The sequence below is a fragment of the Abramis brama genome (assembly GCF_963993115.1).
Source record: "Abramis brama genome assembly, chromosome: 8".
In the NCBI taxonomy this organism is placed as follows: domain Eukaryota; kingdom Metazoa; phylum Chordata; class Actinopteri; order Cypriniformes; family Leuciscidae; genus Abramis; species Abramis brama.
The window spans coordinates 22,546,047-22,690,225 of record NC_139970.1 but is presented as its reverse complement, the minus strand read 5'-3'; the positions used below and the strand labels follow the sequence as shown (position 1 = coordinate 22,690,225).

Sequence of the window (144,179 nt, the reverse complement as noted above, 5' to 3'; positions counted from 1 at the left end):
TCTTGTCATTATACAGTAATATTTGAAAACATCAAATAACCTTCATATGTCATAAAAAGGTAACATTTAATATTTTTCCTGAAAACCTCTGACCATGACACATAGTCATGAGGGTCTAAACAGGCTTTCTGTAAAATAATTTTCTGTTTTCTGAACAAAAAATAACAAAACAATAAAAAATGAAAAAAAAAAAAAAATGCTTTATTGGTCAATGAAATAAATACCAAACTACTTTGCCTAATATGTCTTAAAGATACAGTAGGGGAAAAAAACATAATTTTGATAGAGGGTGCACAATGTCATGTAACACTAAAATATGATATATACATATTCGGAGTGTATATTCACACCAAGTGCAAATAGTCCGCCTTGTTGGCAGAGGCTATTTTCACTAACTCCATCCACTATTATCTGATTTAGCCATTAAAAAGTAAAAAAAAAAAAAAAAAATCCCACTGATAATACAATCAGTGGCGTGGAGAGTTATGCAAGTGGTATCAGCTTTTGATGCAACGACCCAAGTTCGAATCTGCTTTTTACTTTACTCATTCTTCTGCCTTTTCCTATCTCATATCAGCTTAGAGTAGCGTTTATTTAACATAAAAATTAAGAAAATATTAAAAAAGTGGAAATAGTGGTAATAAGGTGTTTCACGGGTATAGGGCTAAGAGTAGGTGTAGGGGATGCAATGTCAAGTACAAATAATGTCCCAATAAAGCAGCATCCATTTATGATTTTAATAAATAGAACCAAATACACTGAATATGTTTTTATTACTGCATACTGTTTTATAATATACTAAAATACACTGAGTATCTTCACTATTTTTAAATAGCATCTAACTATTTAAACGTAGAGCAAAGAAAATACTGCTATTTGCTCTTAGTTTAAATAGCATCTATTGCTATTACAGTACGCTTAGTGCAAATAGCATCTGCCTAATGTTTTTGGTGCAGGAAACCACTTATAAGACTAATGGTATATCTAGACTTTAGGTAAAACATAAAATACACAAATAATAATAATAATAGCTATAATTATGTGCCTAGTCACCAGTGTCTAGGTGGCAAGTGACTAGCAAATACTTTTATACTCTCCAGTTGAAGGTGATTAGAAGAGTTCAGGTTTGGTGGATGAGCTCTAAGATAAGCCACAGTCAGCACCGATTGAGCCTCAATGGCGTGATCAGAAGAGAACTCACACACACCCGCAGTCTTAATCGTCTTAAGTCCTGACATTTACATCAAGATTATATTGTAATATCTCACTTCAATACACCCCGAAGACTAGAGTTGTGCTTTGTTCCATGTACCCCGTTCCACTTCTGCGTGAGCATCTACGTAATCCGCATTGCTTCTCGAATTCTAAGATAGCTGCTCATTTCTCCATTAAGTTATGTTTTCAGAAACTCCCTCCCCCACGTTGTATTCAGTCCACTCCAGCTTCACTCCTGGTTTTTTACATTGCTCTCCACATGTCAGTCCAATAAAGAGTCAAAAAGCTCTTAAAAAAAAAAAAAAAAAAAAAATTTCTTTTGATTTTCCTTCTCTTGGTGCCTCTTTTTCTTTTGAATATAAGTCAATAACTTACTCACCCATTTCTGAGCCATTTTAGGCCAGTATAGTCACTCCAGCTGTAATTGAATTAAATTCCTATGGAAGGAAACTCCACACTATAATTTAATACATACATCTGCGCCGCATGCACCTCTTCCCCAGAGGCTTCATACCTCATTCTGTCAGCTTCTTTACAAATACTTGATCTGTGCTAACATCACAGTTTGATCCTTATGATTATTTTAATAGGCCGCATCAGCATGGCAGGGTTTTTGAGGCAGCGAGACGGGTAATTTGCGCAGAGTTTTTATGAAATATTGAAACCGGGCCAGCGAGTACATGCTTTTAACACCATTTGCAACATGTTTGGGGTGACCTTAGGCAACACTGCCAGCGAATTCACTTCCATTTTTAGAAAGGGAAGATGTGAAGTGGCGCTTTCCCCAGTGACTGCTCCACTTTACTCTAGATTAGGCTCTGTGACAGCTGCCTCACAGGTGCGGAGATGGGGAACGACACTGGAAGCCATTCTTTGAAATATTGATCAACAGGGTTAAACATTTCCCCGCTGCTCGTGCTATAAATGGACCTAAGCCAGCGAGCGATGCTCTGCTTCCGGCCCCACGTGTAAAACCTTTAGCTCACAGTCTATCCACTCCTGTTCCTCGGTTCCCCTGCCTGTCCTTACAGCAAAATCTGGACTTTATTTAAGTGCGCCCTCTGTATTCAGCCGAAGTGAATACTGCATGAGCTCTGTTTCACATGGGCTCCTTAAGTCACTTGTTGCATGTCTTAAAGAACATCACGTTCTTCAGGCGCACAGTGGGAGAGCTGCGATCTGACAGAGACCCAAACTGTTTTTCTCCCTCCAGGTCTAGGAATCTTTTTCAGAACTTTGAATATGTTTCCTGGTGTGCCTATAGCCGCGGGTTTTAATTGCGACTGGTAAAAGCGCAATAACATATTACTTGGCGGAGGCAAAACCACATTTGTTCAATTAAGTTTTTTTGCAAGTGTTTACTTCCTCTTTTGCAAGAACTACAACAAAATGCTTTATTTTCAATGACCAAATATTTATCACACCCACACAACAGGAAATCAGTGAGCATATGACATGAATGGGGAATCAAAAGCGGTCCATGTTCTTGGAGAAAAGAAAAAAATTGTCGCTTGACTGGAGAAATCCTTGTTTTACAGCCGACCCGGCCCTTTTTATTGCTATAATGAAGCAGATGTGCTTGCCAGCGTACTATACGCTCGTATAATATTTGAGGTCCTTGTAGATCATCTGCTTCCATTTTTGCAGGTGAATGACCTAAGTGAGATGAGCAATCAGGTTTGGTAGCTGAAGATCATCATTGATTTTGATAACTAAATATATTTGTTACTGCTCTGGCTTTCAGAAGAGTAAATACAGATGATCTATTTCCTAGATTTTCATTCCCACATATTTGAAGCTTAATGAACAGAAAAAGAAGGTAATTCCAGTGCGCAAGGTACGGAGGTTTATCTTTGTTCCTTTCAGGAGCAATTTCACCCTTGATTGCTCTAAAATGCCTAAAATACCTAAAATACCTAATAATGTGCCAAAAGGCTCTAATATCAGAAAACAAGCCTTTATCACAAGCTCGGCCACATATTTTCATGTATCTATCTGGTGTTTTGCAGGGGTTAGCATGCAGACGGCTGGGATAACGGGGCCTCCCACCATCTCACCACATTCTGACATATTTAAATACAGTCTTTGAAAATGTTTACGCATGGTCATCCTGGAAATCAAGTGTTCTATGCCCCATGATTTACCTCTAAGCTCTGACCCTCTCACAGTGACCCTGGGCTCTACAGCTTTGATCAAAGTTATCTGCGCTAAATGAGTTAAATTGCTGCATCATCAACCAGCCTTCAAAAGTTCTAAAGAGTATAATTAGCAATTTCAACATTAATAACATAAAAAGTAGAAGCAACCTTACCCTTTAATCTTATACTCCACAATCGTTTCTCTTTTTTTTCTCTTCCTTCTCCTCCTGTCCTCTCTCCTTGTCCATTTTTTTCAGTGACTGACCCAAACAAGCCACAAGCCATGTTTTATGGTAGGCCTATATTAGATGAGAGCATTTGAGCCATTTTATTGACAGTCAGAAAGGCAAATGTTGATATATGTATATATATATATATATATATATATATATATATATATATATAAAGAAGAGGAGACAAGAAAGAACAAATTCACACTGTAAAATTATTTTTCAAAGTTGTAAATAAAACAAAGATTATTTCAATATGTTTTACAAGAAAATACTATTTCAGTCTTTCTACACTGTAAAAGAAATTAAAAAAAAGAAATAAAATAAAATCTCAACTCAAAACACTTGTTTGCGCTGCCTTAAAATTTTAAGTTTTACTTCAAATATCCAAGTTGTCACATTTCAAGTTGACTAAACTTAAAATTTTAAATCAGCATGAACACTTACTTTTATAAGTTAAAACACTTGTTTACAGTGTACTTTAATTAACGTTTATTTCATTTTGTTGTTTGTCATTGTGAAACATTGTGAAATGTACTAGTCATTTCTAAGAGAAAATAGTTTTGAAGTTAATCCTACACCATTTTTTTAGTGCAGTGACAGTAAATGGTTGTTTAAAACTGTCAGACAAACAACCCAAAAATTGTATCTGTCTTGTATAAAACATTGAACAGAACTGATATAGCCTAATATATAACCTCAATATAGCGTCTCAAGTTACAACTCTAAACCTAGTTTCCTGAGACGGGAATGAGACGCTGCGTTGATGATGATTTGGGAACGCCCCTGCATGATTGCGTCTAAAGCACTTGTGTCAACTAGTCCAATGGCAAGAGTGAGCGTCACGGGTGGGTGACGTCACGACCAGGAAAGGATAAAAGCACATCCGGTCTGACCGGCGTTAGCTTCGATTTAACCGAAGCAAGTCGATCACAGGAATGCAGGGAGTATGGCAAAGTGACACAGGATCTCGTTCTCTTATCTGGGAACTAGGGTTACAGTCGTAACCTGATATGTTCCCTTTCGAGGGAACTCGCCCTGCGTCGATTATGCTTTGGGAACGAGAATGCCGAAAAATTATGATCCAGAGCCTGTCTGTGTGAATACTGAGAGCACAAATAAGACAAGAGCACCTGTGAACCTGGGGTAGCACCCAGGTCGAAGTTGTAAAACCTTACGAATGTGAGCAGAGAGGACCAGCCTGCCGCATACCCCATCCTGCAGGGATACCTGCTTATATAATAAGGCTGCTAAGCCGCCATACTCCTGTCCTGGTCTACAAGCACCACGGAGGAAACATGAACCAAAAGATCACCTTGATGATTTATATAGGAGACCACCGATGTGTTGTCTGACCGGACAAGCACATGATGGCCCCTCAGGTCTGGGAGGAAGTGTCTCAACGCATTGAAGACTGCCATGATCTCCAGGCAATTTATGTGCCACGAAAGATGATGACTCCTCCAGAGACCTTGAGCTGAGCGGCCTTCCATTACCGCTCCCCAGCCAGTGAGGGAAGCATCTATCGAGAGCACAACTCAATGGCAAAGAGCTCCTAACACTGGACCCTGGGATAGGAACCAAGGTTTCCTCCATATAACCACGGCGCGGAGACACCGCCGCGTGATCTTGATCATACGAAGTGGGTTTCCCCTCGGGGTAAAAGGGTATCACATTGGACGCCACTGCCATGAGGCCTAACAGTCTCTGAAACCGTTTCACAGTGCGTGACTGGCCTAGCTTTAACTCTTTTGTGGCTGTGAGGATAGCAGCTACAGCAGCGTGCAATAGAACGTCTCGCATCGTGACTGAATCCCAAACCACTCCAAGGAAAGTGGTTCTCTGTAATGGAGAAAGCACACTCTTCTTGGCATTGAGTCTCAACCCCAATTCCTGCATGTTTTCGACGATGACATCTCGATGCCGAACCGCCAATTGCTCTGACTCAGCTAGAATCAGCCAGTCGTCTATGTAGTTCAAAAGAGCGGGGCCAGAGCTGCATCTACGCATTTGGTGAACGTGCGGGTTGATAGAGCTAGACCAAATGGAAGCACCCGATATTCTTTTCCCCCGAAAGAAAACCTCAGGAACTTCCTTTGCTGAGGAAGGCTGAGCAACACCCCGTTGTAGTGTGGCGGACGAGAACCGAACTGGATTCTGTGGCTTTCTTTCTGTATGATCTGCAGGACCCACTGAGATATATTTGGCAGATAGTCTACTAAGGCTACCAGCCTCTCGAGACTGGCCTCTAGTGTAATTGGAACAGCCACTTCGGTAACCTGAAGCATACTGGCAGGAAACAACCAAACTGACTGTTTTTGAACCCCCTTCAGAGGGTGCGAGTTTTGACGCAGCGTTGTGGTGACACTGAGCCGTGTGCTCGCTGGAGACCGCTGTGCCCCAGGCACCAAGGGTGGTGGGGTAGGGGCGCTCCAGCCCGGTCGGGGCTGCCCTCAGAGGTCTGAAACCAGTGGGGTCTTTCTTTGACAGAAGCCTTTTTCTCAGGAACAACGGTCCTCAGATACATCTTCTGCTTCAAAGGCTTTGGTTGAGAAAACCATCCCGGTCCCCAATCTTTCTGAGGGGGAGCATAGGAAACGACACTCTATCCTGTACAAGGAGTTTTTTAATGGCTTGGTCTGCTCCACCCAGCAGCCCCCCCATTTATGCCTTACCCACCAGCGCCATAGCCAACTTATTTAATTACTCAAAATTAAATGCAGTAAAAGATCAACCAAACAAGGGTCTGGATGAAAGGCTGAACATATATATGAATCTAACTAATAAAATTCAGATAAGCACATCATTTAGAACCCCACAATACCAGCTTCCGTACTTCCTCGGCAACAACGGGGCCGGTACTGCGAGGAACGCGAGCCTGAACACCCTCCTCAAAGAGTGACAGGCAGGAACGGAGCGTGCAAAGCGATAGTAACTCGCAATGCTCATAGTTAGCGCCCCTGAGCGCTGACAGATCATGCTCTGTTCCAAATAAACACAAACAACACAATCCGATCTAAGGATTGTTTGTTAGCCATCTACGTTTGTGAGTGATATAGTGACAGACAACAATAAATAAGACAGACAGTATGAACACAGAGCACTTGCTGAGGCACAGAAGCTAACGCCGGTCAGACCGGATGTGCTTTTATCCTTTCCTGGTCGTGAAGTCACCCGCCCGTGATGCTCACTCTCGCCATTGGACTAGTTGACACAAGTGCTTCAGACGCAATCACGCAGGGGCGTTCCCAAAGCGTCATCGACGCAGCGCGAGATCCCTTGAAAGGGAACCTCAGTTATCCGTTAAAATCACTATTTCATCTTAAATGAACACATTGCAGTGACAAAAAGGTAAGCAAACACTGAAGCAATATGCAAAACTCAAAGAAAATGTTTGTCCCTTCAGTCAAATGCCATATTTGCATAAAAATGAATGTTCCTCTTTTTGTGGCCATCTGATGCAACATCAAACAAGATAGGTTGGTATTATAGGGATCTAGTGAATAGACCATTCATCTCTTTGTGGTTTCCCAAAGATATGTTTGACTTAGACATTATATGACATAATACTGAAAACATCAAACCTTCCGAAACAAAAAACAAACCAAAGAAACAACAGAACAAAGCTAAATCAAATTAGACTTACTTCCTTCTCTTTTTTTTCCAGTGTGGCATTTTTAAGTACTATAATGCATCAAATTATTGCATTAGCACATAATGCAAATAAATATTAATTCAAGGCTTGTGCAAGTGTATGCTTAGATTCATTTTTTGTCAGTCCATTGGATGTGGGGGCATTGGTCTCAGTGAGCGTAGTTTCGATACACACTAATCAGTTATACTTCCAGCCCTTTGTTTAAAAAAATGGCTAGAGCCCGAGGCTAATTCTGCTCACAAACAGAAGTTCAGCATGCCGTGCACAGACCTGCCGTGCTGAGTATAAGGATCATTCCTGGCATTTTTCCTCCTGTTTTCTACATCTGTCTAAAAGCGTGCACCACTTTCTGTATGTCTAAAACCAAAAGCATTATTTCACACCGTTTCACTTTGGAAACTGACAATCTCTGAAAGATCAGCAATTACAAATAGAGTAAAATTCTTCTGTTGTAAAGGAGAGTGAGGATAGCTCGGTTTGCAAATTTATGTTTGAAGCGCAACATATGTATGCCTCTTTGCGTCCTACCATTACCTACAGGTAGGTTAGCATGGAATGTTCTTAACTTTCCCTCCCGACTCAAGTCGCCCATCTGAACCCTGATTCACTGTGGAGCTGCATGACGATGTGTGTCACATCAAACCCTCGCTTAAGCTTCATAAGCTTGCGCTACAAAAAAAACAGGAGCGAGAGAGAAGAAAAATAAAAGAAGATGGAGAGAGGAAAGGAGGAAGAGAGAGGAGAGGGCAAATTGGAACATGTCTTAGGGGGAGTGCCAGTGCCTCTCAGTACTTTAATGTTACAACCTGCCTGATCTTAAATGTCAAAAAGTAATAGAGTGCCACAAATGCCATCTTAGGCTTCAAAAACAAAACCAGCATTAGTAAATGATTATTAATGACCTTTATAGTTGAAGAAACCCAATGATCTTTTACTCATAAAAGGGATAGGTCACCCAAAATTGGACAATTTTGTCTTCATTTACTCTCTGTGGAAAACAAAAGAAGATCTTTTGAGAAATGTGTTTTTGTGCATACAATGAAAGTCCAGTGTTGTTTTGGACAAAAAAAAAAATTCTTCAAAAATATATTATTTTATGTTCCACCGAAGAAAGGTTAGAACGACATGAGGGTGAGTAAATGATGACAGAATTTTAGATTTTGGGTGAACTGTGCCTTCTTTTTAGTTTGCAATGTGGGGCCGTTTTTTGGTTTGTTTGGTCTATTGTGTGTTTTAGTGTATTTATTCTCACAAGATAAAACATAAAAAGATGTTTCAGACCTTCTCTCTTGTAGTAGGTGCCAACTAGATTATCTATGCCTTTTGAAACAATGTATGAGGGCCAGCTGCACCTCTCGGGGTTATGACATAAGGGTATTCTTTTACACAGACAAACAGAGCACAAAGGAGCTGAATAAGTTAGCTTGAAGGCGTTACAAACAGACTGTGACACAGGTATACGCTTCATCCTCAGGTGTCAACCACAACTGAGCGCAGATACCTCCCGTGTCCTTTTGACTGATGGGATACACTTAGTCTTAATTGACATTTTTGCATTTTGACTAGAGGGCTAGGCAGTGAAGTCACCTTTGGGATTTTATTACGGTGGAGAAATCCCGCCCACAACTCCTTCAGTACCTCTGCAGGTTTCATTGTCTGGCAGTTTGGACACATGGAAATGACTGTTATTAGCTGTTCAGATGATGTGGTAAAAAAAAAAAAAAGAAGGAAAGCCTCTCCACCCCTGAAACCATTACAGAGCAAGTGGTTGCCAATGATAGCTAATTGTCCAATCTTTTTCTAAGAGGGAAGTCTCCCTTTTTAGGTTCTCTCTCTGTTCTCTTCTGCCAGCGGTTGAACATGAAGACGAGTGAGTCATTGTGCATTCTTTGGATGTTCAGTAAGAAACAGACAGTAATGACACGCTGCCTCCATGAGAGCATAATAAAACCAAAACAAGAAGAAAAAAAAGGAGCGGCTGTGTGAAACGTGATTAGGAGAGGAGAATGGGGACGCCGTTTGAAGATTTTAATCAGTGGTTAATGTATTGGAAAATGACTTGTAAGGCATCCCACAAAGTGCACCATGTTCTGGCATTCCTATTTCTCTCTGAATATTACAGTTTACCCAGTTTGCCACTAGTGAAAGAGGAGAAATGTTTCATGGACAGGAATGTGTTTAATTACGGAGAGTTTGAAGTGTGTGCCAGACGCGAGCGGAAGCTGCGTGAGGGGCTGCAGTAAAGGAGTGTGAGTGATGGATGCGTGGGGCTTCCCACACTGAAAGAAAAGCATTAGTCAGTGAGGAAATTACTAAATTATGGAGAACGTGTCGATGAAGCAATGTGGATTATATCGGCTCAACAAGTGAATGTGCAAATAGGACAGAGAGTGACTGTTCATAAAGAACTTTGAGTGAGTAAATAGGTGCAGATGTGAATTAATGGGACTCTCTCTGTCTCCCATTATATTTATGCATTCGGCAGACACTTTTATCCAAAATGACTTGCATTGCAATGTCAGGTACTGTATACCCTGGGAATCGAACCCATGACTTTGACGCTGGCATTTTATTCATTCAGGAACGTTGTGCAAGTTTACTGCAACACTGGCGCTCGAACTTCACATACTTTCGAAATCCAGCGTTTAGCTGATCCTTAAAAGAGCTCATTGGCTTTCTTCTTCCATAAGGGGGTTTGGCATCACAGTGGCTTTGTTTCCTGGTGGACCGTTAAAGAAAGTCTCCTGGAAATCTTGTAGAATTCAACCAATCAAATGACGACTTCAAAACTCTTGAAGTGCACCTTATGCATCAGATGTTCAGCCAACGGTCCATGGGACATCTGAGCCAGAGACTAGGTGAACTCTGACACACAAATTTGCAGCGTCAAACATTAGACAGCTTTTTTTGCCAGTGGAATGTGACAACCTTAAATCATTTATGCACTTATTCACTCATTCACCCATTACTACTTCATTAAAAAGAGTAAGTGAATGAACTAATAAGTGAACGCATCCACTTATCACTCACCCATTCATTGACTTTCAGATTCATTCATTAAAGCAGTGAGTAAAGGAATATAAGTGTAATTGATGAGAAATTGAAGTGAGTGAATGAAAAATCCCGCGAATGAAAGTATGAATGAAATGTATCAATGAATCAATGAAAGAATGCAAGAGTGAAGACAGTTAAGACCTGTTCACAGCAAGAACAATAACTATAAAAATAACTTTATTAGCGCCCATAACAACACCAACAATATACAGTAGCTCACATTGCAGTTATGTCGTCTGCTGCTTTAAAGTGCTCATATTATGCTTATTTACTAGCCTAGAAATCTAGACGCACCCTAGCGGCAGCAAATTTTATTTTGCAGCCAGTGTCGTCTAGTAACTCTCCATTGGCTTTCGAGCTGGAAAAACCAAACTCTAGTCAGGCCAATCACATCGTGTATAGAGTCGGTGGGCGGGCTTAACATAATGACGGCAGAGTTGTGATGGTTCGCTTGCTACTTCCCTGCTATTTGAAAACAAAGAAGATGGCTGCTGCTGCTGCTGCTGCTGGCAAACAGCGCTCTTTCGAATCGGCTTTGGCCGTGACTCTGCAAGACATGGAGTTAAGCTTTTCTTTGAGAAAAGAACAAAGAACAGCACTGAAGTCATTCTTAAAAAAGGAAGATGTGTTCAGAGTTTTGCTGACCGTATATGGCAAAAGTTGAATCTATCAACTAGCTCCACTGGTGGGAAAACGCTCTGGTTGGTTGTAGCTTTATCCTATTGCGTGCAGAGGGAATTTGAAAGACAACCGTTTATCCCGCCGCTCGGATTGAGCCCTGCCAATGGTGTGTTCCCAGACCCAACATCTTGATGTGGGTCTGGCTTGTCAGGCTACTTATTTACAAGTTCATAATTTTATTTTGGAGGTCTGCTAGAATACATTTACATGATTTAAAGTTATTTCTCTCATAATGTACATCCTCTTTTCTCCCTCTTCATAAAAATGCTGTTTTAGTTACTCTTTTACATGCACAAACATCTATATTAAATACTAAATGAAAGACAAAATAAAATAAAAATAAAAAGATGCATAAAAGGTGCCCTTTAAATGCCTCAGCTCTTTAAAGTCTGATTGGCTGTCAAAAAAATCTGAACGTGATTCCAACAATATCATTCCTGTGTGTTATTGTTATACTTGTGGTTTGGACTCATAATATTATTAAAATTGTATTATTCTATAACAATTTTATAACAGTTATCATCCTTAGAGTGAATGGGCCTTAAGTCAATGAAAGAGTGAGATTCATTCATTTACACTCACTTATTTAGTCAATCATTCAATCATTCATTCATTCATAAAGGGGGTGAGTCATTGAGGGAGTAAATTAATTAATAAATAAATGAGTCAGTGTGTAAATGAATGGGTGAGCGAATACATGCATGTGTGAGTGAATGACAATTAATGAATGTTTGAAAGACAGTCATAATTGAGTGAGTGAGTGAGTGAGTGAGTGAGTGAGTGAGTGAGTGAGTGAGTGAGTGAGTGAGTGAGTGAGTGAGTGAGTGTGTGGACCCTGGGCAGCAGCAGCAGCAGCAGTGTGAAGTGTGGATCAGTGTGGAGAGCAGTAAAGCTGGTCTTTAATCTGGCTGCAGCAGCTGGCTGCATTTGACAGCACAGAGGTTCTCATTATCTCCTCACTCCTCCACTCTGCTCTCTCTCATGTGGTCACACAGCTGCAAGTGGCGTGCCTTGACCCCATAACTCCCAATGCACATGGGACTTTCCACCAGAGAGAGAGAGAGAGAGAGAGAGAGAGAGAGCAGTGAGCAGGAAAGAGATAGAGAACTGTGAGCAGGAGAGAGAGAGAGAGAGAGAGAGAGAGAGAGAGAGAGAGAGAGAGAGAGAGAGAGAGAGAGACGGAAAGGGAAAGAGAAAGACAGGTTACTGAGTTGGGATAGAAAAAAACTGTGAAACAGTAGAGAGAAAGAGAGAGAGAGAGAGAGAGAGAGAGAGAGAGAGAGAGAGAGAGAGAGAGAGAGAGAGAGAGAGAGAGAGAGCGCAAACCTTTTAATCACAGTTTGAACAAAAACGAGGGCCTCCTGACATGCTCTGTTATGTTTCAGTGGCGTATTGTAAACACATCTCATGACAGAACAGCGCAGCACACGCGCTGACATTTCAACAGCTCATGAGAGACTGCTACTGAGACAAATTATGATCTTTCTACAGCAAAAGTATGACAGGCAGCTGATTGGCCGTGCACATTTAATGTTTTGTGATTATGAAATGGAGTGTATCGTGTAACAATAGCAGCGATGGAGCATTCACAAGTTTAATGACTCATACATTTCTCGCCCGAGGCCAAGCTCTCATAACTCCGAGGAGGGGAATGCAGCCATGCCGCTGTTAGTTTACGCAGTTCATACTTTGTGTATACAGTGGTATATAAATGCAATTCAATTTGATTAGATGCTGAAAGAAATTGGTTTTATGATGTTTAGTTACGGTTTCTGAAAAATAAGCGAAACTGTCAATGTGTAAATATACTGTTAGGTGGTCGGTGTGAGAGATATCAAAACATATCAATGGTTTTTCAAGACAAACTCCTTAGAGAGAATGCCCCGGAGAGCATATTATCTGTGTTACCTGTAATTGCTTTTAGGTGAAAGATGTACATGAGCATCCAGAAACAGTGTCTGCCATGTGCGTTCTTATACTGTCTGGCATCTGTTGGAGAAGTTTCACCGTTTAAACTTCTAAACCACTGAGAATCTTTTGTTCCTGAGGTCAAAGGTCGTTTGAAACTTTATAGTATTCATCTGCCTCTTTTCAGTATGGCTAATGCAATATTGGACCTGTGCAGTAATATTAATACATTTCAGTGTTTAATTCTAGAGAATTTTGTTTACTTGTATGAAACATCAATTTTGGTTTGCACAAACCAGGGAGTGCTGATAATGCACATAGCAGTCTTTTTGGTTTCTCAATTGTTCTCCAAAACAAAGCGCTCAGCATGTTTATGTGTTATGTATCTCTCTCTCTCTCTCTCTCTCTCTCTCTCTCTCTCTCTCTCTCTCTCTCTCTCTCTCTCTCTCTCTCTCTCTCTCTCTCTCTCTCTCTCTCTCTCTCTCTCTGTTATATTCTTATCAGTGTGGCTCGAGGTGATTGGTGTTGGCGACTCAAGGATTTCTCCATCTGACCAAGAGTAGACATCTGTGTGGTTACGACAATGGCTTAAAGTAAAAGTGACTTATGGCCAATAATTAATTTATGACTTTCAGTGCTGGGTAGATTACTTACAAATTGTAGTCGGTTACTGATTCCAGATTACATGACTAAAAACTGTAGCTACTAATCCATTGCATTACACATTTAAGATAATACAATCTAAGGTAATTAGATTACTTTATCACATTGATTTGAACAGGATAATATTGTACCATATTGATATAAAATTAAGAGAAAGAAAATATGTTCCATTCTTTGTTATCAACAACATGAAGTGCAATAGATACATTATGTCAAGGTTTCCCAGACTAGGATTTATGATGGAACAGCAGAGGATTCGTTAATTTAATGAAAAGCTATTAAATCATAATTTAAAATTAAAATAAACCATTTTAAAATAAATAAACAAAATAATCATAATTAAAACCTTTAATTAGAAAAAATATTAAATATTTTATTTGTTTACCTGCATGTCATGTGACCATTAACTGACACAAGAGAACTGTGAATTTGTATTTATTTATTTATTTATTTATTTATTTATTTATTTATTTATTTATTTATTTTTATTATTAGTAGGCTAGTAGTAGTAGTAGTAGTAGTAGTAGTAGTAGTAGTAATAAAAGTTATAGTCAATAATTAATTTAAAAAAAACATTATAGGTCAAAGAGGTTTAGCTGACAAAAAAGTTGGGGAATCCCTGCATTGCAAGTAAATATGAAATTACATGAATTTGTACATTTTAATGTGTTTGAAAGACAAAAGCCTTCCAAAGACATGGTTAAATGATTCACAAAGTGTTAATTCAAATAATAATTAACGTGTTCAACAGGAGCTGATTAGATATGCAATGTTGAGAAAATAACATGTAATCATGTAATCAATAGAAGAGTAACTGCAGTCTGATTACAAGTATTTTAAAATGTAATCTAATCTAATTACAAGTTCTTAATTTTTGGAATTTGATTACGTAATCCAGATTGCATGTAATCAGTTACTACCCAGCACTGCGTACATTACACATTAAAATGTGATCACTCAATGCTTCCAGTTCCACTAATCATAAGTGTCCACTAAACTCACATTAACTGATATTTTCAGGAAACTGAAATCACACTTAGATGAGTTGCTTGATAAAGTTTGGCTTTTTTAATTATTATTATTTGAATCTTACAATTTTCAAAAAAATGTGACATTTGGCAAATACTTAAAAACTTTAGCAAAAATACTAAGAAGATGTCTAACTAAAAAATGAATGAGGGAGAGGGGAGTGAATGACATCCCGGGTCGGAAAAATGTAAATATACACTTTGTTAATTCTATGTCCCAATTACTTTGATGTTTACTAGACAGGTTTTCACTGTTCGATTGGCTAGTTAGCTTGCTACATTAGTCAGTTCACTTTATCAGCTATCTCATCACTTTCAACACACTTTTCAACAAGTAAAAAAAGGAATCATTGGTGAAGTTAGGTTTGCTTGGTTTATGACTTTGACATATGTGACCCTGGACCACAAAACCAGTCTTATGGGTATTTTTAATTGAGATTTATACATCACCTGAAAGCTGAATACATAATCTTTCCATTGATGTATGGTTTGTTAGGATAGGACAATATTTGGCCGAGATACAACTATTTGAAAATCTGGAATCTGAGGGTACAGAAAAATCGAAATATTGAGAAAATCGCCTTTAAAGTTGTCCATTTCTATTGGCGATAGTGCTGCATCCATTCATAAAAATAAATGTTTTATATATTTAAGGTGGGAAATTTACAAAATATCTTCATGGAACATGATCTTTACTTAATATCCTAATGATTTTTGGCATAAAAGAAAAATCTATAATTTTGACCCATACAATGTTTTGTTGGCTATTGCCACAAATATACCCGTGCAACATAAGACTGGTTTTGTGATCCAGGGTCACATATGGCTATGACATTTGACTCCAAAAGTTTGGACATGAGACTTTTTCACATCTTGGAGCCATGTCTAACCATCATCGATTTTAAAGCATGCGCCACATCATGTGATCAGGTTCAGGATGTATGCAGACTCAGTAGCTACTGTATCCTAGATTCACACAGGTCTAAATAAAGCAATAAAAGCCTGGTTACAGATGCTCTCATCAATATGGGTGACCACAGCTGGGCTGCCGGCACATCTGCTCTTGAGGTCACCCATCCCTCCACATTATGAGAGTGCATGATGATGAATGTACAGGCCTCTGAGAGAGCGCTGTGGTCCCTATGTGGTCTTACTCACATTCAGCCAGGTTTAGACTCACTCCGCTCTGAGCCAATTAGCGAGCAGCACGTGTTCTGATGTGCATTTGAAGATATGGTTGAGGTAAATGCTAATTTAAAAGTTAAAATGACACAATTAATGACTTGTCGAGCGATCTCTCAGTGCTATTAACCTGTGAAGATCATACGGATTAATATCTGAATACATAAGGTTCATATGTTTTAAATGGTACAGGAACAGTGTGTAATCCTTTGTCTAAATGATATCTGTCCAAATGTAAACTTTATAATCTCTTCTTAAAGACTTTTTATGTAAATCTAATATCCTAACGTACTATGCTGAACCTTAAGTCAGGCCAGTGTTATCCGATATGATGTTTTTAGCCTGATGTGGCAAAAACAAACCAATTCAACACAGTAAGTAAGTTGCAACAGAATAAAGACTTATTGATGTAAACTTTATGGGTGCTTTCACACTAGAGTTTGTGGTGCAGATCCAGTCCATCTGACGTCAGAGTTTGGTTCATTTGGTTGGTGTGAAAGCTGTTTTCCGAACTCGGGTGCACACACCAGCGAACCACACCCATCAGCTTGAAAAGGTGGTCTAGGGTTCGGTTCATGTGAATTCTGGTACATTAGGGATGTGTCCGAAGCCAAAAACCTCTTTGGGAAATGCCCAAATAATGAGTTCAAAATGAATTTTTTGATCAAATAAATGCATCCTTGGTGAGAATAAGAGATTTAAAAAAATCTTATCAACCTCAAAATGTTTCCTATGTTAATGTTTTAAACCTTTAGAGCACGATATACCATAACATGCTACTGCGGTTGTCATATTTATGAATCAATCTGAACCTTTTTTAATCTCTTTGTGCTTTATTTTACATCAAATGTTGTAAATAAATAAGGATTAGTAATGTTTTTGACAGACTTCCAGTTTTAGCCCCGTCCATTTCTGAAAACCAGGTCCAGACCAAGTAGAACCATGTGTGAAATCTGTGTTCTGAACCCTGAAAAGTTGGGTGGAAATGGTACTTTTTCATATCTTGAAACACTCAAAAATGAAAGCTCTGTCATCATTTACTCGCCCTCATGTCATTACAAAGCTGTATGCCTTTCATTTTTCTGTAGAACATAAAAGAAGATATTTTGAAAAATGTCTGAAAAGTGTCCATAATCAATGGGGTCCAATGTTGTTTTGAGAATAAAGATGACAGTTTTTGTTTTTGAGTGAACTATCCCTTTAATTATAATTATATTTTACTGAAGTACTGTAAGGATTAGATTATGCTATCAATAAGGTTGTGTTGCATACTGTAGTTGGTAAAGATATTCAAAATGATCAATTCCCGCATGGGTAACACTTTGTGCAATGTAAATATCTTTGTATAAAGGCACTGATCATCACAAATTCAAATACGTGGCACATTAAGGGACAAAAAAAAAAATGTTGTTGAGTTTGTTTACAGCAGAATTATACAGGTCTGTCCACATAAAATATCTCCACCCTGAAGAAAAGTCATGGTCTGACTGCAGTTAAAGACATAATCTTTATATGAGCAAGCACAGGTCAGTAGACAGTGAGAGACAATCAGACCACACAATCTGAACAATCATCGTCTCACTAAACTTTAATGGGCCTGCGTCTATCACATGCTTCCTCTAAAATTTCTGACCTGAATTAAAAGAGTGCTTTGAGAGAAATAAACTGAAAAGGCTGAAAATTACTAGTCTGAGACTTCCAGAGGTAAGATGTCAAACACTTGACTAAAGAGGATCAATTGCTCACAATAGCCTAAGCCTTTGATTATAAAGCGAGACGATTACCACAACCCTCATTAGATAAAACAGAGGTTGGGTTTCGAGAGAGCCAATTTGCTTGTCTCAATGTCTGGGTACAAGTGAATAAATAGTTTTCAAACTAGAGTAGCAGGGGAAGATGAGTGGCTAAATGACTCATGTTGGTGGAGGTCATGATGAAAAAATCAGCGTTCTGACTCTGAGATGAAGTCATGCCTACAAAAACTTGAGCTCAGGTGAGACTCTGAACCACAGGACAGCAAAGAGTGATGCTATATGATTACATGATATTTAACTGAAATCTCTCCAAGCAAAATAAAAATGAAACAGATTATTTCAAATTTGTCAAATCATTAAAGATTGAAATAACAGGGTGGTTCTTACTGTAGCACATTTGGTTTGAAAAGTTATTATTATTGTTGTAATTTTTTTTTTTAATTGATGACGAGTCAGAGTTTCTCAGAAAGTAACCATTTCTCAGCTAAACTAAACAAAGGCGTTTAACCAGATCAAAAGGGAATTAAATATTCAATAAATTTAACAAACTCAATTAATTTGATGACATGACCAAAGGAATAGGTTCAGTACAAATTAAGTCTATTTAACAGTGCTTGTGGCATAATGTTGTTTACCAACCCAAAAAAAAAAAAAAAAAAAAAAAAAGTGTATGAACAAGCCTACATTTTCATCTTTTTTTTACAGCAGCATATCGGTTCTTTGCTGTCTTATAGATTTGTCATATATTTGTAAATCTTATCTTCCGTAATTGTGTGATTCCAGCTGCCATCCGTCTGCAGCTCAGCTTTCAATCACTGTCCAAACATAATTAGAGCTGAATGACTTCCCTCTTTTCAATTATCTGGAGTGGATTTTACGGTAACCGCCCGTGTGAATTATTTAGTCATTTCGCGACAGACCTACAGGCGAACCGGAGGTCAGGAGGGGTCGCGTCACAGGCTCACGCTGCAGACCCGTTTTCCCACTGAACCGCATCTTGTGTGGCTTCGCAATCTCGCCCTCTCGTGTGCACGGGTGGACGAGGGCCATTCTCCAACCGTTATCAGCTGGATGTTTAGCTGTGCCCACACTCACAGAAAGCAGAAAGCTGTAATGACAGAATTGTATCCAGATGATAAGCCGAGGTCTTTTATAACTCATCAGCCAGCGCCACGCTCCACGTGCCAATTTATGAGGCCGGCATGTGAACCTGCTGTTGTTGCTGCCGCTTTGGACCACATCACTTAGATCTGAATCACTAAAGCCAGCCTTTCATCTGAGCTCCTGGACGGCAGCTGGGGTGGAGGGAGAGAGCGAGGGAGGTGTGTCCTCTCCTCCTCACACTAATTACAACCATACAGCTCCTTTGTCATGTCTGAAGTGGAGAAAGATCAAATGAAGGCAGCGCTTTGTGCTAGGAGCAGGACATTAAGGGCAGACCTGTTCGCATGGGGGAAAGTCTCAGATCAAGAAGGGACGGGAGACTCAGAGAAAGCATACAATGGCAGCGCCTCAGCTTTACGCCTGAGGTTTTCTTCTATTTAACTTATCGACGGTCCCGTTAACGTTAATTAAATTTTAATTTACAGTTAGGTTTCCTGTCTCATCGCTGGCAGCTCGCCACGCAGAAGGAGAGTTGAGAAGTTTCTGGAGAGTCATTGTGTCTGACTACACAGAGCACACCTGTGTGTTATTGCCTCATAAAATACCTATTAACACTTAGCTGGACTGAGCTGGTAATATTTAACTTTAATTATTAGCTACAAATCTGCCACAACTGTTTTAAAAACAATGATATTGTTCTTATAGAGTTCAAGAGAGGTTCATCATTCTTCTGCAGTTCATTTAACTGACACTCTTTTTCCAACACACACACACACACACACACACACACACACGCACATTGTGTTTTATGGGGACTTTCCACTGACATAATGATTTTTACTGTACAATTTATATTCTATCCCCTTACACTAAACCTACTCATCACAGAAAACTTTCTTCATTTTTACATTTTCAAAAAACATAATTTTGTCTAACATAATTTATAAGTTGTTTTGCTCATGGGGATCAAAAAACGTTTTGACATTTTGTCCCATTTTTGTGAATCCGTAGGATTTACGTTCATAGTTCATTGATATTATGTTGTATATAATAATATATTACAAATGGCATGATATATAACATTTCTTTCACTTGATAAACTGTTAATTAATTAATAAATGAATAATAATAATAATAATAACACTAGCCTATTATATTAAAAAAATCTTTATTTTAAATATCATCAAATATTTGGACATTTCACACTTGATTAAAGATTATTGTGAATACACGTTAGGGCAAGTGCAAATGCATGTAAGTAAGCTAAATAAACTAAGGTTTAGGTTAATTTGGTATGAATAGTATACAATGCTATTGTACATAAGCTAACAAATAAAAACATTCAAAAAGCATTTATCATAAAATGATTTTGTAGGAATTGTAATCCGGCGCTAAAGAGAGTACCTAAGTAATTTGAGCCAATGGGATCACTTGGAAGAGACCCGATTTCGAGGAGAACCTGATTTGTCAACAAACCGGAGCAAACAAAATTTTCTCTATTTACAAATATGACGAGACACACACAGGCGATTGACATGTGTGCAATTTCCCATGAAAACCATCCCACCTGGTCTAAAATATAAACACTTATAATAGGCTTTAGCAGTAAACACACTCTTAAGATGATGCTGTCTCCTTTCTTCCCCTTATATATTTTAATATAAAATTGCAGTTTTCACCCTTTATTTAGCCTTGCTGAGACAAACCTTTGGCTCTACCTGTAGGCATAAAGGTTGCTCCACTTTGCTGCTTATTCTGGCTCAGTACTCAGACTACCTATTATACTGATAAGAGGCCCACAGTCTATTGTAAGATTGCATAGTCCTAAAAGTATGGGATAATGTGCGGTCAGCTGGACATTATCGCAAAACAAACCCAGGCAGAGCAGAGCGCTTAGGACCCCAATTGTGGGGGGTCTTTCATCACTCTCTCGTGATACATTGCTTTAGATTCTTTAATTAATAGAAAGTTCAAAAGAACAGCATTTTTTAAAACATAGAAATACTTTGAAACAAATGTCTTTACTGTAACTTTGTATCATTCAATATATCCTTGATGAATAAAAGTACTAAATTCTTTAAATAAATAAAAAAGCAGCAGTGTATGTGAGAAGAAAGAGGCCACAGAGTGATACAAGAGACATTTCACACTATACAAAACTATTTAACTGCAGAATGCCTCGACTGACCAATCAGAATAAAGCATTCTACTATCAAGCCACGCAATAAGCAAAAGTATCATCAGATTGCTGAATGCCTTTCAGATCTGCTGTTCTGAAGATGTGCGCTCTCTCACATCATAACACCTCTAAACATAGTCATTCAGGATCTGTCTTTTACTATCACCCGTGGAATTTGGCGACAAGATGGAGGTCTACTCTCCCATACTGTGGTGGCTCTTCCTAACTCAGTGCTAGACGGCATCTCAGTTCGTTGCCATGCTTTCACCGACTGAGTAGACTGCATGCTACTGTATAGTGCAGCTCTACGCACGCAACTTCCTACGACAGCAGGTTGTAGTTCTGTTTGGGTCTGAATACTGCCTCTGGTCTTTAGCTGGGTGGGGCATCCAGCATTCAGATGTGTGTGTGTCAGGGGAATGTAGGCAGGCTGTACTGAGCCAGGACTGATGTGGTAACACAATGCTTCACACACACGTCCATGGGCAGAGAGTGTGTGTGAATGACTCGGTGGGAACACGAGGGGCCGGTGCACACACTCATCAGTGTGAGATGCTCTGTGGTCTGTAGGCAATGATTCACTTCCCACTCAGCCTGTGTGCAGACGACCAAGCTTCCTTCACTAACCTCTTCATTTACAGAGTTATTATAGTAACAAGTGGGTCAGTGACAAATGAGAGTGTCCATGATAAAGAGACAAAAAAGGAAAAATCTTTTATTTATTTTTTCGAAATTATTTTTTTCTTTGTATTGATGTTGGTTTGTTGGAAGTGTAAATTAAATAAAAGAGTAATGTGGTGCGACCATCAATTTTAAAACATGTAAAAATGAAACAAAATTCCATTTTAATTCAAAAATTTAAAACATGCTCATCAATGAAATGGTGTATTTAAGTCGCTGGATGTTTGAACTACATGTTTAATGTTTTATTTTTATTTTTTATAAATTAATAGATCCAGACTTAAACAAATGAGCATTGTGTCAGAATGACCCGTGTCATTGATTTAATATAGAAATATCATTATTTCTTGCTATTTACGATCGGATGTAGCCCTATTATATTGTCGTCAAACGTAGCTTTTCTCAAAATAATTTAAGCCTACTTTTGTTTCCTAAATCTCTTTAATTCATTCCATACTTGTTTTGCTTCTTGTGCAGGCTGTCTTAATTTCAGTGGAGCATTGTGTGCCGTTTTCTTTTTTTTTCACATTTCATTTCATTATTAAAAAAGGACCCTGTGTTTGTCATCTGGATAATTAGAGCAAATTTCAAATATGATAAAGACAAACTGAAATACTGTTTGTTGTTGATGAAGAAAGCTGAAAGGAAAAACAGGAAAATGGATCAAATCCAATCATGTGTTTGCTTGAGGCTAATAGGGAGATGGCGAGAAAAGCATTTTGTTTGTCCCGCAGGGCAGAAAACATCAGCAATCCAATCAGCCTCTGTGGATCTTTGGGCTTCCCATAGATGTGATGTTCCTAATTGCTGCTGGCAAGAGACTGACCATGTTAAAAATAACTGTATAAGTACTGTGGTATCATATATCTGTTACACAACACTGCTCTCAGTAAATTGTGGCTATGACACATGTCGAGAATCTGGCGTGGTTCTGGCAGCGGTGGCCCGCGAGCAGCTGGGCCGTTCCGCTGCTGCTGACGGAACCGTAACGTTTCCAGCAGGCGACCCGGAGCATTTGAACTCGGAAGGCAGAGGGAAGTTCAGCTTTACCAGGGATCAAACGGCCTATAGGCTCCAGCCACCACAGCTGGCCACCGATCTGGGGGGAACACCCTCGCTGTGGCTTTCTCGACAAATATTAAAGACCGTTCCTTTCGTAGGGACAGGGCTGCTCTTTCTAGCCCTGCCAGTTTGTGGTTGTGTAAATAAAAACTGCCATGGACTCATTCATTTAAGCGTTTAATATCTGAGAATCTAGTGAAATCTCAAAATACACAAGAAAACATGCACGTGTTCTGTTTACCAGCTGCAGAAATACTTTCGCTGGCCACACTCTGCTTTGCTTTTCCATTTTTCCCTTCTTTTGACTCACAACAAAAATGTGTATTAGCATACTTGTTCATATGGTGTGTAAAACGAATGTGCTAAAAGTATGCCATGCTGACTAATGTATCTCAATACCAATATGCTTGGCACAAAAAAAAACAAAAAACATGGAACATGTTTGTGTAACCAATTCATGTATTGATCTCTGTTGCGAATCAGTAAGAATTATACTTGGCTCCCTTGATTTTAGCTGCCAAATTGTATGTGAGTTACAGGACGCTAATACAGAAAGTTAAGCGAACTTTAAGTGACTTCATAAAACAGGTAATCAACTTAGTATTATGTTTGGCATTTTTCCTTGACAGTAAGCAAGCAATTATAGTCTAGTGTAAACGCTCTGAGGATTACTCTGCCTCTTTTCCAAGTCGCTGTACTGCGTGCTGCTTCCATTCCATCCAGGACAATTACTCTGAGCCTGTGCTTATACTTCAACCAGCTACAACAAAACAGTTTTTCACCTGTACAAGCCAGACAGTAGCTGGGGTTTCCGCTGTCCTACATATTCTGGCATCACCTCTTAAAGGTGCACTCACTATTTTTTCCTCATTAAAAATAAAAAATAAACTTTACACATAATGAACATAACTTTCAAAATGATGTACACTCACATGAGATGAAGAATCTAGTCATATCCGTAGTCTAGTAAAAGCTGTTTTACTTTACATGGAGCTGGTTGCCTCATGGGAGCAGCCATTTTGAAATCACATGACCTGCTGAATACTGATCGCTTTATCTTTGTAATCCACCTGTTTTGGGATATTTTCACTAGTGGAATAAATAATGCAAAAAGTACATTTTCTACATAACAAAAATTTGCTTTAACGTGATGCTGCATTCACACAAGAAGGGTGTCAGTATAAGCCTAAGACAACCACCATATCAGCCAACAACTTAAAGAGATAGTTCACCTTTTATTCACCTTCATGTCATTCAAAATCAATGCACATATGCACATCAAATATGGCAAATGGAAGCTCACACGTGTGTGTGTATGTATGTATGTGCACGTACATTTGCACTTCCATTGACCATATTTGATGTGCTTTAGGTATGCGTGCTGATGAATGTTTATTATATGTTTATCATATAAAGAAGTCTTTCTTCAGAAGATGCTTGATGAAAGGAATAATAAACACTCAATAAATGAAAGTCTTTAAACTTATGGAACGTTATGAGGATGAGAAATTTATGAGAAAATACTTTTTTTTTAAAGTGCATATTTAAGAAAATAATATTAATATCTGGACCACTTCCAAATTAATGTGATTTTAAACAAAGCGACTTAAAAATCCAACAGAAATGTATTGCAGATATTATACACACCTGGATCTCCATGACAACCACAATAATCACAGCATACAGCTAGTCATAAGTATGTGCCAAAAGATATATAAGTGTCCTTATAAATTTTAGGTGTGTAAATGTAAGTGTGGAGAGTTTTATATACCATAACCATGTAACCTCAGCAAGGTGACGTATTCGGGATTCCCCAAAGCCGTCCTGTCATCAGGTGTAATTTCCCTCACCTCACCTCGCCTCACCTTCTTCAAGGTTAATACACTATTGTAAACATATACCAGGGTAAGAGAAATACCATCAGCGGTTAGGGCAGAAAGAGAATACAAAAACATAAGCTCTATGAATCACGGAGGACAAGCACAATGACATCTGGCAGGCAGGTGGGTTTCAGCATCACTGGAGGGCTCTCACAGCAGAGCTTTAGGATTTGCTCCCTCTACAGGACATAATGAACATTACATCTCTAAAACTTTTCCTTATCTGTGCACTGGAAATAGTTGGCCTAGTAGAAGAAACTGCATCTCTAGCTGACTGTCCATAAATAGTGGAGTAAAAATGAACATATTAAGCAGTCTGAATGTTACGTGCTCTACCTACGTAACACATAAACTAATATATAAACTATACACAATTTGTATTTTACACAATAACAAGAGCTTCACAGAAACCCTAGAGGCACAAAGCATGCTACTGATATCGTGCCAAAGATTGGCAACGTTTTTGCATTCTGGTGCCTTAAGAAACCGCAAAAACAAACTATTTAAGCTCATCACCTCTGATTGGTCCAATTTTCTGCAGAAGAATCTAATGATTTGCGTGTCTCTGTGCTATTTTATGCAGCTGTATTTTCCTTCTGGGCATCTCCAATTATTGCTGCTTCATAATGATAGTATTGGCTGCCAACCAAGCATGGCATAAGATGGCATGGAGTTATGAAAATACGGAAAACACTCAAATAATGTGAAAGAGTCAAGTAATTCTCAGTGGGGCAAAATGCTGCATTACCCTTGACCCATTTTTCATAGCTCAGTCCAGCACAAAAATAATCAACATCTGGAGCATCTGCGTGTATTTTAACGACATGTATCATTCCAAATTTTTGGTCTGGAACAGATAGGCTTGGTAACTCATTGGAAAGTTTAATGTAAGCATAAACACATGAAACCATATGGCCCAACGAGGTACCTAACCCTCTCCGTAGTCCAAAAGGTTACCTTTGTTCCCGTCAGCAACGGCAACCATCCCAACGGCAACACTCTCCCAAATAAATGTCCATTTTCCCAGTGCCCACCAGAGAGCGTGTCCTCTGCTTGGTTCTCCCAGGACAGATTTATGTTCTCCTACAGTGCTCTCAGCAGCTGTGGGAGTGTAGCACTCTTGGCTAAAGCAGGTTGTGTTAATGATTAGTATGTTTATGGGGCTACAGGCAGACTCTCCCAGAGACGGTGACACCAGATGCAGCTCCAGCCAGCAGGCAGACAATGCTGCCGGACAGAGATGGATGAGTCTAGCAGACTCTCGCTGAGATGCTCATATTGCCTTACAGCGACCAGAGGCCTCACTGATAGCCATTTTATGGGCTAACACTGGCACATACTGCTGCCCTCCAAAGACTGCAACTACGTCTTATAGAGTCGTTTCGGTGTCATCGTAATCACAGGAATGTCGACTTTAAGGAGCTTTGAGGCATTGACAACTTTTGTGTTTCGCAAAGTTTGCTGCTTTAGTTTTTGTGCCGTTGATTCACATAGTTTCTAGATTATTGTGCAGAGTGCTCAGATGCACTTTTAATAAATGCAAAAAGCTTTATTGGCCAAAAAATGAACCCAAATGTCACTGTTTTTTGGCCATGACACAAAATGTCCAGCTAACATCTTTTCACTAATCATATCATCAGCACATGGGAAAGTGTGAACTAGTACTATGAAATCACTCTATCATTCTGATTATAAGATTATAAGAGCAGACCGACTGCTATAAAAGGAGGAAAGAAGTGATTTCAATCATTATGTTCTTGTGTTAGCAATGGTTACTTCCAAAGAAAGATGTGCAGCCATCATCGCATTGCATCAAAATGGCCTCACATGCAAGGAAATGGCTGCAAAGAATATTGCACCTAATAACCATTTACCGGATCATCAAGAACTTCAAGGAAAGAGGTTCAACTGCAGTGAAGAAAGCTTCAGGACAGCAGTGTCCAGCAAGCACCAGAACCATCATTGTTTTCCACTATACTATAAAAAAACATTGTGAAATGCTTATCATTGTTTTTCAATATACCATACATGGGACAATCAGTTTGGATTGATGTAATTTATACATTTTTAACAGTGGTTATAACAGTGGTCACTTTATTATCTTAATTTGCCCTTAATTTAGGGCTTTTTCAGAAGTGTATAATACAGATCTAAATTCTGCTCCTTTCTTAACAATTCTTGACAAGCCACACGTGTTGCAGCGCATACTTGACAACTTTAGCAAAAAAAGTTTACTTTAAAGTTGTCAGGCCTTATACAGGACTCCTCTCTGCATTTCTGTCTAGTTCAGACACAAGTCTAAGTAGCCGAAGAACAGCTCCTGTCTAATATTTGTAATGAGCTTAGGCAACGTTTGGCCCAAAGATGAACCAGGATCATCCCCCCATGACAATTTGGCTTTTGACATTTCTGTCTCTCAATATCAAGTGGTTGAGTCCACAGAGACATCTGCCCACCACCGAGGAGAGCATGTCTGACCACAGGGAAATCTGTTTCATATGACTGAGATAAAGCCTCTTGGGCTGCATTTACATTACATGGTTCAAGTGACCCAATTCCATTTTCTCCATTTTCAGATCGGATATGACACACAGACATATAAGCAGGAAAAAAACACATGTATTCCGATATTCTCAGATCGGTTTCAGGCCTCATTGATTTGTAAAAATAAATCTGATATGAATCGGATATGCCATGTAAACGGACAGATCGGATATTCCCCTGTCAATGGAAATCATACATCATTGAAAAAGCAGCGGTGGCGAATCAACCCAGGTGGACACCAACCATGATCACATGACTCAATATTTCAATGCCCAGGCTGCAACCAAGGGCTCTCCTCTTTTTTTCTTCACCTTAAGAGACCAATGCTTAAGAGACCTTTAATGATAGTACGGAAAGCAAAAGCTTGTATCATTTCGCCTGCGTCCACTGCAAATCACACCGTTTTTACTTCCTTTTCAGCCTAAGCTTTTCCGGGTCACTACGTCTACCTTGGGTTGTTTCGCCAAGTGTATGGTGTAAATGCCAATGTAAGATATGGGTCACTTTTAAAAGAAGATGTAAGCTGGACGTTTTTGTTTTAATTTGAGTAATTTTGTCATGTGCTTTTGGCATTTTTATTATTTTTATTTTTATTTTAAGTTCAACTTAAACTTCTTTTATTTCAGTTAGTTGCTATTTTTTTCTTCTGTTTTTTTTATTTAACTTTGTTCCATCTAATTTTGTTATTTTATTTTATTTCAGCTTTATTTAAATTAACCAAAATTATCTTTAATACTCTATAGTTGTAGTTTTGGTTAACAATAATAACTCTGATTAAATCATGTTTTTGTCATCTATAGCAATCACAAGGCAGTCTTCTCTTTCAAATTTGACATTTCTGAGGAAAGATGGGGCTGTTTTTCAACTACTGCCAAGATACAAAAGGTTAAAGGTTTTAGAACACATCTCCATTAATGATGTTTTGCTTTGAAATGCGTGTGGAGACATTTCACGATCACTTTGTTCTTGCCCTTTGTTTCTGATGTAATAATAAACCTTCCCTAATTACATTATCATACTCACATTCAAATAAACACCTCAATATAGACCAAAATGCATCAAAGAAAGAGTATAAGTCTTTTGCAGCGCTTCATCAGCAAACACACGTATTATTTATCTCACAAAACCATCATTAGATGTTATTATATGCGCTCAGCCAAAGCATTTTTAGACTTCAGCATGAGAAGCAGTGAACCAAACAATGTTAAGTCAAGACTGTTTACTATCTCTTTGCGTGTTGGAATTATAACTATGCATTTTCAAGTTAAATTGGCTTGATTGCAGTTTCTGATAGCAATCAGGTCTGCCATACCACTTGCTGCATGTCTGGTATTTGTTTTATTGTGTTTGAAGTCTGATGAGCTCCCAAATAGAGAGAAAACGACCGGTGAAGGGCTCGAACTGGACACACACTCACGCCGTTGCACACTGAGACCCATCCCAGGTGTGGATGCTGGGACCGCTCTCAAACATTCAAACCAGTCTCAAAAACCAGACCTTTATTTATCCATAGAAGCTCCCAGCTGGAACAGTCACTGTGTTTTTTCTCTAAACAAATATATTTGGAAATGTTCTGTCACTGTTTATGGGAATGTGTGCGCGAGGCGAATGTTTGAACCGATACCGTGGAAACAGGCGATGTTTAGAGCTGATAGTCTCTCCCCTTTAATTGCGGGAAATTGGTTTCAGATGTGCGTCGCCCGCTGATCACTTTCGGCCCGGGCTCCCTCGTCATGTCTTATAAAACCACTTCAAGGAGTGCCTGATGGGGGGATGATACCAGGGCTGGGACGGAGGCCTCAGCAGCTGCCTAAATACTCCTCTGGGTCCCACAGAAATAACAACAGCCACATTAGCAGTAGCTGAGAGCTCCATCACCACATTTTTCAAATTTGAAAACAATTACTCTTCATTTACACATAATGAGAACAGATGCTGACATTATTGGCTTTATTCGATATTGTACACTTGACATGGATTAAATTTTGGCATATTGAGCTGCTATTCATGCAACTTGTATGAATCAATCTTGTGGGCAGAAGAGTGATGGCTAAATTAAGAAATGTCATTTTATGTGAGTACAGAGACTCAATTATAGGGTTATGAAGCAGGTTTATGCCCGTGTTGTATGTACATCCTTTTGATATGGGAGCCTGTGTTGCCCTCTGTTGGAGAATCAAGAATGCTAACCATGCTAATAGCCGCAACAGTGCTAAGAGCGAGTGTTTTTTGTCAATATGCAAGCTGTTTTTAGTATTTACTTTTCAGAGCCTTATTTCATACACTATACAGGCTGTTTTATGACCATATTGTGTAGCTGCTCCGTCGTGAAAGTTTATTCTAATTCTAGCTGCTTTAAGGATGCTTAATGAAAATGTTTACAAGGTTGCAATTTCTCTGCTTTAGTGCACTTTATAAATTGTAAAACGATATATAAACAGTACAAAGAGCCTCTATTCTTAGCTTTTAGAGAGGAGAGCGTTTGCCTCTTTCTCGTAAACCGAAGTCGCATGTGAGTTAGGGGCTGTTTTTAATGCGCTCTAACGATTTCTCTTTGTTTATCACGCCATTAAAGCTTGGCAGCAGGTGGATTCTGGAAACTGGCCTCCTGACACACAATCTCCATTTCCCAGAAGGAAAGCAGAAAAAGGCCTCGTCGCTTCCAAGGGGTACACATCTCTGTGGTTTTCTCTCTTTAATTTGACAAGTCATAGTGTTGCAGTATGGCAGGCTCAGGTGACATCATCACCCAGCGTGCAACAGGCCGCTGTTAGTGCTTTTCAACATGTGCTGTTGATTTTGGACCAGGTGTATGAAGTACTTTGCAGTCCAGGGAACGAGCCTGCCCTCTGTGGCAGTGAGAGAGCCCAGCGTGAGGCCAGAAGCGAATCAGGGGTCGGTTCCCCCACCTGACGACAGGAATGCAGGGATCTTGTTGATCTGAAGAAATGATAAGTGGTGTACTCACTGTATTTTAAGACTGGACTGGTGTCTTGATGGGTAACACTTTACAGTAAGATTCATTTAGTACATTTTGGAATAATTTACTCACACTCATGTTGTCCCAGACCTATACTACTTTCATTCTTCTGTAGAAAAGATATTGTGAAAAACGGTTAAAAAAAATTTGTACATAACAAGAGTCAATGGGGTCCAAAACAGCACTGGGGTCCAATGGGGTCCAAAATAGCACTGGACTGTATAATGTAAATTAATTAGTATATGTATAAATTAAAATGAACATTAACCTAAATGCAATTAAAAAAATAATTATAGTTTACATTTATATTAAATGCAATTAGCCTTGATTTACTGTTTTGATTTACTTACATAGGACTTAAAGGGTTAGTTCACCCAAAAATGAAAATTCTGTCAGTAATTACTCACCCTCATGTTGTTCCAACCATGTAAGACCTTCGTTCATCTTCGGATCACAAATTAAGATATTTTTGATGAAATCTGAGAGCTGGATCACTTCTCCATAGGCTTTCAGAGGGACCCAAACTCGCCGGCCCAGGGGTGCGTTTCCCGAAAGCATCGTTAGCCAACTATGGTTGCAAGTTCCCTCGTTACCAATAGAGTTCAATGGACATTGCGATGAACTTGCGACCATAGTTGGCCAACGATGCTTTCGGGAAACGCACCCCAGAATAGTTATTAAAAACATCGTTAAAATAGTCCAAGTGACTACAGTGGCTCTACATTATGTTTATCATGCGACGACGATACTTTTTGTGCGGAAAAACAACAAAAATAACGACTTTATCCAACTATTAGTGTTCTTCAATGTGGGCCTCTGACGAGGGTTCACGGGAGCGCCAGGACGCATGCGCGAGAACTGAGATTACGGCGTTCTTCTTCTACTCCTACTTGTTACTGGCTGCTCAGTACAAAAATGTAAGAAACAGTCATAAAACTCTACTCTCTTTATGTACACTTAAGGTGCCTTTTATTTCATCGATAAAGTTCAGTTATTTTAAAAAATTGGATTTGACGTACACTATAAGTGCACATTCAATACAATTAAGCACACTTCTTTTTCACAAGGCAAACAGAGAAAGTCTTTAGAAACTACTGACTAGTTATTTCATTGATGCTTATATCCAAAGCAATTTACAGGATACAGATTACACACACAATCCCTTTGGAGTAACTTGGGGTCAAGTGTTTTACTCTAAGGGATTATTGGTTTATGGATGGGGTTTGAATTTGCAACCATCCAGTTAGCAGCCTCTGTATTTAGCCAATAGGCTGCACCACCCACTATTGTACTACTTTAAATTGGTTGTGCTTTCAATAAAATGTTTACATTTCCTTTATGTTAAATTAGAGTTGTATCAGAATGCTATCACAATTCCTTGCTGAAGACTCACTTCTGGACACACGTGGTTGTGCTTCATGTGCGTTCCATGTCAATCTGGTACTTCAAACGTGCTGATAAATGGGCCTGGGGCGCAGGAATCTGCTCACTGTGTCTCTCGCCCTCACTTTGTCATTCACTGGTGTCATAAAAGACCACAGGACACCAAGTGATGATCTTATAAACGTATTTATACATTTGCCCTGAAATGAAGCGTTGAACATTTCTCCGGCTGATCGGACGTCCGAGTGAGTTTCCCAGCCCTGGGAGAGGAAGATTTTAGAGTTTATTTTGGGAGGCCAGTGAGAGGTGGGACAATGACAACAGGAGTTGTGTGTAATGGATTTATCACAGGGGTTTGGCCTTTCATGAGCCGCATTACTTAGATGAAATCAAGAATCCATCTGTTGATTCTGGCACTGGCACAGCATTCAGCATGACCCTGTCCCCAAACACATGGCCCGTGCTGTCTAGTGATTTATAGCACTCAACGCTCACCATAAACAGACAATGATGCCATCTGCTGGTGAAACTCAATTTTACTCCAGTAAGAGTAAACTTACTGCAAATGTGTCTACAGACAATGAAGACACAACTCTTGCATTTGCTTGTCTGATATTACAAATATTAATATAAGGGAGATTCTTCTTACAAGGACACTTCTGACTACTTGGAACAACTACTTGTTTCATCTATGATTTAACATGTACAGAGGGTTACAAAAACAGAATATGGAAACCTCCTTGTCAAAATAATATAACAATTATGCAAAAAATTACACTTAACTATTAGTTTGAGGATTTCTGAGCTGTTCTGGCCTCACTCTACTGAGCAGATATCAGTGCAGATCAGAAATAAGTGATGGAAGGAAAGACCACTGTTTATATTTAGCATCTAGCATCTAGCATCTGTTCTTGAGCTTCTTGAACTTGTCCATCCTGTACAGCTGATATAGAGACCTTTAGGAAGAATCAAGTGGAAAAAAAAATGACTATGCTATGGTTCAAGTTTCCATTGTTGGTGGTTAGACTATGAGACATGATCTTCAATACAGCACCAGCTGGGGGGTCTCACTCTGCATCACCTGCACCCAATCACCCAAAAGACCATCAGCAAGAACTCATCAGTGGGACATTGAGGCAGTTTGTTAATGTGTACTTCAACCCATTTGCACAGAGCATATGAAAGATATATTGATTTACTGTGAGTTTAAAAACACAAAATCCCACGTTATATCTCCAGAAATATTTAAGCGGTTTGCTTGGATTTCTGGAACTGTTTTTTGCAAAGTGACATTCATATTCCACTGGTCATGTGCCAAATGAGCGAGGCTATCCTAAGTTGTGACCAATGGCAAATAATATGAAAAAAAGTCAATTTCACTATTAAAAGTCTAAAAAATATTACAAATATTAGTGTTTTACATGTTGCCTATACTAATATTTAGAAATAAATGCACAAAATATGGCTACTTTGACTATAAATGGAGAAAGATTTTTTTACGATGGTGTAGTTGTGGCATCTACCATCATCTTGTAATCTAACCATTTAGTAGTCAAAAATTAAGGAGGAGAATTCCAACCAATTACAAGAGTATTGTAGGTAAACAGCTGCTTACCTCATTCCTTCTGGCGGCCCTCCTCCACTTATTAATAAACTGAATAAGATAAGTCTAGTTGGATAATTAGAGATCAGTTTGAATATCAATATCGAGCTCCCCACCAGAAGCACATGATTGTAAACAACAAAATTAGAGATGGCCTTTTGAAAAAAATCTAATAAAATAAATCAAATAAATGCAGATTTTTGAACATAAATGCAGAGCCTCCCATCCTCTCACATTACAGAAGAAATGTGTGATATTCAAATCCTTAAAACGTATGCATAACAAGAAAAAAGTTGTGTATCTTTTGGAGTCTTCTGTCTTTTTTTTATTTTTTATCTTTATCCTTATGTTTATTTATTTATATTTTACTAGACTAATAGTTATGTGTTTGCTATTTGGATTTATTGGAATCAAGTTTGGTGCTTATTGAGGCATGTTTTGTGTGATGATGAACCTAAATTAATCTGTGTGTTTGAACAAATCGGTTGAATGAATGATTCAATGATTCACTCATAAAGACAGTCACTTGTCGCCACCTACTGACATAAAGATGTAACCTATAGAAAGTCTGCAAACAAACGGATACAAAACCAATCAAATTTGAGGGCTGGAACTAACTACTGAATAAATTAACAGCTCTGATAATTATAAGTTCTAGTTTCGTCAAATTACGTTGCTCCCTTTCAGTATACAACCGATTTCCTCCCCTTATTTTCCTGAGGCAGCAGATGCCGTCTGATGTCTTTCAGCTTTAGATAAAAACAAGCAGGCCTTTCAAGTGATAGCTGCCCAGTTGAATTTAGCATCAGGTTTGTTTGCATGACAGGACTGTGTCACGTCGCACTGTGCATGGCTTTCAAGCAGAGGGCTTTGATCAAAGGCAGGTGTGTCTGTGTTCAAGAGAGCCCGGCCAGTCATATTGAGCCTTTATTAGTATTAACCAGTGTTTGATCTTCATTCAGACCGGTAAGGTTAAACAAAGCTGGCAGCTTTTGTTTATTTGTTGTTTTTTTTCTCCATAAGAACTACACTTCTTATGTTCTAGTTTTGTTCTTTCTAATAACTGTTCAGCATTTTACAGATTTCAGGTGTGGCATATGGGACAGGGCCAGTGTGGTAAACTTTAGTCTTATAACTGTGTAAGACTATAGTGCTTATTTACCATTTTTACCTTGTGTTTTCATTCTATGTATACTTTTTAAGAACATGTATATTCTTAAAAATAAAGGTTACAAAAAGGGGGGGTCAGTGATGCCATAGAAGAACAATTTTGGGTTCCCCAAAGAACCTTTCAGTAAATATTTCATTTTTGTTTCTAAGTGTGAAGAGCATTTTAACAATCTAAAGAAAAAAAAAAAAATCGACTATAAACAACCAGCAATGGAAAGGTTACATGGATGTTAAAGTCAGCATGAAACAGAAGTTGCAATCATTTTTTTCTTCCCTATTGTGACATATATCTTAGTGAAACGTCTTCTCGTACAAGAAAAAATGTAGGGCGGGACTTGATTTTGTCCATTGGGAATTGATTAGATGGTTGTGGCTTGCTATAATGTGATGAGTGACAGGTTGTCCCGCCCTCGTGCCATTAAATACATCAAAGAGAAGAGATGTTGCTGCAAGAGAGTGGGGAAGTCATTTTGATTAAAGATTACGAGGACACATGAAATAACAAAAATAATGATGTGCACCGACAAATCATTTATCCCATTAAAAAAAAAAAGCATGGTGACTAAAGGTTCTTCATGGAACCATCGAGGCTAATAAATAATCTTTATTTTTTATATATATGTATATATATATATATATATATATATATATATATATATATATGTATGTATCTGTTTGAAAATGAGCACTTTTTTCATGCTCTGTACTGTATGTGTGTTTCTGTTTAGTATCTGTCTTATCATCTCAGTGTTGTCCAGCTGCAGTATCAGTGATGTGTTGTGCCGCCCACCTGCCCCTGGCTGTGCCGCTAAGCCCTTTCTGGAGTCCTGATAGACAACCCTGTGATAAGAGCAGCAACATGATCTCTGTGTTTGCTTTTGATGTGACCCACAACAAAGAGCTGGACAGATTCTTGTGCTTTACAGGGCAAGAGAGAAATGAAACAGGCCACAGCCTATTGTGCACAATGACATAGTTGAGTTCATTGAGTTTTTCTCTTTATTAACATTGGCATGGATTGCTCATATAGTTATTTCCCGTAAATCATGTTTGATAACTAACTGCAGTAAGATTGTATTTATAATCCACACATTTAGTTGTGCGAGCATTGACAACATTTCTAAAATCTCTATTCCATAAACTGCCATGTATTTAACACCTTCATTGTGCTATTTCCAAGTATTTCCACCTAAATGTGCACAAATTGAATAAACGGTTGTCCTTCATATGAAGAGCTTTTTCCTCTGCTAACAGCTGGGGAGGTATAGTCAGCATTTGTTCAGAGATTTGACTGTTGGCAGCAGTGCCTCGGCTGAAAGCAGGATTCTGTCATGAGTGAGAATATTAGACAGATAGGGACCCGAGGGTGTATAATTTCGCTAGCTCTTGCCTGGGGTTATTAAATATTAGCCTGAGGTGCTGAAGGGCATTGCTGACAGGGGCTATCATCAGTTCTCCCTATCATCAGGATTTTGCGCTTCTCCCAAATGCTTGTACCCCTGACACTTAGTAGATGGTGCCCTCTTCTGTCCTTATATAACACAGTGATTAAATTCAAACTGAAATGTGCATTTCTGAAACTTTGAGAAAGACAGGGTGTATATTTTATAATTAAGAATTCATGATATTTCCGTATCATATTCTTATGGGCCGACATTAGAATCGTTTTATTTATTGGTATTGGCCTATATTGGATATTCAATTGTGCATGTTCATTTCCCCTATTTTGACATTTAGATTACCTTTTCTGTCATCTCACAGTCAAAGTTATTTTTTTTTAAAACACTGATAATGTAATAATAACACTGTTAAATGTAATCCTAAGCAAATCTCAAAATGAATATTCTTTTTATTTATTCTGTATAGTATGTTATAAAATGTTGTGATGCCTAAATTCACTTGTAGCAATGGAATTTAGTTAGTGTTTTTTTTTTTTTTTTATTGTTTATTTAGATAAATTAATATAATATAAAATTGAGATATCGGTGCATCCCATTATATATGTATCAGAGAGATTGGAAAGTTAGTAATATATATAGTGACTGGTCTGTGTGTGCAATTCCACAAGCCTGGAAGACATTCGTACTTTTATTTTTAAGAAAGGAAAACTTAAAAGATAAAAAGTAGCCACCTTGGTCACTGTGCCCCCCTACCTCTGCTCTATTAATCCCTCACCTCTCCTTTTTTACCGTTTGAAAAACAAAAAAACACACAAAACTATGCCAAAATTACAGTTTTGTCGAGTACCCTTGTAAGCAAATGAACGTAAAGAGTTGTGAGAAAATAGGATGCGTGTCAGAGCCATGTCATATGCATCAGGTCTTGAAGTGACAGCAGCCAAATAAACCCTCTGCTGTCAGTCATTAATGTAAATCTAAGAACAAAAGACAAAGAGAACAATACATTTTTGTGCATTTTGGCAGGGCAAGTAAAAATATGAACCGGCCCAACTGGGCCAATAGAAAAAAATCCTTAGCGTTGAGCCCTGTTATATGAAAGGGCAGGTAAATGTGACATTTATCACAGTGGGTTTATGTTAAAGTGCCCCTATTATGCTATTTTAAAGTTTCCTAATGTTGTTTTGGAGTCTCCAACAACAGGTTTACATGCATCAAAGGTTAAAAAAAAAACTTTTTCATTTTCTCATAATATACATTTGCACATCACCACATTTTCAATGATTCTCAAACGACTTGTCAGATGATTCAGTCTCTCTAAATCCCTCCTTTCTACGAGCTGCTCTGCTCTGATTGGCCAGACAGCTCCGTCTGTTGTGATTGGTTTACCACGCAAACAAAAACGCCCATTGCCATAACAAAGTCAGTTCTGCTTGTCCTGAGGCTTCCTACACCATAAACTAAACACAGTAACAAATAATGACATCGATTTTACCGATTATTTTACTTGTACTTATTTATTTACAGAGTATTTTTCTAATTTATTGCGGTGAATATGTGGAAACTGTAACAGTGCATACATTAACCGAGATCTAGTGTGAATACTCAGTGCGGCGCATGAACAGATGCATGTGATATTAAGGGTGTGTGAGTGTGTGTGTGTTTTTTTTTTTTTTTTTTTTAAAGTTACGCACACTCATCTATGGCTTGAATACACACAAGCCCTCCACAGCTTTCAAGCGAAACATAGCCAGTTGCGTCAAACTCTGGGGGCGGGACTAAGTTATGACTGTCAATAATTCACAACCCACCAATAAGAATTAACTTACTGAGCCTTTTCAACAACAGTGAACTTTCAGATTTAAAACTTTCCAGGATGTTTTCATTCACTTAGAGCTACACACACTACACACACAATACACACAGCCTACATGAAAGGTCATTTTCAAAAATCCATAATAGGGGCACTTTAAGATTGTTTTAAGTTCACTTAAATTAAAAGTTAATATTTTTTAAAGCCTAATAAATGTTAAGATTGATAGCTTGCAATTATACTGTAATGTTGAATGGCTAATTAATGGCTAAAATTGAGGAAAAAATATATTTCATAGAGACATCAGCAGTATTGGTATCAGTGATACTGGCCTTCATTCATAAAAAGATGCCATTAAACATCATAAACTGTCTTTATGTTGTTTCTGCACTAATTTGGAGATTAAATGTGAAATTATTATCAATATAAAATACATTAAAAACTTAAATGTAATGTGCAATTAATTACAGAAAAATGATTTTGCTTTATTACATTTGTAGACTGCTTTTTTATGACTGACCACAAGGTGGAGAGAGAGTGCAGGGAGTGACTAAAATAATACATTATGGACAGTGGCAGTAAACAACCTTGATTTAACTGCTATTGCTATATCTAGTCATCTGGCTTCATTAAAGAATGTTCTGATTTTGACATAAGTATATGACCTAATTCACATATCCTTGACTCATAAAGTAGGTTACTTCCTACAACAGTTGCCTCACAACTGTTGTTATACAATAATACAGATTCGTTATATTGACAAACTTGACAACTGCCGCTTCTGGCTTTGAGATGTTATTAAAACTAAATAGATGCTTAAATATTTAAAACAGAGAGGTGCTACATTTATACAGATGGGTTGTTATTATTAAAAGCAGATAACATCATTGTCCTTTAGTAGAAATTACAGACAAGAGAAGTAAAGAGAAGGTTCAGAGTCTTTCTGTAAGAGTCTTTCTGTTCAGTGTCTTTCTGTTCAGACACTGCTTTTCTCAGTAACAGTGTGAGGTATGCTGCAAGAGGTTAATATTCATAACCCTCTCCCTGCATATTCATTAGAGAGACATGCTGCTCTGACTGCAGTACTGTCAGTTCTACCACTGTGATGCTACATTGTGGGCAATTCCTCTGGGTTTCACAGATTCCCTGTGTTCTATTATGGAACATGCAGTATTTTCAAAGACAATACTAATATGAGTAGTGCTGTAGTGATAATTGTATTGTTTGGTTTTGTGCAAGACTTTGAACTAATATTTTTTAGGGTACTTCAGAGTGTAGTAAAGTGTATCTGTCCTGCCAGCTGTTATGATCAGACAGGCCTTTTTGTCATTAGGCAAAGAGCCACAGATGGGAGACCAGCATGGGGTCAGCAGCTAGAAGACAAAAACCACTACCATGTAACTTGCACAGGAACACATAAACAGGGTTTGAGAATTAATACATTTCAAATTTGGATTGCATTCAGTGTTGCATCACATTATGATGTAAAATTTCTGTATGCACCTGTGCCTGGCATATATATTCTGGCAAATATTAGTAAATGAAGATTAGTTATAGCTAGGCCAACCATAAAGCAAATGTTAATGTAGACTACTTTAATCCAGATTTAAGATGGATGAGCAGCTTGAATGAATTTGGGTTTCTTTTCCCAATCTCATGGAAACTTAAAGGATTACTCATATAACCTGGTTATGCCAAGAAAGAGTAATCAGCTTTCAATACGCTGTTTCAAACATCAAAACTGTGCAGTGGGTTATGAAAATTGCCATTTATTTATACAATTAAAAAAAATATATACTAGAAAACCTCCACTGTCAGAAATAGGGGTACAGTAGGAGTCCATTTCTGTCCCCCAAGGTACAACTAACGTACCCCATAGGGCTTATTATTGGACCTCAAGGTACATATATATACCTTTTTGAGGGTCAAAAAGCATTAAAAGGTACATACATGTACCGTTTCTTTTAAAGGTTAAGGTACAATATTGTACCCTTGAGGATACAGTCCCAGTGACAAGCCATTGTACCCCTAAAGGTACAATTATGTACTTTATTTTCTGAGAGTGTAGGCCAAAGATTATTAAATATATGTATGTGTGTATATATATATATATATATATATATATATATATATATATATATATATATATATATATGTGTGTGTGTGTGTGTGTGTGTGTGTGTGTGTGTGTGTGTGTGTGTTTATTATGCATTTATCAATACAATATAATACAATTATCTTGGTTGATCTCATGTCATTGTTTAATAATTTGATATAACACATGATGTATTTCAGTGCTAAGTAGGTGAAATGGAGTAGCTAAGGAGATAATTGTACCCTGTCTGGGAATAGCAGAACTATACTTGACTCATGCAGTCTAAAAATTCACCCTTCTGAAGTGATAATGTGGACATGCTTGTTTCTATTGGTGCTTTAGACTGTCATTCGTCTTCTGTAGCCCTGAGGTTGGCTAATTATACAGACACGATGGGATAATCCCGGTTAACAGAAGCTGATGTCAGATTGGTTAGGCTTACCACAAATCCCCTCTGGTTGAGGTAGGCGATGCGGGACTGGCTTGTAGTCAGTACTGCAGAAGAAGTGGAGGGAGTGTCTGACTGCTCTGGAATTTCCTTTATGATGGTCTGTCAGTCCACCTGCTAACCTGCCTGTTTTACTCACCAAATGGATCTGCACTTGTGATCTGATACGCTCAAGCTCTATTGCGACGTCTCCGCGCGCGCAGGGCCGTATCATAAAATTTTTGTCGCGCGCTCTGCAATATGGGTACCGTGTTATCTGTATCCCCTATAGTAACTAAAGGGACCATTCTGGAAGATGGAGAAGACGAAGCCAATGGGAATATAGAAAAAAGCATTAAAAAGCAGTCAATAGTCGTGTCCATGCTCACATTTAAGCGGCTAGTGACTGCATCGGGTAAGAAAAAATGTGCCAAGAAAGTAAATCCGAATCTTGCTCCGTTGCCAGAGAGCAGCAATTGTCAGGTCGAGCATCTGAACCAGGAGAACTTCAGGAAATCGCAACAATCGACCGAGCGGAAAACAAAAAATGGACCTCTTGCGGTGCCCATCCCCACGGTTCCCTCCCATCTGGATCAGAATCAGGACGCGCTCAATCCAGCGCCGAAGCAACTGGTGTCGGTTCAGAAGCAGCCCAGCAACCGGTCGCTCCTCTCTCCACGGCGCGTGATCGTCCAGGCCTCCACCGGGGAGTTGCTCCGTTGCCTGGGTGAATTCCTGTGCAAACGGTGCTGCAAAGTCAAGGAACTAACCTCAAATGAGGTCATCCTTTGGTTCCGCAACGTGGACAGGACTCTGCTGTTGCAGGGCTGGCAGGACCACGGGTTCATAACGCCGGCCAACCTCGTGTTCGTCTATCTGCTCGTCAGGGAAACTGTAACCGATGATGTTGACAATCCACGTGAACTTCACGGGACCTTTTTGACCTGCCTCTATCTGGCGTATTCCTACATCGGAAACGAGATCTCGTATCCTCTCAAGCCCTTCATGGTCGACACCAATGCGGACGCGTTCTTTGAACGTTCGTTAGATGTCATCGATAAACTGAGCGGGAAAATGCTGCAGATTAACATGGATCCGCACTTTTTCACAGAAGTTTTCCAAGACTTAAAAAACGAAGGAGATTGTAAGAAGGATGGAAGCGAACTGGACCGCTGACTGTGATCGAAATCTGAGCAGAGATCAATTACTACTGATTTATTGGATGTAATTGTAATCAGCTTTGCTTGAGTGACTGTTGCGTTGCGCCACGAACCGATTTATTATAATAGCCTATTTATGACACTGTTTTCTTGGCTTTGTTTTAACAGTATTAAGTGGTGATTTATAATAGCCAACATGGCTTCACCGGTAAATAGCCAATGCATGTCATATAGATTTGTATCTGTTGCTTCACAGTCTTACATAAAAGGGGAAAGTACAAATGAACGTTTTTTCTATAATTGTCGCTCTCATCTGTCATTACTAAGGTTATCTGGGTCACTATCCTCCTGAGACCCAAAGAAAATGTTTGGGTTTTTTTAGTTATAGGCTATTTAAGTGTTTGGTGTATATCATAGCCTAATATTCCTATGCTTAGTTATTATGTAGCCTACGATTTATATTATTATATTGGCTACATTATTAAAGATTGGACGTTGCTATCAAGGCTTAATGTATCTCTCAAAACATTACAGTGGACAAGTGAGTGGGTCTCAGGAGGATAAAGCTACATTTGAAGAGATGTGAATGGAACTATCCAAGGTGCTGACCTGACTTACATGCGCTCATGTTGCTCTGTTGACAGACGCCATTCTGGATGTGAAACTTGAAAGCGTTTTCTCTTTACTGTGATGTTCTATGTGCCAATTCATGTGTGATGTTAGGAAACTACGGGTTTATTATTATTATTATATTCAAAATGATTTGAGAAAAAAAAGGGCAGATCTTGCTTGGAGATTATTTTATATTTTGACATGATTCTTCAGTGCTCTTGCTTGAATTAAATAAAACACAGTCTGACTGGTTTTGTTGATCGATAATGCATGAATCGAGTTTATTAATGCACTGCACGTGCCATTTGACGAAATAGGCCTATAAGCTCATATAGCATCCATTTAAGCTTTGTACACTTTGGGACCAGGAATCTATCCACCATGTCTACACTAAAGTATTATTTTTTATTCTTTTGTCAAATCAACTTAGATAATTAATGTGGTTCAGACAATATAATGTGGTTCAGATAACATAATATTTTGAGCTTTTGTTGATTAAACCAATCTCCATTCTATTAACTCAAATTTTGTATTGCAGGGAACTCAATTTTAAAGCAACCATGCATGCAACTTTAAGTTAAGAGTTTTAGTGTGACAACTAACAGGCTACAATTTATTTATGTATTATTTTTCTCTCTCTCTCTCTCTCTCTCTCTCTCTCTCTCTCTCTCTCTCTCTCTCTCTCTCTCTCTGTGTGTGTGTGTGTGTGTGTGTGTGTGTGTGATTTACGCGTTGGTTATTTTACATTTTCAATCCTTTCCCCTTTGATTCCTAATGATATTTTTAGAAAAAGGAAAGAGAAATGGTAAATTATATAATTATTATATAATATGCCTAAGTCTACAATTAATTTACAGATGGATAAATCATATTTATGACTTCACTCGAGGCTACGTATTGATGTGGGACTTTTTTGGATCATCAGCCAATCCCGTTCAGCTGAAAGCAAGAATGAGCGAGTCTCGCGGAATAGTGAATAAAACACTTGACATGAATGATCTTCGAGTTCATTGGCCGGAATTTGCTGCAGTCTGAGAGATGTGTTTCTCTGGGTCAGCGGAATACATGTGAACTGGGGCTTCGTCTCTCCAGTCGGTCTCTATAGTAACCGCAGGATCGCTCATTCACAGCACTGCAGAACCTCACGCGCTTTGTCTTCAAGCAGCGCGTGGCCACATGAACATTATGAATACGTCAAGAAGGCTATGTCCTATAGTTTTCGAGTAGGAAATTAGCTCGCAATCAACACGTGTCCTAGTTTTGGAACTATTTTTAAAGCTTCTGTTGTAAGCAACATGAGGCTAGCTAGCTTCCAGCTCCCAGGCCTTCACTGTAAAAATAAAAGGTGCCTGGAGGAACCTTTTTGGGGTTCTTCACTTTGCCACACCGGCAGAACATTTTTATTAATGTCATCTTGTTACTATTGTTGTATTGTAGTTGTTACTACTAACTTCTATTATAATAAACAAACTGAACCAAATACAAAATAAGAATTGTTTATTACATATTTAAGATCCGTTTTAACACACTTCCATGCACTTGGGGAAAAAAGCTAGTAATAGATTAATATCAATGAATAGAATACACAAAACATTTTTATAATACATAAGCAACATGAATAATCAACCATGTATATACACAATAGGCTATACAAGAAAAGACATCTCAACAAAATGCATGGAAACACATATGTTCCATGTAATAAATCAATGTAAAAAAATAGTTTTTACATTTTGACTACCCTAATTAAAAATGTGCATCTTCACTTAACTTGTTAAGACTGACGTCACCGTTTCCAAATTCAAAAGCTCTATCAGGGGCCCGTTTCAATAAGGAGGTTCAACCAACTCTGAGTTGAAACTTGAACTCTGAGTTGACTTACCCTGAGATGGGAAACTCTGAGTTTTCGGTTACAGAACAGCTGAAATGAGTTAGTTCAATCAACTCTGAGTTGACCTACTCTGAGTTAAGCGCGTGCACCACAACTATAAAAAGCCATTATCAATGGAGCGCAGATATTATGAGTCACCATGGCAACAGCGCCAGACAAAAAGAGGTCTGCATGTTTCTCACCTTTACATTTTAATTAGTTATACAGTGTTGGGTGTAATTAATTACAAAGTAATCTAAATACTGTAATTTAATTAAAGGGATTACTTTTAATTCTTCTGTAATTTAAAGTAAAATCTGATGTAACTGCATTAGACTATAGAACAATTCTGTATATTTAACATACATTTTTAAAAGGTAGGCTATATTTTTTATGTAACCTTCTCCCTCTTGGTCAATTCAAGAATAATTCATGCAATTGTATGTTGTTTATTTGAAAGCATTAAAAGTGCAGTTTCTTGTCTCTCCTTGTATTGTTCAAGTGGTTGAGGTTGATATGGGATTTAGTAATTAGTAACAAGTAGACATTATTCTAATTACACGGTTGAAGATGTCATTTGTAGTTAGTAATACAAGTTACCAACTGTTATAATATCAGAGGTGAAATAACAGTATGTTATTCAACCTAATTTTAATTTTCATGTAGGTACAATCCTGCAGGCATTAAAAGAACATGGCAGCAGCTGAAAATGAAATATAAAAACATAATTTAATCAGGTAAGGCTTGAGCATATCATGGGTGTAGGCTACCTGACTTTACATTTGACATAAATAACTAAATAGCATCCAGTGTATAGCAGTGCAGCAGCATTTTTGGCTGAGGGAATTCCTGGAGGGACTTCAGAGCCAGTCACTCCCGAAGATCCAAGGGCCTTCATAAAATGTAAGAGGTTTACATGTGTTATTTTTTATATAGCCTATTTTTGATATTTCCATTTATTTTACTTTGGGTTGGGTTTTTTATTGGTCCCAACATATTCTGATGGTAATATCTGTCTTTTGGAGCCTCCTGTCCCAACAGAAACCCAGGCAGTTGTAAGTAGCCTACTCAATACACCAGAAATTATGATAAATAGTGTTATAAAGTATACTCAACCAAATGCTCATCTTCACATGACAATGGGGATAAAGATATTCTGCTGCCACAGAGAGGCCTACAGAGGTAATGTTAATATTATGTGTCTACACATCAAACAATCTACACATTCAGATTTTTTTTCCACATATTTATGTGGAGTAGCCTATAGAATATAAGTTTATAGTTTATATCCAAGTATAAACAGGTATTCTTCTTATTTCCCTTATTTCAGGGTTAACATACTCAGAGTTTTCACTTAACCTCCTTTCTGAAACAGGCCCCAGATGGCAAAAACAAACAACAAACGGTGCTAAAATACACTCATTGTGCAGTAATATTCCTGAAAATGATGACCCTAACTTTTATCTCTATACCGAAATCTCAGATGGTAAGTTATTCAGCTATTTTTAATCGTAAAATATTGAAGTCTGGGATGCCGTGAGACTGGAGACTGTAATGTACAGTACACTATGGCTTTTGAAAAGCTTAAATGTGTGATAAACAGTGCTCATAAATGGTTGTTGAGTATTCTCACTAGAAACATGATAGAGGAAGTAGAAGTAGAGGCTTCGACCCGGAAACAGTATTCCTTATGCCACAACAAGCAGAAAACATTTTCCATTATAACAGAGTTAAGGTGCAGTAAAATTAGCCGTTGTTAATTTTCACTGGTGAATTCCAGTCATTTCCATAATAATCCACACGATCTGCAATTTCGTGTGTGGTCAAAAATTTAACTATATGGGACCAAGTTGGTCACTGGAATCCGCTGGAAGTGACTGCTTGAATTATGCTTTCAACTGCTTGAAAGTGACTCCTGTGTGAGCTGTGCTTCATAGATTATATCACTACACTGCTGACAATGGTCAATAGACCTTTTTGCCTGTGTAATTTCATGAAATTCACAAATGTGACCGCACCTTTACTCGCTGCAACATAAAATGCAATCAATAACAAAATCTTCACAAGGGACATGTGAGGTACTTAACGAGTTAGAAAAGTGAAAAGATGCAGCAGCTTCATTTTCTGTTTGTTTTTCCTCTTTTCTGGTGGATGGTCCAGGCACTTCACTGATTTTTAGGTCTACAGGAGGATTTTTTGTTCAAACTTATATTTCAGCTTACCGAGATCCCTGCAAAGTACAACATTTACTGTTAGTAATGTTATTAAAGTGATAGTTGTGAAATTAAAATAATTTCCTCAGCCTTGTGACGTTCCAAACCTGTTTGACTTTCTGTCTGTGGAACCCAAAAGCAGATCTCAGGCATAATGCAGCCCCTGTCACTGTTCGCTTTCACTGCATGAAACACAAGCAGAACAAAATTGTGTAAATCATTCATGAAACCATTCTTATGTACACTTGTCTAGTTCAATTCAATGCAACAATTTATGTAAAAATGGATAAATATTCTGTTAAGCTCCAAAAATGTCCCAGAAAAGATCCTAAAAATAATCAAATGAGTCCACAACTCATGTGTTAGGAGTTGTGTTGTAAGTCTTCTGAAGTCTTTTTTTATTTATTCTTTTGTCTAAAAAGACTAAGCTTGAAGTTATAATTCAGAGTTCAAATGTCTTATATTCAAATGCAAATGATTAAGGTAAGAAAAAATGCATAGCATTATTGGCGCCAAACCTGCGATATTATTTTACATGTACAAATAACATGAATGTGATTTGAGAGCATGAGATTTTCAGAGAATAACTGATTAAAAAACACAAGTACACAGTCAAACAATACAATTTCACACAGAAAATTCAAGTACTTGCATGTGGTGCTGATAACTCACTGTAATTCAATGTTGCCTCTGAAATGTTCAGGGCCCGGTTTCCCAAAGCGTTCTTATCTCTAAGTAGTTCTTAACCTATTCCTTAACCTCTCTCTTAACCTATTCCTTAACCTCTCTCTTAACCTTATGGGACGGTTCCCGAAACGTTCGTACGCCAAGTATATCTTTTGTAAGTCACACTTTCGTAAGGTTGGTCTGGACCACTCTTAGCTTTACCTTATCTATATGGTCTATATGAATATAATTCTGAAGTTTTAATACACCCAGACAGTATTAAATTAGGCTAATTCAAGTGTTTTCATGCAAAGAATAAAATTGTCATTACACTGATTGTTGTTAGATTTTTAATTATATTATTATACAATATTATTAATTTAATTAAAACGCTCTTTTAAATGCCAGTGAAAGCATAGGCTACTGTCAGTTAAGTCCTATTCGGACGCTAATATTGTTTCTCATGGGCTCGTCCGGTATTTTAAACATTTACAGGGGTAAGTCGGTGATTTTAGTGCCGTCCGAATCCATAATATCAGTGTTTTTCTCACCCAACCCGCGTAAAAATCCCTGGCCAAATTAGTACCTTCTGTTTTTTGACAAACAGGTCGTGTGGTAATTTAATTGCCGTCTGAATCCACATCTCTGAGTTTACAAGAGATTCAAAATTCACGGTTTAAATCCTTTTTGATCACTGCCGAGCACCGTACACAAGATGTAAACTTTTATTACTGAAATGCTGGAAAGTATTTACAAGAACAATATTTCATCGCAGCTCCACCTCAGCGAACAAAAATGGGAAAGAGAAGAAGGCACGTAAATTTTTGAAAAGGTTATTGTGGCAGCAATATATGTTACAATTTTAAAATATGTAGGCTAGGCTATTATATTATAGTTTGGATTATTTTTTATAATATCCAATAATCATAATAAATTGCAATTTCAACTATTTCTGAAGTGCTTCATTTATAAAGATCACCGCTTTCTCACATAAACAGCCCCTGCACGAGAGAATAATTGATTCTCGAGCCATCGATATCAAACAATTCAGCACCATCGCCACGGACAGCGCCGGGTAACGTCGCACGTAAGAAGGTAGGCCTATATCTTAAGCAGCTTCCTAAGGTATGGTTCGGGGAACACACTTAGGAACATAAACAACTTTGGTAAGATATATCTTTCGAGCTTTCTTAGCGCGCTAAGAGTGAGCGTTATCGGGAAACCGGGCCCAGATTATTTTAGAAATGTAGGCCTACTGGTTGTTCTGGGGAAACAAAAGAACAAAGCTGATTATATCCATTCACAACATAATATTTATTTGCCAGTAAAGGGCTTTAAAGGGGTATTTGAGAGAATGAGGGCACCTAAATAAACAAAAACAGACCAAACTACATTAACCACTTGTGTTATTCATAATAAACGCCAAATGACGACAGCAGGAATCAGCTAAATTAGTTCTATCAGCAATTTGAAGACACAGTTGTACACAATACCTTGAACTGAATGACTAAAAAAAAAATCTAAGACAATAAGTCAATAATTTCCATTTGTGGCATAAAGTTAATTATAGGCTATTAGTTAGTATTGTGGCTAAAACCTTCATACCACATACTGTGGAATAAACGAGTGGTAAAATGAATATATAGTGAGTAACTGTATTTATATTTCTTTGGCGAGTTTACAAACCTTGTAACGGAGAGCCGGACAAACGGCGGAAGCTTTGAAGAGAGGAGCCTTTTCAAACCCGATGATGATCGGCTGTTCTCTGTTGATGATTTTGTTTGATGATTTGATGATTTTTGTTTGATGATTAGCTGTCTCACGTCACTGAGGTCAGATAAATCCCATCACATAGAGACTCTTTCACCTAGATATCATCACATTGAGACTGTGTCTGTTCCCCGAACTAGGAATTACAAAACACTCCCAAACCCATTTAAGGGTAAAATTTGTTTTGATGTTCAACAAATAAAAAACAAATATAATGCAGATGAACAAATAATAAAGCTTGGGTTGCTGAATATTCGATCCCTTTCTTCAAAAGCACTTATTGTTAATGATATGATAACAGACCATAACCTATAGCCTGTGTGCTGTGTTTGACAGAAACTTGGGTAAAACCAGTTACATTAGGCTAATTTAAATGAGTCCACCCCGCAAGATTACTGCTATAAACACAAGGCTCGTTTAAAAGGAAAAGGGGGAGTTATTGCTGTAATTTATAGCAATATCTTCAGTATTACTCAGAAGACTAGTTTCAAATATAATTCTTTTGAAGTGTTGGTGCTTTCTGTAACGTTATCTAGCGTAAGTGATAAATCCCATTTGACATTTGTGCTGGCTACTGTATACAGGCCACCAGGTTACCATACAGATTTTATCAAAGAATTTGCTGATTTTATATCAGAGTTAGTACTGGCTGCAGATAAAGTACTAATTGTTGGTGATTTTAATATCCATGTAATGAAAAGGACGCATTGGGATTAGCATTCACAGACATTCTAAACTCTATTGGAGTTAGACAACACGTGTCAGGACCTACTCATTGTCGTAATCATACTTCAGATCTAATATTGTCACATGGAATCAATTGTTGATGCCGTTGAAATTCTGCAGCAGAGCCATGACATCTCAGATCATTATTTAATCTCATGTATACTTAATTTAACCAAGGTTGCAAAGCAGACTCCGTGTTATAAATATGGTAGAACTATCACTTCTGCCACTAAAGATTGCTTTATAAATAATCTTCCTGATCAGTTTCATCCCAGATAGCCTAGAAGCACTCGATGATTGACTCTCTCTTTTCCAGCACTTTATACACAGTTGCTCCATTGAACTTAAAGAATATTAAAAGAAAATAGTCCAACACCGTGGTACAACGAGCACACTCGGGCCCTTAAGACAGCAGCCAGAAAAATGGAGCGTAGCTGAAAGAAAACAAAATTAGAAGTTTTTCACAATTCGTGGAGAGAGAGAACACGATTGTGTACAGAAAGGCCTTAAAAACGGCTAGATCTGCCTATTTTTCAACACCTATTTTTCAACACAAGAAGAAAACAAACAACCCTTGGTATTTATTCGAAACAGTGGCTAAATTAACAAAAAATAAAGCTTCAACACCTAAAGCAGCACGGCAGTAATGACTTTATGAACTTCTTTACTTACAAGATTGATAATATTAGAGAGAAAATTATAATTATGCAACCTTCTACTACAGTATCGCATCAGACAGTTATTACTCTATCTATCTATAATCTGCTTGTCTTGACAAACTATCCTTTTCTGGTTTAAAATCACATCATTGCATTTGTATAAATTTAATTCTACTTCTTTAAATTTAATTAAATGCTCATTAAACTTATGGAATTCTCCATTCAATTCTGAATGGTGGACAAGTGATACATACTTAATAATCCAAAGCAATATCACTGGACACTAATATGTTCTGTCTGCTGTATGAATGTTTCTTATTAGTTGCACCTATGAAGACTCCTGAATCCTTATTAAATAAGCGTTTACCCCAAGAAACCCCAACCAAAGTGCCAAACATAGAATGATTAGTTCTAATTTGTACTTGTTATGGTTCCTTAATCTGTCAGGAGGCTTTCCTTTGTAGTCACCGTCAATTTGACCGTATGACACTGTGCCCTGGCTATATATACTGTATAAGATATCTTACCTAAGGCTTTCCACCAGCTAATCCCAGATTAGTTGAAATAGGTTATATCGGGTTGGAAATCAAAGTGTCAGTAGTAATACTCTATTGACGGGTCAGTGAATAAACATCTTTCCCAAAAGCTCTCCCTTTCAAACAGATGACTTGGTGAACTTAAAGTTATATTAATTTTTGTCAAGAATATATTTCTTTTGCTTTAAGGAATAGTTCACCCAATTTTTTTTTTTTTTTTTTTTTAAGTGATTATTTACTCACCCTCAGTTCCAAATTTGATTCTCTTTTAGAAAACAAAAGGAAAAATTCTAAAGAATGTTCAAGCTGCTCTTCATCACACAATAAGAGAATGTGACCAGTGACTGTTAAGCTCCAAATAAAAGAAAGAAACAGTCCATATGATTCCTACAGGACTGGAATGACATGAAGGTGATTAAATCATAACAGAAATCCATAGTAAAACCTATAACACATGATTATTTTGACATGAATAATATAGAATGTTGCAAAAGAATGTTTACTTGTATAATGAGTAACGTGTTCACTTTGTTTCAGTCTCTCCGTGGGAGAGCGAGATGGAGGATGTTGACTATATATAGAGTCAGAGTGGGTGTTCCGTGACTGACTTGAATGGATGATACATTCAGAGCCACCCACTGGCTGGGAGTTAGTCACTAGATCACACAGACAGATTCAAAGCAGTACTGCTCATTAAGCTTTCTCTAGGGGCCACCAGCCAACTCTCCTCTCCTGTCACAGAGGCTTGTGTTTACCAGAAAGACTGCCTCACAATGATTTCAGCAGCCATTTAGAGGGCTATTAACAAACTTGACTTAGGTTGATCGCTTTTCACGTTCCTTCAATTATAGCATTTATCATTGACCCACCCAATGTGACAACAGTGATTTTTTTTAGATTGGCACCATGCTTGTAAACACAGGTTAGGCTATAAGAAACTAAAGCATTGGGGATGTTTAAACGCCTTAAAACATTGACACAAAGTGTGCGATTGAGTTTACAAGGAAGGCAAAAGTAGGACGTGTTTTTGCTTGATTTCATACGTTTAGGACAAAGGAGATTGGAAATGTTCTCCTCCCATCTGTGTGTTATGCAAAAGCTGCTGCACTGAACTAAGCACACATCATGTCCAGATTAACTCTTGTACATTCACTCAGTGACACCCTGCAGCTGAAAAGAGCTTATTATAAGAGTGATTCAGCTCAGAGTACTGAGGAAGACCTACGCAAATATAGATTAGACACTCTTTGTTGTTATTGGCTTACATTTTTACTTTCACTACTTCTCTTGAATAATAATAATAAAAAAAGATTACTATTGTTAAGAATTGTGTATCTAGTTACTACTTTAATTGAATTATATCTATAGGGTTACATAAGCTGATCAATGGTTTTAAAAATCATAGGTCACAAAAAGTTAAAACCATATTAAGAACACGTGCTATGGTACCATTGACAAATGCACCGATGCGTATTGATTATTTTAGAGAAGAAAATCATTATGTAGCCTAATTTTAATATAGGGGAGGCTACGGTTGGTTGTCAAAATGTGCTTCAAGTGTTTCATAATTGCAGTACTGTTTAAATTAAAGCTTATACGGTAAGAGGTTCTATTGTGACTTACCCCATAAATCCATATTATGTGCATATTATGTGTTGTTAAATAAGCTGTATTCTTATCTGGGCAATAACAACAAGGTCTGTGTCTACACGAAAACTAAAAAAATAAGCAGAGCAAGAGAAATATTCACTGGAGCAAAAAGTGTAACTTCCATCTCCCCTACAGTGAGTGAAACCTTAGAGACTCCTTAAGCTACACTCACATACAGATATAGCTTTACTTGTCCTTGCACAAACCCTTTCTCTAAGCTGGAATCTTGGCCAGACTAGAGTCTATTTAAAATAAGTCCAGTGTGTCAGTGCAAACAAATCTTGCCATTAATGGCGGACCCCAGTAGCTGCCATTGACATGCAGATCACACTGATGGGACTTGTGGGTTTCCTCCTTGCTTTTATTTTGTGCTTATTTTCTATGCAAAGCACTTTGAATTGCCATAGTGTGATTATTTGTATTATTTTCTATGTAAAGCACTTTGAATTGCCATAGTGTATGAAATGTGCTATATAAATAAACTCACCTTGTCTTGCCTTGCCTCACAATACACAGCAATGCTTGAGAAATTCCTCATCATCAAATAAGCAACTATAGCCAATTAGCCTATACAAGAAAGCCATTTGTCACAAATTAGCCAACTGAATTCCATTGCCATGCGGATATATCTTAGTTAGTCACGATACATTACAGCAAAAGGTTGGGATTTCTTTCTTTCTTCCCCCAGTTTGCCTCTTTTAGTATTTTTGGACATATGAAGCTGAAAGAATGTCCTGCGGCGCAGTTGTAGGTATGGTGGAATATAGCTACATGGCGCCCTCTTGTGTCCTGATTGCGTATTGTAGAACGAAGCGTTCTGCAAAATGTACAGTGTTGGGGGCCCCCAGGAATGTGGTTAGGAACTAGAGGCTTTACACACTCGACCGTTTTATAACACTGTGACAATATTTTCCATTCTCTAAACTTCTGTTAACGTTTATTATACTGTTTTCTTAGTGCGTACCGATGGCTGGTAGCCACAGCATATATAGCCAATTTTTAAGCTTTTGCTTGTGGGGACATTTAGTCAGATAAATAGCGTACGGCTAATTTATTATTATTACATTTTTTTTAAATGACTGAGTTTTACTATTTTAGTTAGTGACTAATCATATCCACAAAATAGACAATTAAAATGATAAAATAGCAGAGTGATAACGCATTTCCCCCTTGGTTCACCCCCAAAAAATGAAAATTCTGTCATTATTTACTCACCCTCAAGTTGTTCCAAACGTATGAATTTCTTTCTTCTGCTGAACACAAAGGGATATATTCTGAAGAATGTCGGTAACCAAGTTGTGAGGCACCATTATGGAAAAAATAAATAAAAATGACTATGGACAATGGTGCACCACAACTATTTGGTTACTAACATTCTTCAAAATAACTTCTTATGTCCAAGTCAAGTCACCTTCATTTATATAGCGCTTTTTACAATTGTTTCAAAGCAGCTTTACAGCGATAATATGAAACATATAACATTGTTCCACATAACAAAGAAATTCACAGGAAAAACTTGTGGGTGACTAAATTACATAATTAAAATTGTGGGGCTTTATAGCAAAGATTTCTACCCTCATACAAAATCAATTTAATGAAATTTAGCATTTTTCAGAATTAATTGAATAAAATAACTCCCAAATACCACCCAAAATGACTTTAGCCAGGTTAGAAACACACACAAAGAATAACCCTATAACAGATCAGACTTTTTAACAATTTTAATCTTTTATCACACGCAAAATACATTATAATCAAATTATCAACAGAGCAAAAAGAAGGGAAGTACACAGACTGGTGATCAGTCCTCTCGTTTTTGTGGACCATAGGCTACGAAAAAAAAGTTATTCTTTACGATTTATTAGGACATAGGCTACACCTACGCTTTTGAAAATGTATGGCTAATTTTCAGACCCACACCGCCCACCCTATGCCCAATGTTTTAACCAACACCCACAGTCATCGTAAATAAACGAAATATCAAAGCGCTTTATATGGGCTAAGTGAGAACTATATGCTCGATTGCACAGGTGTTTTAGCGAACACGTTTTTGATTCTTACCATTTGTTCTCGTACCATGTAGTACTTTTCTCCAACATTACGTTAATTTCGTCTTCTCTTTTGTTAACCTCAGAGGTTTTGGGAGGTAAGGCAAAACCGAGTTTAACTGATCAACAGCTGATATTAATGATGAATTAGCCATGTTATTTGTTATCCATAAGATGGCGCTAAATTGTTTTCTTATCTTAAAGTGGTCAACATTAACAGTCCTCCAAATGTTAAGCCGAAATTATAATTTTCAATCGAGTAAAGAATTTAAGGCCTATTCAATGCCTATTGTAAATTATTAGGCTATACGGTCTTATGTGGAGTGATTGCGCTAGTTGGCTACTGAAATCAGTTTGCGCTTTTGAATAGGCTAGCCTATCGGCGCGCACTCCTGAGGCAAAAAATAAATTAAAAAAATAAATCAGTTATAGTGAGTATTGATATTATTCAGGTTGTTTAAAGTATTGATATTGTTTACGCAACTTAAATGAGACGCAGACACGGCACCGAAGGGTCCTGGCGGTTGCAGGTTGTGGCTGTGATAGAGGGTGGGAGGAGATCCAGGCCAGTAGGAGAACCCCGACGGACCAACACCTGGAGCAACCAGATTGAGTTTGGAAATGCCTGAAAACTGGATGGGAGCGAAGTTGCTCTGGAACTTATAAATAGCTTGTTCAGTTGAAGAGGGCTGGCACACTTGCGCCAGGCCGTTAAAGTCAAATTTGTACGCGTAGCGCTTTCCGTGCACCTTGGTCATGATGTTTTTGTCGTAGTAATAGCGCAGAGCGCGGCTCAATTTGTCATAGTTCATGTTCGGTTTACTCTTGCGTTCCCCCCACCGTCGGGCCACCTCGTCCGGGTCTATGAGTTTAAACTCTCCATTGGTCCCCTCCCAGGCGATGCATGTCATATTGGCGCTGTCAGACAGCAGCTCCAGGAGAAACTGCCATAGCTGGATTTGTCCACTTCCTATAAAATGGAAGGAAAGTAGGCTTACATGTAGCCTATGTAGGGCAAACAAGGAGACCGACTTTTTTTTAATCAGTATTCTGTGAAGACAGAATAAATAGAGAACAGAGAAATATAGAAAATAAACGTTCTTTGAAGTTAAAATCACTCTTCTAACAACAGTTTAACTTTATAGAGTTCTTTAGTTGGTTATATGGTCGTTTGGAGATTAAAAAAACATTTGATATTTTATTATAGATTATTCAGTGTATTGGTTTCTTGGTTCAGCAGTCTTAAAAATAAAAGTTCTTTATTGGCATGATTTTATGAAGAACCTTTAAACATCCATTGAATCTTTCTATTGGAGGTTCTTTGTAGTGCAAAAAGGTTCTTTAGAATATTTAAATGTTATTCGGAAAGAAAAAAAATGTTCTTTAAAAGGTTCGCAGCATTTGTTGACAGCCCATATATTATCTTATATAGCCTTCTAATTGGGGACTTTATTTTTATTTAAATTTTTTTTTTTTTAGGTAGGCTATAATCATAATAAAAGTGTGTATACAATTTTGCGTAATGCACACAATAGTTAATTTAAAAATTATGTAAGAACCTTTAAAAAAATTTGCACAAAAGAAAGAAAATGCGTCTGTCAACAATTCATCGCAGCACTCACCTTTCTGCACGCCTGTGTTGATGGGGCTCCAAGAAGAGCTTTTGCTTTCCTTCAGAAGATTTTCTGTGGGGTCTGGAAGAAAACGTTTAAAAAATACGTCTGACAATTAGAATTCATATTCTATATGTACTTTGAAAAGGAGTAAAAAGCAAAATATGCATGAAACATATTTCCCCTTGTTTGTGTATAGGCCTATTTGTAATAATTTTAGAGGAAAAACACGTAATGTCATCCATCTATAAATAAGAATTCGCAATAAAAGAGGTTAAATAGTATGAGTATCGTCGTGTTGCTCGATGTATTTTTCCCAGACTTCAGCGCTGAGGTCAGGAAACGCGTCCAGGAAAAAGGATATCCGATTTCCGACAAAAGAGGACATGCGTTCCAAATGGAGAAGTCAGAGACACCGGCGGTGGTGCGCAGCGTGCACCCGCAGACCCCTAGCATCGCCCTATTCTTTTCACTCATTTCAGCAGTTTTTCTCATTTTACGCACAAAAAGACTATATGTACCTGAGAGATACATGTTAAACATAAGGCTTCCTCCGCAGTTCTGTCGCATTGTGGTGGTGGTGGTGGACGTGAAAGGGTAGGCTTTCATTGGCGCAAAGATTTTTATTAAACTTTATCTCAAAACTGTGATCTGGAATAAATGTGAGACAGATTGAAGTTTCCAGGCAACTGTCACAAGCCCCATCTCTGAGACAATATTCAGACAGCAATTTCCTTCGGTGCATTGGTTTAATTAAAAGAGCAATTTACCTCTGCCATCCCTCCCCGTCTCCACAATAAAAAGGAACCGATAGAAATTCGGCCTTATCAATCCACCATCAAGGTTTAATAAAGTTTCTGCGTTAAGATCAGAGTTTCTATGGAGAATTGAAGTGTTTGACATGGAAACCGGTTCAGATCCTCTTTCTTTTCCGCCTTTTTACCTCTTTGCAAACAGAAAGGCCTGTTCCATGTTGGTTGAGAATATTTACCTTTTAACCATGCCTCAGTGCATAATGGTAAACAAGAACATTTTATCCCAAACGTATGTTGCTTTAATGCGCAATAGATGGTATTGTAAACCCTGTGCCCTGCCTTATGATCGGTTCATACTTTTACATAATGCATTGGTTGTCATTAAACAAAACATTTTTTTTAAAAACTGAGTCAAGAACCCAACATAGAACCCAAAATAACCTTTTTTTTCTTTTCTTTATAAATAACTCCAGTACATATAGGGTAAACATTTTATTTTGACACCTTTTTTATTAGTCTTTGAATTTCATGTATCTTTTTACAAAACCAAATCTTAAAAAAAGAAAACGACAACAAAGCAGTTTAGGTTCACCATATATTTTACAGTAATCCCATACGACACTCGTGGACCAATGAAGTGACAAAAAAAAAAAAAACAGACAAAGAAGGTAAATGCTTTATTACTTTATTTTGTGCCGAGCAAACATATTAATGCTGTCCATCTGTACAGGGGTGTGTGTTTTTTATTCAAACCTGAAAGGGGTAATACATATTTGTTTATAACAAATAAACATTTAATATTTGTATATAAGTCAATAGTGCTGGTGTGTGATTACACTATTCTGCTTATTCTGTATATTTAACCTTTATTAATTGCACAAAAATAAAGAATCCCCAGCAGCTTCAAATGTGAGAGTAACATTATTTACACAAACACACATTAATATCAGATGAAACAGGCGAGTTATCTTGTCGTTGTTTTTTAGTCGTGTTGTCTCTGGCGTCCCAGACTTGCTTTAGCTGCCTGAGTCATTAAAGAGATCGCAGGCAACTTAAACAAGCCTCGGATGCTTGAGTTTGTCCATGCACTCGACATATTTCATGCTGGCCTTGGACCTTCTGATGAATAAATTCAAAACACCTAAATGCAATAGTTAAAGATAAATGCGATATGCTAATCAAAGAAGATATCTGGAATATAAAAATGCAAAGAGAAATTATTAAATCTGGAATAAGTCTAAAGATAAGTTGTGTTTCTAATGATAGCTGTAATTGGCCTGCACGATTATACACTACGTGTAACTAAATCCACAGATTATCTTGTTTAATTTTAGCTATGTCATGTAAAAAAAAAAAAAAAAGTTTGTACTTTGTTTATCATTTTTAGTTAAAATGATTAAAATGAAATGGGGCGGTGATTGGGGGATAAAAGTAAATTTAACTGTAGATTACCACCATAAAATCAAATGTCCACGTTTCATTTGGCGTTAATTTACAACTCTTCCCGGTAGGGGGAAGGCTACGTTGTAACAGATGCGCTCTTTGTTTTTGACAATAATTTCAGGTCAGGGATCGGTAATAGCAGCCAAACTTGGAATAGTCAATTATAGCAAAGTTTGAGAAAGTACACAGCACAAACATTGTTTTACAAAGTAAAAGTTCTGTTGTTGATGTAACCTTGTAGTTAGGTTGATTCAGTCCTATTAGCCTAAATGCGAATTTTACTTGAGTAAATATTTAGACTACTTAAAATTGTTTAACTAATGTTATCATTTTAGGTAGCCTATACGTTAAGATTAATTAATAAAACTAATTAAAATTAAAAAATAATTTTTACAATGCAGTTTTATAAGGTTGAATTAGTGATTCGTATCTGCCATTTCCTTCTAAATACTAACTTGCTGGTCTCTGTCCTGATTTGCTCCCTTAATAAGTTCACTTACCCCGTCCGGTTATGTCTGTCCCAGATCCAGCTGCTATCAGCACTCTTGTCTGTCTTATAACCACTGCACTAAGACCCAGTACTACACTTTTAATCAGCTCGTAGGGAAATGTGTATTTGATAAAGGTGTATACAGTTGAACATTTTATTAGGAGATCCTGGACTGGGTGTGGGAGCAAGTTTTCAAACAGCAACTACTCATCTGAATCTGGAAGTGGGTGTGTGCAGCCAAATACTGCTAGAGTCCTGAACGGTTACGGTTACACACAACAAACATAAGAGACGGAATCACACCCGGATCCCAGTGTTACAAACGATTTGATTGGACGAAAATGAAACACTTCCTTTACCTCTTCATCAATAAAAGGATCCGTCCATTGCATTAGACCTCGGCTGTTTTCATCAATGAAAAACGTTATAGGCCTATTCAAACAAGAATATGTACGGCAATTATTTGATCCACAAAGGTCAGGACCTCGGACAGCTCCAGACAAAACCCAAACTGGCGACAACACGTGAGAACTTTCACCCCTAGCCCATGGAGAATAAAAAAAAAAAAAAAAAAGCTAATTCTGCAAGTAGCCTATAAACAAACAAAAAAACAAAAAACATTTTTTTATTAATTCTCCATACTAATGGGCTATATATAGATGATTTAAATAAATATGTAGAATAAAATAGTTGTTAAAATAGAAAGATGTTTTCATTACATTTTTAGACACATTAAAGATTAAACATTTATTAACAGCACTTTTTATATTTCTACACTAAAAAAATATTTTCATGATTTGTTATCGCAACTTTTTTTTCTTTTGTCAAATCAACTTAGATAATTAATGTGGTTTAGATAATATTTTTGGTTTCTGTTGATTAAACCAATCTCCTTCATTATATAAACTTACATTTTTTATTTCAATGAACCAGAATTCAATGAAGAATTCAATGAAGAATTCAGAATTCAATGAATCAGAATTTTAAGGCAACCAGGTAACTTATTAAATAATAATTAAGTTAAACCAACAATATTTTTTTACAGGGTAATTTATAGGAAATTGAATACATATGAATATGTTTATTTTATTTTGTATAAATGTATATGTAACTGTAGCTAAAATCCCCCAAAAACAGGTCCACAAAGAAAAAACAACATGACACTAACATGATTGTACTCATGCTCTTGTTTATTAGAAATATCACAGTCTCACATCCCCCATAGATGGTGTAGGAAATCATTAAGCAAGACTTGCTGGTGTTCATCTGGTGTAAAACATCCTAATTGTTAAATGTGACGAAGTGGCCTATCCCTCCATTGAATGTGGTCTATCTCAGAAAAAAAAAATCTTGCCAAAATTTCTGCATGATTACATTTCTTTTAAAATGTGGGAGGCCTGCTCTAATTACATATAGCTTTAAAAAGCATCCGACCTGCTTGTTTTTTACATCAAGAATTATCACTTAGCAGATCCATGATTTGAGCAGAGAAGTTGTTTTATTAAAAAAAAAAAAAAAACAAGGCAAAAAGCACTCTTTTACCATAGTTTAAATAATGTCTTTATTGCCTATAGTAATGACATGGCATGACATGATGTGTACATAATGGTGTGGGGTCTTATTGCTGAATTCTGCGCATAGACTGGATCTGATTGGTGTGTGCCTGGGTGCCGAACTCGTTGTAGCATCTGTATTCTCCTTGGCGTCTGTCTCTCTCAAAGATGTACTGATATCCACGGTAACCAGGAAACTGATAGCCTACCCAGCTGCCAGAGAAAAGGGCAAATCTCATTTATTGCACCGCACACTAATAAGACTGTGTGCAGGGAGGTGCTACATTACGTAAGTGATGCACTATTTGTAACAAAGAATAGGAGATCCACAAAGGACACACTCTGTAAGAAATGTGTTTGGAAGACATTTACTCATATATATATATATATATATATATATATATATATATATATATATATATATATATATATATATATATATATATACACTGTTAAAAAGTTGAAGTACAATCAGCTTGGATGTTTAAGCCATTTCAACTAAAATTACATTAAACGGACTTTAAATATATATATATATATATATATATATATATATATGCAGTATGTATTATACATATCTTGTTACAAACATTTAAAAACAAAATTATTAAATATAGTTATATTAATAGGGTTCTGTCAGGTGGGGATCATTTTATGGACTTAATTTTAATTCATTAATTTTTGTTTAAATTCATTATTAAATTTTCATGAATACTTTATGACTAGAAATAAAATAGAAAAAACCTGTTAAACATGAAAGTATTTGCAATCATGTAATACATTTCTTCTTATATACTGTAGAACCTTTTTGGCTTAAGTGGTTGTTTACAACTGAGTCAAGAACTCTGTGGGTTCTATGTAGAATTTGTTTTTTTCCCCTAAGAGTGATGTTGTTAAGAGTGATGAGGTGACTTACGCTCCTGAGTTGACTTTGATTGAGGGAACTTCCTTGCTGCACCAACCCATGGCTTGGAGGGAGGGATAGTCCTCACACATCTCAAATTTACGTCCCATGAATTCTTCACACTCATAGAGGGTAATCTTACTGTCACTGTGGTTCTGTCGGGGAAAAGGGTGAGTATGGGAAATGAGATCACACCAGGATGATTAGGAGGACATTTTGTTATGAAGTAAACCTAATGTGGCGTTTAACAAAGAGATTGCTGAGATGATGAAAGAAGCCGTATGAGAAAGTCTTTGTAGATTTGGCATAATGGGATCAACTTACAGCACATTTAATAGGTCTGAAAGAGAGCATGTGCTCTGTTCTGTAACTGCTGTTGCCACTCCAGGCCTGGTAACAGGGATAGTCTCCTTTCTCTAGGATAAACTGCTGGCCCTGGAACTCAGGATACTCGTACCCCACCCAGCTGAGAGACAGAATGTCATAGTCAACACAAACCATGAAGCGACATCGTTTTACATGGCAATGATCGCCGCTGATCAGGACACAAAGGCAAAGGCAAACACGATGGTGAGGGCTGAATGAGCGGCTCTGTGTTCTTTTATCAGCTCATCTGTCATCATCACAGACAGCCACAACACAGCCGGCAGCTGCCAGCCGCACACACCATCTCTGCTATCTCTCTGTCATTGTTCCAGTTCGTATAAATATACATATAAATATATTATAAAAAAAACATTCAGACTATAGTTACAGATGGAAATGCTGTTTATGACAATTAAATTGCTGGTGTTGTGGGACATTGTGCAGATGGCATAATGTTTGGCTATCAAGTATGTTGCTAAATGTATGTTATGACAGTTGCAAATAGTCACTTTAATTCTAATATAGGCATGTTTAAGTAATAAAAAACAACAACAACAATATGTATATATATATATATATATACATACATACATATATATATATATACACACATACATATATATATATAAATATATATATATATACACACATATATATATATATATATACATATATATATACACATGTATATATATATATATATATATAAACATAGAAAAAGCTTGCAGAAAAAAATTGGTTGATTTATATTTTGTTGGTTCTCTCTTGTTTTTGCTTGTGTTCATGATTTATTTGTATGACAGCTTGGCTAAAAATAATATTGCACAATTTTACACAAATAAAATTTGTTATCACAAAACAATTCACTCTAAGCACAATTATACAATATGCTTACAAAATCTTTAACAAATATTTAACAATAGTTGAATAAAGGGTAAAGATGTCCATTTTCCTATCGGCTGGAAATCACTTTTGGCCACTACTGTATGAATATATATATATATATATATATATATATATATTCATACAGTAGTGGCCAAAAGTGATGTCCAGTCGATCACCAAATCAGCGCATATATATATATATATATATGCGCTGATTTGGTCCTCAAGAAACATTTCTTATTATTATCAATGTTGAAAACTGTTGTGCTGTTAAATATTTTGTGTTTTCAGGATATCAGGATATAGAATAGAAACAGCATTTATTTGGTATATAAATATTTTGTAACATTCTAAATGTCTTTACTGCCACTTTTGATCATTTTAATGCATCCTTGCTGAACAAAAGAAAAAAATCTTTTGAACAGTTTTGTATATGTATATTATATATCTGAGCACATATTACTTCTAATTTTACAAATATCTCACTATATTAATCAATCAAAATATATCTCCAATATTAAACATGGCAGTCATATATCCTCCCTGCTTCACCCTTTGCACAATGAACTCTAAACATCCAGGGGTTACACTTACGGGCCGTTCTCCACCTTAATGGAGCGAATCTTTCTGAAGTCTCTGTCCAGAATGTTCTGGCACTCAAACGAGAATTCACAGCTCTTTCCCTGGAAGAACTCCTCCTCGAACACAGTCATCCTAAACTTCCCCCTCTGCTCCAACTGCTCCTGCGGATTCATGGCTGCTGTCGATCACCGCGCTCTCTATACCGGGAAAACAAGGAGAGGAGAGGGTCATAACCGAGACCACAGCGTGAATTCATGCACCATTGTGAAACATTCCTGGGTAGATTAAGTGAAAACTGATTCCTGGATAAAGTTTCGACAGTATTTGTATCTTTTTTTTTTTTTTGCTCAGTAAGATCACTTTCTCTCTGTCTGTGCTCTTTATCATTGTACAGGAATCCGATGTTTCACTTTGAAGGGCTGAGACAGTGGCATACTCACGTACTGAGGTGGGACAGATCCAGTATAATCAATGTGGTGGCCAAGCCCTTGTCCAGTGTTTTTATAGCGCAGGGCCCCTCATTTAGTGCAGAATGCGCATCAGGCCTGCACACTCAGCAGCAGCCAACAGAAAAAACGCATTAGCCTTCACTATTGTGGAGCCCTGTGCGGCCTATTGTGGAGGTCTTAGACCCACTGACTCATCAAAACGCCACTCTCTGCCCCCACGCTGGACCCTTGGCTATTCACAATGGCGATGCTTTGACACGAGACTTTGATTGGATAGGGCAGATAATAGCAGAATTGTTGGAGATTAGGCTGAGCCGTCCGTGGTCACTCTCTTGTGCCTGCTTGTGGATGCTCTCCCTGGGCAGAACTGGCTGTTGTTGACCTATAGTAATCATATCAGAATACATAATACACAGAATACAGAACACAAATCTTCTCTTTTTTGTTTCTGAGATCATTTGAACAATAATATATGCATGTAATAGGGGGGAAATACACACTACATTTTGAGAGAGTATAATTCCCATTGCCAAATTCACAACAGATGATAATATACATCTTTTTTTTTAATCTATAATGATTGCAGCTGTTCAGATAAATAGGGCATACAGCTGTACAATAAATAACAACTTTAATAATACATCATAAAAGTAACTTTTGAAATGTGATAAGCATAGTCAGATTTATCATATCAAGCAAGTGTCATGTTATTTAGAACATGATCATATTAATAGAAAATAGACATTACTTTTATACTTAAACTGATTGTTCATTGGTCAGCCCTTTTGATGACATCTTGTGGTGTGATGCTTTATTGCATGACCAGTAGCTCTGGATTTAAGTACATTTTTATGACCTTTATCACTACAGCATTACGTTTTATTATTCATGGACAAGACATAGACAATTATGTTGGAATCCAAACCCTTTAAAATATTCTAATAAGCCAAGGCATGAATAATATGTGTGTCGGTGCATGCATATGTGATTGTTCTCACCTGTTAGGCGTTGTTTGCGTGCAGAACAGGTGCTGTAGAGATGCAGGGCGCACTGCTGTTGTCCTGTTATCCTGATTTGGCAGATCTGAGCTCACACTCATTTTCTCAGGATAGCCAGTTACATCCCACACGCCCTGATACGAAAAAAAAGAGGAATAATATAATTCTAACTCTAAAACTAGAATGTAGTGGTGGCAAAACTTGCCACTCGGTTGCTAGGGTGTTTCTAGTGGGTTGCTATGGTGTTGCTATGCGGTTGCTAGGGTGATTCTGGGTGGTTGCTAGGGCATTGCTAGGCAGTTGCTAGGGTGTTCTGGGTGGTTTCTATGATGTTGCTAAGGTGTTCTGGGTGGTTGCTATGGTGTTGCTAGGCGGTTGCTAGTGTATTCTTGGTGGTTGCTAGGGCGTTGCTAGGGTGTTCTGGATGGTTGCTATGGTGTTGCTAGCCATTTGCTAGGGTTTTCAAGGCGGTTGCTATGGTGTTGCTAGGTGGTTGCTAAGGTATTCTGAGTTGTTGCTAGGGCGTTGCTAGGCAGTTGCTGGGGTGTTCTGGGAGGTTACTATGGTGTTACTAGGGCGTTGCTAGGTGGTTGCTAGGGCGTTGCTAGGCAGCTGCACTAAACCATTCTGGGTGGATGCTATGGCTATACATCCATACTGTAATTATGACATTAATTCAGGCAACACTTATATGGCAACACACTGTATATACATATATATATATATATATATATATATATATATATATATATATATATATGCATATATACATACATACACAGATATATATATACATATAATCTGAATTTATGCCATAATTTCTCTATGCTATAGTTTATATACACAAATACATATACGTACATACATACACACAGATACATATACATGTAATCTGAATTTGTCATAATTTATCTGTGCTACTAGTGTATGCATGTGTTTATATATATATACATTTTTAATATATCCCTTTTGATCAATTTAATGCATTCTTTAATGCATCATCTCTCCCCTCTCTCTCTCTTTATAAATTGAGAGAGAGAGAGAGAGAGAGAGAGAGAGAGAGAGAGAGAGAGAGAGAGACAGAGATGATGCATTACAATGATCAAAAGGCATATAATATTACAAAATATTTATTTTTCAAATATATTTATTTTGCTGTTCATCGACAAATGTTTTATTCATCAAAAAATCCTGATATCAGATATCATTGTTTCCACAAAAACATTAAGCAGCGTGTTCGACATTGATGATAATAAGAAATGTTTCTTGAGCACCAAATCAGCATATAATATTATGTTAGAACTATATATGTGACACTAAAGACTGGAGTAATGATGCTGAAAATTCAGCTTTACCACAGGAATAAATTACAACCCTATATTAAAACAGAATACGCATATTTTAATCATATTTTATAATATTACTGTTTTTACTGTACTTTTGATACTATATATTTTTTAAAAATAGGCTAAATGCAGCTTTAATGAGCATAAGAGATGAGGAAATGATGACATCATCAGATGATGATGCACTGTAAGTGTGTGTGTTCAAGGTAAAGATCCCAATGCAAAACCCAGTGTAACTGTCAGAGTGATTTGACATGCAAATCAATCCGTTGCAAATCAGAAAGTGTGATGCTTCCTTGTCACTCCAGGAGTATGGTGTCATTGCTCAGAAAAGCAGGATTTGACATATCATATTACATTTCATTTGAGCACGAATCGAACTGTAATACGGCCACATTTTATTACGATGCGAAGATAAACTTCAGGAAATACATTTTTTAAATGTTTATTATTGTTGTGTGCTGTGCACGGCACCATCAAACCATAGGTGTGCATATTGTTTTTTTCTGATTGTCATTCATTTACGTTGCCAGTTTACAAACAGGTGTGAAGGTGCAGTGAAACTGGTCGGTGCTATTTGAATAGTTAGTGCTGGATGATGTTTTCTTTAGGGTGCCATGGAAACTAATCCTTCTAAGGGCAAATGTGGACAGGTCCAGACAGCTAAGTGCAGGTGACATCTGCTCTGATAATGTCCTTTATGTGTTTGAGCACACAAGGACGGGTGCTTCTGCAGAACATGGCCATAGACAGAGACAGACATTTCCATCTAATCTACTGCCAAGGGCAAGAAAAAAACCCAACATAATTTGCATTTTCAACAGTAACCCTTTTAACTGCCACATAGCCAACAGGCAACTCCTGTCCAGCAGGTATAGGCTCTATAGGTCTGTTTGCCAAGTACTTTATGGAATAATGCAATGACCTATATGCTTAATTCAGAAACAATTGTATTGTCTGTTGCAACATAAGTAGAGCGGTAAATGTATCAAATAATATTGAGAAAGCACTTTTTTTGTTTTTTAAATTTTATTTATGTTTTATTAAGATAATGTAACAATTCAGAATAACGTACATTGCACGCCTCCATTATGAAAAGGAAGACAATAACATATTTAGTTAAGATATTTTCACGTTGGTTCTTCAACAGTTAGGCTTCTCTCAAAGATCTCAAAGATCTGACTAGAAAATAGTTCTGTAATTCAGCTTAATGGAAATGTTTTAATTTAATTCATAAACTAGCCCAGCAAGCAATAGCCGTCATTTCACTGTAGGTTAACTAAAGACCCGATATAGTCCAGCTATGATGAGTAACCCACTTCTAACCAAGATAACACTGAATTTGGTTACATGTCGTTTCTGCCAAAATAACTTGCAAGATGTTTGATATTCCATCATGTAAGCAAAGTAAACAAGGTGTTTGGTTTCATTTCTTCATTTCTTTTCTTCAAACTAGGCTATTCATCTACTTTATTCTTGGGCTATGGTTTAGACGTCTATTAAAATTTCACTGACAGTCCAAATTTTGCCTTGTTTTAGCTTAGACGTCTGGGCTGTGTTTGGACGGCTATTAGACGTCTTTTAAACACAAAATTGCTTGATGGCCTCGCAGTATTACAAGAGGTAGCCATAGCTAAAACAAGGCAAAATTTGGGATGTCAGTGAAAATTTAATAGATGTCTAAACCATAGCCCAAGAATAGACTATAAGCCTATTTTTAACAAGCAGAGTTTTCCTTTTGTCTAAATACCAAATAAATAACATGAAAATAAGACATTATATCGACATAGCTATTTAGGCTATTTATTCATTATAGTTAGGCTACTCAGCAAATTATACGCGTTTCATTCATTGTTTTAACACGGTTAAGTTTCGTTGAACAGACTGTGACAGCAGTGAAGATGCCATTGTCTGCAGTGCGTGGATCCCGCTGCTCTGCTCTGGTGTTTTACTGACGCGTGTCTGCATCTGCGTAACGCGAGCCGAACGAACAAAACCATTTCATCTGCAGGTATTGTGCGTGTGGCTCAACGTGATACAAGTACAGAAAGCACATATACAACATCCGTTCTGACGTCCATTAATTCATTCGGTTTCTGATGATGACTTGTCCTCTTTCCTGAAAATCAGTAGCCTAAAGAAGAACAATAGATCATGTGAACAATTATTTTCTCAGGTAACTTTCATTAACAATATAAACATTAATGTTCTTGAACATGAAAATATGAATATAGGCTACAGTTCATGACATTTTAAAGTAGTCTACTTCAACGTGCATTAACTAAAATGTTACAAAAAACTTGACAAAACTTACCGTGTCATTCGGCGCATCAGAAGCGTTATAATAGCGACTGTTAATGCACACAGATCTGCTGAGGCCTTTAGCTTTATATTGTGCACGCGAGTAAATGCATTGATCTGCTCTCTGTCTTGAGCGCGCGGAACTCTGTCCTGGACACCTGTCACACGGCACTTTCCTCTCATCCAATATTGACACAGGGAGTCAAATGGGAGGTCCACAGTAGATTACTTCTCTCTATTATGTCAATCATGTCGCTCTATGCAAACCCACTTCGCGTTTCGTCGAGATAACGCGTTGAGACATCTGGAGCGGATGGGCGCGTGAGGGCAGGCGAGGACGTACAAAGATGACCTCTTAAACTAAAAAAAAAAAAAAAACCTAAAATCTTCCTAGCAAAATATGCTATTGGATATTGCTCAGTTCATGTTATTTTTATGTACATGTTTCTGCTCTTTACGGCAAAAAAAACAAAAACAAAACAAAAACAAGCCTTCTAAATAAACTATGATGTAAAGATCAGGCAATTATTTGAATCACCGTAGCCTTTTTTGGTGTTCATTCACTGTAAACAGTCTTACAGAGTGACAAATGAATTTTATAAATACATAGCCTACCATAGCCTATTCTACTTAATTTTATTATTATTATTATTATAGAAATAAGATAAAAGCTTTTGCAAATTTTAGAATAACAAGCATGCCTCACTGCTGTTAATGTCATTAAACCGTACACAATCATCAATGAAAATAGGGCAACATTTCCTTTTTTACAGTCTATGGGCAATAGCCTACGGCTAATCTAAATAAAAATGAAAGGCCATATTTTTAATGATGCGGGCGACTTGTCATCCAATTATAATATTATTGTCCAATCATTTTTCTTATTTAGGCTATCAAAACACTTGACTGGTATAAAACAGCTGGTGTGCTTCTGCCCCCTACTGGATTTGACGAGAGATGACAAGATTAGAGATCCTTTCAAAATGGGTCATTTTTAGCTTTGACAATGGTGGAAATGCTAAAAATTACGTGTTTTAAGGCAGAAGAGAAAGGCAAGTTGTCAGACTTTTAACTTGTCATTATTCGGGGTTTATTTTTTTAGTAAAATTTTGTATAGGTACACTGCCATTGCAATTTGAGGTCAGTAATTCTTTGTATTAATACTAAATAAAATATAAAATACTTAATATACTTAAAATTAATTAATACTTTTATTCAGCTAGGATGCAGTGAGAGTAAAAACATTTGTAATATTACAAAATATTTCTATCTCAAATAAATGCTTTCCATTCATCCAAGAATCCAGAAAAAACAAAATCACTTTTTTTTTATTTATTTTTTTTACAAAACTATTCAGCAGCAAAACCGATTTCAACATGGATAAGAAATGTTTCCTGACTATTAAATCAGCATTTTAGAATCATTTCGGAAAGATCATGTGACAATGAAGACTGGAGTAATGATGCTGAAAATTCAGCTTTGCATAATTTTATTACCAAGTGAACAAAAACAAGGAGGGAGTAATCTGAATCATGTTAGTATTAAAGTGGAGGGAATGATTGAGCTATAAAGACCAGACATGATTTAACAGGCCCCACATTTTTCTTTCATTAGCTGGCCTGTGAGAGTCTTTTCAGATATGCCTCCCAGCCTGCCGCTCTGTATTTTTCTGCTGCTCGGAGCCGATCTGGGCTGGCAAGAATACCTCGTCCCACAATGATGATATCAGAGCCTTTAGTGCAGATCACATCTTCTGGACTTGAATACTGCTGTCCAAGGCCATCCCCTGGAGAACAAAAGATGACTACATTAAAAACAACACGGGTATCTGATCGCTAAAAACAGGCAAATATGAACAGAATACTAGACAATATTTCTGAGCATCTTAAAAAAAAAAAAAAAAAAAATCACCTTTCTCTATTCAAACACTTGGAGATACAGGAAAGCTAATGTCAAAACAATGTGTATTCAGTAGTAAAATGTACCTCCTGTCTGCATTTGCACTCCTGGAGTCATGTGAACCAGACCAGGCTTGTCACTGATCTTCGATCCACTTATAAATCCAAACACAAAATCAGAATGGTCTTCAGCCATCTTGACCTAAAAGACATTTCAATCAACTCAAATAAGTGGCTTAAATAATAAGTGAGACAGAAGGTCCTTAAAGTCACCATAAAATCTAAATAGACAATTATTTTTTAATATATTTTTTTTAAATTCTATCCCCTCGTAATCCTTAATCAAAGTAACTTCCCCTCCCCTCTTGCAGCAACATCTCTTCTCTGATGACATGTTTACTGGCGAGAGGGCGGGACAACCTGTCACTCACATGACATCACAGCAATAGCGAACCACAATGATCGAATCAATTCCCAATGGACAAAATCAAGTCCTGCCCTATATTATTTTCTTGTTCGAGAACCCATTTCACTTAGATATACGTCACAATAGGGAAGAAAAGAACATTACATTTCATGTCGACTTTAAAGGACTAAGCTAGGACAAAAATTAAGGAGACCACCTTGATCCTACAATACTGAAACATTTAAAGGAGAAAAGAATATTATTGATACGAAATAATAAACAAGGGTTACTGGAAGTGAGGAAGTGTTCGCATCTAGTTCTTCACAGAGAGTAGAAGACGTACCACTGCTCGAGTGTAATCCCCTGTTGCAAGGGAACCCTGGGAGCTCATCTGAGCAATGAGCAAACAGCCGTGACCCAGAGGCTTGCCGACGGCACCGAGACCCTGCAGCACACCCGGACCCGGCAACGCGTGGGCATTAATGATGTGCGCCCATGAGGAGATCCGATATAGACCACCTTTAAAAACAACAATGTTTTATGTGAACAACATTTGTGCAGAAATTTAAATAATATTTAGAGAAATTGTTCACTCAAAAAAGAAATTTCTGTCATTTACTCACCCTGATGTCATTCCAGAACTGTATGACTATTGTGAAGCACAATAAAAGGAATCTGAATCTTTTTTTTATGCTTTTTTTACTCTCTAAAATGTCCTTGCATGGTGAACTTCTGCATGAAGATTGCTCCACAGAAGAAATAAAGTCATACAGGTTTGGAATGACATGAAGGAGAGCAAATGATGACAGATATTTGATTTTTGGGTGAACTATCCCTTTAAGAATCCAGACATATACAAACAAGCACTGTGTAGAGCAAAAAAAAAAAAAAAAAAAAAAAAAAAAAAAAAAACCACTTAAAACCAAGATATTTATTAATTAATTCACCACCTCAACCACTTAACCACAGTTCCCACAGTCTTGGAAAAACTCGGATATGAGCCTAATTTAAATGAAGGGAACAGAATGTCAATGTTCTCTAAATGTAGGCTAAATGTCTAGGGAGAAACACAATGAGTTGCATTAGAAACACTTCAAAGTTTGGAAATATTCAACAGATATCCATTACTTTAATTCATTTTAATTCATTGAATCTGCTCCCAACTACTACAATATGAAAATAACTTTTACTGTAACTTCTGATCACACTGCAAAAAAAAAGTGACGTTCTTCCTCAGTGTTTCTCTCTTCCAGTTTGTTTTCTAGCGTTATGTCTAAAGATTCTTAAATCAAGATGCATTTACTGGAGATACAAAATGACAAAATATGAAGTCTTGTTTTCTATGAAACTGACCAAAATGAAGTGACTATGATTAAAACAAGACGACTTTCTGCTCTGATTTAAGACCTTTTTATGGCCTTAATTTTTGGGCGGATTAAGACTTTTATAGACCCCCATAAACCTTGTTTCTTAAACCTTGCCCAGTAAATCACAAACACTTTGGTCTATGAATATCTCGCGCAGACTATACAAGTTAAATTTAAGACTAGTCAATTCCAAGATCTCCACATCCACCACCATGTGAAACAAACACCTACCATCATACTGATGCTTGACTGTGTTCCCAATGTCTGCAAACTTGCGATCCTCAAAAATCAGGAAGTTGTGCCTTATAGCCAACTCTTTCAGATTGCTGATGACGTCTGCAGTGAAGTCCTGCAGGATGTCCACGTGAGTCTTCAACACGCAAATCAGTGGCCCCAACGTCACAGCGATCTCCAGCAGCTCCTCAGAACGAGTCACGTCTGCAGACACGCACAGATTGCTCTTCTTGTCCTCCATGATCTTCAGCAGGCGGGCAGCGAGAGGGTGAGTGTCTGGCAACCCGGCACGAGCCCCGTAGCCGAGATCATTACAGCCCTTTTTAGGGGTGGAGACATTCTTCTTTGCTGATACGTAGGTGTTATTTTCTCGAACAAACCTCTCAACGTTCTGAGAAGTGGCCGTGTCTATTCGGCCAGATTTAAGTAACACATCCAGAAGTCTGGAGACAGAAATGACTGAATGTAGAGTGATGCCACTGTCAGCTAGCCTGGCACTGCCTCCCTGCTCTCTGTCCAGTAACACCACAGCATCTGTGATCTTCAGGCCTTCGTTCTCTAGTACCTCAGCGGTTTCTAGAACACTGCTGCCACTGGTCACTACGTCCTCTACTATAAGGCATCTGTCACCAGGGTGGATGGTTCCCTCGATGATACGCTTCGTTCCTGGGGAATTTCAAAACACAGGGGTGAAATGCCATTTCATGGTGCAATGTTCAAATCGACAACAAACATAGAGAGACAGTGTAAAAGTCAAGATAACAAGCACCATACGGTGCTAAAAACAAATGGTAAACCACAAAAAAAACATACAGAAGCAAAAAGGACAACAGAAGTGTGTTGACTGCAGTACATGTAAAATGTGCCAGAGGACATAAACATTTTGTCTTCATGTAAACTCTGAACATCATACATAAAATAATGAGCAGTAACAGTTTAATGTGTCAATGCACATATAAATGCATATATATAGACGATAAATAGAATAACTGTTTATTTCAAGTAACGAAAAGGCTTTATGATTTTAGTTTTAGTAAACTATAACAATACAGATTCACACTGCAAATCGCACCATGAAATATATAAATAAACTATTTGTAAATCTAAATGATTAATATAGCAGCTCAAGAAGTATTTGGACACTAAAGGCACAAATAAACCACTTGACATTCCACGTTGTCAACCAGAAAAGCAATTTTGCATTCATTTTACATTTACACATTTGGCACATGGATTTATTCAAAGCGACTAAAATGGTATATATAACGTTATATCTACCAGTTCTTGTTTTGAACATCAAATCTACTGCTTTATACTTAAAACCTAACAAACTTTTTTTGAAGGTTTTTTTTATGATTTTGTTGTTTGATGAATGCTGCTTGGTTTGATATGTTGCTACCTAACACAATTTTAAAGTGTGTCTTCAGTGTCCTAATATTTTTTGGTTTAGGGAAATGTAAACAGTAAACAGATTACAGATGGAGTGGAGTTAAATTTGCACTATTATACCATAGTCCTTCGCCTCCTTTCGTCGAATAAGCATGGGGTATTGCTTGGTAGAGCAGATGATTGTGGCCAGAGGAAGAGCTGTGTAAGGGACACCACACACACTCTCAAACTGAGCCCCTGCATCCTCAGCACGCTTGTGAAGAAGGCTTGCCACCTGATCACAAACAAAATATGATTTTATGATCAACGAATGACATCCATTAAAGAAGGATCTGAATGACTTGTTTTCTAAAACATTCTTGGTAGGAAAATGCTCAGGATATGATTACACACTTTTGGAATAACAGTAACTTATATTATCATATCATTAACTTACTCAAAGTGAGCACGTGTTTAACGTACCTGGTTCATCAACGCTGGATGGGACACTATTACTCTAAGATCAAAATAGATCGGCGAAGTGAGTCCACTTTTAAGCTTAAAAGTTCCGAACTTGACGGCTTGGATGTCGTGTAGTTTCAGGATTAAACTATTTATAATTGTGTCATCCATTTCAGTTTGATTCTTTCTTTTTTTTTTTTTTTTTTTTTTTAGAAGTGATTCTTTCGCGCGAGACTCATGTTGCTACACGTGATACACCAACTTGCGCATGTCTGAGATTACTCGTCGACAAAATAAAAGCATTTAAAGATGTTTGTTTAACTTTTAACATATTTGGCTCTAAAAAACCCTTTTCAAAACACATTTTTAAAATAGTTTATTTATTTAGACTAATTGCGCATGCTTATTGCATAGCTAGAGTTTTACACATCCTACACGCACAATAAAATAATATTTACACACGTTTTGGACCATTTGACAAAATTGCAGCTTGGCTGTAAATCATGTAAATCTATTTTGTTCACAAATTATATTGACCGTGACACTATTGTCGTTTTGATAACAACAGTTTGATAAAACTTCATTAAATGGTAAGAATGTTTGTTATGGTGGAAATGACATAATTATGGGACTGTGCTTTTTTTTTAAAAGATATAAAACACTTTCACTGTTTCAGACAATAATTAATTACTTAAAGGGTTTATGTGTTATTTACTTTAATTTATTCAGACCAATCGTATTTGAGAAATAACAAATATAAATCATTATAATAATAAATGATTACGTTTTCATCTGTAAAATCAATAAAGTTATCTTAATGAATTAACATATGCCATAATTTTAACAAGATGATTAATATATAGATATATAATAAATCAATATTCTAATAAAAATCGTGTTCATTGGCTCTTAGTTGTCCGAGGGCAGCTTTAGGGCTTTTATTTTGAAAACAATGCCTGCCAGTAACTACAAAAAAATAAATACAAATAAAAAGGTTAAAACACAAAAACATAGGTTTAATGTGTTTTAAAGGATTCGTAATTGTGATGAGTACAATTTCTTTAGTTTCTGACCTGCCTCTGCTGTTTCATGAAAGTTTTGCTTTAATATCACATGATTCCAGAGACGTTTCTTATCATGGCTTGTTCCTGTGAATGTTTATCATCTGTGGAATAATCAGAGTGATATACTGTCTGTCCAAAGGTAATGTATTGAAGATTACGACCACACTGATCTGAGAATATGTGGTGTAAGCATAAAAAGGCGCTGGTCACATGCGCTGTCTGTCCTCTGATCAACTTCTACATTTCTTAGGCAGGCAGCACAGTTGAGGAGGAAGATCATGAAGAGAAGACTTCTACTCGTATCTAACTCCACACTTCATGGAGGAGGATATCTTCAACACTGTGAGCAGCAGATCCAAGACTTTTTTGGAAAGTAAGTTGCCTGCAGCTTAACTAGGAATCAGGGCTGCCAACTTTTGAGTTTAGCTTGGAGTGAGATTTGTATTTTTTTTGGCGAGGGGGGGTGGGTATGTAAAAACAAATATTGCATCACAGTAAGTGTAATTGTCAAAACATTTGGTAACTAAATAGAATTTTATGAAGTTTAGTGACAACATGTTACAATGTATACATTGTACAATGACTGGTATAGGATACAGTTTTTATTATTGCTTGACAAAAATTTCAAGATTTCAATTCCATTCTTGTGATTTGATTCCGATTTTGATTCAATATTGATTAATTTGGATACATGTTTATTTTAAATTTTATTTAAAAAAATAATCTCACCTAATGCTGTAAACATAGAGGGCCCAGTCTGCTGGTATTATTAAAAATAACATTAAATTAAATATAATGCAGTTTTTGTTATAATAACAATTATTTAATGACATAAGTAAAAATATAATAAATATATAATATAGTGCTCAGCAAAATCTCCTCTCTAGCTATTTTTTCTATTCAATTAACATGCTATGGTCGTTAAATGGCTTTCCTGAGGTAAATGTAACGTTATGTGACATAATTGTTCTCCTGCTGTTATATTGACCTCTTTCCGTGGTTGAAAAACACTAATTGGTCGATATTATGTATACTTTCGGTAAGTTGTACTGCATCTTTAAAAAAAAAAGTAAGCGCCAAACGTATTTTTGTCTGAATTTCGTAATAAAATTGACGGAATCTAAGAGCTGAGAATTAGTTTAATATTAAAAGTACCTCTTTGCTCCACAATTTTTCTGTGCGTGAGAAAATGGATGTGTGGCGTGAGAGCGTGTGAAAAGTGTCAATTGCGTGAGTCTCACGCTCAATGCGTGAGAGTTGGCAGCCCTGAGGAATGTTGGAATAAAAACTTTGGAATGCTACAGTCCTAATAACATTGTTGCAATACAGTCATACAGTCCTTTATATTAATATTCTGATATCATTTCCTGTTTGTATATGTATGCAGGCTTGTTACTCAATACATGCAAAGTGCAAGTCCATTCTTTGAACATAAACACCAGTTATGACATTTTTAAACGTGTTTGTATTGAGCAAAATATGACAGTTTGTGTTTTTGGAATCAAATGCATCTGACCTATATTGAACCCATTTTTTAAAAATGAATCACTTTTTTGTTTAACAGAGGAGTAAAGAGGGTCCTGTTTGTCCCATATGCACTGCATGATCGAGATGCCTATGCCAAGACTGCCAGAGACAAGTTCAAGACATTGGGTTTGAGTCTTTATTGATTTGAACACACACGTATGTTGATCTCACAAGACAGTCACGGCCACATTGCCCTTCATCTCGGCTGTACTCTTCTTTTCTCTGTCTCCAGGCTATGAGCTGGACAGTGTCCATGAGACACCAGACCCTGTGGATGCTGTTAGGAAAGCTGAAGGAATATTCATTGGTATGAAGTTTTATATATATATATATATATCTCAGTATATTTAATGCACAGTATATATAAAATATATAAAATAGTAAACATTTTTTTTTATAAGATTTACTAGAATTTTAGTATTTGGTTTGTCCCCCTATTTATGCTTTAACCCCTTACCAGACAGACCCAATTTTGTGGGGCATACATGACATACCCAAAATAAAAAGGTTGCTGCTCATAAGTCATTCTGAATAGACACATAACCAACATATATTTAGAAAGCCAACCCTTGAGAGTTACAGTTCAAGACTCAGAATTAATCAGACTGTTATTAATATTGAGATATATAAGCTCAAACATAAAAACAAAAATGTATTAAGAATATATTTATTAAATGTATACAAATATTATATGAATGTAGTATAACAACTTATAACCATGACTAACTTGTAGCCACAAGTGTGGTCATGCTTCATTTCAAACCTGAGGATGATATCTCTAAAATTATCCATACTGTGAAGACTTAAGTAAGAGTATGTAAGGGGAGGGTTTTTTTTTTTGAAAAAGCTGATAAGATTCTTATCAAATATTTTATTGCCCTGTTAACACCCATTTACAGTCTTTGACTAATGTCTGGCGAGGAGAACTGGCCCATTCATGCTTATTGTAGTCAATCGACGAACCTTTCACACCTCTGCCGCGATGAGACTTAATCTTCATTATTCTTTTATCCTTATTCTTTTGTTTGAATTCAGCCATAGCCTTCATTCTGGCATTATGGCTTGGCCATCTACACCTCTGTCATCCCACTATACATGAATAATCCACCTATTATCTTAATTCTTGTTAGAAGAAAAAAAAAAAACCTATTCTTGGGACTTTATGTGAATTCTTAAAAAAAAAATAAAATAAATATATATATATATATATATATATATATATATATATATAAATGTATAGACGTGAATGACTGCTTTATGAGTGATGATTTCTATTCAAAATAACGACCGTTACAGATTAATTATTTTGCACTCCTGGCATAAATTAAGAAATTAATGTCACTGCAAACCAGTTTTATCATAAACAGTGGTCAAATATCGAAGCTGGAGTCTTAAATCTTTCTAATGATGCTCAGTTTGTCCAGATCAAGTAAGAGGGTGATGTTTTAACGAGTATTGAATGTTGAACAACAGTAATCTGGGGCCATCTATTTAACTGGGGCCGTTAAATGACTTCACATGAACAATGTCACAAATTTGCTTACATTTAATCAGTCACCCAGAAATCAACATTTGTTAGTATACATTTGTCAAAATCCTAAAGCTTTAAATTTGCAGATTTTCAAAGTGGTCTCTACTATACTGTTTGTACTCATTTCTGTGAATGCTTCGCCATTATTTACTTATAATGTATTCAGAAAGACAGGCTCTCAATCTGATGTCTATTTTTGTGTCCATTAGGTGGCGGCAACACGTTCCGCCTGCTGAAAGCTCTCTATGACAACAATGTGATCACTGAGATTAGGAAGAGAGTTTTACAGGTGAATTAGTGTCTTGTTTAACCAAAATCTGAAATATACTGCAATTGCCTGTAACAGGTGTGGATTTTATCTCATAGGATGGAATACCTTACATGGGATCAAGTGCAGGCACCAACGTCTCCACCATCAGCATCAACACCACCAATGACATGCCTATCGTCTATCCACCCACTTTTGCTGCCATTGGTTTAGTGCCCTTCAACATTAACCCTCACTTTCTGGATCCTGATCCCAACAGCAGACACATGGGTGTACGTACTGGTGCTGTAGAGACTTGATAAGCAATTATCTTTTTTTTTTCTCTCTTATAAAAATCCAAAAAATATGCATTGCTGTATTGTGAGGAAATTGGTGCCATGAGATAAAACGTTAAAGCTATCAAAAAAACAAACTTTTAAGGTAGATCTTTTAGGCTTCATGAGCGTAGATTTGATTGTGCATTTTACAGGAAACACGTGAACAGAGAATCACCCAGTACCATGAGGAGCCGGACACACCATGTGTACTGGTATGTCAAGTTAACATGTATTACTCACTACTGTTGTAAAACTGTATAAATATATATATATATATATATATATATATATATGCGCTCACCAAGGCTACATTAATTTAATATTATGAAATATTAAAAAAAAAAGTAGTTAAAAACTGTTTTCTATGTCAATATATTTTAAAATGTAATTTATTCCTGTGATGGCAAAGCTGAATTTTCAGCATTTATTATTCCAGTCTTCAGTGTCACATGATCCTTCAGAAATCATTCTATAATGCTGATTTGCTGCTCAAGAGACATTTATTATTATCAATGTTCAAAACAGTTTTGCTGTTGATATTTTTGTGGAACCCGTAATACTTTTTTTTTTTTTTTTTTTTAAGGATTATGCAATGAATAGAAAGTTCAAAACACCCTTTTTTAAATTAGAAATCTTTCACTTTTGTCACTTTTCTTATCAAATCTTATTGTTGTTCTGTTGTTATTGTCATTCATTTTTCATTAGTCTAGCATCAGCTGAGCACTAACACACACCTATGCTGTTGATGGCAGGGTCTTCGGGAAGGCTCAATGCTTTTAGTGGAAGGAAACAAAGCCACCTTACTTGGAAGCACAAACGCACGACTGTTCCACAGGTAATGTAGAGACTCCTGCTCATGCATATGGAAAATATAACAGAAAAAAATAATAATGCCAAATAGGCACAGCAAGTGAAATGATTGTTTGTCTTTCTCAGAGGGAAGCAAACCACAGAGTATGAACCGGGAAGTGATCTCAGCTTCTTACTGACAGATGTACAATGAGTTGCGACATCATGCACAATGCAAACATTTTACAATAAATAAAGTTAAAAAATGTTTCGTCATCTTTCAACTTATTTACAGCTGTTTATTTTGCTTTGAGGTACAAAAGCTATTGAAGCACTGTAGATTCTAAAGATGATTATTCTTGAATTTAAAATCTGCAATTGGTTATTCATCAACCAGATAAGTGTTACCAGTTACAGAAATCCTGTTACGATAACATGAACTTTAGACACTAAAAAATAGGTACTACATTCAAGTCAAGGACAAAGTATGGACACCTGGTATATTCATAAATAAGGCAAAAACAAAAAATCCATCTACATCAGTATATGTGTTTATTTGAATTACAGAAGCATTAACAACATATTGCTGAACAAAATCAAGGGGAAAAAGAAAAAGGAAAGTAAAAATAAAGTCAAGAGTCTTTACAGTTTTTTTCAAATCTGTTTTTAAACATGGTGGATTCTCAAAAACACTTATGTTTGTTGCTATGATGATTATGTCCTATTATTATTATTATTTTTTACAAACTTTACAAAACAAAAGAGAATATACTCATTTTAAAATGCATAATTTTGATTGAAGTACACAAATTTTTCATTTAGACAACATACTTATGGCAACCCAATATGGGTAAATTCATATGGGCAGCAGCATTACTATAATACAGCAACATAAGAAATCCATGGGGTGTTTTCAGTGTTATGGGTTGTGTTTTTCAGACCAAAACTATGAACCGCAACCTTTAAACCACAAAATCAAATTAACATCAGTCAAATAACTGTTTTTAATATATAAATATTTTTTCCCAAAAGGCCAATATTGCTCCTAAGGATTCCAGTCTCATTTTTCCAAATTGTACAATTAAGTCCCCCCCCCCCCCCCCTCCTCCTCCTCACACTAAATGCATTTTTTCCTATTCTAATCAACATGTACCTTTAAAAAACAGACTAGTGTTTAATCTATAAAAATACTCCTGCATCTTAAAACTAAAGGTAAATTAATACATTATAAAGGTGCTCTGTTCATAAGTGGTAGTTTTCAAAATACAAAAATGCTACCGTTTATTGCTCTATTGTGCAAAGACTTTGATTATTTTCTCTTTTTCTAATACAAATTCGACCAAATGCAGAAACATAACCCTGCTCTAAAATTATGTGTTTACAGTAGACAATCATAAGAATATTTTCTCAAAATAATACACCTTACACCCAAATAAGAAACCAGAGTCCAAATCCCAACAGCTGAAAAAAAAAAACCCCATATAAGAACTAAAACTCCTGCAGAAAAGCCTCCAAACAGCAGAAACTGATCACCACTAAATAAAGTAACATGAACGTTTCTCCAACAGAAGCAATTTAATGATGTACCAAACTACGTCATGTCTTTCCTCAAAATAAACAATGTAAAAATCATGATCACATTTTGCATTATTAAGGTTCATCACCTTTATTATTGTTACTTGTAAACCATTTGAAATGTGTAACGATTTAAATGGTTGATCTCTATACCCAACTTAAAATCAAATCTTGTTTTAAGACTCAGTGCAGTTAAAGAAGGATAGGAGCACAGGGGGAAAGGATTGGCACGGGGCTTTAATCTTGTTACCAGAACATCATGGTTGAGTACCGTTCAAATGACAACAGTCATCTCACTGATCTGGGCTGTCTGGATGAACACTCTGAAGCTGCTGGTAAAGATGAGAGAGTTGTGAAGGATGTGTTGCTGTGAATCAGGCACACTCCTGTGGATGTGGCACTGTGAGAGACCGGTGAAGGTAAAGATCTCAGGCTTCTGTGTTTCTGTCTCCGTTCTCCTGTGGCTGAAGCTGCTCTTTCTCGATACTATCGTCCTGTGGCGGCCGCACGCGTTTAAAGAAGCCCAGCTGAGGGGGAGAGAAATCAAGATGAGACATCTAAAGCAAACTATCTATCTATCTATCTATCTATCTATCTATCTATCTATCTATCTATCTATCTATCTATCTATCTATCTATCTATCTATCTATCTATCTATCTTTTTTTTGTAATAGGCTACTTGTTACTTGCAATTCTGTGGCCTATTAAAACAATGTTATATAAGATGGATGGATGGATAATATAATAAATATATATTAACTTATTTTAGAAATATTAAGTTATTTAGCCCATAGTGAATGAGAGCTTAACTTAAGCTACCTGCAATTCTGTGATCTTTGTTTAGCTGTCACTCACTAGCTGAATAAATGTATTATTTATTTGTATTAAAAATTATATTATATTATATTATATTATATATATATATATATATATATATTTTTTTTTTTTTTTTTTTTTTTTTTTTTATATACAAATATTTAATGACATTTTATTGATTACGGTAAGGACTTAAAACCACTACTACTTCTGACATTTATATTTGTTTGTCATCCCTATAGAGACTGTTGTGATGAGATAACAGCCATCAATCAGTTAGTTTAATGCCTGGTTTCACAGACAAGGCTTAAGCCTAGTCCCAGACTAAAATGCATGTTTGAGCCGTTTTAAATGAAAGCAAGTTTCACTGATATTACTTAAAAATATATCAGTGCCATTGTTTTGTCTCAAGATGCACACCAGTAATGTTTTTTCACATTTATAAAAGCTGCTTGAATGTCCTGATTTAACTAAGGCCTATAGGCTTAATCTAAACCCTGTTAACTAAAGTTTACAGTTGTTTACCTTATACATGACAAAGATGAGCAGAGCCAGTAGCAGCAGTCCAGCCAGGACAGCCAGAGCCACCACCCATCCTGGGACAGGCGGAGAGTTCTCTGAATTCCAGATCACCTTCAGAGAAGCCTGCAGGACAGAGACACAGGGTCAGTGCAGTCAGTAACAAACACCATACATTCAGTGCACAAACGTGATAGGAACTTACCGATGTTGTGCTGGTTGGTAACTCAGAATTTATATTTTTATATGGCATCTCTACGACACTGAAGGAGGCCGAGGATCGAACATTGTACGATTTGTTTTGACTTTCAGCCTGAAAGGAAAGAAAACCACCACTGTGTTTTAATGTATTAGCATTTGTGCAGTGAAAACAGGATGTTTTAGATCTTAAAGACTTGCAGTGGGGGAAGGAATAGGAATTTTTTAGTCAAACGACATCTTTTTACCTTGAGAAACGTGCTCACGGTGAGTCTGGAGTAAATAAATAGAATAGCACTCTGGCCTTTCTCCAGGCGGCCAACCCAACACTTAATCTCCTGACACTCTGCATTCCCACAATCCTGTTGGGTACACACATACAATTGGACTTGAATCCATGCATAATGATGAGATGGACAGTTCAATGGCATGTCTGACAGTGCCAATGGTACACATGTATAGTGGGGTGAAATGGTTCCCATTAACAAAATTGGTTTGATGGTATAACAACCATGATAATAGTTGAACAATAATTTATAACACATAATTCAATTTAAAACACTACCATTCAAAAGTTTGGGGTCGGTATTATTTGAAAAATGTTTAAAAAAAAACAAAAAAAAAAACAAAAAAAAAACAAACCTCACCTAGTCTGCATTTGATTAAAAAAAAAAAAAACAGTAAAAAAAGTAATATTGTGAAATATTATTACAATTTAAAATCTAAAAAAATATATTTATAACAGATAAATAATATTTAAAATGTAATTCATTCCAGTGTTGGCAAGAGGATGAAATTTCATCAACATTACTCCAGTCTTCCGAGTCACATGATCCTTATATATGGATCATTATATATGATCCATATATATATATATAATCATTATATATGATGATTTGCTGATCAAGAAACAATTCTTATTATTATCAATGTTGAAAACAGTTGTGCTGCTGCTTAATATTTTTGATGAAACTTTGATGAATAGATAGTTCAAAAGAACAGTATTTATTTGAAATAGAAATACTTTGTAACATTATAAATGTCTTTACTGTCATTTAAACGCATCCTTGCTGAGAAAAAAAAATTACTGACCGCATACTTTTGAACAATAGTATGATATAGTAATGCAGTGTAAAACTGCTGCAAACACTTCACAGACAGTGGCAACTGTTAACGGTGTGACAATACCAGAATCTCCAGGTCTTCTTCCTCTTTTTTGTCCTCCAGATCTCTACGGTGGACGTTGTGTCTGTTCCCCCCCTCTGCCCTGTCTCCACTGGTAGAGGTCTCATTTTTGTCAGTTAATCTGGGATTCTAGGTAAAAGCAAAAGCATAATTTTATCCCTGGAATATTATACAAGATCCTAAGTACAATCCAATTGTGAACAAGCAAAGTCTTGTCTCTGCACACTATTAAAATACTCTACTCACTCAAAAATGAAAATTCTGTCATCAATTACTCACCCTCAAGTTGTTCCAAACCTGTATGAATTTATTTCTTCTGCTGAACAAAAAAGAAAAATATTGTGAAAATTGTCGGTAACCCAAACAGTTGATGGGGCCCATTGACTTCCATAGTATTCTAAAGTAAATCAACTGTTTGGTTACTGACATTCTTCAAAATATCTTCTTTTGTGTTCAGCAGAGAAACTTGGATGAGTACATGACAGAATTTTCATTTTTGGGTGAACTATCCCTTTTTAAATTTTAGATCCTATTAATTAACCACAGTATTACATATCAAAAATGACTTTCATGAATCGATTGTGGGATACGTACAGTGACATTAAGAGGGTTGAGTTCCCTGTTTGAGCTGCAATTCATGTTTCCATCCACTTCAAACTTGGTGATGTAGAGCAGAGAGCCATTTTTGTATCTGTAGGGCCAATGCACATCCAAAATGGCCTTACTGAATGTACTGGGTCCTCTGTTCCTTAGCTGGGACGATCAGTGATTACAGAAGATAGGATCAAAATCGTAAACTATGCACCGCAGAAGCTTAAAAGATGTATGTTTTTGACCAATGATAGTCACAGCATTTTTTTTTACCTCATAGATGTGCTGTACAAGAGGTCCAATGTCATCTTCCAGAACAGGACTGTCTTTTGGCTGCCAGTTAGCGATGGGTAAAAACACCTGCTCTGGTGCAGACACCCTGCACAAGATAAGAGTCGATAAATACACAATGAGAAAGTCTATTAAGTCAGTTTTTTCCATATACCACGTCATTCTAAATAACAAGTTCGCCTTTTTAAACTTTGATCTAAATTTAATAACTTAATGCAACTGCAAAGTAAAATGTGTGCTGAATGGCATTTTGTGTTGATTTTAAAATTGAAATAATAATAATAATAATATTAAAAAAAACAGTTCACATAATATGTGCCACATAAATGTAACAGAGATAAAATATAAAGCATCATACCCTCTTAATTCCACTCTGGCCAACACCGCGAGCTTTGTGACAACAGAGACCAGATTGCTGGTTTGGTTGAACTGATTTGAGCTGAAAACAAAGGCGAATTAATTACTTTCACAATCGAGCAGAAGGTGGTGCTGTTGTTTCAAATACTGACAGACATTTCATTCATTCAGAGACAAAAATCCATGAAATAATACCATGGACTAGTCTTTAAGTTATAAATATGCAGTATATATCATTAAGGGTCAGATGGATGTGAGGGTGTGAAGAAAGAGTGAGAGACAGGAAGCAAAGCAGGATGTTCTCACAGAGAGACAAAGACAGCTGTTCCCTGTAATTAACATGTTAAAAGTCACTGGCAGTCAGCAGGGAACTGTAGGATTAGAAGAGGGAAATGCTTGAAGTTTTATTGATTTAAATGAAAAAGACAGGAAGTGGAAATACTTGTATGTTTAGAAAACCTTTGTTTTACATTTGTTTCTAATGGCCCTTGTTGGGTTACAGACAACTTTTAATTAGTATTGCACAAAGCAAAGATTCTCAATCAACTGTACTATTGTAATAGCAAGCATTAATTAAAATACCTCTTTATCTGCAAGTCAAACTTGACTTCTGTGTCCTGTTCGGAGAGCTGGTGCACGCTGAAGCGCAAGCCTGCTGTTATCTAAACAACGCAATTTTACAGAAAAACTTCAAATGAAACAGCTAATTTACGTGTTACAGTATGCAGCAAAATAGATTAAATAAATAACGTTTGGTACAGATAAATATGCAGATAATTTAGCTCGGAAAGTCTGTTGGTTACCTTAGTTCCTCCTTTCATTGGGTTCCCAAGATCACACACCACCACTCTGGTCTGGTTCTCTTTCTTGAATGCACAGGACAGTCTAGACAATGTCTGAGATACATAAATAACATATGAAAACCTAAAATCTGAAACCACTTCATATACACACACACACACACACACACACACACACACACACACACACACACACACACACACACACACACACACACATATATATATACACACACACACATATATATATACACATATATATATATATATATATATATATATATATATATATATATACATACATACATACAATACATATATATATATATATATATATATATATATATATAATAAAACAGTAATATTGTAGAAATATTATTAAAATTTGAAATAACTGTTTTCTATTTTAATATATTTTAAAATGTACTTTATTTTTGTGATGCAAAGCTGTATTTTCAGCATCATTACTCCAGTCTTCAGTGTCACATGGTCCTTCGGAAATCATTCTAATATGCTGATTTTGGTGAAACTTTTATGATGATCAATGTTGAAAACATTTGTGGAAATGTTTTTGTGGAAACTGTGATGCATTGTTTTGTTTTGTTTTATGAATAGAAAGTTTTAAAGAATACCATTTATTTGAAATAACTTTTATAACATTATAACTTTTTTAATTTAACATTATAAAGTCTTTACTGTCACTTTTGATCAATTAAATGCACCCTTACTGAATAAAATGATTAATCTTACTGACCCCTAACTATTTTCTGCATTAACATTCAAATAAATGCTTTTGGTTAAAAAAAAAAAAAAAAAAAAAAAAAAAAAAGGATGCTTCATCAACATGCTGTTGATTGCCACATCAAATAATTCATCAATAATCCTGAAGTTAAAATTACACTAAATGGTCTTAATGGGGAAAAGCTTTCTGTACTTTGGTTAAAGCACTCATAGATCTTCCTTTAACTCTTTCCCCATCAGCATTTTTGATAATTTTCACAAAAATGTCATGGCCCCCAGAATATTTCGTTGTATGAATATCTAAACATGCAATACATCAAAAGAAAGAACAGAGCCTCTGGTTTCAATCAAAAAAAAAAAAAAAAGATTTATTTTTTCAATGACTACAACATGTATAAGCAATGCTTTTATGGCTTGTTTCTGCTCCTTTTTGTCTGTGTCCTGACCTATTTTTTTACAGTCTATGGTCCTGACCAGGAGATTCTCTACTCTTTCAGAAGATGCGTAATAGCGCCCCCTACCATATAACAGTGAAAACACAGAAAGCCGGAAAATTCCGTCAATGGCAGGGAAAGAGTTAAAGGAATAGTTCACTTTAAAATGAAAATTCTGTCATCATATACTCACCCTCATGTTGTTTCAAACCGTATGAATTTCTTTCTTCTGCTGAACAGAAAGGAAGATATTTAGAAGAATGTCAGTAACCAGGCAGTTTCTGGGTCCCATTGACCTCCATAGTAGGAAAAAAATATACTATGGAAGTCAATGGGACCCAGAAACTGTCTGGTTACTGGCATTCTTCTAAATATCTTCCTTTCTGTTCAGCAGAAGAAAGAAATTCATACGGTTTGAAACAACATGAGGGTGAGTATATGATGACAGAATTTTCATTTTGAAGTGAACTATTCCTGATCTGACTCTGCTCACCTCAACGTTACGCACAACCCCAATGAAATCTGCCTGAGATGGTAGGGTGACGATAAGGTCGGCCTCATAAGCCCCCTCTCCTCCATTCTCTGCTATGACGTCTAGGGTCAGGGGGTTATCGTCACCTATGTAGATCTCTTTCTGGTCACTGGAGCACAAAACAACAATCACACGCACAGAGTTAATCTCCAGCTCTACGCCGCCAGACAACACAGTGGAATTTAAGGCTCAGATGAACCAATGACTCACCTCACAACAGACAGTTTTAAGTCTGGCTTGCAAATATTGTCTTCACCACAATCCAGGAGTATGTGTGCCTGGAAAATCACAAGGGATTATGGAATATTAAAGACAGTTTCTATTTATATCCAAAGCTATTTAATGGTGATTGTTTGAAGAGTCAGCATGCAAGTCTTTGGCTACAGGCAGATTTAATCTTTTGAGTGGCTGCTGCATAAAATATAGTCTAGTTTTTACCCAATGAATTCCATGGTTTTCATGATTCACTAGGGTTCTTTGGACTTGGGTCATTTAGATCAATTTGCAAATTGCTTCTATCAATTCCTTGAAAAGAAGTGATTCAATGCATAAAAATAAATAAATAAATAAATAAAAAAAAATCATGATTTTTTCCAAACCTAGAAAACACCATTTTAAAATTCCCTGTTTGCCCATGCCTGTGGGAACACTGCTAGTATAAAAGAAATATAAAAATGTTGTTAAAAGCCTGAAAGACATTAATCATTAATTCAATCTTGGCAGCCATATACAGTGTAAGAACACTCATCTTTTCTACTGTCATCCTTTCCAACAGACACTGAGATCATTCTGGAGTATAGGAAACATGCATCTTCCCCCACCACCCCACCCATTGAGCAAACACCATTCAAAAAAGTCAGTAAGATAAAAAAAAAAAAAAAAGAAATTAATACTTTTATTCAGCAAGGATGCATTACATTGATCACAAGTAATAGATTTAAAGATATAAAATAATTTATGTTACAAAAAATCTAGTTTCCACAAAAATATTAACGGTTTTAAACATTGATAATAATAATTAGAAATGTTTCTTGAGCACCAAATTAGCACACAATAACAATGATTTCTGAATGATCAGTTTTGCCATCACAGGAATAATATATTTAAATAAAAAGCTGTTATTTTAAATTGTAATAATATTTCTCAGTATTACTGTAATTCTAGTATTTTTGATCAAATAAATGCAGCCTTGGTGAGCATAAGAGAGTTCTTTCAAAAACCTAAAAAAAGGAGAGGTCTAGTATGGGAAACTGTTGTACCTGCTTGGTGATATTTGTAGGTGTTGATTGGTCAAGGATAGGCAACAGGCCGGTCTTATCTGCTGCTGTTTTGTAATCCAAGTTGTACTCCATAAAAACAGAGATGGGTGTGATCTTATCCCTGAATTCTGAGTCATCCTGTTAATAGAGAGAGAGAGAGAGAGAGAGAGAGAGAGAGAGAGAGAGAGAGAGAGAGAGAGAGAGAGAGAGAGAGAGAGAGAGAGAGAGAGAGAGAGAAATGGGGCCTCTATATCAATGAGCTCAAGGCTGGGGAATTTCAGTCCAGCTTACAAGCTCTACAACATGCTCTTTTATGTCCAGAAAAGAGAGCTTTGGCTTTCCAGGTCAAATCCTTCTTTAGCTCTGTAACACACTGTTCCTTTTTGAAAACAAAATAACGGCATATTCCAGTGCCAAACATCTGGGCTATCTGCCACCACAGCTTTAAATGCAGCGCAAACACATATTTGATGACATAAAGCCCTCAGCACTTCTTCAGCTGGCCAAGAAAAACAAATCTACACTAAACTTTTCACAGCCCAGTACCAGCAAAAGTGAGGAAAGAGTCACTCAGGAAATCTCTGTGTTCCTGTATCTCAACTGGTAGAACATGAACACCATGGGTTTGATTTCCTATAAAACATACCGTATACCTCGCCTGCACTGCAAGATGCTTTGGATAAAAACATGTCAAATGCATAAATGTGAATGATTCACTCACTATTAAATAAGCCTGAAGTTCCTCACAGGCCGGCCCCTGGTTGTTGGAGACGGTCATGTTCTTTGAATATTGAGACATCTTGTTGTGGAGGAACAGCACCCGTTTGGTGGCTCCCTTGTGTTTGAGGCGGTCCAGGGTCAGATCCACTTGGAAAACTGTGAATGAAAGGGTTTTCCAGGTCAGTCAGTACCCTTTTTCATTTCAATCCAAATGGGAGTTAGAGAAACACAAATACTAATAAAAAAAGCAATAAATTCAGAAGGAATGCAGGAGTTAAGGCTCAATCACACCAAGGATGATAACTATTACGATAACGACAAAGTAACAATTTCGTTGTAATTACTTTCAGAATGATTTTTTCCAGCTGATGAACAATAAAACTAATGACAGCCAATCAGAATCCATCCAGCTTTACAGAGCTCAAGTATATAAAGTACCAGACAACAGAACTGCAGCGCGCTCATAATAAACAATGTTATCGTCCGCTTGTGTTGACGCTAATATACTTAAAGGTTATAGTTATCTTTATAGTTATCGTTCTTGGTGTGAACAGGGCTTTATTTACATTCTTCACATAAACAAAAATTTAATTGTTTTAATTGTTTAGAACACAAGCAGTCAACCCTGAAACCTTTAAACGCTGCGATACCCTTGAATCTCTGAAAGCATTCAGCTGTTTTAAACTCTGGTTCGGATTGCCTGAAATAACCTGGGGTTAACGGTCTTGCTCAAAAGACACAAGAGTTATGGCTCTTGGATCAACCCTTATGGAGTTTAATTAGGGACTTTTGAGATACAAGCACATTTACATAAACATGTCTGAACTTAAAAGCAAAATATGAGCAATTGGCTTTGAAAAAATACTTTTAAAACTCAAAACATCCTTCTTTGAAGAGAGTCATCCAAAAATAAAAAACATCTTTCTTCTGAAGATATTTTAAAGAACCTTGGAAACCAAACAATATTGGACCCTACTGACTGCATTGTATGAAAAACCCTGAGACATTTCTCAGAATCTCTTCTTTTATGTTCCACAAAATAAATAAAGTTATACAGTTTTGGAACATCATGAGGATGAGTAAATGATGACTGTTTTCTGTTGGGTGAACCATACCCCTTTAATGACATAAGACAGATCACCCACACTAGCATTTCAACAACGCTTGTTCAGCATTCAGAAACTTTGTCTGCCTAGTCATGGTGAGGTCATCAAAATAGGACAGAACTAGTGACTACCTATTACTATACAATATTGCACAACACAGCTATTCCACATCCTGTGTATACTCATTTCAAATACAGGAGTTCACATACTGTAGGTGTTTTTTGCGACTTTGCCTTTATGACATTAAATATTATTACAACTTCACAAGGGCTGTCACTAATGATTATTTTGGTAATCGAGTAATCTGTCAATTATTTTGACGAATAATCAAGTAATTGGATATGTTTTTGAGCTGGCACCAACAATTATTTGGTACTCAAGTAATCAGTCGACTATTTTGACGAATAATCGAGTAATCGGATAAGTTTTAGGGCTGGCACCAATGATTATTTTGGTAATCGAGTAATTGGGTGATTATTTTAACGAATAATCGAGTAATTGGATACGTTTTTGTGGTAATAAAAATGAAAATAATTGTTTTTGGGCTGGCACCAATGATTATTTCGGTAAACGAGTAATCGGTTGATTATTTTGACGATTAATCAGATCCTTTTTTGTGGCAATAAAAAATAGACCTAGACTTAAAATATGTATAATAACAATAACGCAATGATAATAATACGTTCAAAAAAAAAAAAAAAAAAAATCAAAAGCAAGTAACCATATGGTTTTATTGAACAACACTGTTAAAATACATCATGTAATATACATAACATAAAAAAATCAACTTATGTATGTTACGTATTAACAAATGCCTGCAGAGGGCACCAATGGGCTGGTGATTGTAGTTACACTTTACAGCATGATACAATTCTTGTTTAATATTGGCCAAACAACATTTCATCAAGAACATGTGAACATCAAAACTCAGAGCAAGGGTTTAAACTTTCATCTTGAAATTACGATGAACAACAATTAGCATATTTGGAAACATATTTATGTATTCGCCTGTGTTGGGATAGGCTTATAAATGATTTGTGTTACAAATCTAGTAAAATGGCACACATCGCGTTCCCAGATGAATGTTATAAGCAACCCATACTCACAGCATATGCAGAGATGGAGTTTGTTACCGGATGCTGAGATGCGCTCCACGCAAGTACTTGATCACAGGCACGTTACGTTGCTATATTATGTTTTTTAAATGGATTTAATATATAATGCAGCCTTTGAAAATGGTCTACGGGCTCCATTCCAAAGCGCTACTTTTCCATTGTTTTTATATGCGCTAGACTGACGTGCATAACCGTTGCGCTCGCATCTTGCATATTTTTTTCCGGCGTCACGCGCATGACACAGCGTTCTCAAAACACGGTGCTCAAGTTAAAATAAGGTCAACTTTTTTTTACGTTTTTTTTCCCATTCCACTGACCGCAGGTCTTGCGTTTTTCAAAACGCGTTCTGTGTGAACGAGCCCAAATAATGCGGTTCATGGATTTTTGTTCGTGGAATACGTCACTTCCGGTATTTTGCTGGTTAATTGTAAGCGGGTAAACTAATTTTTTTAAGTACTCAAATTTAATTGAGGAATCATGACAACCATATTTGAATATATTTTAAAATGCAATATGTTCCTGTGATGGCAAAGCTGAATTTTCAGCATCCATTACACCATTTCTTATAATTATCAATGTTGAAAACAGTTGTGCTGCTTAAAATTGTTGTGGAAAGTTATTTATTGTTTTATGAATAGAAAGTTCTAAAAGAACAGCATTTAGTTGAAATAGAAATAGTGTTTTGAACATTATAAATGTCTTTACTGTCTCTAATCAATTTAATGTGTCCTTGCTGAATAATAATAAATAAAAAAAACCTGACCTCAAACTTTTGAACAGTAGTGTATTTACCTACTCTCAAATCAAAACAACAGACACACAGTTTGTGATTTTCAACTGTAAGCAGCAGATCCATTTATAGCAAGCCTTGCACCGTACACATCCGCACCTTAAACTTGCATAACGGCAGCCATTAGCTCAACCAGAGCATAGGAGAACTTCAAAGCACACAGAGAAATAATGAATTGGAATCATGGTCTGTGGTCTCTGAACAGTGGGCTGCAGGTCTGGTAGCCATTACACCCCAGACTGTGAGATCCATGTGAAGGCTTTGTGAGCACCGGACGCTGGGCTTTTAATGGCTCTGTACCGTATGTCCGGCTCCAAACACACTGATGCCTGACACTTCGAGCTCTAGTTCCCCCCCGCAGCGATGCTCATAACACACACCGCAACAGCAGGACTCTGTTTACAGCTACCATGTGCTTATGCTACTTGCAATAATAGGTTCCATTGCCCTGAATATTATATGTTTCAATAATTTGCATATATGAAAAAATAAGTACTTACCAAGGGAAGACTCCGCTCCTTTTCCATTTGCCTTCAGACAGTATTTCACAGTGAAGCTAAGGGAAAGAATTAGAGTAGAATTGTGTTAATGCACATTGTTTTCATGATATTTTCAATGCATAATAGTCAAGGCATATAACTTGAAGATTTGAATAACTATACATTTCTATTTAATAAATCATTTCTTTAAACAGCTGCATCTAAACAAGAAAATATTCATGCAGACCCTCAAACATTCTAACTACGTGTTTAAAAAAAACAGGAAAAAGGTTGAGTTTAGTGATATATTAGGGATTTTAAAATATTTTTACTATGAATTTGCAGGTGATGTAATACGATTTGAAGATGATTTTAATGAACTTTTATTTGGCCATTATGTTTACATCATTCATGAAACATTTTGCATCTAAATGGCTACGATGGCTGTTTGGTTGAAATTGTTTGATGAAAAATTCTTGACCAACCAGGAAACTGTGGTGGTTGTTCCAGGCAGGGTGCAGCTTTTGTCTTCAGGGTTCAGGATCTGTGGGCTGATATCCAGTGTGGTGTTCACACTGATGACGGGACGAGCCCTAACAACACAAAACAAGCAGGTATCATCAGCCTCCCATTTTAGACTGGCTCCTTATAGTGTAAGATGGCAGACAATCCCAGACAAATCATGAAAACATTGCAGTTTAGTTTTAAAGGATAATTTTAGTTTAGCTTTACATGCAGTGGCGGAGCTAGGGGGTGGCCAGGGGCCCCTTTGGCCACCCCTCTCACAACTGCTGTTTCTGTCTCTTTTTTTATTGACAAAAATCGTGTTTTTTAAAACGCTGAACCGTCTCTTTAAGACCACAAAAAACGTGAGACTTTTCAGACGCACACTCCAACTTCACCTCAGCGCCAGGCGCAAGTCAAACGAGTGCGGAAATGTGCAAGTGCTGAATGAGCTTCAGCAGAACATCAGACAGTGATATGCACATAGTAAATATAGAGTCAATCTTTCTCAACTGGTGGATTGCAAGACCGTTTTGAGGAAGTCGAATAGTGTGCAGTCAACAACAAACGTAATTCTCTTTTTTTCTGATGCTACTTTTATTTTATAAAATGTGTGTGAAAGCTTGTGACACTTCTGTCAGATGCTGAGAAAAGCACGTTGTCCTTATTCAGTTGGCTATTTTCGGTTAGATTAGATGTTGTCAGGCCAAATGTCAGTAAAACTAACTAACTTTCCTGTCATACGGCTGACAGCCGTTGTACTGTGCTTGCGGTACGCACATCACGCGCAAATGCGGCGTGCTGTAGCCGTAGTTCTGTCGTCAATTAACTCATGTAAGAATCAAAAAGGCGATTAAAGCTGTCAAAACTGCATGCATGTATTTGTTATACATGTGTCTGGATTAAAATATTCTGCTATGTGAGATCACAATATAAGGCACAAATGGATATGTAATGTTTTAATGTCCAAATAAATGTGAGCACTGTGCATTTGTACTAGAAGATAGGCATTCATTTTGCGTTAATTTGTAAAGGACAAACAAAAATGGATCATTTTTAAATCCATAAAATAACTTAATTTTACATTCTGGCAACATTACATTATGAAAAACATAACATTTTACATTATGTGCTGTTGACTTCCGCCTTGTTCACATTCTTGCACATGGGGATTCAAAAGAGAACTTTTGTTTTCCTTTTTAATTTAGGTATGATAGAACTGTTGCAATTATTTATTTTGACAACTAATATAGAAAGTTAAACTTTTTTTTGACAAACTCAGAATTGGTTGAAGAGTTAATTGATTATATAAAACATATTGAAGGTTGAATAATATTTGGACTACAGTATTATCTGCATGTTATCTCATCCATGAAGATGCAACAATGTAGAACAAGCTATTCGAGATTTTGAGAACCAGAACCAAGCTAACTGAGCAAGTTGAACTTTAGCTATAGTGTGTGCCCTTTTATTACTATTTAATTAATTTTAACATGAGGTGGTAGGTAATAATAAAAAAAATATAAAATTCACTCAGTATTCCATGATTCCTAATTCACTACTATCTCAATTACAATTAAGTACAAATTAACTTTATTCAGTTGTGTAGGCACTAAAACAGTCCAATACATTATAGTCAAATTATTTTTTATGATAAAATAATTAAGATTTCTGTGCCACCCCAGACTGGTTGCTGGCCCTTGCCTGGCCACCCCTATGAAAAAATCCTGGCTCCGCCACTGTTTACATGACTCCCTGAGAATTAAACAGACTATTTTTGTTGCTGTATCTTTAAGAGTTATATATGTAAAAGACCTCTGTTATGATTGGCTATTCACCCTGCATATAAATGACTGCCTAATTCACAAACCCATTCATGAGGCCGGGTTACACTTCAAAATACTAAAGCAGCATTTATATTAAAATGTGGGTGGTAATATTACTATGTTTGTTCATGTTTGTGACATCAATACTGTAATTCTGAATCACCCATTTTTGGAGCTTAGTATGCATTAATGGCCTAGGTGGATTGGGAAGGGAGTTTTATCATTGTAAATATATGTATGACTCCGCTATCCTTTTGACGGCTGTTTATCATTATTCAGAGTTTATTTTGCAACAGTGACCAGCTGACTGTACATAATGCCTTATACAGGCTTATTATGTATATGCATACAGTATATATGGCTTATTATGTGTAGTACGGTGCCAATCAATGCCTGGTGGTCTCCCATGTACAAATATAGATAATGGGAAATGTTCCACTGTTATTTTCTTTTAATTCAGGCCGTAATTGCCTTCACTACTTGCACACAAACCAAATTAAATGCTGCTGAATTAAATGAGACCACCTGCAATAGCTTATCCGTCCTGATCATAAAATTCTATCAAACGCACGTGTGATTTCAAAGTGCAGAATAAGCATACTGTACCTGTACAGAACAGCTTTGTCAGCTCCAAACACCCCCACAATCAGGTCTACAAAAGGACAGAGAGTGGGAGAAAGAGAATGAGAAGAGTAAACAAGAGGAAGTAACTTTGAATTTAGGTGACAGGATAGTATCAGTTGTGAAACACTACAGAAGATAAGTGAATGTGTAACACAGCAATGAGTGTTGAAATCTAACCTGGGTATCCGTTCTGATCAACATCTGTGCCTCCGTGCATGGCGTAACCAAAGCTAGAAGGCATGGAAGCAGACGCCCATGTTCCTTCTAGAACTTGAGAGGCCACAGGATTCGGCCCTGTGGGACGCCCGTTATGGATGTACACCAGGCCGCGGTGGAACTGCCCACCATATGGGGCAGCAATAGCCACATCTGAGAAAATACAGAAGGATTAAATATAAAACCGGTCTGGTTATTGAGTAAATGCCGGGCAGTATTGGTTTTATATATGCTAGTACAGCCATTGCTCAAAAAGCTCATGAGTCATGATTACTGTTGCACAATGAGGAAAGGAAGACAATGTCGACATCTTACGAACATGACCACAAAGGACCTTGTATGTTCTGTCTTGTCTGATGTTGCACACAACACAGCATGCAAATACAAAGAATAAAATGAGAAGAGTCAAAAAAGTACCATTATATCCATCCATATTGAGGTCTCCCACACTGCAGATTGAGCTTCCATATCGAGCATAGATCTCAGAGCCCGTGAGTTTGATGACACTGTTGAAGGTGAAACCACCCTTTCCTAGGTAGACATAGACCTCACCAACCTCCCTCAGTTTCCCATCTGAGCCACGGTCCATGAACAGAGGAGCCCCCACCAACAAATCCATCTTCCTGCAGGAGGGAAATAAAAAGGTTTATCCTATTGGAAAAGATCACAGCTGGTTCACCAGCAGGGAAATTCATGTTGAAAATAATCACAGAAGTGATTGTAATAAGCGCACAGTACTGAAACAGATAAGCTGATCAAAATCAATCTTTTTGCTCACTATAAAAACAGGGCCTTTCTGAACACAAAAATGGTCAAGTTCAGTCACAGAGCAACTTATCAGGAAACTTTATCTTCACTGTTGCACAATGTTCAGATTTTATTAGATTTTTTTTTAGATATTGCCAGAGAATGACATGTAACAAATTCAATTCACTCATGAATCTCTGTTCATTCAATGCCACTCCAAATCTCGTTCAGACTCAAAACACTGGCATATTGAGTCATAATTCAGAAAAGCATACTACTGCCATTTCTACTTTTTTATAAAAAGATATAGCAGAAATAGTAAGAATATTTGCTTACACTAAAGTCAGTCTTTGGAGACGGGAAAAAAGCCACCAAAAGCAGTTGTATGCTTCATTGGGAGGACACTTAAAGAAATTATATGAGTGCTAGAAAGTGAACAAGAATGGTATGTTCACTTGAAAGATTCATTCAAAAGCACAGTTTCTTTCATGAACCACTAACAGAGCAGATCCAAATAGTGACATCCTCCAAGTAAGAACGACTCGAACTGAATAAGGTAGCATAATGCATTAAGCATTTTATTTTTGATGTTATATTTTTCAATGTAAAAAAAAAAAAATCTAAACTTACGTTTACGTCAATTATACTAAAATAAACTAAAATTAGTGCTGTCAGTTGATTAAATTACTTTAAAGATTTAATTATAATTAAAATAAAATTTATTTTTCACAGTTAATAAAAGATTCCTGAAATATGACTATTTCATTTCATGTCAAAATGAATTTAGTTTCTAAAGAAAAAGAAAACTAAATAGGGAGAAAAAAAAAAAAAAAAAAAAGTCTTACTAAACTAAATAAAAAACTAAAATGTACAGAAAAACTAAAGCTATAGAAAACTTAAACTAAAACAATCACAGTTTTCACACTATCTAAACAAAATCAATAGCTCAATCTACTATAACCCTGTGTTGTGGGTTTCCAGAGCAAAAATTAAAAACAAAAATTAAAATTTTATTTTTCACATTTTATTCAAGTTGTTATTTTTCTGAGTTTATTTTCTTTTCTAATGTCAGATTAAAAAAAAAAAAAAAAAAATTATATATATATATATATATATATATATATATATATATATATATATATATATATATATAATAATAATAATATATAATAAATATAATAATATCCTATAACTTAATGCATCAAGACAAAGGGCAAGATATTATTATCTTTACCCTTGAAGGGACAGTAATGGGCTGGTGTGTTTTGGTCAAATGTCTTTTAGACCCCACAGACTTTCACTGAATGGACACAAACAGTTGAAACATATCTTTTTTTGAATGAACTGTCCCTTTAATATCCGTGAGCCTGATTTCTCTAAGGCCAGGTTAAGAGTGCTTTTGACTCACAAAAACTGAATTCAGCAGTCAGTTTTGAACACATTTTCATGGCCAAGAAATGCCAGTTGAGAAACACTTATTTAAAGTATCCATTAGTCCATGAATGGACTTTCTAGAAGCTTGTTTATGTGTTTAGAAATCTTCAACCTCCCTTCAGTGAGGAAAACATTAAACAGCAGTTTTCAAACAGTTTATAGCATCACTTACCTGTCATTATTGATGTCAACGACTGCTACAGAATAACCGAAGTAAGCAGCCATCTAATGTGGACAGAAAAAAAAGGAAATAATTATTATTAATTATTATTATGGCTGGTTTTGGTGGTGCCGCCTACAGTATATAGATAAAAATGTTGAGCTTGGACTCATAAATCTCTGTTAAACCATGTGTTGACTCTTGCTTGATTAACTGTTGATGTATCACAACTGCAGCAAATCACAATCAGCCAAAAACCCAGGCCTGTCGATGCCACACCTCATGCTCTTTTCCTCTCTCGCTCTTGAGTGCTGGCGACACTGCTGTCAATAGCTTCCAGATGTGGGAGTGGATTTAGGACATGAACTCTCCGCTCATAAACAAATGTTGAACATAACTGTGCATGACCACAAGATTGGGCATGTCACGTGACCTGCAGGGTGCTCACAGGCAAGACTGCTCATATAAGAGGTGTCAACATTTTTGTAACACTCACCTGTGTGCCCGTGAAATTATACATAGACTCCATGTTCTTCCCATTGAAAATGTTGACCTAACAAGACAAAACCAGACAAAGAGCTGCTTCAAGCAGGGTTGCATCACTTTTATGGGTTTTTGTCAGATTCCTGACCAAAAGTAGTATTAAACTCACATAACCGAGAGCCTTCTCCCCTCTAGGAACTCCTGTGACATAATCTAGGGAGGCAGGAAGAATTAAAAATGAGTTGGACACAACAATGCTTTCATTCAGCAATGAAGCTTCTTGATCCATTTACATAGAAAAATCTGATTTAAGCCATTCCCATAATGCACTACTTCAGTTTGCAATGCAATGGGGCTGGTATTTAGAGCAGGTCAGAACAGCTCAATCAAGACAGACAACTCATGGCTGTGGGCTGCTTAAAACTGCACTACCATTCAAATGTTTGCCGTCAATAAGATTTTTTTTATGTTTTTGTAAAATCTCTTATGCTCACTAAGGCTCAAATTTGATAAAAAAAAACAAAAAAAAAACAGTAACATACAGTAATATTGTAATTTTAAAAAATGAAACATATTGAAATGTCTTACCATCTTCACCATCCTCATTAAAATCACCAACAGCCACAGAGTAACCTAAGACAGAATTAAACAATGACATATATATCTGCACTGCATTTCTGTTTATTTGCTTTGTACATTCTTATCACTGCAACTCAAAGCACACAAACATTCATTACATGTGCAACCCAAAATTATACTGAGCTCCTGATTTACAGGTAACAGTGCAAATATAAATCACCACGAGAGTATAATTACAACTTCGAAAAGACATTAAAACAAAAGATGCAAAAAGGCTTACCCAAATAACTGTCATCATACTGAGCCCCGGCTGACTTGGTTGAGAACTGGTTACTGTAAGGAGTAAAAAACTCCTTATTATATCTACTGATGACCTCAGTGATGTCATCTGAGATCAGCTGACCTGGAAAAAGAAGGCGGAAAAAACAGTTAGGAGAACACAAGAAGCAAAAGTTTTTTTTATCCCAATAGAAAATGAAGTGTGCAAGCAATAGATGTCTTGAACCTGCATGTGATGTTAAGCAAAACAGAAAGAAGCAGTGCTAATATATGCATGTAAACGTTAAAAGTAAAAACATTCAACAAAAAGTAAAATCATGTAATATTATTTTTAATATGGTTGTATGTGCATTTTGTTGGTCTTTTTATGGTCTGTAATCTTTACAGACTTTCAGTGTTAGGGAATAACTAACTACAAGTCATGATGCTACTTTCAGGGTGTGTTGTTCACACACTAGCTCGGTTCTCTTGTTCTAGTTCGGTTCTCTAAATAATACATTTAGTCCTGGTCATTTTTACGTACGAACCTAAAGATACAAAAAAAAAATATTTTGCGATGGAACTTACCAAACATCCAAAGCATGGCTGTGCACTGGGCTAAATGCCCTCGCTGTATGTGCGTGCATACATATGATGGCATTTTGACCAGCTGAGAACTTGCGAAGAGCTTATAAGATGTGTAAAGGAGTCACATAAACGAAGATCTGCTGCAAGAAGAGGGCGTTTCTGATGCCTGTACCGAACTGTAATGGACAACGAAACTCCTATGACGAGAAAAAACATGCCTTTGCATTCGGTCCTTTTTAGGGTCACATTTGGTGACATCACGTCCAGTTTTCGGTTCGTTTAGATGTCTTCAAATGTGATGGTCCGTGTTGCATTCATATTTCTGTCGAACCACACCAGAGTTCGGCATTCTCGGTCCACTTGTTTGGTGCACACCAGGGTTCGAAATGGAGAGTTCTCACTTTCGAATGAAACGCACTAACAGAGCGAGAGCGTTCGTTTTAATCAAACCAAACCTGCCAAGTGTGAACACACCATCAGTAGTGGAATAGGAGCTCAGTTTGTTCAAACAATGTATCCTAGCTTTTTTAAGCAACTGTACAATTTTGTCACATTACACTGCTCACACAGCCTTACAACCGAGCAAGCTGATGCAATAAAAAGTGAAGCAAACACACTTTCCTCAAATGGCCTCTCAAGTTCATTTCAGTGAATCAGTTCCTTCAATCCATTCATTTAAATGTACCACTAAAAATCTATGAAATATACGAGTAAGCACTTCCCACACAAGTTACTTTTTTCTTAGCAAAATAATTTAGTTTCTGCTTAAAACTACTTTTTAAATCTCCACAACTCACAAGTTATTTAAATAAAAAGTTGTAATGATGTAGAAAGTAACTAACAATTCAGCTTACAGTTTCAATCACTTTTCTAACACTTAAGACTTACTTCAAGTCTAACCAAGGTTAGCTTAAGTTACTATCAATCGCACCATCGCATTCACATTTGTGAAAGCATTTTACTCTCAGCAGGGAGTATAATTATCATACCATTACAAAAGAGACACTCAGCAGAAAAACTAAAACACCATAACAAAAAAACAAAAAACACCTTTAAAATGAACTTTTAAAAACGATCACCGCAGGTCATGAAATTCATGAAAGATGTGTTTAAAGGCTTTTCTGGGCACGGTTCCTAAAATAACCCCACCCTATGAGGTCATAACAGATCTGCGACTCAGTAAACAAGCATTTCAACATCACATAAGCACAACACACAACATTTCAATGAAACCACAGACTCATCTCCCCTGCAGTAGACAGCATATGATTCTGCATTATTTATTGACTTCAAAACAGTTCCCTATCTTCTGAGCAGCATTTCTCTCACAGGCGGGGACCCCGAGACACATTTGTAAATTTGAACAAGTATTGTCGAGGTTGCGCAAACATTCCCTGGCCTATTTTGTGTCAATGCTATATCTGAACTTGCCCTTGGAAGCAAGACACAGCAGACATTCTCTGAGTCACCAAAAAGTCCTGACTGAGCACATTGTTGTTTCCCCTTTCAGTGTCAAATTCACAGAAGGATAATAAAATAAAACGGTTTACCTTGCCAATAAAAGCTTCCTGGTCCTCCAATAACAACACGGTTCTTCTGATGGAGACACAAAAAACATGTTTTGGTACATTCAGCACAAGTTTGAACAGCAGGGTAAAAGCGGCATATCAAAATTTACACGTAAAAAAAAAAAAAATTAAGTGGCAAGAAAAGCAAAAGCACACTTTTTGAATAAAACATTTCAGAAAAATAAATGTGTTAGGTCAAAAATGGTAAAACATCAGATATAGTGGGGTTTGATATTAATTGTTTATTTATATATATATATATTTATATATCTAAAAAATAAATGCACAAATATATAAGGGAGCAAATTTCTGTGGAGAAAAAAATACCTTCACAAAATCAGCACTGAAACCTGCTTGACAAAATCCTTGTCCCTCAGGCGAGTTTGATTCTGATGAAAAAAGAAATACTCAAAGTCATTAAGGTCTTCAGAACTAGCAGATTTAGTTTTGAGGAAGTATCAACATGAAGGAAAGGTGAGAAAGAGGAAGACAAACTTCAGACAGAGGAACTGTCATGACCATATGACGACTGGTACACCGACTTTGAATAAGATGTTCAGACATGTCTCAAAACCATATATGTGTAGGAGATGATACACAACACAAGTATGATATCCCATAAATCTAAGTCAAGACATTTCTGAGGGAGGATATTAGATATGACCCAATAAGGGCATGAGCAGCCTGAAGTGAGGTAAAGAGCTGTGTTCAAGTACATACTAGAGCGACAGGGCGAATATTCCACAATGCTATTGCCCTTCTTCAGATAACATGTCCCGACAGGCTCTCTTTCTGAGAATCCATACGTGCTCCACTGGTAGAGAGGAGCACATGCCTGAAGAGAGAGAAAAATGTATGTGCAGATCAGTACATGAGTAGGAATTATGTTCTTCTAAACCATATGCTGAGAAATATCTGCTCACATATTACAGCAAGACTTAATTTAAACATTTATTTTTAGTGCCATATCAGCATTGAAAGTCAAGATCAAAGTACTATTAAATAAAAGAAGCGGCTTCTTACAACAATACAATAAAGAATATTTAATTTCAATTTCATAACTGACTTGTTTGAATCTAGGATTTTCTTTAATATAGAATCATGTTTATAATATACAACAGGGCTTAACAATAAGGACATCCCAGGGTCAATGTAAACAGGGCTCCTTCCTACACATTTTCAATTTCAAAATTACATACTTTTTTAGACTCAAATTTGAATTTAACGTAATGTTTACTTCAAAAGAGGTATGGCCACTACTACAGATATAAGTCAACCAACTTTACTTGTCTTATAACAGCTTTGGATTGGCCATGGTTTCCCACGTACACTTATCTAAAGTAACATTAAATTAAAACAGAGGTAAGACACACCCAGATTTAGGTTGGTAGGGCAGCACTTATTGTCTTTGCAAAACACACTTGAATTAGTGCCTAATATTAGTCGTCACTAATCTGACGCAAAACTTTTCAGACCATACTTAACATAAATGGTTCACACAGCATTTAGTTTGGTATATATAGTACAATCATCTATAAATATTTTCTCAGGCTTTTTTTATTGGTTTGACGTGACAAGTGATGATATGCGCTTACATGATGAAAAGAAACCTAAAACGCTTTATAACCTGCATATATTCACCTGACACATTGCTTTGATACTGTAATCGTGGTTTGATACTGCACGATCAAAAAACTGTATCGTACAGTCTGATTTAGATGATAATTTGCTCTTTTATCTGCTCCTGTTTGAGTGGCACACGCACGTTCAAAACAGTTTTGCGTAATGGAAATGTGCGCCTTGAAAAAAAAAGGTATGATATTTTGCTGCTAATATATATATATGACAGACGAGTTTGTGTTACAATTGTGCAAATGACTTGCGATTCCTCCTGATTCCTGATTGATTCTCCTGAGATTAATATGGAAGCATAAGTAAAAGTAGATTAAAATTTAACAAATAATTAAACAATTAAACAAACAAACGAATAAAATATTAGCATCGCTCTTTATAAATTTACAGCTATCATAAAGTTACCTAACAGCTTCCATTCAAATTTTGTATGTATAAATAGATTTTTATATATACAAAAATATATAAGCCTATATATATATATATATATTAGTGCTGTCAAATCGATTAATATGTGTGTGCATATATATATACAGCGGGGAAAATATGTATTGAACACGTCACCATTTTTCTCATTAAATATATTTCCAAAGGTGCTATTGACATGAAATTTTCACCAGATGTTGGTAACAACCCAAGGAATCCAGACATACAAAGAAGCCAAAACAAATAAGTTCAGATATTAAGTTATGTGTAATAATGTGAAATGACAGGGAAAAAGTATTGAACACATGAAGAAAGGAAGGTGCAAAAAGTCATGGAAAGCCAAGACAACAGCTTAAAACTATTAGTGATTAAAAAGCAATCCAGCCCCCTGTCAGTGGAAATTAATAACTGCTGGTTCAGTCCCAACGGATGGTCTACAAAAAGGTCTCATTGCCAAGGTGTCACACAAGACACATCTCATGATGGGTAAAAGCGAAGAGCTGTCTCAAGACCTTCGCAACCTAATTGTTCCAACACATAATGATGACATTGGTTATAGGCACCATTCTAAGCTTCTAAATGGTCCAGTGCGCACTGTTGGGGCCATAATACGGAAGTGGAAAGACAATCATTTCACCATAAATTTGCTTCGACCAGTGCTCCTCGCAAGATTTCTGACAGAGGAGTGAAAAGAATAATCAGAAGAGTTATCCAAGAGCCAAGGATCACTTGTGGAGAGCTTCAAAAAGACCTGCAGATAGCAGGTACTGTTGTCTCAAAGAAAACAGTAAGTAATGCACTCCACCGCCATGGCCTGTATGCACGCTCAACACGCAAGACTCCATTATTGAAAAAAAAGCATGTTGAAGCTCGTTTAAAGTTTGCTGCACAACATTTGGAAAAGCCAGTAAGCAAAAAAAGCAAAATACTGGGAGAATTTAGTGTGGTCACATGAAAGCAAAATTGAACTGTTTGGATGCCATAATACACACCATATTTGGAGGAGAAATGGCATTGCACATTACCCTAAAAACGCCATACAACTTGGTGTTGGCTCTTGGACAACTCTTCTGATTATTATTTTCACTCCTCTATCAGAAATCTTGCGAGGAGCACTGGTCGAAGCAAATTTATGGTGAAATGATTGTCTTTCCACTTCCGTATTATGGCCCCAAAAGTGCTCACTGGACCATTCAGAAGCTTAGAATGGTGCCTATAACCAATGTCATCATTATGTGTTGGAACAATTAGGTTGCGAAGGTCTTGAGACAGCTCTTTGCTTTTACCCATCATGAGATGTGTCTTGTGTGATACCTTGGCAATGAGACCTTTTTGTAGACCATCCATTGGGACTGAACCAGCAGTTATTAATTTGCACTGACAGGGGGCTGGATTGCTTTTTAATCACTAATAGTTTTAAGCTGTTGTCTTGGCTTTCCATGCCTTTTTGCACCTTCCTTTCTTCATGTGTTCAATACTTTTTCCCTGTGTCATTTCACATTATTACACATAACTTAATATCTGAACTTATTTGTTTTGGTTTCTTTGTATGGATTCCTTGGGTTGGTATCAACATCTGGTGAAAATTTCATGTCAATAGCACCTTTGGAAATATATTTAATGAGAAAAATGGTGACGTGTTCAATACTTATTTCCCCCGCTATATATATATATATATATATATATATATATATATATATATATATATATAATTTTTTAGTCTTATTTCAGAACAAATTTCTACACGTGCACCCTGACTCACCAGAATATGGTCCCCAGAGGAACGCACAGTGGCCCCAAACCATTGATTCGACTTGAACTCCATTTGCTGTCCATTGGAATTCTTCCTGTCATCTGTGACGGGAATGACAGAGGAAGGGGCAATGGGGAAGGAAGAGATATGAAGGAGGGAGGAAAAATGAGTTAGTCAGTTAATTAGATTCATCAGACTGTCATCATGTCCTTTGTAGTAGACTACACTGCTCTTCCAATCACTACAATCTCATCCACTGGCGTGTTCATCTAAGTCCAGCTGATTTCAAAAGGACTGATATGACAGAAGCATCTGAGTTCATAGATCAAAAAGTTGAGCTGATATGCAACGCCACACTCTCTTATCCTCTTCATTACCAAACCATCTGAAGTTCAATCCAAGGTCATGAACATGGACAGCTGAATCTATTCATGACAATCAAATTAGCAAAACAACTTCATAAACACACGCAAGGCATGGAATATTTGTAGAACATGGTGAATAAAAAAAAGCTTCAGCAGAAATGTCAGTGATTTACTGGTGTTCTTAGGTCACTTTTGACTGAAAATCTTTCTGTTTGGAATTTTTAAAAATCACAGCTTCATCAGAATGGTACAGAACTTGTCTAAAAAAATAGTCTAACTTGTGGTCTTCGGTCAAAAGTGACCGACCATATAGAAAATGAATGGGAAATCGACAAAAGCACAAAAAATCTGAGAATTGTACAATCTACAAATCGGCCACGATGCAGAAAAAAAGTGCTCAGCAATGAAGGGGTGAAACTCTTAACACCCACTCACACACACTTATATACACACACACCAATGAATTGGTGTGACTGTAATAGAACAAATATGTAAAATAAAATCAATAATTCAACTGCAATGCAGAAAAAAGTGGACAGCAAGGAAGGGGTTACACTCTAGAACAGTGGTTCTCAACCTTTTTTTTGGGCCAGCGCCCCCTCTCCATTATCCAGGTTGAATCTAAACCTACCCCTAAACCTACTCATCACAGAAAACTTTCTGCATTTTTACATTTTCATAAAAACATCACTTAGTATGATTTATAAGCTGTTATCCTCATGGGGACCAAAAATGTCCCCACAAGGACAAGGATTTCAGATATTGCCATCTTTGTGGGGACATTTTGTCCCCATAATGTAGGGTTTAGCAGGCCACACACACACACATATATATATAGCCAAGAAAGATATCCCTCCCTGCGGCCTTGGTTCATGTCAGCCACAGTCTCAGCCTCAGGAAGCCACAGCTGCTCATCAGTCTGTGCTACTGAGCTGGGAATTTCCCAGTTTTTCTCATGGTCAACACAGTCATACAGCTGGTCAACAACACCCAGGCTTTACTAGAATTAAGCACTTAATTATTGCCAAACAGCACAAATGGGGAGTTGACAGTACAAAGGCGCAGTGGAGACAGTTGTGTAACCATACAGTTCAGCATTAATGTTTTTACATCCACACAGTGTTGCCCATCTCATCCTTCTGGACATTTCTCTCCAATCTAGACTGTGCCTGCTCCTCAAACAGCCAGCACAGAGAATGTCATTCACAGTAAAAACATGTCAGGACACAGTTATGCTTTGGCAGTCATTTAACAGAAGAATGTTTAAGCTTCTTGCATGCAGTACTAGTTATTGAGTAACAAATATAAACACTACGCTAGTGCAGTAAGTGCACAAAGGAGGTCTTGGAGGTCAATGGAAAATATGGTGGCCCCAAAAAGTATTCAGACACTTATACTTACAGTTTGGCAGTAACAAAGGCCCTATAAGACTGTTATTCTATAGTCTTTGGCAGTAACCACAGTCCATTTAACTGTAGGCTATGTCTTAGTTTGGCATTTACTAAAACTTAAATATGTGACCCTGGATCACAAAACCAGTCTTAAGCCGCACGGGTATATTTGTGGCAATAGCCAACAAAACATTGTATGGGTCAAAATTATCGATTTTTCTTTTTCTGCACCCTCAGATTCCAGATTTTCAAATAGTTGTATCTCGACCAAATATTGTCCTATCCTAACAAACCATACATCAATGGAAAGATTATGTATTCAGCTTTCAGATGATGTATAAATCTCAATTTAAAAAAAATTACCCATAAGACTGGTTTTGTGGTCCAGGGTCACATATATATTTGTGAAATATTTGTACAAATTTTTTTTCCCCAAATCTATTTGGTTTGGCATTTTTTAATGACATTGTCATAAAAAAATATAAAAAAAATCTAATTCCATTTGGCTTGGTATTATTTAATACAAATAAATAAATACATAAATAAAAAATATATTATAAATATACATAAAATATATCACTAAATATGATTAGGCTATATACTACAAACTTGTCTGCTTACTCTGCCATAGATGTTTACACTATACATGGTTCTTTTCCCAAGAACTTCTTTAAGGGTGAAAAGAACACATAGAGGAGTAGTTCAGTTGTTGGTGAGAACTTTAAACACACTGAGAACTCTAAAACAATCTTTTTGTTTGTCTGGTAGTTCCTCTTGAAGCAATCCAGCTTGGCTGGCAGGGTAAATCAGGCAAGACTAGTCTATAACCGCCACTGAATACCAATGAGATCTGGCACAAAAAACGGTGCCTATACTCAAGTACACATATAATACGCCTGAACAAAGTACGGTTAGTGTGAAGATTGTTTGTGTACATCTGCAATCTAGTTAGTAGGCCAGCACATGAATAGTAAATAAACTCCATTGTCTGTTGCAGGACATTGCCAAGCATGTGAATTCAAAACACTTTGTAATAACAATCGCACAATCCTAGACGAGCCTTGAAACGACCCCAGGCTGCCTCTCCTGTTATTTTTCCTCCACCTATTGAAAATATTTAGAGCAAAGCTGATATATGACCCAATAAATCATTAAAGAGCCACAGGCTACTCAGAAGGTCCTGTAATAACTCTGACGAACCCTACCTCTTTCACTAGCATGCAATGTGAATCAATACACACAAAAAAAGTTTTAAATAACAGCATGGAGGAGCAAAGCTTAAACTATGATGGCTGGAAACACAGTGCTGCGTCTTACCAGTGCTGTCAAATTCAATCTGTATGCATGTGCCACTTTTTTGCCAAGGACAGCTGAAGACAGCGCCCCTCTCAGTGACTACTGATGGGGTTTGATCAGATGTGTTTGCCCTGGGTGCACCAACCAGTATGTTTAATCTGGAATCAGAGGGAAAATGTGTTTTTAATGATTTGTTTTGTTAAATAAACTAAAACACAGTTTTAAAATGTACATTTTTTTTTTCTAATTTGCCTATATATAATAAATATTATTCATTACTATTAGCACACATACACACACATTATGTCTACAATACAAATTAGCATTGTTATGTGTTAATACATGTTTATTTCAGAATATCCATGCATCCTTGAGATTCATATCTTCCTCACAAAAATAAATAGCTGCTATATATAAAAAAACAATACAGTAGGCACCTATGATATCCAAACAAGTGTGTCTGTAGATCGCCAGCTCACTAGGTTTACACACAACTTCATCTACTCACTGTTTGTTATCAGGATTGAAGAAAGCCACAGAAAATCCAAAGTAACTTCCTGGAGGTCCAGAGAAAACTGAGGGTTTGCTAATGTCCAGATTAAAGGAAAGTGCTCGTTTGCAGTAAAAAAGAGCCACTAGAGCCCAAAGCCACCAGCAGATGAGATGTTTGCCCATGTTTTGTGTCTCTGTGGAGTATGAGAGTAGATGGAGATCGCGCTGTATGTGGGTGGGTGTCTTGATCAGCAGTTATGATCGCCACTGATTCCGCACTCCATAACAACACGCAACACTCAAACTCACGGAAATGTCCGTTACATTATTGCAGGCGGGCCGCTAGGAATAAAGCTCATTCGTTTCCAGCCTGTCCAGTCAAATGGAAGCAAAAGTGTAAAGTAGGACACAGGGACACTGATGTATTCCAGCTCGGATGCAGCCGCGGGATGTCCCACTGAACAGGAAGTGAAAATAAACCAACCTACTGAAACGTCACGGTGACGTCACGTCACGAGAAACTTCCGCGCAGCGGGCATCGCCTGCGTGACTTAAATGGGCATGAACTGGTAAACATTTCCAAATGCCATAAAATATTTGTGATTCCAGTCAAGAGTAATTCAATGTTTTAATAAAGGCTTGTGCTTTATTAAGAACTAGCAGTAGTTAAACAGCGCCACAATGTATTAAGAACGCACGGCACAAGTGTATAACATTATCTGTAGGCCTATTCAATTCAGTCAACAAACAAATTATTTATTTAGAGATCAATTTTACGTAATGTAATAACTAAAATGTACATATCATTGCACTAATATACGCAACAAATATAACAGATGCTAACAAAACCTGTCAGCTTTTTATCAGTAAGCCGAGTCCTTGGCTTGAGCCACACTTTATCCACAAGGTCCAGATAGCAACTAACTGTTACAATTACAAATGACTATTCAGAGCCTGGGGATATTTTATTCATATATGGACTTGTCAGTGATTCATGATGACTTTAAATGCAGTGAAGTAGGTCTCCAAGAATGCAGTCTGTAAATCCCCCTGGGATCCCTCATAGATTCTGTATGAAAAGGAAACATTGGGTGATTTTTATGTCTGCCTGGCTTGTCTTATAAGTAAAGACATAGGCCTACTATTTTAAACCCTTAACATACTGTAAACTCAAATGTATATGGAACAACTGTTCTTTTATGCAGTGTCAGAGTAAAAGGCTTGAAAAGATTGTGTTTCCTGAGGAAATAAAAGGCACCATTTGCAAATTGGAACACAAACGACATTCTCACTCTCTGGGGAACAAAGTCACTTTTGTTTTAGAGCTGATGGGTCATGCGTGTGGTCAAAGGGGCTTTTGGGACCATGTGATGCATGGCAGAGTGGCAGAATAATTATGTTTGCCTGGTGAGCATCCAATAAACATAACTTAAATAAAACATTCAACACTAACCCTTAAAAACATTCTTCACTTTTTGAATTATTTTTGTCATTTTCCAATTCCAAAGGTACTCTGGCATTTGGTGCTTAAAAGAACAGGAATGAGGGACTGAAGCAAATGTTTAAATGTTTAACAAAATGCCATGTAGGGCAAATGTATTGTAGCTTTAAAAGCCTTCAAATTATTTTCAACAGGAAACAGTCATGGTCTTATTTAGCAGAAAGCTGTGCATTTTCAGAATCACACTACCATTTAAATGTTGGGCAAGATTCTTTAAATGATTTTGGAAAAAAAAAGTCTCCTATGCTCACCAAGGCATAATTTATTTGATCAAAAATACAGAAAAAATAATAATTTTGTGAAATATTGTTACAAATAAAAAAAAATATGTAAAATGAATGTAAAATGTAATTTATTGGCTGAATTATCAGCATCATTACTTCAGTCTTCAGTGTCACATGATTTTTCAGAAATCTTTCTATATGCTGATTTGGATCTCAAACAACATTTCTTATTATTATCAATGTTAAATACAGTTGTGCTGCCTAATAATTTTTTTATTTTTATTTTTTTGATGAATAGAAAGTAAAAAAAAATCTTGTAACATAGTAAACGTTTTACTGTCACTTTGTTTTGATCAATTTAATGAAATACTTCACTGTGGACCTTAGGATGATGCCATGCCCGCCACCGTCACAGAGCCCAAGCCAGCGCCCACCGGGGACCACGAGCTAGAGCTCCCTCCATCCCCGGAGCTAAAGCCAGTCACCGCATCTGTCCTGAGACCAGAGCTTACCGTCAGGTCCCCCCAGGAGTCAGAGCAGTCAACCTCAGAGCCAGAATGGGAGCACTAGCTCACTGACATTGGGACTATGGAGCCTGTCCCCACCCAAGGCCCCACCCCCGAACTCTCTTCCCCTCAACCTGTCCATGGTAAATCCTGCCCGCCCCGTTGTTTCAGTTCTCTGCTGGCTCCACCTGTCCCTGACTCGCCTGCACCCCTGAGCTCCTCGGTTCCGCCTTGGCTGCGGAGTCCCTCCAGCTCTCAGACTCCACCACAGGCTTCTCCACCACCAGCTCGGCCTTGTGAGACTGAACCCATGGCTTCTCTTCGGGCCTCCAAACCCATTACTCCACCTCGGCCTGTCAGCCCCGTCGGCTCTGCCTTGGCCTTACCGTGGTCTTTTATCCCTCAGGCTCCCTCGATCCTCCGGCTCCCCATAGTCCATCATCATCCGGGTTCCACCGCAGACTTCCGGGCCTCCAGCTGCACCTCAGCCCTCCACCCTTTTGGCTCCACCTTTCCTTCGGCTCCTCCTATGTCCTCGCTCACTCCGGTGTCACAAGAGCCCCCTTCTCCATCTTGGTCCCGCAAGCCAGTGGCTCCACCTTGGCCTCACAGTCTTTCGGTGTCACCCTGGACCATTGTCCTCTCGGCTCCGCCTGGGTCTCCACCTTTCCTGGCTCTGCCTCCGTCTATCTGTCCCCAGACACCACCTGGACGTCCAACCAAGGCTCTACCCTGGCTCCTCCCTCCGTCAACTCCAACGTGGTATCGTCACTGGCCGGCTCCTACAGTTCCCTGCCCATTGCCAGATCTGCGTCCACCTCCAAAACCCCCTCCCTCCTCTGTTGGACTATTTTCTATGGTGCTAGGACGTGTCTTCCGGGAGGGGGGTGTAATGTTAGGGTTATGTTTAGTTTCATTGTCTTTTCATTCATGTGTTTATGTTTCATGTGTTTCCTTTCAGTTTACTCTTGATTATCCCCTTTGTGTTGCCTTGGTTAATGATTAGTTACTGTACCCCCGTGTCTTGTTCAGTTCCTGTATTTGTCCCCAATCTCCCCACATATAATACTACCCATTTGGTTCAGTTAATTGTCGGTTCTTGTCTGTGGGGTGTATTTATTCTCCTGCATTCCTGAGTTTTGTAATCTCTAAACGATCTTCTGTTCCTATATATATTAAAGAATTATTCTAGTATTTTCCTGTTTGTGCATGTTGCTTACCATTCAGTGTAGTGTAGTGTTCTTCAGTATTTTCTCAGTGCAGGACTGTCACAGGCTTGAGAAATCCCATCCAATCCAAGTTCACAGTGTTGTTATCATACAAGACACACAATTTCTTTAATTTAAAACTTTACTTTCTAAAAACAACTATTAGAAAGAAGGATGCATTGATTTGTAGAAACGGGACTGCTGTATTCCTTTACTAAAATAGCTTTCTGAATATACTTTTCTGAAAAAACAGATTTTGTCAAAACTGCTTATCTTAGAACTGAAATGAATGCCTAGCATATCTTTTTTTTTTTGAGTAAGCACAAAAGTCTAAGATTTTATACTCTCATAAAACATTTTTGAAAGAAACTACTCTGATATAAGTCAGGCACCAGGGTTTATCAGGGATTAATACGGGTTTATTATGTAATAATGACTGTACATGATCATTACACAGCTACTCACCAAAGAACAACATGGAAATTAAATATTGAGAGTTGAAATTAGTTTATAATCTTACCTGTGTATTATTTTAAAGCTTCCGCAAAGAAAAAAATACACTACAACATACACAATGGAAGGCACTATTGACAAATCAGAATCAAGTATTCCTGTACATAAAGAGTGTTATGGTCACCCTTGACTTGGAGATAATTTCAGTAAGAGACACTTTGTTGTTGTTGATGTGTGTGATGTTCTTCCATGCAAAACAAGTACTACAAAGTCATAGGTGATGGGGAAGGTATAGCCCACCCTCAGCTCAGGTCAATGCCCTTATAAAAACCATGGAGTCATTCACTGCAGCCGCTGCAATAAATCCTGTCTGTCTATATTTGAAATTATTTTGTTAGCTATCAGGACAGGGCTTTGTATGTGGTTTATCAACTGGCACATTTTTTGGGGGGGATTCTTTTGTTGAACCCTAATAGCACTGTAAGTGATTTATACATACACTGCAATACATTATTTATTTGTGTGAACAAGGCTGGGGAGATCATGCTTTCTCAGGCAGAACATAGGAAATGCCAGTCCTCTGACCATGTTGGCCATCTCTCAGCACAAGCCAAGCAATTAGTGGAGTAGTGCTATGTTAAGAATGTTTATGATCTGTTGCTAAACATATGGACTAATTCGTTTGATGCTTGGAACATTATATAAATATGATTTCAGATTAAACAGACGATTGCTTTGAGGTGACAAGCTCACTGAATTAAGGAGGGGACATGTTTACACATACAAAGATTCTTCTTGAGTTTTTTTTAATTATTATTATTATTTGTTTATTATGTTTTATTTAAATTAGATTTCTTGAGAATTTCACACAATTAGGCAATTTACAATTTCTTACAGTGTGTTAGCTTTACTTACCATTTGTTCACACTTCACAATTAAGGAGACTAGAGTGTCCAACTGAAACAGGTCAAATATTCAGAAGTTTCTCACCATCTGTGTCATTTTTGGGTGGAGCAATTGTACACTGATATCACATCATCTTCTTTAATGTATTAAAGTATCATCCGCCTCCTCATCGTCTTCACTAACAAGTTCAGGCCTGAACTCAAACACTTCCCTTCCACTGACCTGCAGGACATGAAACCATGAGATGAGTGTCATTCCACACAACAAACGACAGCTTCAGAACAGCATTAATGAGTCTTGAAGAACCAGGACACAGTAAAACAGCAGCAAACGCATGATTTGAGAGCTTTACTGCCACCATCTGGTCAAACCACAGCACCGTCAAAATACAAATTTAATTCAGAGCTAAACTGCCTTTTTAATGCACATAAGCTACATTTTAAGAACAAGTCCCTTTATTTCAGGATACAATGTTGATGTCACAATTTTTAAAATCAGGCAAACTAAGGAGGAATAGCTTGTATTCTCTCGCGTCTTACCTCTGTAGGCTATATCAAATCCTCCAGCGAGATCTCATTATTTTCTCCTCGTCTTTAGAACGAAACCCACTGGAAGAGAGTGGTTTTACCATATTTGCTGTTTTCAGCAGTGTCAAGGAAACAATTGCACATCTTAAAATGAAAAAAATTATTTGTGGATGTCAAAAGGCATTAATGATTGAATATAGGCCTAACTATTTAAATCTTGACAGAACCTACACTTTGTCTTTGCTTGCTTCTGTTGAGCCTCTCCATGTTTCTTACAACCTCCTCAAGTCTCTTTTCATGCAAATGTTCCCATGACGTCTTGCAATTACACAATCAAGATACAGGTTACAAACAGCATGAATTGTAGCTATAATATGAGCAACCAACCTCAAGCAAGTCAACCTATATAAACAGATAGACCAATAAGCAATGCTTATGGGCAATGCTTGTCTACAAATCTATTTGAAAAAGAAATACTGAAAAACAACAACAAGGGTTTTTTTTTTACCCAAGTTTGCATGACTGTAACTCAATAATTAAAGATACAGATATGTTAATATCCTTTTAGATAGGTTTTTAACAAACTTTTCTTTTGGTATCTTCATTTTAAAGGCCCTATATGGTCCGATCCCAGAGATGTGGAGATCTTAATGAGTGTAAATTGTACACATTTTCAGTGGCCAGAAATCAAATGTGGGTCACTTTGCATACAGCCGATACTGTTTTCTTTGGAATATCTAAACAACAAATGATGTTGAAACTATGCATCTATTTTTTGCTCCATGTTCAATTTGTTGAATTTGACCCATTTTCAATGATTGCAATTATTTTCAATATACAATTATTGTCATAGAGCGAAACAAGTTGCCTTTCTAGTTTCAGTATTATTTGTTCTCCAGACATTCTTCTTCAAACACAATAAGTATCAGCTGTTTGCACCCACATTTGGTTTTTGACCATTAAAATACAACAATTTGAACATGGAGTCGCACTGGGATCCCCATGTGCTGGTCATAAAATTAGAATATCATCAAAAAGTTGATTTATTTCAAGAATTCAACTTAACAGGTGAAACTAATATATTATATAGACTCATTACATGCAAAGTGAGATATTTCAAGCCTTTATTTGTTATAATTTTGATGATTATGGCTCACAGCTTATGAAACCCACGAAATCAAAATTAGAATATTACATGAAATCACACAGTAATTACACAGTAATACCATGGTCATTGAACCAGGTTTTGGTTCTTTTGGCAGTGTGGGCAGGTGCAAATCCTGCTGGAAAATGAAGGAAGCATGAAGTGCTCTGAAAATGTCCTGGTAGACGGCTGCGTTGACTCTGGATTTAATAAAGCACAGTGGACCAAAGTCCTCTTTTCTGATGAGAGCAAATTTTGCATCTCATTTGGAAACCAAGGTCCCAGAGTCTGGAGGAAGAATGGAGAGGCACACAATCCAAGATGCTTGAAGTCCAGTGTGAAGTTTCCACAGTCTGTGTTGGTTTGGGGAGCCATGTCATCGGCTGGTGTTGGTCCACTGCGCTGTCCACTCAACGCAGCCGTCTACCAGGACATTTTCAGAGCACTTCATGCTTCCTTCATTTTCCAGCAGGATTTGCACCTGCCCACACTGCCAAAATAACCAAAACCTGGTTGGTTCAATTACCATGGTATTACTGTGTATTACTGTGTGATTTCATGTAATATTCTAATTTTCTGGGATTTTGATTTCGTGGGTTTCATAAGCTGTAAGCCATAATCATCAAAATTATAACAAATAAAGGCTTAAAATATCTCACTTTGCATGTAATGAGTCTATATAATATATTAGTTTCACCTGTTAAGTTGAATACTAATCTTCGCTCCTCGAATCCACGTGGACATCAGTGAAGAGCCCCTGCCTGAGGAACCCCGAAGAAAGAAGCCCAGACACTGAGTCATCACTTACTACGTTTACATGCAGCCAATAACCCGTTCAAAACCGGGATATTAGCAATAACCCGGTCGCGCACGGCCATGTAAACACCGGCAAAAACCCGGATATGCTCATATCCCGGTTTTTAAAAACCCGGATATGACCCCTGGGGTACCCCTTTTCTAACCCGAATATTTGGTCATGTAAACGCGTATCGGCATATCCCCATCAAAAGGAACATTGATTTGTGTTCTGCGCATGTTCTATTCGCAAGGAATCTTGGTCTTTTGAGTAGAGACGGTGTGAAATTAAAGAAATTAAACATTTCTCGTTGGTAGTGTTTTTTAGTTAGCTTAGATAATAGCATAGCATATACAGCTAACGTTATCCGATGATCGTGCTATGAGCTTTACCTGATATTACTGCACTGATACTGCCTTACCGTATCGCGAGAACAGATTTAGATCAGGCATACTACTGGCATACTAATTGGGTCCTAAGCCCGGACTCATTTCTTCAGCCGGTGTGATATAGTGCTGCATTCCAGTCCAAAATTGTAATGCCCTTCACTTGCTAACTTCCCTTTGTCTCGTTCACTCGGATGTACGTCATTGCGAGTGCCCACTACTGGCGGAAACTGCAATGGGCTGAACTGGAACGTCCTAAGCCCTTGATCACTTGGAATCAGCTGTGGAGTTGATAATTAATATATCATAGAGTTGTCTGTGTGGTGGTGATTAGACGAGATATGTGGTGACGTCACAATCGCACTGCATTGTGGGACATATAGGTGCCTGAAATGTACATTTGAAGCAGACTCGCTCCCTCAGTCAAAATCGAGGGAATGAGGGTGTGTCCATATAAACTTCCCTCGTCCACTTCACGAAGTGTTACGCACTTCAAAATGGCGGCAGGGATTCCCCCAAGGGGAAGTGCTTAGGGAAGTTCGGAAGTGCGTGTCTAAAAGTGGACTGGAACGCAGCATTGTATCCTGTAACCCTATAGTGATGGGTCCGGGCTGAGGACCCAAGCAATCCGATTGGTTCAAAGCACGTTTTATGGGTAATCGCTTTAGTGCCTGGTTACAAATCATACAAAATCACTTTATTATATATTACTATAGTGGACATATGATTAATCAGATTTCTCTCCCAATCTAAAATCAAAACTTGGAAAATGTAACTGGGTCATTATACGAAAATATAAGTTCACCCAAAAATGAAAATTCTGTCATCATTTACTCACCCTCAAGTTGTTCCAAACCTGTACGAGTTTCTTTGTTCTGCTGAACACACAAGGAAGATATTTGGAAGGATGTTTGTAATCAACAGATCTTGGTCCCCATTGACTTCCATAGTAGAAAAAAAATATACTATGGAAGTCAATGGGGACCGAGATCTGTTTGGTTACAAACATTCTTCCAAAACTATCCCTAAATAAATTTCTCCATTTTAAATAAATGCAAAGGCATTTGCAAATGAGAAATGTTCCAGAGATATCGCTGCCACCAAAGTCAGTCCACTTTCGCATCCCCAATAGCGGCTGAAATTTTTCACCTTTGCTCTAGAGCCCTGTGCTTTTGGTATGTCACTCGGGGCGGGCCCTGGGGTCACCGTGCCGAATTTGGGGCCCCTGGGACCTTTCTATAAAACTCCAACTCACCAATTAATGTTAGAGGCTGAAAATGTTAGTTTTAGGGTTAGGGAATATTTCTGCCTTCGCTCTACAGACCGGCGCTTTCGGTATGTCGATCGGAGCAGGCCCAGGGGTCACCGTGCCAAATTTGGGGCCCCTGGGACTTTTCTATAAAACTCCCACCTACCCATTAAATGAATGCGTTTGCCACAGTGGTTTCGCGGACACCGCTTAGAAAGGGCCGATCAACTAGGGGGCGCCATTTTCCATCTCGCCACGGCCCCCTGGAGTGGGCGGAAAAGTTTGGTGTTTAAAAGTTTCATTCTCGTTAATTAAACCACCCCTACTGTACTAAGCTTTTAAATATTCCTTTAATGTCTGTGTGCTTCATTTCTTGAAGGCCAGTGTGCTCTGCTTTTGACTCACAAACTGGATTCAGAACATGACGCTGACCTACAACACATTTTTTAGGGTCATGTTAAGAGTAGACCATCAAATGAATATGTTTTCAAAGAGTTTAGAAGAGGTAACTTGCATATGAGTGTAGAAATCATCAGTGGGGAAACATCTAACAGCAGTGTACAGCATCACTAACCATTAGCTATACTGATGTCAACGGCTGCTACAGAATAACCGCAATATATAGACAATTAAAGACACTTTAGACATGACTAGCCTGTATATAAAGTCTGTAAAGATGACTTTGCAGTTTAGTTGTTATAAAGTAATGTTTTAGGTTGACCACTTGCAGTTTCTGATATTTTTCAGAAACTTAACAGTAGTGAAAAACATGATTGTATTGCAACAGGGAGAATCATACATGTTCCCAGGGTCATATGTTCCCCAGATTATAATGAATCTAATGGATCTTTCTTGAATGTGGTTGCATAACACTCACCTGATGACACAGCCTTCATGACATCAGCAATCCGCAAAATACAAAAAAAATGACTGGATCTGAAGCAATCATATTATTTATAGTTTTACTCATAAAACATGGTCATTGCATTTTATAATAGGCCTTTCTTGCTGTGTAATTTATATCAAGTTATATTTGCACCGTTTAAAACCGTCATGTTATCATTGACAAAACCAAAATTCTTCAAATAAATATTTTCATTAAAGTCGTTAACTAAAACTGATGTAGCCTACCGTAATGACTGGTGTAGTCGCGGGTCGGGTCTGGACAGGAAGTGAAAATAAACCACCAACCTTCTGAAACGTCACGGTGACGTCAAGAAGAATTTCCGCTGTTTTTCTTGACTTCATTGGGCATCATTTATCTCTTGCCAACTTTATTATATTGCTAAATTGTTCATTCATAAAGTTACATTTCTATTGCCTCTACCACTGTCTAACTGAATTCAATTCTTTAATTTTATTCCTCAGACTTACAAACAATAGGAAAATTACCAAATCTTTAATGCTCTATTAAAATCTATTAGGTGATTTAACTTTGCACATACAAATAGAGTAAAAGTATCAATGTCACGTGTTTATTCTATTTTGCTGTTATTTTATTATTTAAATGTAATTGTATCTTATGTTTTCCATATTCATGTATGTTAAGTTCTGCTAAATAATTAATAAAATAAATGGGCATGAAAATGTTACATTTTAAAATGTCATATTTTACATAATGTACTAATCATTATCCTGTATAGCACAATACCATCCATATCTAGACCAGAGAATCTGCAACTGAATCTTTCACTTTGCCTTAAACCCACTCAGTTTGCCCAAAAATTTAAATTGTCAGTAATTACTCGCCCTCATGTCATTCCAAACCAGTAAGTCTTTCGTTCATCTTCAAAACACAAATGAAGATCTTTTGATGAAATCTGACAGCTTTCTGTCCCTCCATTGAAACTGACACTTTGACTCAAAAAGTTGCTTTCAAAAAGATCGTAAAACTAATCCATATGAATTGAGTGGTTTAATCCAAATTTTTCAGAAGACTCGATCGCTTTATATGATGAACAGATTTAATTTAAGATTTTAGATCACATTGATCAGCGAACAAAGCTCAACTAATTGTGCTTGATGCATGAGAACAAACCTCATTGGTTCTTGCTGAAGCTCAAACATGCAGCGTAACGAGAATAAACCTCATTGGTTCTTGCAGAAGCTCAGAATGAACCTCATTGGTTCTTATATGTAAAGCGAACATTCTTGAGCTTCTGTTTACCATCTGATTATGATTTTTGATGAATGTTTATGTGAATAAAAGCCTAAATTCAATCTGACATAAAGCAATTGTGTCTCTTCAGAAAATCAGACTAAACCGCTCAATTCATATGTATTAGTTTTACAATCTCTTTATTTAATTTTTGATGAGTCGAAGTGTCCGTTGCGTAGCTGTCAATGGAGGGACAGAAAGCTCTCAGATTACATCAAAAAGATCTTCATTTGTGTTCCGAAGATGAACGAAAGTATTCCGGGTTTGGAAAGACAAAAGGGTGAGTAATTAATGACAATTTTCATTTGGGGATGAACAATCTCTTTAATTAAGAACTACAATAAGGCATCTTTACTCAAACTCTGTATCTGATATCCTTTTATTTACAATTTCTTGTGTTGTGTTGGTGGGAGGGCAGTTTAAAACAATTGAATACAAAAGGACAGACACATTACTAGTTCATCTCACAAGCTCATCTCTGTTACTTTCCCACTTCCTGAAAACACTTTAAACATCAAATTTGACTAGTAATGATGTCGTTGTCCACATCTCCTTCTGTAAGGCCAAATGCCACATTTCACATTCAACATCTGATCAACTGATTATTGAACACTTGAATGTCAGCACACTTATTCAGCATTTACATTCTGATCCTGATACAGGCATGCAGTTGGTTACATGTTAAAAACTGTAATGATACCGATCAACTAATCCTTTGTCTTCATTAAAGCAACATTTAATCAGCAGAAGAGGAAACCAGATTCCAATAGTGCTTGAACATCTTAAAGAGGATTTATGCTGGATCATTTCATACGCATGACCTTACAAAGATGATCATTAAATCAAATCTTTCAAAAGAGAAGGCAGAAATATCAAATCAATAGATCATAAATATTTGGAGTATGTTCCCACTGTAGAACTAGACCCTCACCTAGACTGTGCTTTTGGGGTAGACTGCATTTAAAAAAAAAAAATATTGGGCAAAAAGTTAAATCTTAGAGAGAACAAGAACACCTACTCCAGTCTCTCCTGTAGCGTCCCAGGACATCTCGAGTGATGAGGGTGCATATTGCAGGCAGAGCGGTTTCTGACATGGCAATACTGGTGGTAGTTATTAGTGAAAATATTGTCATTCACTTCAAGCCATGTGTAGTTCATGAATAATGCAACAGTCCCAGTCTTCATTCATCCAGGTCCAGTGTGTTGAGCTCCTCCTCCAGTTCATCTAGGTCCTCCCCAGTGAAGAGGTTTTCATCTACTGGCACAGCCTCTGCCTCCTCCTCCTCATTGGTTTCGCCGTCCTCCAGCGACTGGTCCTGGCTGTGTTCTCCGTTCTCCATGGCTCCGCCTGAGGCTTCGCTCAATTTATTGTCTTTAGAGACAAAACAGAGATCAGTGAAAGCAGCATGTGGACATGAAGAAAAGAATCAGAATGACATTTATGGATAATAACCAGAGCTGATTGTGAGTTATTAGACTCGTTTAGGATGGAGAGGTCAGATACTCTAAAGGTGATGATACACAGGGCAACTTTTTAAGCAATGTTGCTGGGCAATGTTGCCGTCAACGGGCAACCAGAGGGCCCACAACCGATCTAAATTATCCAGATATAAATGTATTGCCCATTTTCAATGGGAAAGTGCCCAAGCAACAATCGCTCGGCAAGATTGCCCAGCAACATTGTTCAAAAAGTTGCCCTGTGTATCACCACCTTAAGGCTACGTTCACACTGCAAGCTTTAGATCTGACTTTTTTGTTTAGCTTTTCACAATTTTTTTTTTTAAATGTGGCAAATATCAGATTCTAATGTAAAAGGATAACAGTCCTGAATTGACCCGAATGTGCAAAAGAACAATAAGACGGCGTGCAGCACGGGGTCATACGGATGTAAACATGGAGGACACTGAAATCAGCATTTACAGGGGTGCAAACAGCGCGCTTTTCGGCGCCTCCCGCTTTTTTCACGTCAGTTTGGGTGACTTGTGCGAAACCGCGTGCTAGAAATAGAACCGACGCCTATTTTTCACGCGACACGCACGAGTGTTGGAAGTTTTCAGACAAAATAGAAGGCGCAAATACATATTAATAAATTACATTTTGATGCTTGAAAGTCTCTCGGTTTTGACAAATGCATATATAATTGTAATTTAAAAAATAGGCCTAATTATCGATTTTCAAATATTGGCCGTCAATAGGCCTACAGAACGAAATATTCTGTAGCCTATTTTGCCGTCAATACTGCCGACGTTGTCTTTGCTGTATCAGGCTATATGTGTTTAACATCCAAATGTAGATGGTCTGTCGGCGCACAGAGCCACGCAGTCGCAGACAGCACGTGAAGTTCGTGAACACCGAATTCCCTTTTCTTTCTTATCTATTTGTGTTTGAACAGACATGTGCACGAAAAAATAAGCCAGTGTCCGTCTCAACGAGTTTCCCCGTAAACGCAGTCAAAATAAAACGGATGCGTGTCATTACCGGTATTAGATACGTGCATTCGTCTTAAAGGGACAGCACCCAATATACCTGCAGCTGTTTGTGTCACCAAAGTTAATCAAACAATAAAAGAGAAAGAGAAAAATCACGTTTTGTCAAAAGATAAACTGTATTAATACTTAATACAGTTAATTTACCTGAAAAACATAAAGCACTGCTTTATTTCTCGTGTATTTGTGTTTTATTGTATTTATATTTGTATTTTGTTTATTAGTTTCTATGCAGATGCACTAGGCCTACCCTACACAATTACCCCAATCATCCTAGAATTATTAATTCTTTACAAAAAGAGCTATTCAAATCATCAGGTGAAATTGTTTTCAGGAAGTAGCAGTAAAGCAAGAAGAAGTGCAAGATAGTTTTTCTAAATTTCATTTGACTATGTGCCTATAGGGGTGGGTTGGGGATGGTGGCAATGTAGTATCTGGATATTTGCCGCGGGACGAGGGCTTCGATTACCTCTCTCTTTTTTGACCATACATGTGTTTGCACCCCTGCATTTAACGCTTTCATTTATAAGCTGATGTGCCACGGAGGCCTGCGAATTTGTGCACAGGCAATAAGGAGAACGAAGACTAGGGTGATGAGAAAGAGAGCAAAGTTTTCCTAGTTCATTCTAGTTTTCCTAATAAAACTAGTAATAAAACTAATGTACAATGTAATTGATACTTTACGTCTGATGGGTAGGGGAATGGGTTATGCTGGGGTTTTGACTGTATATACTGTACTGTTCAGGTTTTCTTGTCTTTTCTTGCATAAATAAATCTTGAATAAACGAATCAAAACCATTGGTATCAGCAGCAGCTCTCATTCTGAATAATCGGCTATCAATATTGGCGGAGAAATTTAGTATTGGTGCATCTCTATTCAATATTTTTTCCATGTCTCTCTTTTTCTTATATTGTTATTCTATACTACAGTGCTTATTGAAAAAATTGTACAGACACTAACCTCACAAGTAAGCATTAGAAATGAAACCGGTCATATGAAGGTGTTTAAAAGACACGCAAGAAAAAAAACCTGAACTGAATTGAGCTGGATGATGACACTAATATTGTCTTCTTTAGAGCTGCTTTACAGCTGAATTGACTTCGGTCATAAATTGATGAATTTTGAAACATCAACACTGCTATTGAACTGAATTGAATCAACATTGAACTGACTTGAGTTGAATAACACTATTGTCTTCTGTAGAGCTGTTTTAGCTGAATGACACCATTGTCTTCTGTAGTGCTTTACAATACAATTTGTCTCATGTTTAATAAAGTTTGCATCATTGGTCGTTATTTTCCTGTTTTTTTTCTACAGCTATAGAAATAAAGGTGAATTGACTAGAAAATAAGATATTCAGAAGCATCTCACCATCTGTATCATTTGTAGGAAGAGCTTTGGCAGAAAACCTGTCCGCTGATGCCATCGTTATACCCGCGTTATCCACCTCTTTAGGGATAAATCTAGCAATGTCAAGGTCCTGTACTTCGTCTGAGTCTTCCACCTGGACAAACAATCATGTTAATAATGCTGAAAGACTCAAGAAGGAGAGAGTGAATCTAAATAAATCAGAGTATTACATGCATGTGCAACAGACAATAACATTTAACATCATATGACTGATTTGATAAAGACACATTTGTATGTAAAATGTCTATATAGCTAAACGTCTATGAGCTAAAGGGGTGGTGTTGCATTACCTCGTAAGAAACTTCAGAGTAACCATCATCATCATCTTTATTGTATTTTGTATCATCCGCCTCCTCATCGTCATCGTCAACAAGCTCAGGCCTGAACTCAAACACTTCCCTTCCACTGACCTGCAGGACATGAAACCATGAGATGAGTGTCATTCCACACAACAGACGACAGCTTCAGAACAGCATGAAAGAGTCTTGAAGACCCAGAACACGGTAAAACAGCAGCAAACAAGATCTGAGAGCTTTACTGCCACCCTTCAAAAATTTCATTCAGAGCCAAAACAGCTTTTAATGCACGCTGAAGAATAAGTCCCTTTTTTCAGGTGACTATGTTGAGGTCAGTGTTTTAACTGATCAGGCAAACTGAGGAGGAATATTAGTGACAAGATTTTTACTCACTCCAAACGCTCTGCCAGCTTTGAAGTCGGCTTTCTTTTTCTCCATGTCCTGCTCTGCTTTAGCCATTTTCTCCTGCCTTTTCCTTTTCTTCCAGGCTAAGAATGTTTCGAGAGTAATTCGAGTGACGTTTGCTCCCAAGGCACATCGCTACAATCATAACAACATGAACATTTTTGATAAATCACTAACAGATCCAGGGACACTGTTACTTCACAATCATGTTCTGTGATGCTCTTAATAATCTCTTTGCTTTCTTCTCACCTCAGTCTCTATCAAATCCTCCAACGAGATCTCCTCCTCAGTCTTCTCCTCTTTCTTCTTGTCTTTCTTCAGAACGAAGCCAACAGGAAGAGCGTGGCGGTACATACAGCTGTCAGCTCCACCGGGACAAACCCAAAACCAGCCGTATTTGTTGTTTTCAATAGCATCAAGGAAGTACTTGCACACCTAAAAAATTTATATTATTTGTTAATTTCCCTTTCTTGATTACAATTGAGAAAAAAACAACAACCAGTCAAACCACATCAATGGTAATATCAAGATGATTTGAGAGTACAACTACACTTCCTGCCAGAACTTACAATTTGTGTCTTCGCTTTCTTCTTTTCAGCCTCTCCATGCTTCTTGTTCACAACCTCCTCAAGTTTCTTTTCGTCCCAATTATCCATGGTGTCTGCATTCATGAATTAAAATTATTAACATGAAGGCAACCAATAGTTCAAAACCTTTTTGAGTTTAACTGCATCAAAACAATAACAGACCCCTTGAAAAAAAAGCAATAGTTCCACTTATGTCAATTCCAAAATCCCAAAGAAAACTTGAAGTTGAAAGTCCTTGTCAAATGATTTCTAATAATTCAACGGCCCGGAGTCAATTATTCCGCTTTTATTACATGGCTTGGTTGAATTCCAGTGTAGAATGCGGTCTGTTATTTCTTGATAACAGACCGCTGCGAAGTATAACACACCATTGCCATGAAAAACAGAGCGTTGCTATGGACGCAGGATTTAGCGGAAGCAATACAATTGTTTTTAAATCAAACTCCTTTTTAAATCAATATTTTGTGTCAAATTATTGATTTATTTGTAGGGTAGCCATGTAATAAGCGGGATAATGTATAGCGAGGCGGTTGTTATAGCGAATACAACCCCTTGTATTCTCTATAAAAACCGCCATCCCTTACATACTATGGTTATCACACCTCAAAACATTTTTCAGATGATGTATTTCAAGACAATTGTCAAGGACCCATGAAAGTCCTGTTGGACTCACCTTTCTCCAGATCTTCATCTCTGCCATCCACATACAAGCTTCTTTTCTCACATTTCCTCTCCAAGGTGAGGTCATGAGAGAATTTACACTTATCACCTTTGGTACACTGGCCTTGCTTAAAGAAAGCACATAACACGGACTTGGGATCCACACCTGAAATTAAGTAGAATAACAGAAATAATTAAGATGATCAGAGATAGAACAGAGAATAGAACAAAGTAACTAAATATACAGATGGGCAATGATCAAAGCAGGACATGCATACTGATACACACACACACGCATTGTGTTGGGGAAAATTAACTTACAATAGTGTTACTCCCTAAAAAAGTAACTAGCTGTGTTACTTAGTTACTTTTTATGGAAAGTAATGTGTAACTATACTTTCTCAACTGGGCTGGGCTTGCTTGTTCGTTTTTTAATTTAAAAATAAATACATTTTTGGAAAATGTAAAGGCCCTCTCAGATCAAAAGTGAAATGAAAAAGCCTCAGGCTAAAATAAAGTTATGCCTGTACAGTAGTGGCCACAGATCAAACCCTTTCAGCTGTGCTGCCACTCTGGACCGCAGAAGAAAGATCAAAACTCTTAAGAAATAAAAACCTAAAAATGAAACACAAATGTGACGTTTAACTGAAGTAATAATTGGGTCATCAAATGTCAGCAGCAAAGACATTTATTAAAGTGACATTAAATGTACAAAGTATATTTGTATTATTTAGCATTTAATTATTGCAGAATCACATAGTATTCAGCGTTCGCATTTCACAGTTTTTATTCATTTTGAGGAATACTGAATCTGTTTTTATGCAAGTGAGATGAATAAATTCATGCTTACTTTTAGTCTAGAACTACAGTAACCATCATGTTTACACAGCGCACACAACGCCTCTGCACCTTACTCCTAATTTCTCTTAACATGGGAACAGAAGAGGTGTCAGTCAATAAATGGGAAAACAAAGTAACTTGTGTTACTTATTTGAAAAAAGTAATAATGCATTACTTTACTAGATACTTGACAAAAGTAATTTGATTATGCAAGTAGTGTGTGTGTGTGTATATATATATATATATATATATATATATATATATATATATATATATATATATATATATGTGTGTGTATATATATATATATATACATATATATACACACACACAGTTCATGTAAGGAATAACTGACAACGGGCCATTGAATTATTCGAAAAATAATGCACCCGAGGTGGTAATGCAGTCACCACGCAAAGCGGCATTATTTTTCTAATAATTCAACGGCCCGGGGTCAATTATTCCGCTTATACTATGGTTACCACACCTCAAAACATTCTTCAGATGATGCATTTCAAGACATTTGTCAAGTTTTTGTCGTTAAAACGCTCTTTTGGGTGGGACTAATTTCTTACGCATCTAATACCAAACCTCCATTGCTACGTCATTTTAGAGTTCGTAACGGAGGTTCGAGCCACTGATAGCAGACTAATGCAGTTATTAGAGACAAAGAGAGAGAAAGAGGTTGCAATAATGAGACAGAAAAGCATGTGCGTCAATATAATTTACTTTACTTAGCCTAATTCGTTAATTATTTTTTCCTATTATTAACAGTAGGCTAGCCTAATAAATGAAAAAGCCCTTTTAACAAGTAAGCCTATCAATAGGCTATTTATTTGTTTGTTATATTATCTGCAATAGGCTAATAACGAAAAGCCATGCAGCAGGACTATCAATTTATGTATATTCAGTTTAATTTTCTATTGATTATAGATAGGACTATATACTTTATTAAAATTAAACTGCACATTTCCATTGATTGTGAAGTTAGACATTGACAATGTCAGATCAAGTGCATGGGGCTGCATGTTAGCAGAGTTTTTTTTTCTTGGTGATCCTTGGCTTGATTTTCATTTGTACTTTTGTTTCCTGAGAGGATCAAGCTCCATTTCTTTGTTTTTTTTAGCCGAATGTGCCCAGTAGCTTCTCAGGCTTGTTTCACACTTGTGCCCTGTGACAGACATGATCTGCCTGCTCTCCAGCCCTGCCTCTGACAGCAGTTGAACTGCAGTGCTTCTTAATGAACGGTTGGTGTATCTTTGAGATAACCCGACTGCCCCGCTGATGCGCGGAAGTATGTTTCCAAGATAGTTCACACCCATTGGTTCGTGGGAATACCAGCAATCTCTCCTGTCAAGCTCCTCCTGTGGGGCTTTCAGTGGATAAAGATAGAAGGATGTGGCATCAGGTGGGCATTTGGCAATGTACTTTCTGAAACTTTAAACCAGGCAAAGGGGGTCCCCTGGATTGGCAAACATGAATCCTAGGTAGCAGTCATTGTCGGGATTGGTGGGCTTTTTGTGTTTTTTTTTGTTTCTGCATTATAAGACAAGGAAATTTATTCATCATCATTTTCGTCTTTTTTAATGACGAATGAATGCTTTCTTAACTCTCGATTTCCTTCACGCCCCCTCCTTGCCAGGTTCAGCTGACTGTCAAACCAGACCTTGCGAACCAGCCCGGCTGCTGTGTCTGGTGACAGATATGGAGAGTTACGAATGCGCTCTATTTCAGCGGCAAAAATGGGAGGACAAGTCTTTCCCAGCCTTGCAAAACATTTTGAGGACGGCCCTGAATACAATGTTGGATGATTTGAATTCTGACTGCCCAAAGATGTTGTATTTGGATATATAGCGGTTCAGTCCAGCTCGAAGGGAGAGAAAACTTGACACTGAATATACTCCGCGCCTGATGCGTTTCGGACAGTGGCATAGAGAACCCACAGCTGGGTGTTTAAAGTGTCTGCCCTGTCTCTCTGTACTTTGTCCACAGACGTATTTTTGGCCTTAAGCCAGTTGTTAAGCCAGCCTATGTTTTTTTTTTTTTTGGTATTTTCTTCATGTTTTTTTGCCCTCAAGTCGGTCTAGCTGTTCTTCGCTGATTGTTTTATGTCTTTTGTTGTTGCCGGCTGTCTTTGATGTCCTCTTCCGTTTATTTGTTTTTTCATCTGGGCTGTTCAATACTGCCGTCACCCAGTTGTTGATTTTAATGTTCACCATAAATATTAAAATTTAGTTCCGGAAAAATCAAAATTGTCCGTAATGGTTTTTCTTGTTATGAATTGTCTCCTATTTTCCGTTATTACAGTTAACTATGCGAAGTGATATGGAACGGTAATGCGGTCAAGACCTGCCTGGAAATACTTTAGCCGTGCGTTTCCCTGAAAATAATTGCACACCTTAGAATGTTCGTCAACCAATCAGATTCATGCATTCAACAGCCCCTTAGTATAAATACATATCTATGAACTGAAGCAACGAAGAGTGAGCCAAACTTCCTCCAGAATGATGCAAGAGACTTAAGGGCCGTACACACCGGGACGAATATCGGCGCGCATTATTCGCCAGCGTTTTACAACACGTTTTTTGTGTTCACACCCAAGCATTTTTCGCTGACGATGAGCCGAGTGAACATGCAAATTCATTCGCTGACATTAGATGGCGCTTAATGTAAAACAGAAATACCCCGGTACACAAGGTGGCGCTGCGCAACTTTACGCTTCTGACACTCGCTTGTCACTCAGAAGAAGAAAGCAAGTATTTGCGTGCTTGTCAAAATCATACAAAGAAAACATGGATATTTCAAGCACCAGTAGCTCCAGCTCCAGATATTTCAAGCACCAGTAGACGCTACTTGGCGTATATCTTCTTCGCAGTTACGTATGTGTGCTCGGCAAGACCGTTTTGTGTTTGAGCGCCCCCAAGTTGTGTTTTACTGTAACTTCAGAAGCTCCAGACACGTGAGCAAAAGCGCCAATCTCATTGGTCGGATAGTTTTTGACGCGGCACGTCAAACCAAAAAAACGAATCCGAAAAAAAATTTTTTTCTTCAAAATGACGCTTTTACGCGTGACGTTTTTCGCGTCGGTGTGCACACTCACATTGGCGCCCTTTGTTTAGTCACGAGGCGTTGTACTTAGTTTGTCACCCATGGCTTTTCCATTTTGGCCCAGTTTTTGTTAAATAAATAATGACATGGTGTAATTATGTCATGTGTTGTTGTTCATCTGAGGTTGTATTTATCTAAATTTAAAGGGGTGGTATTATGCCCTTTTCACAAGGTGTAAAATAAGTCTTTGATGTCCCCGGAGTGTGTATGTGAAGTTTTAGCTCAAAATACCCGACAGATATTTTTATGTAGCATGTTAAAATTGTCACTTTTTGATGGTTAGCATTTTTGTGTCTGTCCCTTTAAATGCAAATGAGCTGCTGCTCCCGACCCAGTGGGCAGAGCTTCAGGAGCTCTTGTTCTTTTACTTCACACAGACATGAACTAAAAATTTCAAAAACTTTTTGCCTTTTATGTTCAAACCGAAGTCAGAAAGATGGAGAGACTCAAGAAGAAGTGACATGTAGACAACATTTCTGAATGGTTAGTTGATGAATTTATGTAGCTCATGTGTAGTTATCTACTAGTCATTGATTAGCATATTCTGTCATGATAATCTATAGATCGTGTTCCAGGGGCAGAGTTTATGTAAAATGTTTGAGTTGGTGATGTCACTAACCCGGGAGGAAGCTTGTGTAGTCCCTACCAGCCATTTGTTGTAGTCCTTAAAAAACGATTTCTTTAAAAGCAAATATCTCCCTTTGCGTTCAACTTTGAGCATTGTAACTTTGCAGATGTTGTTTATGCTCAAACAGCAACATTACACACTAACTAAAATTAAAAAAACGAAATCATAATCAACCACCCCTTTAAGCCTTGTTAACGACCATGATTTTTTTTATGTTCTAATAAGTAAAACTATAAAATTCTAAAGGGTGTCCTTTCTTTTTCACATGACTGCATAGGCTATGAGTTTATATAATAAAATATATGGCTTTTACTGTATGTCAGCTTATTATTTTGCTCAAGAACATGATCAATTTTAAGTCTACATGTCATACTAACAAGAAACCATGTTTCTAACCACAGATTTAGTTCCAAACACACATATTTATGATGCTGTCTGCAATCGCTAAACTATGTTGTTTACGACCAGATGACTAAAGATGATTTCGGGAAACGCACCCCTGATTAGAATAAAGCTGCAAGATTCAAAGAAAGGTTTAAAATAAGGTTGTGTCCCTCATTCAAAGGACCAGTTACCTTTGCTGACTTTCTGAGCTGCCACCACTGGCTTAAAGAGCTCATTCAACTCAGACAACTCCTTTTTTTTGTCTTCCTTCTTTTTGTTCTTTTCAGACTCAGCAGCGACCTACAAATCAAATCAAATACACCAAAGATGTTCAAGACACTGGCTTGGAAATGCAGACTTAAGATAAGCACACTAAAATCAGCATTATGATCATTACCTGCCGGGCATTTTGCTGTCCACACTTGACCTGCTGTGTCACAGCTTTAATGAACTTCTGTTGTTTAGCACCCTTTTTGTTTTTCAGTCCAAAGGTTTTATCCTGTCAGAAACGATTCAAATTCAGTGACAATTAGATAGTTATATATTAGAATCAGCCCATACTAAACCAAACAAGTTACATAATCAGATGATAAACACGTAACCAACACAGCCATATTGTTTCAAGCAAGTCATTTATTTCTCAAAGAGTGTGTATAATTGATAATAAACAAAGCATAAACGAGCGATTAACTTTTAAGACACATAATAATTTTCAGATCACTAAGGCGGTGTCTGAAAACCTAATGAGCACCCTAACTGTTAATAATTTTGTCACATTCAAATCAAACGTACAAACGACCCATATTGATTTATAATGCTATCTAAATGAACAACTCACTAGGTTTAGACAGCCTGAATGTGGCTTACTAGCAGTAACGTTAGACTTTGACTCTGTTCACAATAATTTCCTCTTTACTCAACGTTAAATTGAGAATAACTGTTTGACAGCCTAGTCTAACCCTATTAAACATATAAATATAACTGTTTATCCCGTTATTCCATTCAAAATGTCATTAAAAGCTGCTGGAATTCGCTAGAAAGTGGATCAGACCACAAGGCCCAGAGTTCAGCATGCTGTATGAATGCTAAACGCCGCAAAATTCACCTCAATGATCTTCTCTTTTTTCTTCTCTTGGGTTTTCTTATTGCCTGCTGTAGCTTGAGCCGGCTTTTTCGGAGGCATGTCGCTTAATGAAAACCGGTATAAAATTGAAGAAACCCAGAAGCCGTATGTGCAGTGCCGTATGCTCACAGGTACGTGTAGGCTAACGACACTAGCAGCCGCAATGAATTCTGGGAGGTGCGGGCGCGCATGCTGTGAGCGCACGTGGCATAACAGAGCCATCTAGCGGTCGCTGCTGAAACTCCTGTCCATGTTTTGTGGATCATTACTGGTACTCTTGACTACTTGAAATCTTGTCAAAAGACAGTTCCTCATCTCATTTATACTGAAATGATGCTGCTTCACGTGCTATCGGAATTATCATAAATACTAGTTTCCTAGTTAAAAAACAGGACATTGAGCGGCCTCTCAAGTCTAAATTTAAATGCAACGAGCTTGTAGTCAGTCCTTCAGAAGTGGGAAGTAGGAAATTTCCGATAGCACGTGAAGGCAGCATAAGGATCTGATAGGCCTTCAAGTGAATTTTTTTTTTTTTTACAATTTATTTATTATTTGGTAAGGACAGTTTCATTGTTTATAGAAAAAGCTAGCTTTCTAACACAATTACACACACACACACACACACACACACACACACACACACACATATATATTAATGTTTGGCGTGATGGTAACATATTGTGGAAGATCTTTATTGCAAAAAAAAAAATCACATTCTAAAAAGCAAATGAATTGACAATATGATTTTTAAGTTCCTTAACCTTTCAACCTTTAACCTTTCAACAAAAAAGTCATTCAAGAGACAGTATAAATACCTATTATGACCATGTAGTCTCATAGAACTAATTGACATGGCAGATTGTAGCAAAAATGAAATGACAGTTATCTAGCAGTTGTTAGCTGGATACATTAGTAACAATTGACACTGTTACTACACGACACGATATAGATGTAATGAAGACCAAGTTCCAGGGAAATATTTTCACAATCCCCTTTGATGACTTTACGTCCTTCATTATGTGTGTTTTCTGAGTGGCAGTTTCTCTCTGCAGATGATGAGGTTATGATATGTGACAGCATCTGAAATACACAACTGACTTTAGAATTTACAGTGTGTCTCTTTCAGTTTAGGCATAAAGTCATAATTTAAAAATATCATAAATTCCATATCTCTGTTACTTAACGTTATTTTGTGGAGAAGAGAAGATGAGTATCCTTAACTGAACAGAGCTGCTCACACTTACATGTTCTGTTAAACTAAAAAGAGAAAAATACATGATTATTAGGAAATGATTGTTGCAATTTTTAAGTTATAATTTATAGACATTTTAAGAATTAAATAATTTACCTGTTGAGAGTAGTTGACAGTCGGTGTAGTAACTGTGGTATCCAGAAAATCAGTAATGAGGAGGCTTTGACAGTTACAGATTTGAAAAACAAAAAGGCGGGAATAAAGAACCCTAACCTCCAACACAAAGAACCATTTCAGCACATAAAGGGTTCTTCAGGACTATACGGTTCTAAGTTGAACTGTTACTAGGCTACATGTAAAGAACCTTTAAAGCATCTTTTTTTTTAGAGTGCATATTCAAGGACAGAGATCCAATTTAAACAGGTTCAGTGCATATCAACATTTATGTGAATACATTTAGGCCTAATCACTGACCAGAGCGTGATACTCGTATGCAACGTATGATTAAAAGTAATGTTATTTATAGGATGGAGAGAGGTTTCTGTGATGATAAGCACACCTATAAATGAAGAGGAAGGCGCCTCGAGCGATATCATTAGGAGTTGATTTGATTTATCAACATCACACCAAATGTGTTCCCCTTGTCGGTGTGATGAATAGTGTCTAATCACAAATGGACACCCTGCTGTAAGTAGCCATCATTAACTCTGGCAGTTTTTACAAGAAATGCTCTTTCTCCTCCTGCTGCATATCAGATCCTCCTGTCCACAGCAAATAGAGAGGCAGATCTTCTGTTAGTTAACTTTGCCTCGGGTGCTTTAGAAGAATTTGTGGCTTATAGTCTCAAAAAATACCTCAGATACTCACACAGACTCTATAACACTGTGCATTTTTATTTTAGATTTGTTGATTATGTTTATCTCGGCATATTTTGTATAGTGTGCAGTGCAGTCCGACAGTTTAATCAAAGCAGAAGTCTTGTGCTGAGCAGCTCATACTGTATAGACTGTCACACCTTTTGCATTACATTACTATTCTGCCGATTCAGCAGATGGATGGTATGTTGCAACACTCTATACCCTGAGAGAAATCCAACAGGGAGAGGTGAGATAAACACACACACTTGAGCAACAATGAAAATCACAGCTACAGAAATAAATCTGCTCATTCATTATATTAAGTGGTGCTAAAATGTGCTGTGAAAAATTGCGTTGATGTTATCTGGAATTGTTTCTTTTTTAGTTTTAAAAGTAAGTTTTATTTCTAATTTAAGCCTATGTAACAAACTTAAGCCTACTTTTTTATTTTAGTACTCTGGCACACAATTTTAATTTTATGTTATGAGGATATCATCTTACTTTTATTTATGTTATTTCAGGGCCAAATATATGATTTGTAATGTATTGCATTAAATATGAACTATTTTTTGAGTGGCAATTTATTCAGAAATATTCCGGATGTTTCTTCATATTTTCATTTTCCAATTTACATGCCACCATTTTATATTTTATAATATATTGCATAAAATATTAACTCTTTTTGAAGTGGCAATTTATGTTTCTCCATATTTCCACTTTGAAATTTCCATGCCACCATTATAATTAGGGAAAACTGTATATAAGAAAAATATCATATTACATTATACAATTGAATTATCTCACCATATGCAAATATACATATAGAAAATCCCATATGTTTCTTTATAATTGAATTGTTCAATTTTTATGCCACCGTTATATTTTGTAATAATATTGTGCAAAATATTAACTCTTTTAGCACTTTCTATCCTGCAACTTATTTATAATCTCTTTTATAACAAAAGCCAGCTTATTGATAACATCATCTTCAGGAAGTGACAAGTGTTGTAAAAAATAACACAAACATTAATGGGTATTAGCAATGTACTAGACTTTATGAAATATGTGCTATTGTGTGGTGTTAGTTAACTTTACAACGAAGGGCCATTTAATCTTGTTTGATAAAATCACATTTTCAAAAGAACATTAAAAAAGTCTCCACAATTGTGTATATCATCATGGTAATTAAATTTAAGTGTCTGAGTTCGACATATTTGACAGTTCTGGTATATTCTATTATAGAAATATTTCCTTAACAGAAATAGAATAGAAATAGAAATATTTATTCTTAGTAGATTTTGAACAGTTTAGGTACTAAATAACATTAATATCCACTAGGGGGCGGTCAGGCTCTTTTATAAGTAATTCATCATTTTAGAACCAATGTATTAACATATTTATTAGCAAAAAAAAAAATGCAATTAATTTATTTTTTCAAACCAACAGACTTGTCTCTGTACACTCCAGTTATTTTATTAACTTAATTATATTTTCTGTATTGATGTCCAACAGTGCTAACATCAACTTTACACACTAATATATAGCCGCACACTAACTATAACTGTCATTGCATTCTAAAATATAAAGAGGGCCTATTGGCCAAAAACATGGCATTACTAAATCAGCCAAAACATGTTGGGGTTTCATGTTTAATGTGGACTTTCCATAGACATAATAATTTGTATACTGTAAATGTACATTCTATCCCCTAACCCTAACCTTCCCATCACCAAAAACTTTCTGCATTTTTACATTTTTAAAAAACATAATTCTGTATGATTTATAAGCTGTTTCCCTCATGGGAAACCATGAGATCAAAATGTCCCCACAAGGAAGAGGATTTCTGAGACATTTTGGACACGCACACACACACACACACACACACACACACACACACACACACACACACACACACACACACACACACACACACACACACACACACACACACACAGCTGATAATAGAATAAGGTGAAAGAGGTGTCCCAATGAATTGTTTCACAATAAGACCCAAACATGTAGTAAATAAGCAAATCAGAGTCTATTTTGATTTCACGTTGCCCTTAATAGTAAAATTTTGTCGATGTGTTATACATAACGTAAAACAAAAACTTGTAAAACTGCTTCTAGCCTTTTGCTACTTTGATAGTTATTGAAGAATTCCTAGTATTTAATGGCCAAGTGTCAGATGCTATATAGTACCCATCAAGACCATTTATATAAATGTCAAATAAATCACAAAGTGAACCAACTTAAAATCAAATAAATAAACAAACTCAACTTAATTTGATTTTCGCACATTAGCATAAAGCTATAAACTGAATGAAATGGTTTGGCAATTCATTGGGTGGGGGTAATAAATACTAGAGAAAATCACTCATGCTGCCTTTATGGCACAGTAAATTATCCAAAGCTTTCTGCAATGTCCTCCTGGCTCAGCACACTGCGCAATAACCCACAAAACCCTCTGCAATATTTATCAGCATACACTGCCGATGTGGCCAAGTAAAGTGCAGAGTATAGCAGAACACAAAAGAATGCCATTCCTTGCATGAATTAAGTTAAATGCTCATTTAACATTTGTTTTTCAAAGTTGCAAGGAAAGTAAAATTACCAAGGGACTAAGAATTATATTTCATGAAATTAATTTAAGCTATTCATCAAGCTCTTATAAATGATTTGAGTTCAACATTCAAATAGTTTTAAGTCACCTGTTGAATCCATTGCAAAATATAGTTGAAGAGACACTGGTATATAATGTTACACTGATGCTTTCTCACCAAAGCGACTCACATTGCATTTCAAGGTACACATTAACATTCTTATCAGAATTTTAATTTCCCTGGGAATCGAACCCAATACCTTGGTGTTGCAAGCACCAACGCTCTACAGTTTGAGCTACAGGAAAGCCAAAAGAAAGTTTAATAAGTTTAATAAGATTATTAGCTTGAGGTATATACTTATTCTGTTGAGAAATATGAAATCAAATAAGATACTGTGATATGAAAAATTAAAGTCCGGATGTGAGCCTTTAGGGTTTCTCTGGACATAAAGACAAATCAATACTTCCGTCTATCAGCGCGCACACACACACACACACGCATCAAACATGTTTGGCTACATTCTCACATGCTCTTTACAACATTATTTATTTTATGTTTTATTTTATTATCTATTATAAAAAAGCATGTGAATTGTAAAGAGCATGAATATTAAAAATCTAATAACACAGAATTGTGAATGCTTTGTGAAATTATAGTTATAAATTTGAGTTTGGAAGTGTGCTCCAAAAAACTCACTAGCATCTATAAAGCAATGTCTTCTACTTACTTCACTCCTGAAACTGAACCTAATTTACAACCATCCATCCAAGTTCTTATTGAACACCCTCTTAATATCTTTCCTTGTCACTGCACCCAGAAACATTAAAGAAGTGCCAAACAGATGTTATCATTATACTGTCAGCTTGTCATAAAATGGTGGCCATGACTCATCTTTTTTTGCACTTTGATGTACTATGCTGGCATTTAAATGTTTTCTTAATGGAGGGTCTAGAGCACAAAAAAAAGCTCCTCTTATGAGTCACCAGCCTCTTACTGACAGACAGGTACAAGAAAAGAGTTTTAAAACAGAACAGTGTAACATGAGTGGTCATTGAAAAGAAATTTGCATTGTTGTGATTATTTGTGGTTAACTGATCTAAGGAAAATAGTCTGTATTTGTTTATTGTAAAAGCCTATTTCTAGATTAAAATTCAATATATGATTTATTATTATCACTGAGGAACACATGTAAAGGTTGTTTTGATACAATAAATCATTTACAAATATAAATGTAGCTAAAGGGGAAATAGTGAACTGGCACTATAAACAAATACTTTTAAAAGGGACCTATGCAAAATTCATATTTAAATGGTGTTTAAACATAAATGTGTGTCGGCAGAGTGTGTACACAACCACCCTATAGGCCTAATGGTAAAAATCCACCCACTCCTCTTTTTCAATCCCCATAAATCATAAGCAGCATCTCACAACAAGAGCAGTGAGTGGTTTTTTTTTTGTTGTTGTTTGATTCATATTAGCATATATAGAGGTTATATTACACTCCTTTCACTTTAATACACCGATCTAATATACACGCAATTTCTTTACCTGCTGTTTACGTTCACAGACATAACTGACTGTGAATTAAACAGTTTAACCACAATAATGGCGCTTTTCCACCAGTACCAGCTCAGCTCGACTCAACTCGCCTCGGCTCGCTTTTCGCTCCGTTTTCCATTGCAGATAGTACCTCCACAATAGTACCTGGTCGTCATAGCGACGCTGCAGGAAACTGCCGTGACTTAATCTTCTACGCGAGACGCGCGAGACACACCCGCTACCCACACACACAGGACAATGGAGGAAATCGAGTGTATGCTGTTTTTGGCTGTTTTTGTTTTTGTTTTTGCTGTTTTTTTATTCAGGATACTCCGTCTGGCACGTGCAATGATGACGCAGTGAATAGTGACGATTCTCTCTGACCAATCAGCAGTCTGCCGTGTTTTCACGTCACATTTTAGTATCGCCTCAGCTCGCCTCAGCTCGCTTAGAACCTCGCCGGAGGTGGTACGAAAAAAAGTACCTGGAAGCAGGTACAGGTACAAGTTTTACACAGTGGAAAACCAAACAGAGTCGAGTCGAGTCGAGCCGAGGCGAGCTGGTACTGTGTAGTGGTAAAGCGCCATAAGACATGAAAGAAAACTTAAACCGGGTGCACACTGTGCGATTTATAATAGTCCTTTATGACTATTGCTTGTCAGACTGTACGAACATGATCATCGCTGTAAGCAATGTCACACTGTAAGATCTCAGTTGTCATTAATGTCAGACTGTACGGCATTCAAGACGTGTTAAAAACGCAATAAAACTTGTCCAGAGTTTTACATCATCAATCAATGACACGTTCGGTGACAGTGAGCTGGATTACACGCGGGATTGAAATGGTGGCTACAAAGAAATCTCTAATGTTCATTTTGGTCATGGCTTGTCTTGAAAAATGAAGATGGTCGTCATAAGAGAAGTCACACTGTGAAATTCGGTCATTAATCGTCTGTCGGTGAACATGTCAAACTAACGATCAAAGATTTCCGATTGCCATTTCCATGCGAAAATTGCATGGTGTGCACCCGGCTTTAGATTAACACTCACGGGACGCGCCGTCTGACAGCCAGCTTTCTGTGTGCTTTCTTCAGGTGTGTGGGCTCAGAAAGCAATATGTCAAAAGTTTAGACTGATATGGCTTTGAAACGCATGCAGATAAACTTTCATGATAATGAAGAACTGCAATGTCACGTGAGCGTGACCGAGATAGCCATGATGATCAAAACCAAACCGATGTTTTGTTCGTTTTTGGCAGAGTATCTGAGGCACGAGCTGTAGAGGCGCTATTCTGGGGTGCGTTTCCCGAAAGCATCGTTGGCCAATGGTCGCAAGTTCATCGCAATGTCCATTGAACTCTATTGGTAACGAGGGAACTTGCGACCATAGTTGGCTAACGATGCTTTCGGGAAACGCACCCCTGGATAGGGGGTTGGAAAGCAGCACTTCATTTGCATTTAAAGATACATGCACGAAAACAGCACGTTTTTCCTTCCACTCAAAAATGTGTATTTACAACATGGTATCATAAATGATATATGCGGTATTTTGAGCTGAAACTTCACAGTCACATTCTGGGGACAACTGAGACTTATTACATCTTGTAAAAAGAGGCATAATAGGTCTCCTTTAATATAGGAAGATATTTGAAGTAACATTTAAATCATGAACCATTTTCTGTTTATTAAGGTATTTCATAACTGTCAGCATTACTGAAGAACAGGCAACATGAAGAACGTTCTCAGGTATTTATTGAAGAGATTCAAAGAAACAGCACAGGTTAATATCACAGCGTGGTGAAAGGCACTTGAATGACTTAACTTGAAAATAACAGTTCTTTGTCTTTGCAGTCTGAAGATGATGATGATGATGAGGATGGTGATGATGATAATGACAACGACAAACAAACCGGCAGGGAGTCAGGTAAATCTTACACATTAGTAGGAGATGAGACCAGATAACTACATGTGGGTGAGTATGGGTATATGCAAGTCCCAGGTGATTAGTGACAAAACATGCCTGCACTGTATATATGAGGTGGAAAGATGGGTGTTTCAAGATAGGGTTCAGGAAGCAGATCGGGAGTGGAATCTGATGGGGATACTGGGAACAGAAGGAGAGGGAGGGGGGGATAAGAATCACCAGGAAGGCACTATTTATTTCTTCAAGACACAGGGTTGATGAGTAGAATATGAGAACACTTTAAATGACATGATGTTACACACTCCTGTACAGTTAGGTGGCGGTATGCACCTAAAAGTTGTTTTGCAATACGCCATTAATCAAGAGAAGAAGAAGAAGAAGATTTGTGATAGGTGCAGGGAATAAGGACTCGGTTGACTTTGGAGTTTCAGGGTCTGGCGCTGATGGAACGGCTGAATCCGTGACAATAACTCATTGTTTTATTAGATCTCCTGCATTACTCGGCTTTAAGTAGAGGCAGAGTGTACATTATCTTAGTGCAGGCATATTTCACAAATTAATCTCCATTGTGACTGGATCAGTAAATGTTAGATCAAATGACCTGATAGTTTGCTGCTATTTAGTATAGAAGACAAAAAAATTGAAAGAGCTTTTTACTACGTGCAGCTTGAACCACAAACATAGTAAAACTGTATAAAGGACCACAGACTAACCAACAACAACAACAAAAAAAGAATGACCGTTATCTCTGTGACATCCATGTCATCAACTATTCTGTGTATTGCCCTCACTGAATAGCCACATTTTTGTAGGGCATCTGGATGAGAGCACGAAAAGACTTCTGAATGAGGGAACAGTAAGTATCCACTTATTCTCAGCATCCACTCCATAACAGCATGCTCATAGTCGCCACCACCCCTCCGTCTTTGAGAGATCTTTTTTTGGCTAAGGCAGTAATTAGGGATCCCTGCTGTGTATCTCGGTGGCCTTGCAGCTCTGTCGCTGCTCAACCGAGTGCGGACGTGAGAAAGCGTGGGAGCAAAGACGTAGTGCGGCCCCTCATATCTGAATCACTCGTGAGTCGTGTCTAATTTTCTCTTTGCCCAGAGATGCTGAGTCAAGACCCCTCAGCCATATACAGTTTGTCAAAATTAGTTTTTTGTTAAAGCAAGAAAAAATGTATGTGATAGATAGATAGATGATAGATAGATAGATAGATAGATAGATAGATAGATAGATAGATAGATAGATAGATAGATAGATGTCTACAAAAAGGATTTCATAAACTATCTTAAATAAATACCATGCAACACATTTCTTCGATCAAGTCCGAAGTGCGTATGTGTTTTTTTTTTTTTTTCATTGGCCATCCTTGGGCAACAACCTGGTTCGGAGGGCAACAAAATTGCTTTCGTCCATTTTTCGTAATGAACAGAATTGCACTTGAACACAGTCCCTCACACTTAAATAGTGCCGTTTACTCAGACTGAAGATGATCGGAGCTCAGAGGCCAATGATTGGAGTGTTCATGCACCCCTGTGATCCCGACACTATTACTCTATCTTTGAGTGTAATGGGATATTTAATAACGGCGATCCCCCCGCAGGCCGCCAATCACCCTCATCATTTGATTTTAAAATGTTTGCAATAACCTGCGGCCCGCAGGTGTAAACATGTTTGCAGGTGAGTGTGGATGCGCAGCTTCTGTGTCATTATCTTAATGGAATTCCTCAGAGGAGCAAAGAGAGAAGCCAACAAAAATAAACAGCCCAGAGCAATATATACGACAGGGGGAGGGATATGAAAGGATATAATCCAAATACCTGTAAGACCCAATAAGGGTTTGATGATGGGAGTACGGGCGGCAGACAGCACCGCTTAAAGTTTACCTACAGCCGTGGTGTTGTTTTGTTGTGAAGATTGCTGGACCGGAACAGTGTGTTGATGTTGGAGAAGCAGAAGATGAGAAAGACAGCCGTTCTGCTTTATCAGACAGGAATCCGTTATTACCCTCACAAACACTTAATGGAGTTTACAAGTCAGAGTCCCCTGGGTATGACAGATGTGCAGAACGCACCAGCCGCTCCTGTTGCCTGAATCTCTAACCAAATCCTGTAATAGTAATATTTAGCAGCCACATGGCGCTCAGCTTGAACATGCTTTGATAGAAAGACCATCAGTCACATTGATACCAAAAGACCGTCTCCCCCGGAATGTGTCCCAACATGTTATTACAGCCATTACTAGGTTTATGTGTGTGCATTTATGTGAGTGTTAAGCTAATGGAGTGACAGGCCTTTTAATCAGCCCACAGAGAGCGTGTTCTCATTACCGGCTCCCCTGATAGCGGCGCTTACACTTCTGCTGGGACACTGATATCCTTCTGCAGTGGTCCTGAATGGAATCTCTTCTTCCTCGCCTTCCACACTTAACGGAACTAACATGCCGATCACAAGTCCGGCTCCTTCTAGGGATTAGCATACACCAGAGGAGAGGCACACACACACACACACATACAAAGAGCCATTAGTGTATTACGTCTGGCTCGTTCGTGCATAACAGTTGCCAATTACTTTCAGTGGGAACTGAATCCTCTTTAGGTGTCTGTGCGACTACATTAATGGATGAAATGGATGGAATGGGATTCTAACATAGCAGCAGGAAGCAGGTGAAATACTATTGCAACGGCTGAAATAACCACATGGGCTCATGCTGAACAAACCGTAATAATATATTTATATGGAAACGGAAAGTTAGAGATCATTTATATATTCATTTATATATATGGGTACAAGATCAGTCATCTGCAGCATCTTTGGTTAAAAAACAATTGTGCATAAAAAAAACTAAAATTTCTTACAATAGCTCATTGTCATCATGTTAATATGAAACTAGGGTGATAGAAACATTTAGCTTATATATGCAAAGTAAGTTCCAATAAAATAGTTTCCACAATTTAATTACCTTTTAAAGCCATTTAGTAACTTTCACACAATATGTACAAGGATACCAGAAATATATCCCTAACTATCCTCAAAATAAAAATTAGATTCAGACAACTACAGCTGAAATATTATGTTTGTACTGAAGTATTAATATATTGGAGTTATGATTAATGAAGTTACTGTAAAATGTGTTATTCCAGCTGCAAAGTTGTTGCCATATCGCTGCATATTTATACAAGAATATGATCATATTTATATGGCCCTACATGGTGGTGCCCCTCTTGACGTGGTGCCACTGGGCAAATGCCCAAATGGCCCTGTGCCACAGATGCTGTTGATAGGTGTACAGTATGACTTTTATTATTTGGCTCAACACAAATTAAGATATTTTGAAAAAATGTATAGAATGAAAGTCAGTGAAATTCTTCAAAATGTTTCTTTTGTGTTCCACAGAAGAAAGCTAGTTTGGAACAACATGAGGGTGAGTAAATGACTGCAGAATTTTCATTTTGGGGTGAACTATCCCTTTAAGTATTATCAGCATCTTAACTGTTTTGTATTGAACAAACATTGAAAACATGGACATTCCTTTCTGCTTCCTTAATATTTCTTAAATATTAAAAGCAGTTGGCGATAATCACTAATATCCTGTATCTTCATATTGTCATTTACTTGGGTCACACAGCAAAAACCACGAAACAGATCCCCCAAAATGCATTCATACCATTCGTGCACTTGTATGATTACATGACAAATACACGTAAAGGTCAAATAGAATACATTACAGATGAAGAGTTCAGATGCAAAAGCCTCTAAGTGCCATCTGAAATTTTCTTCTAGAATGATCATTTTTATCAAGCTCGTATATTTAAGTTCAATAATTTCTCTTAATTGGCAATGAAAATTACCTATTAATTGTCATTTAAATGAAATTACTCAACTTAAATATACGAGCTTGATAAAAATTATCATTTTAGAAGAAAATTTCAGATGGCACTTAGAGGCTTTTGCATCTGAACTCTTCAGATATAGATTTTATATTTACATTTATGCATTCGGCAGACGCTTTTATCCAAAGCGACTTACCCATTGCATTTCAAGGTACACATTTACATTCTTATCAAATCTTATCAGATAGATAGATAGTACCTGTGTTCATACATCTGTGGGTTTTTATGAATGAGTGTGTGTGGCAGCTCTTTTTCTGCGATGAACTGATGGAGCCCTGCCAAGGCAAGATAGTCACCCATACCCCCACACGGATGCCACCTCGTCGCCCATCACCCGGATCACGCGCTGTCTGTATAGCGGTGGGTTGAGAGGGCAGGAGAGGAGGAGTGCTGCCACAGCGTCTCTCTTTCTGCTTGCTGAGCATATTCAGCTAGACAGGCGTCCCTGGAGTGGGCCAAGAAGCAGATGGCTGGGGACTCGATCTCCCATCAGCGTGAAAACAGGAGCGCCACGGCCCATCCTCCAGAGCTTCATCAGCCGCCCTGTCTCTCTCACACACACACACCTCTCTTCCTCCACCCCTTTTAATTTGTTGTTTTAAAGATCTGCCTGAGGATATTCGGTGGCTCATTGATGTTCCTTCTCCCTGCGGCGATACAGGAGAGCTGTTAACAGGTGTTT

At 37.2% G+C, this 144,179-nt stretch overlaps 7 protein-coding genes across 11 annotated transcripts; 2 read left to right on the top strand and 5 right to left on the bottom strand.

Annotated features, from left to right (window-relative positions):
• The first annotated feature begins 39,647 nt into the window (after positions 1-39,647).
• On the top strand, positions 39,648-41,864 carry cdk5r2b (cyclin dependent kinase 5, regulatory subunit 2b (p39)). The gene has a single exon (XM_084122667.1). It carries the CDS (start codon positions 40,088-40,090, stop codon positions 41,000-41,002), a length of 915 nt encoding a protein of 304 aa, XP_083978793.1. The 5' UTR covers positions 39,648-40,087; the 3' UTR covers positions 41,003-41,864.
• An 11,536-nt stretch (positions 41,865-53,400) lies between these two features.
• fev (FEV transcription factor, ETS family member) lies at positions 53,401-55,973 on the bottom strand. The gene is made up of 3 exons (XM_084123026.1): positions 55,871-55,973; positions 55,359-55,430; positions 53,401-54,706 (listed from the first exon to the last, which is right to left on the bottom strand). The coding sequence occupies exons 1-3, from the start codon at positions 55,956-55,958 to the stop codon at positions 54,159-54,161; spliced, it is 708 nt and encodes a 235-aa protein (XP_083979152.1). The 5' UTR covers positions 55,959-55,973; the 3' UTR covers positions 53,401-54,158.
• Positions 55,974-59,206: 3,233 nt separating this feature from the next.
• On the bottom strand, positions 59,207-62,881 carry cryba2b (crystallin, beta A2b). Of its 2 annotated transcripts, none has more exons than XM_084122918.1 (5): positions 62,771-62,881; positions 62,339-62,523; positions 60,819-60,960; positions 60,507-60,649; positions 59,207-59,803 (listed from the first exon to the last, which is right to left on the bottom strand). In XM_084122918.1, exons 2-5 carry the CDS (start codon positions 62,497-62,499, stop codon positions 59,656-59,658), a joined length of 594 nt encoding a protein of 197 aa, XP_083979044.1. In that variant the 5' UTR covers positions 62,500-62,523; positions 62,771-62,881; the 3' UTR covers positions 59,207-59,655. The 2 variants fall into 2 exon arrangements, with proteins under 2 accessions (XP_083979044.1, XP_083979043.1); XM_084122917.1 differs by having other exon boundaries at positions 62,767-62,856.
• Positions 62,882-68,876: 5,995 nt separating this feature from the next.
• Positions 68,877-73,429, bottom strand: umps (uridine monophosphate synthetase). 2 transcript variants are annotated; one of them, XR_014607549.1, is made up of 6 exons: positions 73,177-73,425; positions 72,835-72,988; positions 71,323-71,991; positions 69,691-70,243; positions 69,406-69,639; positions 68,877-69,206 (listed from the first exon to the last, which is right to left on the bottom strand). XR_014607549.1 is itself a non-coding variant. In XM_084122948.1 (6 exons), the coding sequence occupies exons 1-6, from the start codon at positions 73,324-73,326 to the stop codon at positions 69,031-69,033; spliced, it is 1,440 nt and encodes a 479-aa protein (XP_083979074.1). In that variant the 5' UTR covers positions 73,327-73,429; the 3' UTR covers positions 68,877-69,030. The 2 variants fall into 2 exon arrangements, 1 of the variants encoding a protein (XP_083979074.1); XM_084122948.1 differs by having other exon boundaries at positions 69,406-69,520; positions 70,068-70,243; positions 73,177-73,429.
• Positions 73,430-74,076: 647 nt separating this feature from the next.
• Positions 74,077-78,939, top strand: LOC311088588 (alpha-aspartyl dipeptidase). 3 transcript variants are annotated; one of them, XM_084122788.1, is made up of 9 exons: positions 74,077-74,358; positions 74,470-74,592; positions 75,784-75,872; positions 75,979-76,053; positions 77,487-77,566; positions 77,644-77,817; positions 78,015-78,074; positions 78,615-78,697; positions 78,799-78,939. In XM_084122788.1, exons 2-9 carry the CDS (start codon positions 74,498-74,500, stop codon positions 78,863-78,865), a joined length of 723 nt encoding a protein of 240 aa, XP_083978914.1. In that variant the 5' UTR covers positions 74,077-74,358; positions 74,470-74,497; the 3' UTR covers positions 78,866-78,939. The 3 variants fall into 3 exon arrangements, 2 of the variants coding, with proteins under 2 accessions (XP_083978914.1, XP_083978915.1); XM_084122789.1 differs by having other exon boundaries at positions 74,110-74,358; positions 74,474-74,592; XR_014607535.1 differs by having other exon boundaries at positions 74,138-74,358; positions 78,568-78,697.
• A 241-nt stretch (positions 78,940-79,180) lies between these two features.
• Positions 79,181-108,961, bottom strand: itgav (integrin, alpha V). The gene is made up of 30 exons (XM_084122787.1): positions 108,519-108,961; positions 108,032-108,168; positions 104,968-105,059; positions 101,868-101,982; positions 101,475-101,536; positions 101,130-101,175; positions 99,014-99,136; positions 98,743-98,787; positions 98,324-98,367; positions 98,168-98,224; positions 97,684-97,736; positions 95,748-95,953; positions 95,292-95,483; positions 95,097-95,142; positions 92,646-92,753; positions 92,182-92,237; positions 88,672-88,826; positions 87,951-88,088; positions 86,902-86,969; positions 86,653-86,800; positions 84,988-85,080; positions 84,767-84,846; positions 84,186-84,266; positions 83,810-83,915; positions 83,540-83,698; positions 82,949-83,074; positions 82,009-82,122; positions 81,768-81,875; positions 81,569-81,688; positions 79,181-80,753 (listed from the first exon to the last, which is right to left on the bottom strand). Exons 1-30 carry the CDS (start codon positions 108,683-108,685, stop codon positions 80,655-80,657), a joined length of 3,144 nt encoding a protein of 1,047 aa, XP_083978913.1. The 5' UTR covers positions 108,686-108,961; the 3' UTR covers positions 79,181-80,654.
• Positions 108,962-119,921: 10,960 nt separating this feature from the next.
• On the bottom strand, positions 119,922-131,653 carry zc3h15 (zinc finger CCCH-type containing 15). The gene is made up of 10 exons (XM_084121472.1): positions 131,471-131,653; positions 130,763-130,864; positions 130,557-130,665; positions 125,419-125,571; positions 124,728-124,819; positions 124,408-124,593; positions 124,147-124,293; positions 123,748-123,867; positions 123,419-123,551; positions 119,922-120,932 (listed from the first exon to the last, which is right to left on the bottom strand). Exons 1-10 carry the CDS (start codon positions 131,546-131,548, stop codon positions 120,742-120,744), a joined length of 1,311 nt encoding a protein of 436 aa, XP_083977598.1. The 5' UTR covers positions 131,549-131,653; the 3' UTR covers positions 119,922-120,741.
• Between the last annotated feature and the right edge of the window lie 12,526 nt (positions 131,654-144,179).

Coding starts and splice junctions, on each gene's coding strand:
- cdk5r2b (XM_084122667.1), top strand. CDS start 40,088: ATGGGTACCGTGTTATCTGTATCCCCTATAGTAACTAAAGGGACCATT.
- fev (XM_084123026.1), bottom strand. CDS start 55,958: ATGAAAGCCTACCCTTTCACGTCCACCACCACCACCACAATGCGACAG. Junction 55,431..55,870: donor GTTTAACATGTATCTCTCAG/GTACATATAGTC, acceptor GTTTTCTTCCAG/ACCCCACAGAAAATCTTCTG. Junction 54,707..55,358: donor CAACACAGGCGTGCAGAAAG/GTGAGTGCTGCG, acceptor TCCATTTTATAG/GAAGTGGACAAATCCAGCTA.
- cryba2b (XM_084122918.1), bottom strand. CDS start 62,499: ATGAATCCGCAGGAGCAGTTGGAGCAGAGGGGGAAGTTTAGGATGACT. Junction 60,961..62,338: donor ATTAAGGTGGAGAACGGCCC/GTAAGTGTAACC, acceptor TCTGTCTCTCAG/CTGGGTGGGGTACGAGTATC. Junction 60,650..60,818: donor TCAGACCTATTAAATGTGCT/GTAAGTTGATCC, acceptor TTTCCCCGACAG/AACCACAGTGACAGTAAGAT.
- umps (XM_084122948.1), bottom strand. CDS start 73,326: ATGGATGACACAATTATAAATAGTTTAATCCTGAAACTACACGACATC. Junction 72,989..73,176: donor ATCCAGCGTTGATGAACCAG/GTACGTTAAACA, acceptor GTTTGTGATCAG/GTGGCAAGCCTTCTTCACAA. Junction 69,207..69,405: donor AGTGCAAATGCAGACAGGAG/GTACATTTTACT, acceptor TTTGTTCTCCAG/GGGATGGCCTTGGACAGCAG.
- LOC311088588 (XM_084122788.1), top strand. CDS start 74,498: ATGAAGAGAAGACTTCTACTCGTATCTAACTCCACACTTCATGGAGGA. Junction 77,567..77,643: donor TTAGGAAGAGAGTTTTACAG/GTGAATTAGTGT, acceptor TTTATCTCATAG/GATGGAATACCTTACATGGG. Junction 78,075..78,614: donor CGGACACACCATGTGTACTG/GTATGTCAAGTT, acceptor TGTTGATGGCAG/GGTCTTCGGGAAGGCTCAAT.
- itgav (XM_084122787.1), bottom strand. CDS start 108,685: ATGGGCAAACATCTCATCTGCTGGTGGCTTTGGGCTCTAGTGGCTCTT. Junction 98,368..98,742: donor TAATGAGGATGGTGAAGATG/GTAAGACATTTC, acceptor CTGCCTCCCTAG/ATTATGTCACAGGAGTTCCT. Junction 85,081..86,652: donor GGGTTGTGCGTAACGTTGAG/GTGAGCAGAGTC, acceptor TATGTATCTCAG/ACATTGTCTAGACTGTCCTG.
- zc3h15 (XM_084121472.1), bottom strand. CDS start 131,548: ATGCCTCCGAAAAAGCCGGCTCAAGCTACAGCAGGCAATAAGAAAACC. Junction 125,572..130,556: donor AGCTCAGAAAGTCAGCAAAG/GTAACTGGTCCT, acceptor ACTTAATTTCAG/GTGTGGATCCCAAGTCCGTG. Junction 123,552..123,747: donor ACTCTGAAGTTTCTTACGAG/GTAATGCAACAC, acceptor TTGTTTGTCCAG/GTGGAAGACTCAGACGAAGT.